A 144,179-nucleotide genomic window follows, 5' to 3' on the forward strand; every position below is an offset into this window, starting at 1 on the left:
ATTACAGTGTTGATGTGATATGGGTTTGCAATTGTGAGTTGTCCCTTCTGGTGGCAAATATTAGCAGATGGCTGAAGGGTGGAGTGTCTCTGGAAGAAGAAGAGGAGTGACTGAAATCCTCAACACTTTGGGGAAGCTGCATATTGAGCAGCCTTTGAGTTTGGGTTTGAGTCATACTTTGTGTTTTTCTCCATCCTTTGATCTAGGAGGTTCCCCAATAGAAAATGTACTTCCTTGTTACAGAAGAAACATTTTGGATGATGATCAGTCCCACAAGCTTTATTTACTGAGCTGATTGAGAGAGAATGGTGTTGGTGAGTGCAGTGCTCACCTTGATTCAGTGTTTCAGGAAGTGGATCACTTCCATGCTGGTAAAAGTATGCCCCTTTTGTGCTGTGGTATAAAGAACCCAAGAGTGCTCAGTTTCCCTGAGAAATGGTCTTGGCCTTTTCTCAAACTGAAGCTCTGAGAAGCACCTCATCTCATCAGTTAGGTGGGCAATAACACAATTAGTGTTGTAAGAGCTTTCAGCAGTTAATTCCAACCTACGGTACCTGTGTTTTGTTTTGATCTAATTACTGTATTATATTTTCTAATTATTGATATATTTACAAGACCACAGAGGTCACTTTATTAAAACTATAGTGATAAAGGTGGGGGAAAATGTTAAGTTCTTGTGAGGAGCCTTTGGATAGATACATTTTTATGGCAGCAATCATAGTTTTTTTATCTCTACAAAGCAGCACTGAAGTACATATGCCGTTGCTGATATCTCTGAATATATCTAAAACATTGTGGTAGTATTATTCCTCTGCTTGTTTACTAAAATAACATGGCTAGCAATTTTTAAAAAATTGAATCTGTCTGTAGCAAGCAAGCAAGCAAGCAAGCAAGCAATTCATAAGTTTTCTCATGAATTCAACCTTAAGAGAAAAAGAAAAAAGAAAACACAAGCCTGGTGTCTCTCTAGAGAACCCTTGCAATGTGTGAATGAATGGTCGTTATTCATGGTAAGGGTTTAAGAGTTTATTGATTCAATCAACCATAATCTAATGAGGAATAAAATCCTGCCACATTTTTGCTATTCATGGCTCAGACTGATGATGTATATTCAGACAAGAAAGTTGCTGTGTGTGTTCCCTTAAAGAGGCCTGATTGAGTTTAGCAGGACTCACTTTTTGTGGTGCTTTGTGAAAAGTTGTCTTCTACTTAGGTCTTCCTGGAATTGAAATGCTCAGGCATAGTTCTTAGTGATAGGCAAAAAAGACACAAATGTGTTCTCCTCGTAGGAATAAGCCCCACTGATCTAGTAATTGTAGGGTTGCCAGTTGTTTAGCTGGTAGATAGTCCAGATGGGCTGACATTTACCCCCTCTTGAAACTGTTTTTACAAACAGGCAGTTAGCTGCCTGGGAAGAGAAGTGGAATATATAAGCAGAAGTTTGAATCTCATGCTTGATTGCTTCTTTTTTAGTTAAAGAAAGGTGACAGGGTTAAATTTTAATTTAAACTCTGCTTTTTGAAAATAAACAATGAATGCTGGTTCTTCTTTTGTCTTTGGTTCTTCTCAGTGACTTCTCACAGTCTTCTTTGTGTCATCTTTAAGCCCTTCAGTTAATTTCTGGGTACTGATCTGTTGTAAGCTTGCGGGGAAGGAGGGTGGGTGATCATTATTACTTGAGGCATAAACCTAATTTCCAATTTTCATTCTGAAATTTGAGATATGAAACAAAATGTGTAGCCATTCTTCTTACTTTTTTTATTAAAGAAATGGCTCTCTTCTTTTTCAGTGCTTTTTAGTTCTGAATTAGCAATCCTAAAAAGCAGGAGATATATGGTCAAGAGAAGGTACCTCCAGATCGTTTTTTATAGAAAACATTTTCTTACATGCTATGGTGAAAGTAATTGTTTTATTGGGTGGGAGGGGAAGATCAGACTTTTGGGACAGCTATGCCTGATGTAGCACAAATTCTGAAAACTAAAGATAGGAGCAAAGTTATGAATTCATAACCATTCTGCGTCAGTTCTTAATTTTTCAAAAGGATGTTTCTGAATTTGAAAACATTTAAAAAATGTATCCTACCATTTGACTAGGTGTGTAAAGCCATTTTTCATGACAGAAATACAGCATAGCAATCTAAATACAATAATGTCTATTATTTTTGTTATGTATTTTTTTTATTAAAAAGTTTTATAAAAGTTACAATACAAACCCACCCCCAAACCACCCCCCTCCCCCACTTCCCAGAACTGAATACAGGGTTACAAAAATAACAATCAAAATCTAAATAACATTAACCAACTATATATGTAACCAAGTTCCTAATGCACTTTAACTCCCCTTTAACATAAACACAAACAAGATAAAAATAAACATAATAATAATAAGAACATAAAAACAAGATAATATCCATAATGTTAAACAATACTAATAATAAAAATAATAAAATATAATAAAAACCAATAAAAATACCATAAAAACATACTTATTAATAATATCATTCTATAATTCATTCATAAGCTAGATGAAACTTTTTAGTCCCATATTTGTTCTCAATATAATCTATCCATTTTCTCCAGACCGAAATGTATCTTTCTTGTGAATGATCCTTCAATAAGCAGAAGTCTTAACCATTTCTGCCAAATTTGACACCTTAAGTGTCCAATCTTCTATAGTAGGCAAACTATCTTTCTTCCAATATTGACCTACCAAGAGCCTTGCTGCTGTTATCAAATTCAACATCAAATTTGTTTCTTTAGTATCACAATCTATAACAATACCCAATAAAAACAATTGTGGAGAAAATTTTATCTTTCTCTTAAAAATCTTTTGATTATTCCGCCAAATTTTAATCCCAAAAGCTTTAACATTTCTACAAGTCCACCATAAATGATAATAGGTAGCATCCAAACTACCACATCTCCAACATTTGGGCTGTAAATTAGGATACATGCAGGACAATTTTTTGGGATCCAAATGCCATCTATAAAACATTTTATAAAAGTTTTCTCTTAAATTTTGAGCCTGGGTAAATTTCACATTTCTAACCCAAATTACCTCCCATGTATCCAATGAAATTGGTTCTTGAATATTTTGAGCCCACTTTATCATACAATCTTTAACTAATTCTGTTTCAGAATCCAATTCTATTAAAGCATTATATATTCTCTTTATATGCGCTCGGTTTTGATCTTTAATTTGTTTTACCAAATTTTCATCAGTTAATGTAATACCAATTTTCTGATCTATCTTCCACCTCATTTGCAATTGAGTATATTGAAACCAAGACTGTATAATATTTTCTTGTTTTAACTCACCTAATGATTTTAATTGCCAACCATTCCCTATCCATCTAAGTAATTCCTTATATGAAGTCATATCCAAGCTCACACCCACAGATACACCCTCTATCGCATGCCCGGGAATCCCCCAAATTGGTATTTTATAATTTAACTTATAATAATATTTTTTCCATACGCGCAATAAGGCACTTCTTAAAATGTGGGATTTAAATGCCTTATCCACTTTTTTTCATAAACTAAATATGCATGCCACCCATATAATAAGTCCCATCCCTCAAGGTAAAGTAATCTTTCATTTGTTAAATTAAGCCAGTCACTAACCGCTGATAAAACAACCGCATCATAATATAATTTCAAATTAGGCATTTTAAGTCCTCCTCTTTCCCGTACATCTTGTAAGATCTTAAATTTAACTCTCGGTCTTTTCCCTGCCCAAATAAATTTATTAATACCCTTCTGTCACTCATCCAAATTGGCATCCTTTTTCAATATAGGTATCATTTGAAACAAAAAAAGAAACTTTGGTAGAACATTCATTTTAACAGCTGCAATTCTCCCCAACAGAGATAATTGTAATTTTTTCCAACTAACTCCTTTTGTACTTTTTGCCATAATATCTCATAGTTGTTCTTGTATAATTTCACATTTGAAGCTGAAATATACACTCCCAAATATTTAACCTTTTTCACTATTTCAAAACCCGTTAGTTTTACTAACTTTTCTTTTTCATTCATAGTCATTTTTTAAGATAATATTTTACTCTTATAATTATTTATCTTAAAACCAGAAACGTTCCCATATTGAGTTATAATTTCCATTAAATCTGTAACCGATTGTGTCGGTTGAGATAGTGTAACAACCAAGTCATCCGCAAATGCTCTTAACCTATAATCATTCTGCTTTATTTTTATTCCCCTTATTTTAGTTGATACACGAATTTTAATCAATAAAATCTCCAATGTTAAAACAAACAACAATGGTGAAAGGGGGCATCCCTGTCTTGTACCTTTTTCAATTTTAAATGCATCTGTTAATCCCCCATTAATTATAATTTGTGCTGATTGTTGTTGATATATAGCCTTAATAGATTGCAAAAATTTATCCCCAAAATTCAACTTATCAACAACTTTCAATAAAAATTGCCAATTCAATTGATCAAATGCTTTTTCAGCATCTAAAAATATCAGTGCCGCAGGGACTTGGTTGTTCTTATCCAAATACTCTATTAAATTTACAATTTGTCTTACATTATATTTCATATGTCTTCCAGTTATAAATCCAGACTGATCACTATGAGTTATTTGTTTCAAAACCTGCATTAATCTATTTGCCAATATTTTTGCAAAGATCTTATAATCTATATTTAAAAGCGATATAGGTCTATAATTCTTGGGTTGGGTGGGATCTTGCTCCTCCTTTGGAATCAGCGATATAAAAGCCCTTCTCCAAGACGGAGGCACCACCCCTCCAGCCCGGATATTGTTAAATAATTCCTTTAACGGTTCTACCATCTCTGCAAATAATAATTTATAATAAGTTGCTGATAACCCATCTGTACCAGGAGCCTTACCCAATTTTAACTGTTTAATTGCTGAAATGATTTCCTCGGAAGTGATTAATCGATTCATCTCCTCCCGTTGCTCATTTGAGAGCGTAGGAATATGTGCTTCCTGTAAAAATATCTATATCTAAAGTTTGTATAGTCTCACTAGCATATAAATTTGCATAAAAATCTAAAAAACCCTTTTTAATCAAATTTTGTTGATAAACCTCTTTACCCTTATATTCTATTTTCTCTATAGTACGTAATTTCTGTTTTTTCCTTAATTGATAAGCTAACCACCTACCAGGTTTATTTGCATTATAAAAAGTATTATGTTTCGCATACCACAAGTTAGTTGCAACCTGATCCGCCATTAACATATTAAATTGCTCTTTCAGCAAATTTATTGAATCCCTTACTCTCTTATCTAATGGGTTCAAAATAAGAGCTTTCTCTTTCAACTTAATTTCTTCTTCCAACTCTACGTTTTTGCATCTGCTTATGCCTATGTCTACTATGCATATAAATCAAAACCCCTCTCATATAAGCTTTACTAGCATCCCAAACCATTTCAATTGAAGTACCTTTATGCATATTCAAAGCAAATAATTCTTTCAAATGTTCCCTACATTTCTCCGAAAACTCATCATATCTAAATAAATTTTCATTCAATCTCCAAGATCTTCTAATCCCATCTTCATTAAACAACTCCATCCATACCAGACTATGATCCGATAATGTTCTGGAAAAAATCTTGACCTTTTTAACCCTAGAAAAAAGATCATTAGTAATTAAAAAAAATAAATTCTGGAAAACGATTGATGCCTGTCTGAAAAGAAAGTAAAGTCTCTGTCCTCCAAATTTCGCTCCTGCCAAATATCTCTTAATTCCAAATCATCTTTCAAATCAAAAAAGGCTTTAGGCAGTTTGGAATGATTAGGGGTATTTTTAAAAGATCCCTTCTTATCCTTACATGAGTCCAAAACACCATTCCAATCACCCATCATAATAACAGATTTATAATCCAATTGAGTTTTTTTGTCGTGTAAAAGCTTATAAAACTTTCTTTGCTGTTGATTAGGTGCATATAATCCAATAATAAGAACTTTCTTGCCTTGTAACAGTAGTTCAATAATAACATATCTTCCTTGTATATCAATCTCAATTAATCTAACTGGTAAGTCTTTTCTTGAATAGATAACCACTCCACTCTTTTTATCTGGAGCAGATGCAATAAAATGTAATCCCAGTTGGGAATTAATCAAATACCTTTGATCTTTCGCACAAATATGAGTTTCTTGTAAGCAAACAATATCATTTTTATGTTGCTTCAGGTAATGAAATACTTTCTTTTTTTTGTGGTGAATTCAGGCCATTAACATTCCAAGTCAGGAACTTTGTCACCATTCTTTGCGACCTGAAGCCTATAGAACAATGCCTGAAGATCCTCAGTTGGTCTCTTCGGTCTTGCTCCTCCCACTGCCTCAGTAGTAACAGGACCTTGTATTGTAGAACCAGAATCTATCTTCTGTTTCAATTGCTCCTTTCCTTTATGTTTATGCGCAGCCCGTGTCATTCTCTGTTCCTTTGGATCATCCTTTAACACCAAAAACTGTTCAGTAGACTCAGCCTGCTGTGCCTCTCCAGCAACCAATGACATTGCACCTTCAGTTTGCTGTTTATCTTCCAACTTTTCTTCTTTTCTCTTAAGTCACGGAGATGGTGGTGAACCTGCTTTCAGGACATGAATATAAAAATCTTTTGCCTTTGAAATCATGTTAAGTCGATATCGTGTCCCTACATAATTCACCACCATTCTGATAGGTATCTCCCATCTGAACTGAATCTGTCGATTTTTAAGCTCCTCAGACAGGAAACCAAAATCTTTTCTCTTTCTCAAAATTTTTGGAGGTATTTCTTTTAAAATTATAATATCCTGACCTGCAATTTGAAATCTCTGTTGATAAAAGGCCTGGATAATTGCATTTCGGAGTGACCTCTTAGAAAAATAAATCACCACATCTCTAGGTAAATTTTTCTGCCTCGCAATCTAAGAGTTAACCCTAAATATTTTATCCACCTCTCTTGATAATTCCTCAGGATCACATCCCAAAACAGGAGCTATATCTTTTGCTACCTCCTCCTTCAAGTCTTCACATGGGTTCTCTTTCAGTCCTCTTATTCTCAAGGCAAATTCCATGTCTCTATATTGTGAGATAGTCACCTCATCCTCCATTCTATCAATTTTATTTTCAACTGTGGCAATTCTACTTTCTAATTTTGCACTGTTTTCCACAACCTCATCCACACGATCATCTAAATGTTCAATGTGTGTGGCCAGCCCTTGGAGTGTGAGCAATATGTCTTCTCTCATCTCTCTATTTTTACTCTCAAAAAGATCAGCCATCTCCTCCTTTATTTGTTGAGCTGTTTGTTGAGCTTGAAGCTTCAAAGCATCCTGCAAATCCTTAAGTGTAAATGCAGGTGGTGGGGGAGAAGGTGGAGGAGATTTGGGCTTCGATGTGGATTGCACTGCAGGCTGTGTTACAGGAGAGGAAATTGAACTTTTAGAAACAACAGGAATTCCCTGCCGTCTTGAAGCCATTTCCCCACTTGTTAAAATTCACTTTCCCTTATTGCTTTCACTTTCCCTCTGCACTTCAAGATAAATAAAGTCCCAGAAAAATCTTTACAAACTTTAAAAATTCTCAAATACACAAAAATCCAATATGTTATTCAAACTTTGTTACAAAATATATCTCTTTCTTCATGCTTTGTTCTTTCAAAAAACAAAAGAAAAACATTCCGGCGCCATCTTTTCCCTTTCAAAATCAAATTAGGGTATGGAGAAAATTAATACTCCCCGAGTTAAAGTTCCAAATACTTGCAAATTTAACTCCTCCTGATCAGCTCTGTCTGCTTTCAAATCAATCACAGATCGCTATAATCAGCAGATGTGGATGCGGCGTCTAGCTTCACCCCATCAACTCGGAGCAAAGGCATCCTGGATTCGGAGAAAGCCTCGGGCTCTGAGGGAGCTCTCACCCTCCGACCCCCAGATATTTCTGGGGGTCTAGGGGAGCTCTACCTCTACCTGAGGAAAGCTCACCTCCCCTTCTTCTCCCGAGGGGGAGGTTTACAAGCCACGGGACAGCTGATTTTCACTCTCCACGGTTCTGATGAAACCTCAGGACGGGCAGCAAAAAAAGCCGCCATCGGCGTGGCGTTGCCACCGGAAGTCTATTTTTGTTACGTATTGAAGTAATTTATATGGGCCGTTATAATTGAATAATGGTTGTGTTGTCTGAACGTTAATTGCCTGTCTGCAAGTTTGCAAGCTTGTGTTTTGGGCGGAAGAATTGCTTTAATTTCATTGGCTGCCGCCTATCGGCAGTCCATATAAGTAGATGTCAAGGCGGCTGTTAGAGCTGCTTCTGTGTTAACCTAATAAACATTCTGTTACTTTCACCTTCGCCTCATCAATGCCTCAAAGATCTCAGAACATAACACTTTTGATTGCTGTAATATATTTCAGTCACAACAAAAGACATATAAAAAAATAAAAATGGGTAAATATATTGTAGCAGTTCATACTAGGTGTAGAAATCGCAATCTTACTGTAGCTCTATCCCCCAGCCTGAGAAATTCCTGTGTAGATATCCAGGTTGCCCTCTGCTTTGGGTTGATTTCTTTGGGATTCAGGGGCTGTTTAATGGTCTTATTTTTTTTAAGAAAGATAACCAGACACTTCTGGGTAAAAATTCCAGTTGCTATGATAGTGATAATGAATGTTCTTCCTATTGTGATGCAAACATAAAAATATTCCTAAACATCTATTTGTACATTAATGCTGTTGTACTTTTTCTTTGTGTGGCAGTAAAAAAGCTGTGCCACCTTCTCTTCCTATGTGAGTTCTTTGATGTCATTGACTGAGACTCCACCCTCACACTTTTTTTAAAAAAAATGGGGAGATAGAATGAATCAGGAAGTTTGATCAGGATCAGCATGGAATATTTCCATCATGAAAAGTTGTGGAGGAAACTGTGTGATGTCTCTCCTCCTTCCTTGGGTAAAGCAAGACATAAACTGGCCATAGGTATTCAGGATCTGTAAACGTCCATGCAAGGAGGGACATGCATATTTTTCTTTCAAACACAAGTAGGACATATAATAACTGTCTGGAAGTGAGATCTTTTCTCCATCTGGATGCTGCTCACTGTATCCTCAAACTGTGGTGTTTCCCCATATGTTTGAATATGGCTTATGTTTTCCTTAAGGAGGTTGTAATGATCAAAGGAGCTAATTTAAGAAGAGCTGAAAATACCGAGTGCACACTTTGCAGATTGTACTGCAGCAAGAAAAGTGAAGTCAGATGAAAGTCCACAGACGTCATAAAAATACCAACTCCTATATCATTTCGGCTGAAATTCAGTGTTGTCAGCTAGTAAGGAGTCATCTCTTCAATTGTTTAGTTTAAGGGGAAATATGTCTTTAAAAGCCAGATGGGTCAGGGATTTCCAAAACAAGACAGTGAAAGTATTGAAACCTTTTCCAGAAAACATATATTGTTTAGTAAAAAGTGGTTCTGTATTATATTAAGATATATATTTAAAATACTGCAAGTCCTTGGGAAAAAGATGCTTTAGTATCTATTTTTCTCTCTCCCTGCAACTCATTCAGGCACATATTAATTCTTGTGCTTCTGTTAAACTGGGAGTAATCTGTTTCATCTAATTCTTAATTTAGTCCCTTCTCTTAGAAGGCAGAGACAAATGTTGAGTTGCTTGTCATCTGTATCATGCTACAACCAGCTGTGCACAGTTTTGTTTCATATTTTATTGAAAACATTTAGCATTTTTGTTTATTTAAACAGTGTCTGTACAAATTGAACATCAATCAGTTTATACTGTGTCATATTATTAGTTCATTTGACTAACAGCTCATGTATTTAAGATGTTTGTATACCATCCTTTGCAAAAAAAGTACTCCAGGACAGAACTGATTAATAAAATCACAGTGATTTACTGCACTGAAATAAGATACAAGTCAATGTAGAATGAAAATATTACTATAACTGTTAGTGAAATAGCAAACATTTTAAAAGAAACAGAAAACACAGTCAAGAGATATACCACCCTCAACTTGCAAAACTGAATTATTAAAGTGCTTGCAAGACCCTTGAGTTCCTTAGTGAGGATGTCACAACTGAGAGAGTCCTGTAATTCCCCTTTCTCCTCAAGACACTATCTGTCCACAAAAACATAATTAGGACTCCTCCCCAAAGTGGTATAGGTTGGTGTATACTACAAAAGTACTTTTGCCATAAGGATCTTATATAAACAACAATATTTTGAGCTACTCTTAAACAAATAATACAAGCAACATTTCGACACTCTTAGTAACCAACCTTTGCATCAGCCTAAACATGGACAGCTAAAGGTATTTCTAATTGGTGTTGCCAGCTGTTTCCCCATTATTTAACCTCAAACTATTCACCAACGCCATCTCTTATCTTTTCGAAATGTAATTGTATTGATCTCCATCCAGCCCTGCACTGCCTCTAGAAAGTGTCACACCTGAATCAGATGAGATTGAAAGAGATAGGCATTACATTGCACAATAATATCAATTTACCTCTAATTACTTGCATTATTTTCTTTGGCCATTTTTAATTTCATATAATGCCACATTAATGGCATGGGAGAAGAGACAATGATGTCTTTAATTTATTAAATAAACCTTATTAAACAAAAGATTGATTATGTACCAGGAAGTCAGTGTTGATACTTGGTGATCATATATAGATAGATTTTCTCCATGAGGCTTTGTCCCCAACCTGCTCCTTCAGACCTTCCAATGGTTCACCCATTCTTGGTGCAACTTAGCCCATTCACCTTGTTAGTGATCATCTGTTCCCTTTCAGCAGCACTGTTGACTTCCACAGAGAGCATGGTCTTTGTATAATCTATCCGAAGAATGATGCTGTTATGGGGAAATTAGGAGGATGGAGTATTAGGTATGTTTGCCTCCTTGAGTATTTATAAAAATATAATAAAGATAGGATGTAAAATAAATAAATACTCTGTTTATTTGCTATCCATCATATTCTCAAGAGTCTTCTCCAATGCCAAAGTTAAAAAAAAATAGTAGTAGCACTTTATTGTGATCACTGATCAAATTCAACAAATTAACAGCAGATGAAATGTTAATTTGCACAATTTAAATTTATTTATGGTTGAAGACCAGCTTATATAAAATCAAAGTTTGGTATGACACAGATTTTAAAAGTATCACCTATTAATATATCCTACAGATAATAAGAATTAAAATTATGATAGTTGAACATTTCCTAAAGCACAAACACTGTCATCATGTACAGAGGTGGACCCAGCTGTTCTGAACTGGCCAGAGTGTTGTATTTTCTTTGTCAAAGCACTAAGAGCCTGATTGCTGATATTTTTTTAATGTACTATGCAGGCAACATTAAAAAAAAGCTGGCAGATGCAAATATTCTGTGAGATAATTTCATTAAGAGGGTTATATTCAAGGCTTTTTGATAGTCTATGTCCAACATGCATATTGCTGGTCTTCAGCTTCATCATCTCAAAAGCCAGAGGAATTGGGGATTGTCCTGAGATTCTTAATATTGAAATATTAAGGCGGCTAGGGATTCAGTTGAAAAGATTGGCTTTAAACTCACACTTGGAGGAGTTTTACCCCTGCTTCTAAGTATCAAAATCACCACTGTGGATTGTGAATATGATCAAAGTCATTGACAAATTGAATGGCCTTAGAAATGTGAATGATAAGTAAATTCAGATGTTAAAATTTTTGACTGTAGATTCAATCCTGAGAACTCTGCAGCATTTGTTTGGTCTGGCTTTAAAAATGTGACACTCTATTAAAAAGAAAGGCCATTATAGCCCTGTAATTTAGGCATTATTGGCAAAGGAGTTGATAGGTTCCCTCTAAACATCGGCTCCATAAAAACAATCCTCTGAAATTTGAAAATTTATAAATTATGTACAATTTATAATTATTTTTTATTTTATAATACCAGACAATACCAGACACCTGATGGTATACCAAGTTGATTAGTATAACAATTAGCCATATCATTGACACATAAAAGCATAGGTATTATCCTGTCTCCTAACTTTGGGGGGAAAAACAGAGATTGCACGTATCATAGGATTTCATAGTTTAAACATGTGGAAATAAGCTATTTTTAATGTTTTGGAATGCTTGAACACATTTTGGGAACTTTGAGACTTGTAATAGCCATTTCTTGTGTTGTTTGAAATGAAAGTTGACCCTAGTCTATTTTGGAAACCTATGCAGATCAAATCTAATTCATTACTGGATGTGAGTTACTGGGATTGTTGATTAGGCTAAGAGTTAAAACACAGAGACAGACAGACACACAAACACATACACTGGAAGAAGGCTGTGGCAAAACACTTTCATACTGCTGCTAAGAAAATTTTATGAATACAGTCACTTCTAAGACTTTGCTTTTACTAAAATAATTTTATTCTCCTCTAACCTTGAACCCCTGGAGATGTATTGGACTACACTTCTGATGTCCTCACCTAGTACAAACTAAACTTCCTAGGGACACTGAGGTAGAATTCAAGTGGTGGAGAGCTACTTTGCTGAGCTTCCAACTGGAAAGCTGACAGCCCGGGTTCAAGACCCGAGTGAGGTGCAATGGGGAGAGCTCCCCTTAGTTGCCCTAGTCCGGCCCATCTAGCAGTTTGAAAGCATGCAAATGTGAGTAGATAAATAGGTACCACTTTGGTGGGACGGTAACGGCATTCCGTGCTCTTCAGCATACAGTCATGATGGCCACATGACCATGGAATGTCTGGATAACACTGGCTCCCTTGTCCAAGAAATGGAGATGAGCACCGCTCCCTAGAGTCGGACATGACTGGACAGGGGAAACGTTTACCTTTACCTCTTCTACCATATGTTGAATAGTTGCTGTGAAGTCATAGATCCCTAAATGTAAGTCTTGTGTTCTCATGCTCCAGGGTGCATTTTGTCCTCTAGCAGGGAGTCTGAGGAAATTTTCACTGCTGTCTACTTTTACCTCTCCAAGAAGGAAAGTTTGATTCTTTCTATATGAAGGATGCTACTCATTCACATGATGGTCTATCTAAACGTCAAGGTGCATTCAGAGCATGAGATTGCATCAGCTTAGTTCCTGGGACATTTTCCAGAAAAGACAGGGGCACTTCACACTAATGGATTCATTTTGTTTTTTAAAAAATATTGCTTATCTGGTTTTGGAACAGTGATAATAAATTTGTTTTTCAGCTGTTTTCTATCCTTGCCTGTGATATGAAAAGAGGATGAATCAGTTGGCCTCAGATTCTTATTTATGTCCTCCTAGTCACCAGTTAGGTTGCCCTACATGCGAAAAGTAAATAAATAGTATGGGGAGAACTTGCATGACATTAGGATTCCGATTCATGTATGGAACTTACATGAGTAGGGGAGGCTTGGAATTCAGGACTGTTAAAGGGGTTGGTGTATTGATGGACATGTATCTAGGATATTGGCTTGCATTCTACTTTGGCTAAAGCATGTGCCTTCAAAATATTATCTGGTAATATAAGGCTTAGAATGTATATCTGTGATTATTACTTTAAGGAGGAATTCACACAGTCATTTCCCCTGTACTTTTTATACACTGGCTTCTGATGGAAAAAAACTCTCAAGAGTCTGCAGTGTTAATAAACTTATGTTTGGAGATCATTCCCCAGTTATCTTCTCACCTTGACCTTACCCTAAGCTCCAAAACTTTTCTCAAGGCAGAAAGGCATGTTTTGGTACAAAACAACTTACTGAGTGGAAGCCATTCTAAATAAGGGTAAGTTTCCTAATTTCTTCTTTGACATTCAGCAGGGGGCAGAACAGGGTTATTAATATAAGAGGAGTGTGACTCAGTGTGAAAATCTGCTCTGCTCTGTTTATGTTTCTCGTTTGGAAAGGTATAAAATATATTTAAGGAGCAGGTAAAATTCTAAAAAGTTCACAGATTAAAATATAATAAATGTGAGAAGTTGAACAATAGGAATTTATGCTGGGTGTCTCTTAGATTTCAAGAACCCCTATTTTCTTGGAATTTGGAACATGTAATTCTATTCTTATTGGTGAACCAGCATTGAAAATAAACCATCAGTTGATGGTCAGTTATGGATGCCAATGGACTATTTTTCCCACATTAAAACATTTTATGTTTAAAGCAGCTTCTACTGCATTTATCATATGTGTGAGCATGACAGTGTTGTGATTCAGGGTCAGCCTGTGGGTCCGGCAGCCGGGTCGGATGACTCGGATGACTCAGACGAGGGGGAGGAGGAGGGTGTTGAAGACGAACTTGCTGATGATGGCTTGGAGGCTTCGCAGAGCCCCCAGCCAGGGCCCTCTTACTTGGTGGAGACTCAGCTGCGCGAGCCCGACAGTGCGGATGATGATGACCCACAGCTGGCCCTGTTCAAGGACGCCCGACACAGGAGGCAGTCAAGCAGGAGCAAGCAGAGAAAGGCTGTGGGACTTCTCGGAAGGAGGCACAGGGAGGCCACGCCCTGAACTCTAATAAAGGGAGTGTTTGGGGAAGGGCTGGTTGCTGAAAGCAACCGCTCCGTTTGAGGATCAAAGCTCCGGTATCTTGTTTCATGTTTTTGTTGTTTGTTTGTGTAATAAACGTGGCAGACGTTTTCCAGCCTCAGACGCTTTCCAGCCTCTGCCGTTTGTACAGGGGTTGCCTTTCTGCAAGGCCGGTAGCAGGCTGGTACAGAACAGTTTGCTTTCAGCCTCCCACCCCTTACTACTATTATGGAGCAGCTACGTGCCGAGAATGCTCAGCTCACCCAGCAACTCACTTTGCTGGCAGCTCAGGTGGCTCAAATGCAAGCTCAGGTTCATGCTGCACCCCCACCCAGGAGAAAATGCCAAGTTGCAATGCCGGATAAATTTACAGGTACTCCAGAACTGTTTCCTGCTTTCCTGGGACAATGCCAGCTCTTTATCAGCGTGAGAGCAGCTGATTTCCCCACTGACCGGGATAAGGTGGGGTTTGTGTTAAGCCTTCTTTCGGGTGATGCAGCTCGTTGGGGCACGCCTCTGCTGGCTCAACCTAGCCCATTGTTGGACAACTTTGTGGGGTTTTGTGACCATATGCGTCTGATGTACGAGGATCCTATTAAGACGCAGACTGCCACTCGACGCCTGAAAGCTCTGAGGCAGGGTCAACGCCCCCTACAGGGCTATATCAGCGATTTCCGGCTGCTTAGCCAGGATTCCGCCTGGAATGAGGCTGCGCTCGTGGATGCCTTCCAGGACGGATTGTCGGAGGAGATGTTGGATGAGCTGGCCCGTGTGGATATTCCCTCAGACTTGAATGGGCTGATCCATCTCTGCCTGCGGATCGATGCTCGGTTGCAGCAGCGAAAGAGTCGCCGTGCCACCCCACAGACCCCTGCCGCCCCTGTTGTGCGTGAGCCCCCAGCTCAAAGGGAGGAGCCAATGGAGCTGGGTGCCGCCAGGTCTCGTCTATCAGTGACTGAAATGAACAGACGACGATCGGGGGGGTTGTGTTTTTACTGTGGGGACCCTGGACATTTGGCTGCTTTTTGCCCAAAGAAGCGTCAGCGGGCATCAGTGACCAAGCCTGCCCCGAGAAAGTCCCCTACTTTGCTGTCGGGAAACGCCCCGAGCCCGATCTAGACGGTGTGAGAGATCGGGCGTCCCACAACAACAACACCGAGCGACGCCTTTCCGATGGTGCCTGTGAACCTCCACGGCATTTGATTTTGGAGGCACGTCTGATCCTTCCTGGCAAGCCAGAGGGGATTCCAGTCCATGCCTTAATTGACTCTGGGGCCACCACAAACTTTATGGACTCAGCCTTTGTTGCCAAATGGGCTGTTCCCCAGTGCCCGGTGGATCCGCCCATGTTAGTGGAGACTATCGATGGTCGAGTGCTCCTGTCTGGGCCTATTACGGCCGCCACGCAACCAGTATGTATGGCCATCAGTTCCCACGTGGAGGCCATCCAGTTCTATATCACCTCAGATCTGCACTTTCCCGTGGTCTTGGGACTGGCGTGGCTCTGGGCGCATGACCCACAGATCTATTGGTCACAGAACTTGGTCACCTTCCCAAGCTTGCAGTGCGTGGACCACTCCCGCCATATCTGTGCCGGCCAGGTGGAGGGTTCCCCAGGGGTTTCCTTGCCTCCCGAACTGTCCGACTTTGCTGATGTGTTCAGCAAGTCAGAGGCGGATCAATTACCCCCGCACAGGCCCTATGACTGCTCCATTGATTTAGTCCCTGATGCGCCTCTCCCAGTGGGGCGTTTGTACTCCATGTCGGAGCCCGAGTTGGCTGCATTGCGGGACTTTCTGGAGAAGAATTTGGCTCGCGGTTTCATCCGGCCCTCGTCCTCGCCAGTGTCTGCACCCGTGCTCTTCGTCAAAAAGAAGTCGGGTGAATTACGGCTTTGCTGCGACTACCGGAAACTCAACGCCATCACGGTGCGCAACTATACCATCTGGGAGAAGGAGCTGCTGGCCATCAAAGCGGCGTTCGAGGCCTGGAGGCATCATCTGGAGGGAGCGCGGCATCAAATCGAGGTCCGGACGGACCATAAGAATCTGGAAAGCCTGCAGACCGCTCGGAATTTGAACCAACGCCAGATCCGGTGGTCTCTTTTCTTTGCGAGGTTTGACTTCCGGGTTCGGTACATACCAAGCGGGCACAATCAGAGAGCGGATGCTCTGTCCAGGAAGCCCGAATATACCCGAGTGGAAGACAAGCTTCTGCCCAGGACAGTGATCCCCGTCGAGTCTTTTGCTGCGGTACGGGAGCCGGTTGATATACGGGCTCGGATCCGGGAGGCACAGCAGCAGGAGGCGTGGGTGGCTCAGCAGAAGGAGGAGGTGGGGCCAGATTCGCCTTGGACGGTCACGGATGGACTCTTGTATTATCGTGACCGGCTCTATGTTCCGGGAGGGCCACTCAGGGGACTCGTCCTCAGCCAGTGTCACGATAATCCGGCAGTGGGGCATTTTGGCCTGTTCAAGACCCTGAACCTGGTCTCCCGTACCTTCTGGTGGCCCCGAGTCCGACACGACGTCCAGTCTTATGTCACCTCCTGCATCCCATGCAGGCAGGCCAAGTCAGCGACAGGGGCCCCGCCTGGATTACTGCAGCCCTTGCCAACACCCAAAAGACCCTGGGGGGCTGTGTCCATGGACTTTCTGACGGATTTACCCCCATCCTCTGGTTTCACGACAGTGTTTGTGGTGGTGGACATGCTGACCAAGATGGCGCACTTCATCCCCTGTCGCGGCTTACCGTCAGCTCGCGCCACTAGTCGTATGTTTATTCAACAGGTGTTTCGGCTGCACGGCCTCCCCGATAGAGTCGTCTCCGATAGGGGGGCCCAGTTTACAGCCCGCTTCTGGCAGGAGTTGATGCATGCGTTGGATATCAAGGTTTGCCTCTCGTCCGCGCATCATCCTCAAACTGACGGGGGAACCGAGAAGGTCATCGGTATCCTGGAACAGTATCTGCGCTGCAACGTCAATCTGCAGCAGAACAATTGGGTGGACTATCTGGCCATAGCTGAGTTTGCCTTTAACAACTCGCAGCACACCTCCACACAGATGACACCGTTCTTGGCCAATGTGGGTTATCACCCCCGGTTTTTCTCCCTTTCTCCCGTGGACTCACCGGAGCCGGCAGCGAACGACTTCTTGGCAGAGTTACAGGCGATCCATCGATTGGTGCGACGGCAATTGGAGAAGGCCAAGGCCAATTACAAAAGGTTTGCTGATCGGTCAAGACGGGATACGCCTCCACTATCGGTGGGGGATCGGGTCTGGCTGTCCACCAGGAACTTACCGTCCACACGGCCGGTGAGGAAGTTAGATCACCGATATTTAGGACCGTTCCCAGTCGAGGCTGTCATCAATCCGGTCGCCTATCGCTTAACTCTGCCACGTTCCCTGCGCGTGCACCCAGTCTTCCATCGGTCTCTGTTGGTCCCCGAGCAACCGGCTTGTCCACTCCGCCAAGTGGAACCTCCCCCATCAGGACCTCGTGATGGAGGCAGCACCCCCGAGTACGAGGTCGCCAGCATCAGGGATTCCCGCTGGCTGAAAGGTCGTTTCCAGTACCTGATCGAGTGGAAAGGTTACGGGCTGGAGGACTTCACCTGGGAAGACGCGACCGCCGTTCATGCCCCTGCGTTGGTGACTGCTTTTCACGAACAATTCCCATCCCGACCGCATCCGGATCGGCAGCCCCGGGGGAAGGGCCCTGCAGTGCGGGATAGTGTTGTGATTCAGGGTCAGCCTGTGGGTCCGGCAGCCGGGTCGGATGACTCGGATGACTCAGACGAGGGGGAGGAGGAGGGTGTTGAAGACGAACTTGCTGATGATGGCTTGGAGGCTTCGCAGAGCCCCCAGCCAGGGCCCTCTTACTTGGTGGAGACTCAGCTGCGCGAGCCCGACAGTGCGGATGATGATGACCCACAGCTGGCCCTGTTCAAGGACGCCCGACGCAGGAGGCAGTCAAGCAGGAGCAAGCAGAGAAAGGCTGTGGGACTTCTCGGAAGGAGGCACAGGGAGGCCACGCCCTGAACTCTAATAAAGGGAGTGTTTGGGGAAGGGCTGGTTGCTGAAAGCAACCGCTCCATTTGAGGATCAAAGCTCCGGTATCTTGTTTCATGTTTTTGTTGTTTGTTTGTGTAATAAACTTGGCAGACGTTTTCCAGCCTCAGACGCTTTCCAGCCTCTGCCGTTTGTACAGGGGTTGCCTTTCTGCAAGGCCGGTAGCAGGCTGGTACAGAACAGACAGTCCCTTGAGCTTTGAAAAACAATTTTTCCTTCTCTCTCTGACTCGATGTATTATCTGTTGTGTTTACTAACACAATCCCTTCCTAATATAATAAAGAAATTAAACCCATAGCCATTTTGAAATATCTACGTTTTCTGTTGGGTGTGGCATTCAAAGAAGAAGAAGCAATCACTTCTGAATTCACAGCTCTGTTTGAAACACAGACACCTAAAAACATAGAATTGTAGGGCTGGAAAGGACCTCACAGTCTTCTAGTCCAACCAGCAGCTCAAGGTAGGAGCTTTATACCATGCTGATCAAATGGTGGTCCAGTCTGTTTTTGAAAACCTCCAGTGATGGAGCACCCACAACCCCATAAGCCATTTCATCGATTCATTGTTTTCACTGTCAGAAAATGTCTCCTTACTTCTAGGTCGAATCTTTCTTTAACAAGCTTCCACCAATGATTTCTTCTCCTGCCCTCTGGCGCCTTAGAGAATTAAGTCAATGCCCTCTCCTTTGCGATGGCCCCTCAAATACTGGAAGTCTCCCCTAATCCTTCTCTACAATAGGTTAGACATATCTAGCTCCCTCAGCCGTTCGTCATACAGTTTTAGCCTCCAGACCCTTTATCATCTTTGTTGCTCTTCTCTGTATACTTTTCAGGATCTCAACATCTTTTATGTATCGTGGTGACCAGAATTCAATGCATTAATCCAAGTAAAATCTCACCAGTCAAGTGTAATACGGTACTATCAGTTCTCATTGTCCTGACGCTATCCCTCTGTTGATGTAGCCTAGAACTGCATTGACTTTTTTTTTGACAGCTGCAGCACATTGTTGGCTCATAATTAATTGGTGGTCCACTAGGACACCTAGTTCTCTCACAATTAATACTGTTGAGCCAAGTGCCCCCTATTCTATACCTGTGCATTTGGTTTTTCCTGCCTAAGTGGAGGACCTTACTTTTCTCACCACTGAATTGTATCTTGTTACATAGGGCCCAGTGTTCAAGTCTCTCAAGATCCTTCTGAAAGTTGAATCTGTCTTCCAAAGTGTTAGCAATTCCCCCTAGCTTGGTACCATCTGCAAATTTGTTGAGCTCCCCTTCTATCCCCTCATCTAATTCATTTATGAATTCATTTGCTTCAATTGCATGTTACATTTTAACCATTCACTTACAAAAACTATTTCATAATAGCACCTACAAGCTATTATGAGACGTGGTGGTGCAGTGGTTAGAATGCAGTACTATAGACTACCTCTGCTGACTGCAGTTTGGTAGTTCAATTCTCAATAGCTCAAGGTTGACTCAGCCTTCTATCCTTCCAAGGTCGGTAAAATTAGGACTCAGATTGTTGGGGACAATGTGCTCACTCTGTAAACCACTTAGAGAGGGCTGTAAAGCATTATGAAGCAGTATATAAATCTAAGTGCTATTGCTATTATAATGTAATATGACATATACATGGTCTATAATGCCCACTTCCAAGTAGGTCACTCTGTCACATAGGAGAATCATTGGAAATCTAGTTAAGCAGAAGAGTTGCTTTAAAGAATTCTGTCCTATGAATCATTGCTGTTGTGTGATTATATTTACAATCTTAAATTTCTGGTCAGTTCAAGAGATTTCTGTGCAACCATGTTGAAGAAATTGTAAGCCTGGATATGCTGTTGGCTTGCAATTCTCATCAGTCCCTAATCAGAGATTTTATTTCAACACCTGAAGGTTTATAGGTTTATCACTCCCCAAGAAGACAATAGGCATGTAATCTTGAAAGTGCCTATGTTTAGTCATGGCTAATAAGATATTTAGTGTTTAAAGTGGTGAACTGAGACTGGTGAGACCAGGTTCAAGTCCATCCTCCACCATAGAAGCTAACTGGGTAGCTTTGGATCAGTCACTCTCAACTTATTTCTTAGAGTGATAGCTGTGACAGTAACAAGAAAGGAAATTAAACCATCTTGAGTTCTTGAAGAAAAGGCAGGTTATAAATTAATAAACAAATGTATTTATAGTCATATAGCTCAATGCTGTCTAAACTGAGTCCATAATAAGATTATGATAAGCTTCTTGATTCTTTAGGAATCTTTAGTTCCTCTCCATACGTACCTCCAGAAGAACACAACACTTTGAAATTCAAGCAACAAAAGTGGTACAACAGGATCAGTGTGTTTCATCTGTGTTTGGTACTGAAGACTCAAGGGATTCCTTACTGTGGCAGAAACATATAAAGACTGTACTGCAAAGGCTATATTGATACTGATACAATTTTGAAAAATAAAACTTCCCCAGGACAATCCAGAGGGGGAAAAAAGCAGAAAATTCGTCCTCTGTGATTTTTTTCTGTCTCCTTTGGATCACTGTCCAGCCCTCTCTCCAAAATGTTAAGTCTCCCAGACACAAAATGTTGTTGATTAACTGAAAGCAGGTATTTATACAAGAAATCAAGAAAAATGGAAGTATTTTATAATTCTGAAAATATGCAAATTTGGAGAAAAGAAGTCTTCCTCATTTAATAATTAGGCCTTTATGGTTCATTTCTTAGAGGCTCTTTCTCTGATATAATGTGATTTTTCAGTGTCCAGTTAGATTCCCTTTTGAGCTCAGGAGCCAGGTATGAGAGCAAGCAATAGAAGGCCCGTACCATTGAAGGAGGAAGCATGGGGTTATGTGAAATGGCAGTAACAATGTTGAACATGCATTAATTAACTCAGTCCTTTGTGCCTAGCAGCTGATCCTGAAGGTTTTTATCTTGCTAAATGGAACTTGAAGTGAAAAACTATTCATACTTATCTGAAAATAGAGTGAAGAAAAGTGGTTGTGTACAGTTGCATCTTTTCTAGTTCATTAACCCAGATGAGGCTTTGTGAACTGAAAGGAAAGCTGAGTTTTATTAGTGTCCCCTTCTGTCAATGGTTCCTTGCACCTGTCCAGATCTGCTCCAAAGGACTAGAATTTATTTTGGAAAGCATAGAGGTTCTAGGAAAGGAAGCATTGCCCCAAAGTGATCCTTCTCTTTTTGAAAACTGCTGCTAGGTCTTAAAGCCTCGTGTCAGCAAAGAGACACTGTTGATCAGAATCCCATGATCTGTATTAAACTTCAGACCTTGCCCATAACTCTGAATTCTATTTTGTCCTACTAAATTACAGTATTAATTCATTATGTCCTAAACAATGGATCTACTCTGTCCTCATCCCCAAATAATCCATCACTGAGAATGAAAGGTTTATTTTAAGCCATAACTGATAAGCCATTAGAGAAGCAATGCCTTTTAAAGGTACATTCTCTTAAAATCAGATCAGTCCTGGAATAGTGACAGTAAAGCATTGATTTAATACAACAAAACAAAAAGAAGGCCATTACCTGGGTCTTTAAACTGAAATGAACTGATTTCCTTAGAGTGATAAGGGTGCTCTCAGAAAGGCTAAACCCCCAAATACTGGGCAGATATATGACTTAGAGATGTGGTTAGAGCCATACCTTTGTTCAGGATTTATTGAATGGTCACTGGATTAAGGGGCTAGAAGCACCCCTAAGCACCCCCAAAAGGTGGCAGTTAGTGGGAATTAAGCCAGATTGGTTTATAAGCCTGAGCTTCAGTCTACCTATATTCAGTCTGCTTAAAAACGAGGGCTCAAAGATTATTACCAGGGTTTCACTGAGCAAGGTGTGCTATTTGCCACTAGCAACAGTTGAGGTCCTGATGTTCTTCCATGCAGAGCTGTGGGTGGGCAGAGACCAGTTGCAAGATGTTAATAATAAAGAGAAAATGAAACCAGAATTTTCCCCCTTGGGCTTCTCATATTTTGTTCTGTCATTCTGAATGGTTCTTCTAGTTTCTGAATCAGCCATTACAGATGTCTTATTTGCATTGTATCCAAATAGCCTACTGCTTAATAATATGCTCTGTTGAGTAATTTTCCATCCACTTGTGTCCTGTTGCCTGAGGAGATGTTTTGACAAATCAGAGCAACTTCACACTTGATACAGTCCCCTCAGACATGTACAAAGTGGCAAAAATATGCGTTGCCTAAAGGGAGCTCCAGGATATGAATCATGTGTATGAATTATGAAATTGAGATTGGTTTTATTTGCTAAACTACCAGAAGAGTTATTTTCTAATCCTTTTTTAAGCCTCAACTTCTAACCTGCTTATTCAATTTTCCCCTAATCTCTTTGTAATGTATTGGGCTTGTTTTGTTAACACCATGTGGTAACAGCTGGAAGGCTGTTTGAGCAGGGAGCTAGCTAACAGCTCTCAGCCTCTCAGACAACCCGTCTCCAGTGCTGCTATTGGTTGCCCCTAGGGCGGCAATAGGTTGCTTCAAATCTATTGGCCGCTGCCTAGGGGCCAGGGTATAAATTGCTGCATCTGCAGCCCAGTTCTCTAGTTCAGATCCTGCAAGCAACAAACCATGATCTTTGCTGAACTCACTCACCTCGTCTTCATTCCTGCGCAACGAACCCAGTACACATCACTGGTGACGAAGGTGGGATCCTGCTTCTCCGTCGGAGCTGAAAGTCACTAGGGGAGAGGCAGTACATGCCTGGTGGGAAAAGCAACTCCCCCCCCCTACGGTCGGCTAGCTAAGCCACGCTAGCGACCATGCACTCAGAGGACCAGCCCCTGAGCAACGGAGAGGCAGGATTCAAAGACACAGAAGCCAGCCGCAAAGACCACCACAATGCCTAAGGTCAGAAGGCTGTGAGAATTTAACATCAGGCAACCAGAAGAATGGCCCTTGTACCTGTCCCAGGTCAAAAACTACTTTCAGGCAAACCAAGTCACAGAGGATGGACTGAAGGCCACCACGCTGCTCTCTGTGTGTGGCCCAGTGACATTCGATCTTGCAAAGAACCTGTTTATGCCCACTCCGTTGGAATCCGTCTCCTACGCCGAACTGAAGAAGAAGCTCAGGGAACACTTCCAACCCAAGATGTCGGTGATTGCATGGCACTACGCCTTCAAACAATGAATACAGCAACCAGGAGAGACCGCATCCGACCTTGAGGCAGGCCACACACCTGTGCCAATTTTCAAACCTCGAAGAGCGACTGCGAGACTGGCTTGTCTGTGGCCTCCACAACTGAGAGCTGCAACAGAAACTATTTGCCAGAGAGGTCCTATTATTTGCAGATGCCCAGCAAGAAGTCATGGCAGATGAAGTCGCCGGAGGAGCTGTCTGAGCTATCCGGCCTGCCAAAATGATGCAGCGCGAAGAAGCTGTCCACCACGAGGACACAGAACTCACAGAGGACACAGAAGAAGTCGACAAGCTGCACAGACAGCCCGACCAACAGCACCGCAGCAGCAAGCAACAAGAGACTACTTACAAAGCAGATCCTTTGCCTAGATGTCCAGGTTGTGGCAGCTGCCTTGGACTGCAGGTTCAGGACAGCCATGTGCTGGGCCTGCGGAAAAACCGGCCACATCGCATCAGTTTGCAGAGGTCGCCAAAGGGACTGGCCATCGAATTGCCAGTCGGAAGATCTGACCAGGAGAGGTACCGGGGCCCCAGGGCCATTCAGCGTGGGGTTTTGCTCAAGCTGTAGAAGTGTCTGCCGTACCGGGGCCCGACGCCCCCTTAAACCCAAGAATAGACTTCAGGTGGAGCTGCAAGGGGTCCCCTGTAAGATGGAGCTGGATACAGGCCCCGCCGTTTCCATTATTTTTCTGGACACATTTAATTTCGTGTGCAGTCGCAGTAGGAGATGGGCCAAGCTGAGGCCCTCTGACATACTTTTAACAGATTTTCAGAATGCAAAAGTCACAGTCAAGGGTGAAGCCACCTTGGCCGTTAAATTTAAGGGGTTTTCAGGGCACCTGGATGTTGTCGTAGTAGGGGGCCAGAGAACGAGTCTAATTGGGCTCAATTGGTTTGATGCGCTAGGCATCCAAGTAACCGGAATCAACTGGACCCAAGTCGTGAGTCTAGTGACAGTTTGCGAGGAATTTGCAGATGTATTTGATTCAGCCCTAGGAACTTACACGGGCCCACCTATAGCATTCAAACTAGACCCAAACGTAGTTCCCATCAGGATTAAGCTCCGCAGGGTCCCATTTGCCCTCAAGCACAAAATAGTCACAGAACTAGAAAAGCTTGTTGAACAAGGCGTTTTGCAACCAGTAGATGGTGGGGAGTGGGAAACTCCTATTGTAACACCACTCAAAGCCACTGGGGAAGTCAGAATATGCGCAGATTATAAATGCACAATTAACCGGGCCCTTAAACAGCACGCATACCCAGTCCCAGTGGTGAACCACATCCTGGCATCTTTGCAGGGTGGCACCACTTTTGCGAAATTAGATTTGGCGTAGGCCTATCAGCAACTACCGGTTGATGAGGCCACGGCCACAGCACAGACAATTGTGACCCACGGGGGCTTTCAGAGTAAAGCGCTTGCAATTTGGGGTCAGTGTAGCCCTGGGCATTTTTTAGGAAATCATGGAACGCACACTCAAAGGCATTCCAGGTGTTTGCCCCTATTTTGATGACGTGCTGATTGCCAGTGAATCCACAAAGGTGCTAGCAAGGAGGCTCAGAGCCGTCCTGCAGAGGCTGCATGAAGCAGGCCTCAAACTAAAAAACAAATGCAGTATTGGGGTTCCCTCAACTGAATTTTTGGGGTTTTGCATTGATGCTAATGGCATCCACCCAGCTGAGTCCAAAGTGAAGGCCATTCAGATGGCACCTAGCCCTAAAACAAAAGGAGAGCTGCAAACATTCTTGGGCCTCCTCAACTTCTACCACGTACACGTTTAAGCTGATTCACAAATCTGGAAAGGAAATGGGCCATGCAGACAGCCTGAGCATGCTTCCACTGCCACAAATCGAACCAATCCAGCCCCAGTGGCCCCCATATTGTCCATTCAGGACTTGCCAGAGTTTCCCCTCCACGCTGGGGACATAGCTGCAGAAACAGCAGCTGATAAGACACTAAGTAGAGTGCTTTCTTGGGTGCACACAGGGTGGCTGGATAAAAGCCCAGGCCCTGAATTTCAGAGTTATTTTACTAGAAGACATGAGCTATCAGCTCACAAGGGTTGCATCCTATGGGGGAACAGGGTCATAGTCCCCACCTCACTAAGAGACAGGGTCTTACAATCACTGCATGAAGGCCATCTGGGTATTGTCTGTATGAAAGCTTTAGCTAGAAGCTACCTATGGTGGCCAGGATTAGACAAGGCCATTGAAGCCAAGGTGCATGGATGTTACACATGCTAACAATCAAGGCCTGAAATGCTGCACATTCCAGTTCACAGGAGGGAGGAGACTCACACTCCCTGGTCTAGAATTCACATAGACTTCGCTGGGACCTTTCAGGGACAGCTCTTCCTTATAGTGGTCGACAGCCACTCTAAATGGCTTGAAGTAATACCAGTTGTTAACATGACAAGTGCTAGGAGCATCCAGGTGCTTAGGAAACCTTTTGCCACACATGGGCTGCCAGACATCGTAGTATCCGACAATGGAGCCCAATTTACTGTGGCTGAATTTCAGGTGTTCCTGAGAGCAAACCTCATCAGGCATGCAACATAGGCCCCATTTCACCCGTCCACCAATGGTCAAGCCGAACACATGGTCCAGACCACAAAAGAGTCACTGAAGCGTATAGTGACTGGGGACTGGCATCACAGATTGGCAGATTTTTTACTTTGCCAGCATTCCACACCCTGCACAGCTACAGGGAAAAGCCCAGCAGAGTTGCACTGGGGGAGGCGACTGATCACAAAACTGGACAGGTTGCATCCAGATAGGGTGGCAGCAGAAGCTTCATGCCCAAAACCCCTGAGGGGCCTGCGAGTGGGCGACGGAGTGTGGGCCAGGTACTATGGGCATGGGAATTTGTGGGTGCTGGGAAAAATTACCAAAACATCAGGCCCCCTCTCTTACGAAGTGGGGCTGGAGGGCGGGCGATGCCACATCGATTAACTTAGGAAGCGTTTCCCAGAATGGCCACAAAGTGAGGACTTCGTCATAAGTCCTTACCAAGGTTCACAAACCGGTAGCCAAGCCGGCCCATACATAGACTCTGAAGGCTCACACAGCTCAAGCAATGAGGAGTTGGCCATAGAGGAGGGGAGCCCAGAAGTGCAACATGGGTCCCCTGATGGAGAAAGCCAACCTGATGGCTACAGCCGCTGTACTAACTCTGCTGAACAAACTGACTCTGGGGTGGGCCAACCTGGAAAGGCCAGCCAGAGAGCACCAAGCCATTCTGAACCACTTGAACTAAGAGACACTGGCGTACCCAGCCCGGCGGGCAAGCTGGTAGGCCAGGACGTGCCTGGGTCCCCTAGGCATTCCACAAGGCCATGCAAACCTCCTGCTTATCTGCAAGATTTTGTTCTGAAATAATAAAGCTATAATGTTGTATGTATCCTTGTATTAACTGCTGACCTACAAGATTGTACTGGACAATGGAGCTATAATGTTGTAAGTACTTTATTGTGCTGCTAAGTGGAACCTATTCACACCAGTATTAAGTGTTTGTAAATTGTATTGCTGTAATTACTTTCTATTGTTGCTATAATGTTGTTCGTTCTAAGGGGAGAGGGGTGTAATGTATTGGGCTTGTTTTGTTAACACCATGTGGTAATGGCTGGAAGGCTGTTTGAGCAGGGAGCTAGCTAACGGCTCCCAGCCTCTCAGACAACTCGTCTCCAGCGCTGCTATTGGTTGCCCCTAGGCGGCAATGAGTTGCTTCAAACCTATTGGCCGCCGCCTAGGGGCCAGGGTATAAATTGCTGCATCTGCAGCTCCGTTCTCTAGTTCAGATCCTGCAAGCAATAAACCATGATCTTTGCTGAACTCATTCACCTCGTCTTCATTCCTGCGCAACGAACCTAGTACACAACACTCTTTATTTTCACTCTCCTCTTTTTCTCCTTCTTTTTCCCATCCCAGTCCTTATAAAGGATTTCATCACCTTAGCTTTTATGTTATCTTTCTATCACATTTATATTCCACTACAATCAAATTATTCTCAGCAGTTAACATTGTAGGCATACAAAATAAAGTAACTCAAAACAAGCAAAAAATAAAAAAGTAGCCCAATATGATTAAATTACCTTCTAAAATAGTTCATTTTTCAACAACTTTCTGAATTCAAGAAAGATCGGAAGCCATTCTGATCTTCACTGTGATGCTGAACTAGAGAACTGACATCTGGCACTTCAGCTAGGAAGCAGTGCTTTCTGCTTGTGCTCCCTTTATTTCTTGAAATTTGCACCTGGGGCATCTTCCCTACAGTCCAGAGGGGGAAAAAGATAACTATTACTTGCATATGGTGGGTATTGTGGTAAAAACTCTCAGATGATCTAACCCAGCTGCTTCATTTTAAAGAGAGAAGCAACCTGAAATTAAGGAGAAAGTTCCTGACAGTGAGGACAATCAACCAGTGGAACAGCTTGCCTCCAGAAATCGTGGGCGCTCCATCACTGGAGGTTTTTAAGAAGAGGCTAGACAGTCACCTGTCTGAGATGGTATAGGTTCTCCTGCTTGAGTGGGGGGTGTGTGAACTAAAAGACCTCCAAGTCCCTTCCAGCTCTATTCTATTGAAAATTGTAAAGATTAAGGAAGAGAGGATCAATCTCTGCAGCACCCCCCCAATGAAATCAGGGAATCATTGGGCAAACCTCTTCTCCAAGAGATTGAATTTGGGGTAGACTGTCTGAATGGATCTGTGCATCTCACAAAAGTTCCAGATAACAGCCAGTGTTGCCATGATCTTGACATAATCTGACCATAGCACAAAAAGTGTTGAAAAACCTTTCCATATCAAGGTTATGTAGTATATTGGAGGCAAAAATAAGGTCTAACATATGACCACTTACATGTATTATGCCAGAGATTACTAAGACAGGCCTATAGTTGTTATGGAAACTCTTCTAGCATTGAAAATTGGGAGAACTCAGCTACCAACTTGGAGACTAGATCCAGAAATTCAGAGCACCAGTACACCAGCAGAATACCTCATTTGTCTGCACAGCCCAATTTCATGCATGGTCACTCAGACCATATCACACGCAGTCATGGCATCAAGGTGCTGAAGAACCCAAAATGTGTGACAGATTTCAGAAACATTGTCACCTCATTCCACTTGGTTCCAGTAATACATGCCAAAACTTCCCATTCATGACAGTTCTCACAGCAATGTTTCATAATTCATGCCATGTCTTTGAAGGTTTTTCTGAGGCAATTCACATATTTGTAAATACACTTCTTTCAGCGAAGCAAGATATCGACAAAAAGCTACTGTTCCTTGTCTCCAAAACTGCACTTACTGTAGAACTTTTAATGAAGAGTTTTCTATATGAGTGAAATTGACTGAATAAAAGTCATTATCCAAGTGGTTGGCATCAATACCCAGTTGATGAGTATGCAAAAGATAAACCTTATCTACTGATAATGGCTAATTTCCACAGGATTATCTAGTTGATTCTTGGGAAGAATGCTGAACCAGGATAGTCCAGCAAGCAACTATGCATTTGACACAGGCTGGATAAGATTAGCTTTATAGACATTGAATATTCTGCTTCATAAACTTTAAATGAACCTGTGAATGAAGAGATCCTGCTTTGTGGCCCTTTTTTAGGAAATACTGTTTAAAATTGAAGTTAGCCAATTCTGTTTCTGTAAAACTAAGAATATTCAATGCAGTTAGGAAGAAGATTGACAGGCTTGCATCCTCTTAACACATTGTTTAAAATGCCCCCTTCTATGTTCCATTTGTATGTTAGTCAGGTTACCAATAATGAATTGGATTCAGTGCCAGGATAGCATTAAGTCACAACTACGACCTAATTTTTTCAGCAGGAATCTTTGTCACCAAATCTGGCAATTATAAACAATGCAAAAATGTGCCTATAGAAATATATTCTTATATGCTGCCTTCTCTAAGAAAAAGTGTAATTAAAGGTGTGGGATTTTTGTTTTTGTTTTTTTACAGAAAGGCAGGCTTTTTTTTGTGCTAGATTTCAACCTGTCCTATGGCTCCAAGTCTTCAACTTTCACTCAGAGTTCTTCAGCCAAAGCAAAAGAAATTCAGCTTAGGGTAGAGGGTAATCAATCAATCAATCAATCAATCAATCAATCAATCAATCAATCAATCAATCAATCAATCAATCTTCTGCATCAAAGACTGGATCCCTATAGTGCTTATAGGACTCAATGACAAACTGCCTTGTTGTTGAGAATGTTTAATGTGCTGTCTGGACCAACATTGAACCATAATCCAGAAATTGATGGTCCTTAGGGTTCTGGTAATGATCTTATAGAATCTGGAATGGTACATTTGTTTTTTGAGTTTTTGCAACCTCCTTGAGCAGGGCAGCCTCCTGAATTGTGCTAACAGATGGCTGTTGTCATTTTCCAACTTCTTCTGAGTCATTCACATGTTGGATCTTTGAAATTCCTCTGGGATTGGCATGATCTACTGTAGTGAGGAAGATGGTAGGATGCAATAGATAATATAAAGTAAAATGAGAACATTTGCTGTAGCAAGTTTGGCAGTTGGCAATATATGCACAAAAATTAGAATTAGCTAAATAAATAAAACCTTAGGATTAAGAGATACTGGTTATTCACTCTTGATTATATTGGAATCACTTTATTTTTCAGAAAATGTTACACTGAATATTCTTTTTACTACTTTAGCTTGAAATATATACAATGTTTAATTGTCAACGGTGAGTTATTTTAATTGTAGTCTGTATCTATTTTTCCAGATTGTTTTGCAGTAAGAAATATATTTTGGACAGAAATAATTTATGTATCTATTCAGAATTAAGCTTTGTTCGGTTGAACGAAGCTTACACTGAAAGAAATACATATAAATTGGATTTCTAATGTAACTTTTTATGTTAGTGACATAAAAAAGTTTGTTTGGAAATTTTTCATTGGAATATGTGTAAATATTTTAAGCTTCAACAGAATTTACTTCATTTAGTTGATTTAAGTTTTAAAGGAAAAAAATGGAAGATACAGAAAACGGCTGCCCTACTGCATCACCTACACAATAAATGGAGATTCTCAGCCATCCAGGTCATGGTTGTCTCAAAGCTGCTCTTTTGAGAGGCAACTGGACTTTCTTGCTTTTCTGTGAAGATGTTTCGCTTCTCATCCAAGAAGCTTCTTTAACTCTGACTGGATGGTGGGGAATGGAAGGATTGATAGAAATCCTTCCATTTCAAGAAGCTTCTTCAGTTCTGATTAGGTGGTGGGGATGATTTATATAAATCAGGGGTCTTCAAACTTGGCCCTTTTATGAATTGTAGACTTCAACTCCCAGAATTCCTCAGCCATGCACGCTGGCTGAGGAATTCTGGGAGTTGAAGTCCACAAGTCATAAAAGGGCCAAGTTTGAAAACCACTGATATAAATAAATCCTCCCATTCCCCACCATCCAGTCAGAGCTGAAGAAGCTTTTGGATGAGAAGTGAATTGTCTTCACAGAAAAGCAAGAAAGTCCAGTTGGCTCTTGAAAAAAGCACCTTTGGGACATAATAAATAGGATTTCTTAGATCCCTAACCTGAACAAAGTTAATTACAATACTTTTTATCTATCTGCTGGTATAGCCATTTTAGTTGCTCAGTTTCATTTCTTTATATTCATTTAATATTTTACTAATATTTTATTACTCCCCCCTTTATGTTGATCATGTGGCAATTTTGTTGCTTGGCTCTTTTAGTAGCAAGAGGGAACACCGTTAGTAGCATGCTTGTTTTTTAGGATTTTGTTTTGTCTGCTCCTGTATCAGTAGATATATTTATCGGAGAGAATTCATCTAGCTTTATTTTTCCTTTTCTTTCTTTTCTTCATTCAGTTATATATCACTGCTAGGCACCTCAAGCAAATTGACCCAATAGAGGAAGTTTAGGTGCAAATGCTAAACTGAATAAGGTATTGTATTATAATCCTGAGATCTCCGAGTAGGATTCAGAAATGCAGTTCACATAATGCAGATTTTTAGGAAATGTCATTGGAAATTAAAATATACACTAATGCTGAAAGATATATCTATAAAAAATGAAAGATGTATCAGTATATTCTTACTCATTGCCTCTACATATTTAATACCTTGGATTGGGAGGGGAGCTGCTGTTGTTAATCTCCCTTTAGAATCAGGCCTAAGGTATTGGTCAATCACTGTAGATGTTTAAGTGAATAGTTCACTACGTCAAAAAGGTAATTGCCCCTTTTTACTGCTTGGATTGGAAAAAAATGGGGAAAATTTCCTGTATCCTGATATTGAAATTCTTGGTAAGAATACTATAGTGTGCTCTGTTGCTGCAAACGTACCAAGTTACATATGATACTTTTATAAATTTCAGCAGGTTTACGCATGAAATAACTGTTTCATCGTTCCAGCTCAAATCCTCCTGGTGACCAACCTTACTTCTACCCTATTTCTGACATCAACTTTGAAAGAGAATATTAATAAGCAGATTATTAGAAAATACTAGAGTGAATCACGATCCTCTTTGTTATATTAGAAGTTACAGTTTGATGACAACATTTGGATATTCTGGGAGTTGCGCTAAAGGTTTTTAAAAATGCCTAAAGTAACTACACCCTTAATTAATACCCCGTTCAGACACAATTGTCATAGTACATAATTCCTAACATGATACGCCAGAAGGAAAATATAGAAGTCTGCCAAAAGATGTTAACCTAGAAAGGCAGGTAGGTAGGTGATACATTGAAGAAAGTTTTCATTTCCACCTGGTGCTGGAGTGTAAAAGCTTTTGGGCCACAACATTTGGAAAGGTTGGCAAGCAAAGAGAAACTGCCATTGAGCAGCCAAAAGAGAATGTGTCACTAGTATTTTTGAAACCTGAAGGACAGAAGGTGGCTGGGAAGCAGATAAGGGAAATTTGGGTAACCAACATGAACAAATACAGAATAATTGGAAACAAAAGAGCACACAGAAGAGTCTAAGGGTGACCTAGTGGCATGACAGTAGTCACACAACTGTCAACTGCCAGTCTCCAGATGTGCTTAAGTATGGAGTCTTCATACCAAGCTGGCTTTACCCATGTGGGATAAAAACAGAGGTGGGAGGGTGCACTCTAGCATACCTAGAGGGCAGTGGGCTGGGAAAGGCTGACTGTGAAAGTAAAAAGCCCATGTCCTTTGTGGGGGAAAAGAAATTCTGCCATATTGAACATAAAGTATTTTTAGTGGAATTCAGTTGAGAGCAGGACGTGCCTTATCATTTGTTCTTATTAATCTGTATTTCGTACTCCGGCAGATTTAAAAATGTGAGCATTGGAGCAGATGGCCCTGCTTTTGAAATAGTAAACCACTGACAACTGATGGGCATTATATGTATTTTGTGCACCAATCTGTTGTTCCCTAGCAGCTGCCTTTTTAGGGTGACTACATAGAGATTAAGAGAATATGTGTGAAATGCTGCAGGTAATCTACTGTAGCTTTTGAGTTCTCTTACCATGGCCTAGTTCCATAAGTTCTGGATGTGGAGGGAAGGGGAGTAGGAAAGATGCTGAAGACAATGGCCAAGAATTTAACTTTGCATTTATTGTTCAGGTTCAAGTTTGGCCTGAATGTATCTCTAGCCAAAAAACTAAAGTGAAACTATTAGTTGAGAAATATTAGAACTGGCTTGGCTAGTTTAATGTTTTGCTTTCCCCCTCTTAATTTTTAAATAGCAATCATTCATTATTTTAAAGAGCTTTTTAGAAGCACATTTGCGAGCTGAGTTTAATTCCCTTAGGTTATGATTTCTGAAGCGTGACTCAATACATTTCCCTTTGTTGGGAAAGTGATGGAAAGGGGCTCAAGATAATACTCTTTAAAATGCCAGTAGAATTTCATGGTGAATAATATTTTTCTTTGTTAAAGTTTAATGCTGCCTATGAAATGCAGTTATGTATTATCTCTCTCAGCTTCTGATTGATCAGGGAAGGAGGTGAAGCTGCTGAGGTGAAGCTGCTAAGGTGGGAGCGATGAGTTTGTGCACAGCTTCCTGCATAGCCCCTGCCTTTCTTCCCATTCTGGTTTGGTGGAAGTATGTTTAGAACTAGCCAGATCATTACTTTTGTGAGAGGCTTAACATCTTCGTAGACAACCGAGGCATCCTGCAAAGCAGGGCTCTCTTCAGGCTACCTTGATGTGAAGTGGGATGAATTCTATTATATAATGCAGTGGAGAGGTCAACAACTTCACAAGGAAGTTTCTTGATGGTGAAAATACTTGGTTGATTGATGTTAACTGAATGCCATGGTAGGATATCAGCTGCTTTTTTTCTGTTCATTGGGATATGCCCATAATGTGACATGAAGGTGATTCACAGCTTCACTGAAATCTAAACAAGGAAGACTCTTTCTTTTAAACCTTTAGGAAAAGACTTTTTAAGTGTGTCTGTTATATCCCTTGGGTCATGAATGTAGAAAAGCAATTGTGCAAGTATCGTGGTCACTTTGAGCTAAACCAGTTAAAAGCCTGCTTAAATCCACTGCCCTACTGATTATTTTTGTAATTGCAAGTTAGAATCTGGAAAGCTGCACAGTTTTTGTTTTCAGGGACATTCCTACAAATTGGATAGTTGGTGATCAACAAGAAGAGGGAGGGAATACGTTAGTCTATTGTAACCACAGATCATAACAATAGTGTGTCATAAAATACCATAAAATAACAGTAAAATAGTAAGATTGTATAATAAAGTAATAAAAGAGTATTGGATGCATACAGCAAAATAAAGCCAAAGCTACAGCTAAGAACTTAAATATTTGTTCTTAACTTTAAATGACAACAGAGCAAAAGTAACATTTTTGCTGAATGTTGGAAACACATCTTCAGTTTTCAGGGATGGAGTCCTTGAATTCACCTACCATCATTCATTCATAAAATTTATAGGCCCACCATCTTATCTCAAGGTAACTCTTGAGTTTAGCCCTAATCTCATTGTGAATGGGGCAGTGGAGGACATAATGGATAATGTCCTCCATTTGACGAACACCACAGGGACAGAGATGATGTTTAACAGGGAGCTTAAAAAATATTCCTTCAAAATAGGCTTCATCTGCAGGCGAAAGGGTGCTCAAGGAAGCACTGGTACTGAGAGAGGCTTTTATGGTTTTTTAATTACTTATTTATTATTTCTACAGGTAGCCATCTCAACTAGTGATTCTGGGCGGCTACAGAAATTAAATAAATACAGTTTTATAGTGATAGTACCAAGATTAAAATTTGCATGTCTGTACTACAGTGGCATCATTAGTGACATTTCTTCCAAAATGCCTACCTCTAATATTTTCTCTGATCTAAGAGCTAACTTCTCCCCAAAGTGGTAAGGAATATATTTGTAGAATGTAAGACAAAAGTGTGGTTCCCAGAGAAAACAGAGTTTGGCAAGATGAAATTCTTGAAGGCTTTCTAGTTTCTTTGAGTGCCCCCAACAGTGCAAGAAATATTCCAGTGGTGGTGGAAGATCATCCCATTTCCATCCTTAAATAGGCAGTGGTGGAGGCCCCAAATCTTCCTAATGAAGTTGTTTTGGACTGTGTTCAATTGGGCAATAATCTTCTCATCCACTCCACATCTCAGCCCCATATAGCATCTGGGCTATCAAAGAGGGAGGAATAGGCAACCCGTAACACTGTGATGGGCGACTGTAGCAATGGACGTCACTATTTAATCAGAATAGAGCTGGAAGGGACCTTGGAGGTCTTCTAGCTCAACCCCCCGCTCAAGCAGGAGACCCCATATCATTTTAGACAAGTGGCTGTCCAGTCTCTTCTTAAAAATCTCCAGTGATGGAGCGCCCACAACTTCTGAAGGCAAGCTGTTCCACTGGTTAATTATTCTGTCAAAAAAAAATCTCCTTAGTTCTAGGTTGCTTATGTCCTTGATTAGTTTCCATTCATTGTTTCTTGTCCTGCCTTCTGGTGCTTTGGAAATTAGTTTAACCCCCTCATCTTTGTAGGAGCCACTCAAATATTGGAACACTGCTATTATGTCACCCCTAGTCCTTCTTTTCTCTAGACTGGCTGTACCCAATTCCTGCAACTGTTTCTCACATTTTAGTTTTCAGGCCTTTTATTATCTTAGCTGCTCTTTTTTGCACTTTTCCCCAAAGTCTCAACATCTTTTTTGTAATGTGGTGATCAAAAATGTATGCAGTATTCCAGCTGTGGTCTTAATAAGGATTTATAAAGTGGTACTAATACTTCATGTGATTTTGATTCTATGCCTCTGTTTATGCAACCAAGGATTCTGTTAGCTTTTTTGGCTGCTGCCACACATTGCTGGCTCATGTTTAAGTGATCGTTTCTTCCTTCATTGGCATCTCAATCTAAAAAGAGGTAGGAACTGCATCTACTCTTGAAGACACTTTTTCTGCAGAAATTTACCACTGCTTTGCTTTTCACATTTTCAGTTTCTGAAAATGCCTAATTTCCTAATATTAAATAATAGATGAAATGGATTAATTTAATGCCAGATATAACAAGGGCAGTTTCACAAAAATCAAAACGTACTTTTGATCTGGCATATTGTTCTATATCTCATCGTTTTGCTTAAAATTAATTTAGTGAAAGGTTTCAATGCATTTATTTTCTTTCTGTAACCTTTAAACCATACCTAACCTATTGATTTGTCACATTTTCAGACTAAAGCAGTTTTCAAGGAAAATGGAATTTGTTTAAGTTTTCAGTAAACCCCCCCTCTTTTCATTTATTTCCCTTCAGGTGAGATTTATGTCCTCAAATTTAGCAAAGAAAATGTGACAATTAATATGTGTTGATATGTATGTTATTTGCTAAGAATTGTCCAGAGCTAGCAGTTTGGTGGGATTTTTGTTGGCTCCCCATTCTTGTATTTTATTATTATCCCACCTTACCTCTCTCTCTTCCCTCACCTACCTACCTACCTACCTACCTACCTACCTACATACTCTATTTCAAGATAGCAAACATACTTAATGCTCTTATTTTCTCAATACAACAACCCTGTAAGATAGGTTGGACTGAGAGTGACTGGCCCAAGTTCACCAGCTGGCTTTAATGGCTAAGGAGGGCAGGGAGAGGGATTGGGTTAAAACTCATCATTTCCTGGTTTCTGGGCCAGCACTTTACCACCACATAAACTGGCTCTGAATTGTTTGCTTCTTAATTGCTTCTCAAGCAGAGTTAATAATTCAGATAACTTAAGTGAAGCCTATGAAAGTTATGATTCCAGATAATATTCCTGCAGTTGTCTTAGAAGACCAAAATATCCAGTTTCAAAGTTGAATTGCAAAGAAGGATAATTACTGTGGCTGAAAGCTAAGAATTTATTGATATCCTAAATTGTAAGATTGTAGTTCTCATTTAAAAAAGCTTAAAAAAACAATGTTGGGAGATTACATATTCCAGGACAACATGAATTTTTGGATAAATTTTATTCTACACACACACACACACACACACATGCACACACACACACACACACACACACACACACACACAGAGCGAGCAAGCAAAGACTAAAGTCCATGTACAAGGCAACAAAAATGTAAAAAAAATCTTTGCACTGCAATATTTTTGGTATAGTCAAAGGTGAGTATGATTCAGTTTTAACAAGGGGACTACAGCAAAAATTTAGATCAGACTACAATAGTTATAGTAAATTTGGGTACTATTTGTGTACTGTTGTAATCATTATTACAAATGATTCGTTCCCTTAACTAAGCTCTATCAACTCTGTTATTAATACTAGTAGAGGTTTGCAAGACTTTTGTTTTGTATTCTGTTTAAACCAGTTATATCTTTTCTTTGAATTCTTCAGTGAATTAAGACTGGAGTAAATGAAACTCACTGTATTTCAGGGCAGCATGTGATATCTTTTCTATTACTTCAGAGACTTATAATGTCTATCTCATAAAGCATATTTGTACCCTTTTTTTCTGCATGTGCTTAACCACACAATCCCTTGGAATTGAAGACCCAGTTTGAAACTTGGTCTGAATGATGCAAAGAAATGCTTTCTTTGCAATCTGTTCTCCACCTTCCTTCCTTTGAAGTGTGAAAGGTATTTGGCAAGGAGTGTTTGGATTCATACTCCTCAACTAGTCAGGAGAGATGTGGGTGTAGGTGTGGTTGGCTACCCAAGAATGTAGAGAAAAAAATAATGTGTTGAAAGGATATTCATTAATAGTAGCCCTACCCATATGAGGTTCTACCAACCAGTGCATCCTCTCAAAGGAAAACCTGTTTATTAACAGTGGGAGCTTCCTTTGGGGTCTGGCCTTCCTTTTTCTGAAAGATACATAATATGTATATATTATTATATGCGTATCATTATATATCATATAGTCTAAATCACAGGACTCTCATTAGACATAAAGTGCTATCTAATCAGTGTTGGACCAAGTGTTGGGCCTGAAAAATTAGGAGATATGTTCTGAAACTTCATTTGTCCATGTTGCATTGCATTGTTAGTTCACTTGCTCTATTCAAGATACATGCAACTTACGTTTTGTACAGCCTTTCCTTTGGTACCTAGTTTATCTAATGCAAGCTAGCAACTTCCTGAACCTGGACTTCTTTTCATTGATGTCAGTGATTTTAGTGGGAGGAAAACCAGATTTTTGCAGATAATTGTTTAGATTTACTAATCTCCAGAAGTCTGTTACAGTTCCTAACCTAGCCCTTACATAGTGCAAAAGCAATACCCAAAGAATGTGGGTGGAGAGGAACAAGGCAAGGAGTGTTTTTGAATCTTTGACAAATATGGCTACAAAGAAACCACCAAATCTCATTTTTAGCCTTAGCTAGATCTCCTTATTGGAGGTTATTGGAAAAGATTCTAGAAGTGGGAGGAGAACTACCCCAACACTTGCCTGAACTCCCAAGCTCCTGAGTCTGTCAACAACAAGGTAATCAATGGTACCAAAGGCCATAAGAGATCAGGGATGGCCCAAGTTGGATGTCCCACACCCATCCCAATCCTGCTTTAGATGAGCATGATGAATACTATCATTGTACTTTGTCAAGGCCTGAAACCCATTTGGAAAAGATCCACATAATCCACTCTGAAGCTGGAGCCCAACCACCTTCTCAAAAGCCTTCTCCAAAAAGGAAAATTTGGAAACACATCAGAAATTGTTCTGTGCTATTAAATTCAGTGATGACTTCTTGAGGAGAGAGCAAACTTGTATGCAACTACCCTCTTGCTCACCTCTCCTTGGACATATTTATAATTACTTCCTGGGCAGCCTTAACCAACCAGGAGGGACTTAGTTCTAATAAACAGATGGTCAAGTTTATAGCTCTGAGGATCCTGTCTACTTTCTCAGACCAACAAATTCTAACTCTTCCCAGATCACCACACCAGACCATACCTCATCAAAGTCATGAAATATTCCTACATTAAGATTTATTTATTTCTGTTTAGGATTGCCATCTACTGTAAAATTAGCATGTCACACTGATTTGCATTGTAATTACAGCTTTATTGAATTTGTGGTGTCTTACTACCCAGTAAGTGGAGATGGTTGGATTACCTCTTCTGAACTGACTGGTAGGATATAACCTCAGATTTCCTCTTACTCCAGAGAGCAGCCAGGAGTGGAGGCTGCCTTTTGCACAATAGCCCAGAGTGCAGGGAATGTCCTAGCCCAGGGGTCTTCAAACTTGGCCCTTTTATGATTTCTGGACTTCAACTCCCAGGATTCCTCAGCCAGGCATGCTGGCTGAGGAATTCTGGGAGTTGAAGTTCACAAGTCATAAAAGGGCCAAGTTTGAAGATCCTTGCCCTAGCCATCAGACAGGAGAGTAACATAATCAGGGCTGCTGCTCTTCTCTTCTGCTGGATAAGAACTGAAATGAGGAGCTTTGTTTAATTCTTTAGATCTGAGTTGCTAATTGCTTTTCCTGCTCAGATACTAAAGCTGAGGCAAATCTCACACCCACATTTCTTTTGTCAGCCTATGCAGAGATGGTTTTAATTGGTATGTATTTCCTTATAGGTAGCATCTATAATATGGGCATGATGCCCAGAGTACTGTAAACATAACAAATGCTTTTTATCATCCAAAATCTGGAAATAACACTAAAGGCTTGAACAAGAAACTGTGTCAATATGATTATCTCAGCGCATAGAAAGCCATAATTATACTTGCTGTTCTCCCTGAACCAGTTGTCTGAAAGTTATCATTAAATACAATTTGCCCCGAAAGTAGCACATTTTATATTCTGGCTCCTCCCTCTGTGGTTGTAAAATATGCATTTGATCTTTCCTTATTAAAAGATCAGGTTGCTTATAATATTGTCAGGTTTAAAGTTGAGCCAAAATACTTCTGGATTTAACTTTAGAGTGCTCCTGGCAGCTTCTTAGAAAGCCAAATATTGAGGGAGATGAAATAAAATTATCATTTCACCTCCCTCAGTGCTGTTATCAAATCTTGGAAATACTGTGAGTTGTTTTGGTTTGAACAAGTCAAGAGTATTCTTTTAATCAATCTCTACTGAACCATGGTTGCAAAATTCCAATTGGCCAATAGATGGCAGCAGAGAAATTCAGAAAAAAACACTAATTCTTGGCTGTCCTCTAGCAGTTGTCCAGATTTCAACAACCCATTAATAGCCCTGTTTAGTGTAAGTAAAATAATCTATATTTGCAGAAAGGAGTTGCTACTTAGGCAAAATATCCCATCCTGACACCAAAATACTGTGAAAATGAAGATGAAAGTATTGTTCTAGTAAATACTGTAGAACAGGCCGGATGCATCATACTGAAACCGTGCCCACCCCATTGCTGGCAATGGGGAAAAAGTTGTGATACATCATGCACCATCACATGGCATTGCGAGTTTGATATGCCTGCAGTGTAGATTGATCTTTATATAGGTTGTAGAGTCATAAGGACTACTATAAAGAAAATCAATTTAAGTGAAAATCTCCAGGATTGGGTACTTCATAAGATCACTCTGTCAATGTAAGAATTGCATCTTTGTTTCTGGATCTATTTGAAAGGATCTCTTCATATTAACTTTCCTTTAATTCCTGAAGGTTGATACTGCTAAGGGGAGAAGTGGTATTGACAAGTGTTCATACTTGAGCACTTGCTTGAGCAGGGGTTGGTTCTGGCAAGAAAGCAAATAGATAAGGCTGCCTTATCTGGCTGCAGAAATCCAGATGATTATTAAATCATGGTGGTTGATAGCCAGAAAAAGACTACCAAGGTTATTAAAGGTCTGGAAACAAATCCTGTGAGGAAGACTTAAAAACCTAGGTATGTTTAGGTTGCTGAAGAGAAGTTGAGAGAGAACATGAGAGCTATCTTCAAATACCGGAAGGGCTGTCCCATTGTACAGGGTTTGAACTTGCTCTGGCTTGTTCCAGACTGTAAGAGTAGAATTAAGAACATGAAATCTCAAGAATGTAGATACAGATTAGACATTAGGAAGACATTAGGAAGAACATTTTGGCAGTAAGAGCTGTCAGCCAGTAGAATAAATTATCACACAGAATAGTTTCTCCTCCTTTATGGAGATTTTCAAAAAGAGGCTGGATAGTTTACTATCTGCAGTGGTGCAATGAATCCTGCAATATGAGGGGTGTTAGACTTGATGACCTCTTAGGTCCCTTCCAACTTTATGGTTCTATGCCAGCAAAGGAACCTTAATTTGTTGTTGCTATTTAGTAGTGGATTTCTGCAGCTTAGATATCAAATGCCTAGACAAGGCTTCAGTGACATCCACATCATTTCACTTAGAGTAGGGTCTTTATCATGGTGGACTAATCTTAAAAATATTGAAGATGGATAGTTCTAATTTGGGTTTTTACTCCTTTTTATGACATATTTCTGCTATACTTGGCAATACCTTTTTGTTTTCATTTATTCTGTTACCTGTAGTTAACATACAGAGCAGAAAAGATGTGTTTTCTCTTTACTATTTGTCTTCTTTTAATTCACCTTACATTATACAGATTACATTATACTGACTGCCTTGTTCAGTGATCGTTCAATGTTACAACAGTGCTGAAGAAATAACTTTATAACCTGTGTCCACATTTACAACCTTCACAGCATCCTCAGTCATATGATCAGCATTAGTACACATTCTCCTGTTCCTGACCTGTTGTTATTCTTCCCCCAATGCAGACCAGAGAGATGGTAGAGCAGGGCTATCAAATTCGCAGCTTCACATGACATGTTGCGACGTGTCATGACTTTTTTTCCACTGCCGGCAATGGGGTGGGTGTGGTTTTGGCATGACGCATCTGGCCCGTGGGTTGGCAGTTTAACACCCCTGTGGTAGAGGAAGGGATTACAATAGAGTAAACCATCACACAATGAGGATATACATAGAAAGGAATGCAGTGGTGCCAGCAATCCTGATTACACTTGGAGCTAGGAGGTGTGAGCACACTATGGAAACAGTCCAATGTATTCTTCATTGTGTACCTGCTTACTCTCTTGTAATCCTCTCCTCTCCAATCTCTTCACTCTGCAAGGAGAGGGAGAGATTAGAGATGAAGGAATTACCTAAGAGTAAGCAGGCACACAATGGTGGAATACATAGGGCTTTTAATGTAGTGTGGTCAGGGATGCCAGTGCCTCCAAATTGTGTGTTCCCCATTGTAATGCCTTTCTCTCAAATGACTGTGAATAGAAACATTAATTCCCTTCCTGCTAATTATCCCAGTGCCCAGTTAGAGTGAGCATTCCAAAAGTTGGGGGCAGGGGGAGTAGGAAAAAGAAAAACACAGTCATAATCATGTGATTTCTCAGTTAGCATCCACTTTGCTGAATAACAGAGCAACTGGTCCCAATTGTGGTCTCTAAATGAGGATTATCTGTATTCAATCCCTGTGTCATTCTGTGGGCTGATGCTCACTTCCAGAATCTTCCAAGAAACTGTTTAGCTAAGCACAAGAAGAGAACCACTTTCAATAAAAAAGGCAGGAAAACAACATAAATCTACTTTTGGCCTGGTGATTTAAACTTACTCAAAGTAAAGATATATGTTTCTTTCAAACTTTAGTCCTGTGCCTTATCCTGTTGTTCTTAAACAATGGTGTTTTGGATAATATGTATCAATATATTATAGAAGATGAAGGCAAAATAAGAGATCAAGGATTTCACTGGTTTTGTTTGTTGGTATTGTATTATCTTAATTAAATAATTGATAGACCTTTGTTTGAGCACCAGACAAAGGAAGTATGTAAGCTGTTCTTGGTATCTTTTGCCTGCTTTAGCTCATTCTGAGCTTTAGTTTCCAGATAACTTCTTTGTGTCTCTCCTTGTTGAACCTTTTCATTTCCTGGTGATTTCTTATTAAAGACATAAAACTAGTATGACCTTGTTTAGTTTTTTTTTGAGATTGGCCAGAGTTGACTAGCTGTTGCCACTTGCTGTAGACCTAATTAGAATTTTGAGAGGCCATATCAAATAGAGTAACTCAAGAGTTGAGGCCAAGGAAATGCAAAATATTTTGGAAATAAGCCTACTGGGGAAAAAATGTTTTGCGGATAATTGACAGTATATATGTTAAGTTAAATCATTAGTGCTTCTTGCGGTCAAGCTAGTCATATATTCATTCTCTCTTATATGTTTGGAAGAGCCTGAACCAGCCATCAGACTTAAATTTCCCAGGTTCAGCTTCAAAGTTTATCTTCCATTGGTAGAGATAGATATTGTGGTCTTCCTTATCATGGATTTTCCTATAACAGCCTTAATCTTGGCTCCAAATTGAGAAGTCTGCTAAGATGCATACTGGAAACATTCTTAACACACTTCTTTCACTTCACTAATCTGGTTATCCTTTGAAGGAATCTATATAATTAAACACAAGGAAGAGTCATAACATCTGAAGAACTGGTCCTATTAATTATCTCCTTTGAATTTTGGAATCCTTCATTTGTGTGTTTATGTGTGAGATTCCTGTTTTTAGCTCATTTACATTTTAGTTCATTACAACCACAATATATAGTGTGGCTGTTGAAATAAAAATAATGTCCATGGCTTTTTAAACACAGATTTAGAACATAGTTAATTTTTCTTCTTCATAATTTCCTATACTCCATAAATTAATGTGCAGCTAAAATTTTTTGCCAGAAGGGCATATCATAATTAGAAAGAAAACTGAACAAGAAAGAGGTTGCCATGTGATTCTTCAATTATTGCTGATTGTTCCTTCTTATAATATTATATCTGGAAATGAAAAAAGCTGTAGTAGTGATTCATTAAAAGGGCTTTGCAGAGAGCTAGCCTGCTAGCATGACTAAGCAGCCATTTCTATATAAGGTTTGCATCATTACCTCACATTGTCTTTGTAAAATAAACATCAGTATATACGGTAAGTAAATTTGAAAGAATAATTTGGGAAAAGTACATGTTTATTTTTTCCTCTTCCTCCTTGTCTCTTTATCATCTTCTGGAATGGTGATGATTATGCACCAATCTAGAGATCTCCTAAATGCCTGAACTGTCAATTTAATCTATGTAATTATTTTTAATGATTTGTTTCACATTCTGGTAGAGCAAAACTCTGTACACTAGAAACTGTTTCTAAGTGTACAGAATACAGAATAACAGTGTTGGAAGGGACCTTGGAAATATTCTAGTCCAACCCCCTACTCAGGCAGGAGATCTATATTGTTGCAGACAAGTGGCTATCCAATCTCTTCTTAAGCCTCCAGTGATGCAGCACCCCTAATGTCTGAAGACAAGCCATTCCATGGGTTAATTGTTCTCAATGTTAGGAAGTTTCTCCTTAATTCTAGGTTGCTTCTCTCCTTGATTAGTTTCCATCCATTGTTTCTTGCCCTTGCCTTGTGGTGCTGTGGAAAACATGTTGACTTCCTCTTCTTTGTGGCAGCCCCTCAAATATTGGAACACTGTTATCATGTCACCCTTAGTCCTTCTTTTCTCTTGAGTAGCCACACCAAATTCCAGCAACTGTTCTTCATATGTTTTAGTCTTCAGGCCTTTAATCATCTTTGTTGTTCTCTGCACCTTTCCAGAGTCTTAACATATTTTTTATATTGTGGTGATCAAGTGGTAGTAACACTTCTCGTGATCTTGATTCTATTCCTCTGTTAATGCAGCCTAGTATTTCATTGGATTTTTTTGTGGCTGCCGCACATTACTGGCTCATATTTAAGCTGACTGTCCACTAGGACTCCAAGATGCCTCCTATAGTCACTGCTATTAAGCCAGATTTCACCTAATCTGTACCTGTACATTTGGTTTTTCTTGCCCAAATGTAAAAGAAGAAGAAATAGGAGTGACATGATAGTAGTATTCCAGTATTTGAGAATCTGCCACAAAGAAGAGGGGGTCAAATTATTCTCCAAAGCGCCAGAGGGCAACACGAGAAACAATGGTTGGAAACTGATCAAAGTAAGAAGCAACCTGGAATTAAGGAGAAAGTTCCTAACAGTGAGGACAGTTAACCAGTGAAACAGCTTGCCTTCAGAAATCATGAGCATTCCATCACTGGAGATTTTTAAGAAGAGACTGGACAGTCACTTATCTGAGATGGTATAGATTCTCCTTCTTGAGCAGGGGGCTGGACTATAAGACCTCCAAGGTCCCTTCCAGCTCTATCCTATCCTATCCTATCCTATCCTATCCTATCCTATCCTATCCTATCCTATCCTATCCTATCCTATCCTATCCTATCCTATCCTATCCTATCCTATCCACTTACTTTTCTCTACATTGATTTTCATTTTATTACATAGGACACAGTGTTCAAGTCTGTCAAGATCCATCTGGATCTTGAGCCTATATTCTGGGGTGTTGGCTTCTCCTGCCAGCTTGGTATCATCTGCAAATGTGATGAGTTCTCCTTCTATTCCCTCATTTATATTGTTTATGAAGATATTGAAGAATACTGGGCCTAAAACAGAATCTTGGTGCACCCCACTGTTTACTTCCCTCTATGTAAATGTAAATGCAGTAAAGACTGTATATCTTAGTACTTACCCAATAAAAGTTCACTGTTATTCTAGATACTAATTTTAACTTATAACTGAAGGCTTAACCAACACGAACAAGCCTTAGTGCTATGCTTAAATTGATGGTTAAAAATAAAAAAATATCAATTGGCATGCATACAGATAGAGCAAGGAAATATTTTGTAGGCTTCACTGTAATCCTGAATAAATGGTACTGTGAGAAAGCCAACAATTGTAGTCTCCTTTATTTTTATGTTATTCTCTTTTCATTAAAAATTCTTAACAATTGAGGAATTGAACTTCTTCATATTTAAATGGATGTTTCTCATTAGAGCTAGTAATTAGGCCTTCAGGGTACTAGAAGACTATAAATGCCTAAAGTGACATTTATGTTTTAGTCTTTTTATTTGGAAACATTTGCTGAGATGCTGGGTTTCTTCCATGGCAACACATGCCTTCACTGTTTCATTTTCCCTGCTCTTCCCCACATTTTTCCCCCTCTTCAGTTAGGCTTCTCCATGTGCTGACTTAGGAAGAAGATTCCCATCTAATGGCCCATTCAGGATACCACAGTATATGTCCAATGATATGTCACCTTTGAAACATGCTATTTTAGTTCATGTTCCTGCATGTTTATGTGCATTACAGCAGGGTCTTCTTCAGGGCCTTTGTGACTGGTTTCTTGCTTCTTCTGATAGGCTGTTCATTAATTGTTTTTTTAATAACCATTTCTATTTTCAGGAATGTACTTTAACATTCCTTAAATGTTATTATTGAATTTGGATTGGTGATTTTTTATTTTCATTTTTCCCACTTCAGAAATTCTTTGAACTTAACTGTTATTTTTAATGGTCTTTTTGGCTCTGCTACTTTTCCTGGAACAATTTTATTTTGGGTTGGTTGTGAATTTGATAGTCTATGATAAACTACGTTATAGTTGATCCCCTAATAAAGCTTTTTAAAATATTCTGTAAGTCTTACAAAGCAACTGATCTCACATTATTGTGTTCCATCTTTTTTGTGAGAAATTTCCCCTTTGGCAGGGCTACAATACCATATCTAGGCTTCAAAAATCTGACAGCTGCTAAATAGCAGACATTTGTTTCTCTTTGCTACTTTCTGGTGGTTGCTAGATTTTTGAGGATGAGAGTACTGTGGGAATTCTGTGATGGTCAGCAATAAAGTTGTAACTTTCTGCAGAGGGTTTGTTTCTCCTGGATTATTAACACTGTCCACTGAAAGAAAACCACTTTAGATTGTTGTCTTAAAGAACTCTTTTATGTGGTAGTCTTCTGTAAATAGAACATGTATTAAGTCTATCAAAAACATGAATCCTCCCCCATTGAGGAAAGCAATGAGAGATCCATTTTGCGAAGGTACCCTCTCATCCAAACTGTTTACAAACCAAGTAATTCGAATGCTTAGTTCTTCAATTTTTCTATTACATAATGAAGTAAGACTGAGGCAAGCTTTTCAGATGATGGGTACATTTAGAGTTTGGGGAACATGCTGTGGATGTTCACCACTACTAATATACTTACCAGGAGGAAAAGTAATCAGATTCTCTCTGCTACTCCTAGCCCTTCCGAGTATTCACCTAATCACCTGCCTGCCTATGTATTTCCAAGCAGGATATTGAGGTGTTCAGGTACTCATCATTTAATTCTGTAATAATATCTAGGAGCCTCTATAAAGCTTAGAGTCATTCTTATAAACAAAAGGGATGCTAGAACTGATACAGCATTCCAGCTTTCCATTGTATTTAAAAATAAAATAAAATAAAGCTAAACAATGAAATATTTATTTATTTATTTATTTATTATTATTTTAATTCCATTTATATCCCGCCCTTCTCCGAAGACTCAGGGCGGCTTACAAGCTTAGCAGTAGCCTTCATTCTATGTATATGCCTGCTTATTAGGGCTTTCACACACCCCCAAGCGGCATTATTACAAAGTCAGCTTAATTGCCCCCAACAATCTGGGTCCTCATTTTACCTACCTCGGAAGGATCGAAGGCTGAGTCAACCTTGAGCCTGGTGGGATGCGAACCTACACTAATTGCAGGCAGCTGGTGTTACTTAAGGAGGCATTAGCCCACTGCTCCACCAAAATATAAACCAAAATATGATAAATAATACTCAAAGAAAGGATGTTACTTGGCCTGACAAGCACTTGGGGAAGTCATTTAGTAGAGTAATCCTATTCATTTTGTCTTTCTTGAACTTTGGCTATATCCTCAAATCTTTTCATATTTCTTTGATATTTTCATCTGTTTTTAAACATTCCTTCTATAGAAGCCAGTAATTGGCTGCGCTTGTCCACTAGATGTACCATGGACTTTTCAGACAAGGGTATTATTACATGGCTTTGGATAATGTTAAAAATGTTTTAAGAGCATTAGTTTAAAAAGAATAAAAATTAGTTTCTAAAATAGAAAGAATTAAAATGGCTGAGCCATTGTGAAATCTCAAAAGAGGCTATTATCTTGTGTCTTGTATACCTATATCAGAATGTTAATTTTCCATTAAACATAGCCATTAGTAAAATTCTCAAATGTTTGTTTATATGTATATATTTGTACTATGCTCCAGAGCAGATTTTCTTGTCGCACAACATTCTAGCAGCACACTCTGGACACTCCTTTTGATAAGCCATAAATGAAAGTATTTAAGATGGGTATGTCTTTCAAGAATTCAGTGGGCTGGAATGTTTTTGAAAGCTGACAACTCACTCAGCGAAGCTATGATGGTTTTATGAGTCAGAAGTATTGGCATGGATTGTATTTATTATAGAAAGCCATGCCTCTGTTTTTTATTGGATGTGAATTTCAAATTGAGTCAGTATTATGAATATCTCAGTTTGAGTGATAATTAAGTTACTGAATAGGAAAAAAGGGGGCAAGGCCAGCTCTGTGATACATTAAGGAAATGCAAAAGATTTTATACAATATTTTTATAATTGAGAATACCTGTATAGTAAGGGTTTGCAGCATTTCAGTACCTAATGTGGCATTGGAGCTAATTCAACATTTCTTTTAATTAAATGGGAGTTTTGAACTATATCTTTCTAAGGTATAATAGAAGACTGTTTCTCAGACAACATTACACTTTTATTTCTGCATTGTTTGTTGCATGGTATATTTAGATATTCAGTGTGTTATAGGGAATTCTTGAAATATAATAGGTTCCAGTAGACCCTTAAGACAACTAACTGTACAACAGTAGACAACTAGACACTTAAACTGGTTTAAATCATAATATTTTGCAAATGCTTATAGAACATTCTCTTTGTTCACTTGTTCAAAATGTGTGAGATTTTTTAAGGATTTCAGGATAATTAAAATGAGGACCCAGATTGTTGGGGGCAATTAAGCTGACTTTGTAATAATGCCGCTTGGGGTGTGTGTGTAAAAGCCCTAATAAGCAGGCATGTACATAGAATGAAGGCTACTGCTAAGCTTGTAAGCCGCCCTGAGTCTTCGGAGAAGGGTGGGATATAAATGGAATTTAAAAAAAATATCTTGTAACCTTGATATTTTTCTGAATCATATCACATGCTGAATATGAGGAATACTGTATTATGGTCATTTTGTGTGTTCTTAGAGCTTGTGTATCAGAAAATGATGATGTGGGACAAGATAATTATATCCGTGATATTTAATACCATCATGAAATTCCTGGGTGCAATAATCTAAACATTTGACTATATTGTACAAATATGTGAATGACACTAAATTCTTACTTCTCATTTCATCTTAAGACCAAGGAGACTTATGGAAATCTTAAATTGCTGGTGATTTTTGTAATGGAAATGGAAAGTAAAATGAAAAAAAAAATTAGATCAGTGGATACAACTGATACTTTAGGGGATCTGAATGAATAGATCTGGATGGTTTTGAACCATTGTTGTAGGGGGGGGGTACTTGCTTGGGATACTTTTGGACTTTATCCAAAACATGAAGGAGATGGTACAGTAAATTAAGCACTGTGAATGGTGAGCTTATTTGATAAGCTATGGTCATACTTAGAGAGTTGATATCTTTCCTTAATTACTCATAATCCAGTTAAATCTATATTAAACTAAAGTATTGTGTTTTACACAGGTCTGTCTTTAAAGAATGCCTGGAAATTTTAATTGGTATAAAATTCAACTACGTAGTTATATGATGATAGAAGTTAGACCAGCATTGCCAGTGCATTTCTGTGTCAGGTCATGGGGGATGGTTGTTTCTCTTCTTCCTGCCCCACCTCTCTTTTAAATAACTTTTATGTTTTGTAACTTTCATGATTTGTAATTGATTTAGGATGAATTTACCTGTGGGTAAATCTAATTTAATGATGGTTCCAAGATTGAAACCAAACTTTCTACAATTTGTCAGTGACTAAATACCTTTTAAAGTACTCATTTAGAAAGTCAAACTAACCATGTGTAGTAAGAGTATAACATTGGGCTGTTGGTTTGATTAAACTATAAAATAATTTCAAGTTCAAGGGTTAATAAAGAATTCTGTCCTTTTTTTTAGACTATAGAAAAGTGAGATATCAACTGGCTGAAGAATTCACCTAAGGGTCAGTATTCTGTTCTGTGATTATCTAAGATGAATGCTGTGTAATCTAAACTATTATAGGGAATCCAAATTGTCTAGATGATCTTCCAAGCAATACATTCTTTCATCATATGTTCAAAATAAATGGTAGATGCATATATGAAAAGGGAATATGGATACTTTGATATAGTCAGTCAGTTATATATATAGTCAGTCAGTTACATTCCCAAACTAGGAAAAAACTCACATGAGTAAATCATGAAAATGTACCATTTTATTGTAGCTTGAAGACGTTCACTAGCAGATCTAATAGTAGACACTACTGTTGCAATGTACGAAAGGGGAAGGAGATCAAGAAAAGTTGGTATCCATCCCTAAATTTAGGATGCTTATCTGAGTATCTGCACAGATAGAGATATAGAAATATTACAGCTAGAGTTAAATCAATTGTTTTGTATTTTGTCTTACACAATACTTTACATTTCATTAACCTAGAGGAGGATTTAGGAGATTATTTTTTAAAGAATATTTCACTTTAGGATTCATATAAAGTAATGAATAGTACATAGTTTTAAATAAAGCTATATATTATTTAATGTATCTGTATTCTGCTTCTTACACTAATTTATCCAATTTAATGTAATTTAAGCAGCTGTGAGGTGACCAGGGTATATAAATGACCATTTGAAGGGCTTTCCAGGTAACAAAGGAGCCTAATGTTGCACAAGATGAATCTGTCCAAAGATCTGCTTGATTACAGTTGCTGCCTACTCTTTGAGTAGGAGCTGAAAAGGAGAAATCCCCAGATTGCACACCAGACTCAACTGGGAAAGTACAACTCATCAAAACCAACAATGGAAACCTCTCTAAACTAAGGGGTGCAAATAGCTGTAGCTACTCAGGCTTATCAGAACTGAACCAAAGTCTATTTCTCCCCATCTGTACACTAAGTCAGTACTTCATCAGCTTCATCTGCAAACCTCAGTGCTGAGATGGTAACTCTCAGCCCAACTCAACTCACGGGATTGTTGTGGGAAAAATAGAAGGAGGAAGGACTGTTGTGTGTGTTTGCCTCATTGAATTAGTTATAAAAACAATAAAGTTATCAATAAATCAATCAATTTATATTATCAACAGAATGATTGTACAGATGATTTCACCCTGTAAATAGGAGGGGGGAGAGTGTCAAACCCTGAGACATTTCACAACTGAGGGACTATGGGTGCTATTTCTCCTCTTCCATTAACAATGCTTATGATAGACTGTTGAGGAAGAAGATGTCTCTCATCTCAACTTCCATAGTGTCTCTCATTCTCAACTTCCATAGCCAGTCTAGAAAGATACACTGGTGGACAATATTGAAAGCCATTGAGATATCAAGAAACACAAGGACAGTTGCATCACCCCCATCTCAGTTCCACCTAAACTCATCAACAAGATGAACAGTGGTATCTCCATACTAACCCTGACTGAAATGGGTCTAGATACTCAGTTTCATGTAAAATTCTGTGCAACTGCCAACTGACTGCCTTTTCCCTAACCTCCAAAAAGAGAAATCGGAAATTGATGGATAGTTTTCCAAAATGGAGGGTTCAGTGATGACATCTCAAATAATAGACCCATACATTACATATTCAAAATAGGTGATGTATACATGAGTGAAAAAGGCATATTCTGGCATAGTCTATCTAGACCAGGCATGTCCAACCTACAGCCTGCTGGTTGCATGCAATCCTGCCCCTGCAAGATAATAAGCTGACTTTGTAATAATGCTGCTTGGGTGCCCCCGAAAGCCCTAATAAGCAGGCATATACATAGAATGAAGGCTATTGCTAAGCACATTGATTTGTGCTTTAAATTGTAAGCCGCCCTGAGTCTTCGGAGAAGGGCGGGATATAAATGGGATTAAAAAAAATAAAAATTAAAATAAAAAAAATAAAAAATATAGAAAATAAAAGAGATTAGTTATTTATATACACTAACTATTTTCTTGACTCAGCCTAATAAAGGCAAGCTAAAAGGTTGGACAACCATGATCTAGACCCAAACAATTTCCAGACATGTAGTATCTTGATAGTTTCACCTCTCCATCCCTATTAAAGATGAGATGTAGAGCAGGCTATAATCAGTGTACTGAACCCTAAACAGATGGATGACTCCACTTAACAGTTTCAGTTTCATGTAGGTGTTAAACACTTCTGGTCTGTCTCTGATACAGAAATTGGAGCATTGATATGTTAAATATTTGTAAGCTCAGAAAATGGATATTTTTTAACTAGATGTATTTGACTTCTGGTGACTGAACAATTGTAAACAAATGCTTGCCATCTTGATCTACCTTTGATAGTAACTCATGGCTCTGCCAAGGAGATGCTAATGTCTTCTTGAAACTATCTTATCAAGTGAAATACTTTATTCTGATTACTGACTGGCATTTGCTATGATTTCATTTCAAAAGTTATAGAAACAGAGATTACCAGAGATCAATAAATGAACAAATGTGCAAATGAAAGAGGCTAAACATGATTTGACTATAAATGTTATAAAGTTATGAAAAAAGTAAGAATGAAATGTACGTCTCAAACTACTACTAAAATACATTTAATTAAAAATTGAAATGCTGAACTAAAATACTAAATTGTTAGAATACTACTAAAATATTATGCTGTAAATTATCAGTCTTTCAGTTAATTTTATGGGAAGTAAGATTCATAAAACTTGGTTAAAAGAAAATCATTTCTTCCTTCCATACAGTAGTATTGTATCCCATAAGCTGCCAGATAATAAAGTTAAATACTTCATTTTTACAGCTAAAAGGTAAACAAATAAGCTTTTACAAGAATTAGTAAAAAAAAATAAACCGCTCATTACAGAAATTACAGAATATACAGTGCTAAAAAGTGGGAGTTAAATTATTTCAAACTGTTAGTAACCAGCCCTTCTCCTATTAATCTTACTAGAAAAGATGATCTGCAAGAGTTCACATTGCCATCAATTTGATGGGGTTGTTGGAACTACTCAGGCCTCCCATTGTATTAAATGTTCATCCTCCAGGAGGGTAAAAAATTTAACATACATGAATAATAAAAATAGAAAGCAATTTCTCAGCTGCATTCCATTTTCTCAGCGAAGCCATCTGATGAGTTTCCTAATCTGACAGACAAAAGAAAAAAATCTGGCTACTATGAGAATACTTTGCTAAGAATGATATCTGTATTTAAACAATGAACGGAAATCTGATTAATAGTCGGTGGGTAGAAGAGGGCAGAAACATTGAAAAAAATACTTTTTCACATAATAAATTTGACGAATATTCTATTAATAATAATCTGCTTGTTAAAAAGGTTATTAAGAATATTTGCATTGAGGCTCTATGTGATTAAAAATGATGTAAAGTTAGCACATATACTGAACAGTCCATAAAAACAATTAAATAGCCTTGTGTAAAATTATTCATGGAATTTTAATAGGAAATATCTCATGACCTTTGCACACACATATACAACAACCCCGTCATGTACAGTATATTTATTATGAGCAGTTGGAAATTTTCATCTGAAGTTGACAAATTTATTTTGGCAACACGGGGAAGTTCAGTATAGGAAAGGTTCTATTTGGCCCTTGTGGATATTTTCTTTTCTACTCTTTCTTTGGGATGGATTATTCAAGGGGTCTTCCTATTGGGTGAGGGTGGGGTATTTCTTACTAAGAGACAAATCACTTCAAAAAGAAAAAACATGAAAAATTAACAAACAGTTGAGACACACGCATATATTACATATAAACTAACTTGAAAATCTATCAGTATTTGAGTCTCTCTATGAAGTGAACACAAGAAAATAAAAATAATCTTGACCAGGTTAGTGAGAATAAAAAAGAAAAGTTACCTAACTATTTGATTGTTGTATGTATTCCTTTTTTCCTTCCAGAAGAAAATCAGAGATTTTGTTCTTTTTATTTTGGTTCTGTCACTGAATGTTGATCTTATTTTTTCATTGATGCATCTTGCAGTTTTGTTTTGAAGTTTTGAAAATTCACAGTTTAAATAATGTCATATAGAAAAAAATGAGTAATAAAAGAAGACAAAGTGTTTTTATTTTTCTTGTCAAGTGTTAACTGCAGCAGTCATTAATATGTTTTAACTTCCTGAATAGGTAGCATTTCAGATAAAAACGCTATCAGTACAAAGGCAAATTGTACTAACAGCTGGATATACAATATAAATTGAGTGTATTATTATGCATACTTATACCAAATTAAAAAAATAGGAGTACTACTAAAACAGATAGAATCCATTCTATCAAATATGCACTGGGTTAAATGATATATTTATTTATTTTATTTATTTTATTGCATTTATATACCGCCCTTTCCCTGAGGACTTGGAGATGTAATCAGATAAATGTAAACTATGTAATATTTTCTAGTCATGTCCCCAAATATCTGTTTAAATATTTTTATTGACTGAGTTATGTTTGGGTCCAGTAATATTTCTCTTTGGTTATATTAAAATATATTAACAAATGGTTGTCTGTTCTTATTTATTTATTTATTTATTTTTGGGACTTATATGCCGCCCTATCTCCCAAAGGACTCAGGGCGGCTAACAACAATAAAAAACAACAATACAAAAATTAAAAAAGAATTAAATAACAGCCCCAAAATAAATTAACTACACAGTTAAAAATTAAAACATATTTAAAAACCCATCATCAATCCAGGTCAGCCTGATGGAAGAAAACAGTTTTGAGGTCGTGGCGAAAGGACCGGAGGTCCGGGGCCATCCGAAGCTCAAGGGGGAGTTGGTTCCAAAGGGCTGGTGCTCCCACAGAGAAGGCCCTCCCCCTGGGGGTCGCCAGCCGACATTGTCTGGCCGACGGCACCCTGAAGAGGCCCTCTCTGTGTGAGCGCACTGGGCAATGGGAAGTCGTCCCCGGTAGCAGACGGTCCTGCAAATATCCCGGGCCTAAGCCATGTAGGGCTTTAAAGGTAAGTACCAGCACCTTAAATCTCGCCCGGAAGACAACTGGTAGCCAATGCAGCTCACGCAGGAGGGGTGTAATCAGGATGCTCCCATCACTACCCGCGCGGCCGCATTCTGCACCAGCTGAAGCCTCCGGGTGGTCTTCAAGAGCAGCCCCATGTAGAGAGCATTGCAGTAATCTATCCAAGAGGTAACGAGTGCATGAGTGACCGTACGTAGGGCATCTTGGTCCAGATAGGGGCGCAACTGGCGCACCAGGCGAACCTGGGCAAATGCCCCCCTAGCCACGACTCCAATATGATCTTCAAAACTGAGTCGTGAGTCCAGGAGGACGCCTAAATTGTGCACCCTATCAACGGGAGGCAATACCTCTCCTCCCATAACCAAAGATGGAACCTCTTGGACAAGTCGAGATGCCGGTACGTAAAGCCACTCAGTCTTGGCCGGGTTGAGCTGGAGCCTGTTCTTCCCCATCCAAATCCGTACCGCTTCCAGGCAACGGGACATCACATCAAGGGCATCACTGGCTTGGTTCGGGGTGGAGATAAAGAGCTGGGTATCATCGGCATATTGATGATACCTCACCCCAAAACCATGGATGATCTCACCCAGCGGCTTCATATAGATGTTGAACAGGAGGGGCAAGGGCACCGACCCCTGAGGCACCCTACAATTAAGGGGCCTAGGGGTTGACCTCTGCCCTCCTGTCAACACCGTCTGCGAGCGGCCCGAGAGGTAGGAGGAGAATTTATTAAGAATAATGTTTTTATTTAATGCACCATATTATGATAAAAGTAACTCATATTACTAGGTTTAAGGAAAAGAATTCAAGCTAATATTTCAATTTAAAATGAACTCTATTGTAATAGTAGGGTGAAATGTTCCATTCATTGTTACTAGTTCTTCATATTTATTTTTAAAATATTTTTTTTAAAAAAACACACAACATAGCTAGCTATTAGTTAAGTGAAAAGCATCAGAACTGTTTCTACTTTTTAAGATTGGAATTTGTCCACCTTTGCTTCAGAAGTTCTGAAGATGCTTCTATGAAAACAAGAATAAATAAAATGGTCCTTTTATCTCCTGTTTTGACTAGATAACCTTATATAAGTCTCAGGAACAGAAGACTTTCTTGTGATGCAACTACTTTTTTTCTATTATATAAAAACCTCATAAAATGTTATTAGCTTTACTCAAAAGCATCTTTTATTTTTTATTGAGCACATAAATAAATAAGCAAGAGCAAGATAGCTGCCCTTAGCCCTATTTTTAAAAATCCCAGTAGAATATTTAAGCCTTGGAATGTAATAGACCTTAGAAACAGCTTCTGCTATTGGGAAAAAAGAAGTCTAGTACTGTACCATGGACAGACATCATATGTCCTTGGCTGAATTTTTTTTCTCTTACAGTGAGGGAGACCCTAGGATGGTGCCTGATAAAATGGGCTGTCAGCAAACTTTACAATATATACTATTCCAGATTTATAAATTAAAATCTTTTGAATAAAGAGCTGCAGGAGAGGTCCAAATAAGTTTTACTAATTTGTATAGTGTTCATAATTTTAATCCCACCATTTACTTCATTCATATATTGCTAAGAATAAAACAAACAAAACAGAACTTGAGGATTAGAATATAATAACATTTGCTGAAGATTTAATTAGTACCTCAGTACTTTACTTAAAACTCTAAATACAGCTAAATCTTCCTCAGGATAACTCTAATTATATATGAACACTTCTTATGACACATCATATATAATTAAAGGATAAGCTCTACCTGTTAGAAATTTGCAATCATTGTGTCAAACTATCTATGAGGTTAATTTGGTGGCTCACTCCTGAGTCCAGAAAACTTATTTTTCCCCTCAGAAATAGTCGGTGGGAGCTGCTAGTCACTGTCAAGATTTAGAGGAGACTTTTAATGTCTCTCCTTCATTTTGGAAAGAAAATCTATTCATCCAAGGCTGAATAACAAATAAGACCTGGCTGACTTTTAGTTATATCCAAAACCCTGTAGAATTACACCTACTTTACTACTTGTATGGGAACACTATCAAAACAACTGTGGGTTGTAGTCTACCTTGAGATTTTGGAAAAAAAAATCCCAGAAGGCAGTGGCAAATTGTATCCTTAGTGTTGCCCAGGAACTATGTAGCTATGCCTGTTAAATCATTAGAGTTGGCCTTGACGTAAGGAAATTGTTTAACTAGAGCTGTTAACTGTAATTCAAATGCAGGCACAATGTAGATGTGTTAAAAAGAATTATAGTTTTGCTTTGCTTTTCCTAATAATCCTTATCATGGATTATTTTTTGCTTTTTTCTCAACTTCTATTAAACTTATTTATATTTTAATTAAGTAATCCACTGTGACCCCAACATCTAGTTCTTGGCCAATTAGTGCCATCTGAGATATTATTCAGCAGATACAAAACACAAAACAAAAAAAGAACAAAAAAGTGAAAATATTAGAACATTAAATCAAAAGAACTTTTTCTCTTATTGATTAAGGAATTGGGCCTCAGAAACATTTGCAAAAAGAGAAGAGCATTCAATAGAGGACAATATATGTAGTTCACTGTTGAACTGTGGAGTCCTTGGTGCTCTGATTTTAGTTGTTTGCTTGCAAACATTTTGTTACCCACCTAGGTGACATCTTCAGTGCTAGAAGGAAGTGGGATTTGCTCTCGGTTTTTATATGGTAACTTACCCTGTCAGTGATGGTGGATTTGTTGTTTTTTCTATCCTTGTTACTAAATATATTTCTTTTATTGAAAGAATATGCAAACTTTTCTGTTAAACACAGAGAATATTAATTGCTGTTTCTTTTGCTTTCAGTCAAGAAAAATAGTAATCAATCAATAGATTTAATCAATTTCACTGTAATAAATTAATAAATGAAGTGTGTAGTTAAGTAGCAAGCAATCCCTCTGAGGTGCTGGTCTGCCTTAGGATCTATTAGCCTGCAAAGAGAACAAGGCAGAATTTATGTCCTAGCATTAGTATGACAATATGTAAGAGAAGAGATAATTGTATGAAAAAATAATAATGTTATTTTTTTTAAAAAAAGTTCTTGGATTCATTCAGATGAATCTTCATTGATCAGATGAAGGCATACTGTGTGCATCTGTATTTGTCCACCTGCGTTGGAGCAAATTCCTCTCACCTACTTACACCCCTGTCTGCATTCGTTATATCTGCTCCAGGACTTTGGGACTCTCTCCAGAACTGAGTTGGAAGGCAGCAGAGAGGAAGACAGAAAGGGAAAGCCTTGTTAGTTGGGCAGAAGTCAGTTGGGGCTAGAGGACAGTTTCTCTGGGTCTGCTGCAATATTGTCCCAAGTCATCCACAATATATATTCTGGGGAAAAAATAGCTGATTAAAAGATGCTGTATAGTTTTGCTTATTTAATATTCCTGTATTTATAAGCAGACATGGAACAAGACAAACATATCTTTTACACAAGTGACAAGAATTCTTTAATTATTGAGTCTCCTGGATTTAGTACCAGTTCGTTTAATGCGCTCTTTTACGGAAAGACCAAACATAATTGCTCAATATATTTTTGCTTATAACTTCCACACCAGCACTGATTCTTACTTCTCCCCCACTCCCCATTTAGGAAGTATGAAAGAACAGGCCTCTTCTTTAAGGAGCTTACATAGAGGAAATCTGTGAGAAGGGAAGAATGTTTCATTTTTTTTAAAGGAAACAGTCTGAGCAGGATATGAGAATTAGAGGGTTAAGCCAAAAGCATACCTTCCTATTATACAGAGGCACCAACTCAAATAGAGGCAAACTTTCCTTCATGTTCACAGATCAAAATATTTGGGGCAAATCTTAGGAGAAGTTGCTATTTTGGCAAAAGATCTCCTATGCAGTCAAAACTCAGCTGGGCTGAGCTTTGAGTCCTAACTGCATATAGAGACCCAAACAAATGCACTGCTGACAGTTGGAGGCAGGGAAATGAATTCCTCAGGAAATTAATCTTTGCAGGCTCTTGGGTGTCTCCATTGAAGAAGTTATCAGTAAGCTGGCAGCACGGGTACACTAAGTCCTTAATTTACAACCAATCATTTAGTGACCATTCAAAGTTACAGTAGCACTGAAAAAAGTTACTTATTGTCTTTCACATTTATAACCATTGCAGCACCTTGATGGTCATGTGATCAAAATTTGGACACTTGGCAAGTGGCTCATATTAAAGACAGTTGCAGAGTCCTGAGGTTATTTAATCACTTTCTGTGACCTTCTGACCAGCAAAGTCAATGGGGAAGATTGAATCACTTAATACTAACTTAACAACTGCAATGATTCACTTAACAATTGTGGCAAGAAAGGTTGTAAAATGAGGCAAAACTAACTTAACAAAGTATCACTTAGCAATGGAAATTTTGGGCTCAATTGTGGTCAAAGGCGAGAACTATTTGTAGTTTTTTTCACTAGACTTTCCATTTATGGGTCATGAAGGAAAAACATAATCCTGAGAGTCCGCAACAGGTTAGACAAATGTTGCCACTGAGAATTGTTAGGCTTCCACAATAATAGTATATGCATCCTTCATGAAGGACTCTGTCAAGCCCTGAAGAATGCCTATGCTGTCTCAGCCATTATTGCTTCTTAGCTTGCCTACAAGCTTGTGGGGAGGTGTGGGGAGAATGGAATGCAAATCTCTGATAATGAAAAGCTACTCCATGAGAACCAAGAACTCTCTAGATTTGTTTACTGAGAACTGAAGATATTCTCTCATAATAATAGTCTGACTTATAATTGGATAATGTGACCTGCACTAATAAGGGGAGGGAGGTTTCCATGTTTTCAATATAGCAATTTAGGTGCCAATTAACCAGAGCTGATTTTCCTTTCATTTATGCTGAAATGATTTGCTCAATAAAGTTTTGCATTAGAGATTGGATTGCCTCAGCTATGCTTTTGAACCTCAGCTCTCTTTTAAACCTAAAATCAATTGAGGAGTCCTGAGCTCCTGCACCCCACCCAGCTAACTCCAGAGGGTGGTGAAGACTCAGGGGAAGATGCCTGAAATGCAGCAGAAGGGAGAGCAATCACCCAAAGCCAAGGCAGGGCAACAAATGGAGCCCCAGTCAGGACCCAGAAGACTCCAGTGCCCATCCAGATGTTATTTGTCCAAAAATGAAAGCAGAGAAGTTGGCATCACCAGCGATGATGGAATGGACTGGGTCAAAGGGAGTCATTCACCCTCCAGGAGTGGAAAGGTGGCAAGAAGGTGCATTAAAGGTAGCCGAAGCTGAGTTCCCACTGGCCTACGTGAGACCCAAGTTTGCCCAAGCCTACGGATGGAGAGAGAGAAGGGCTTGGGAATGGGAAGGACTGGCGGAGCAAAGGCAGCTGACGATGTGCAGTAGTCAATTGTAATTGAAGCCTACGTGGATACCATCATGGGGTACCTTGAGGGAGAAGCAGCGGAGTGGGTGACGGCCCTCCAGCGGAGTAGTCCAGCTCTCAGTTTCATTATTGTATTTACATAATGCAAAAGATTATGGACATTCAAACATATTAAAATTTCACCTCGAAGACAAGTTAATACAGGTAACGATGTCTTCTTCCTTCCTGTATAATGACTTTAGCACATTTTCAAACATATGTTTGAATGAAGTATTCTCATTGCATCTCCAACAACACAATGAATTGCTTTTGTGCAAAATTCTTTTTGTCATATTTATGTAGTGTATATTGGAGGTAGTGACCCTTTAAGACCTGTATAAAACAAAATTTCATTTTGATGTATGCCAATTAGTGTATATTTAAAGTGACAACAAAGTCATTATTCTTTTGTTGTTGTTAATTGCGAAGTCGTGTCTGACCCATTGCGACCCCATGGACAAAGTTCCTCCAGACCTTCCTGTCCTCTACCATCTTCTGGAGTCCATTTAAGCTCATGCCTACTGCCACATGTTGAAGCAAATGAGATCTTATCTTTAAAAGATAAACATAAATTATATGGTTGCAAAGTATAACCTGTAATACCTTGGAGGAATATTTACACAAGGTGGAACCAGCCACCTCATTCTCTGTCATCCCCTTTTTCTCTTGCCCTCAATCTTTCCCAGCATTAGGCTCTTCTCTAGTCCAATAAATCTGATTTTTGTTGATTTGAAAAATAATTCATAATCTAAGATCTAATAATAATAATAAATAATAATAAAACCTTTATTGTCAAAGTACAACATGTGTACATTGAAATTAGCTGAGCCTCCCCCCGTGCTCTCTTCCCCCAACACACAGTGACAACAAACCCTCCATACCGCCACACTATGTGAACCAACTACACCACACACCGGCCTCCCAAGTCAATTCTGCATAAGTTTATGTCCCATTTAAAAGCCTAACAGCCCACGGATAAAAGCTATTTTTCAGCCTGTTGGTACGGCTGGCTATATTCCTATATCTCCTACCGGATGGTAGGAGAGTAAAGAGATACCGTCCAGGGTGTGAGTCATCCCTGAGAATCTTCCTCACTCCTCCAAGGCAGCGAGCCCTGGCGATGTCATCCAGTGGTGTCAGGGAACAGCCCACAATGTCTTGTGCTGTGCTCACTACCCTCTGTAATACTTTCCTATCTGCGGCTGTCAGACCTATTGTTTAGACAGAATAGAGCTCTCCAATTCCCCATTCCATTCTGTCTCTAACATATTGCATGCTGAATTACAGGTTGTCCTCAATTTAGGACCCCAACTGAGCCCAAAAGTTCTGTTACTAAGTGAGATAGTTGTTAAATTAGTTTTGCCCCTTGCTGCAGTTGTTATGTTAGTAACACGGTTGTTAAGTGAAACTGGTTTCCCCAGAGATTTTGTTTGTCAGAAGGTCATGAAAGGGGATCATATGACCCTGGGATGCTGCAACAGCCATAAGTATGAACCAGTTGCCAAGTGTCTGAATTTTGATCACGTGACCACAGGGATGCTGCAACAGTGTGAAAAACGGTCATAAGTCACATTTTTCAGTGCTGTTGTAATTGGACAGTCACTAAGCAAATGGGTTGTAAATCAAGGACTACCTGTAATTTATCAAAAAGTATTTATTAAAAATAATTGTGGGATTTTTTTAGTCTCAGGATTTGGTAATTCTAGTAATTTAGATGTCTCTGAAATTGAAAATACTACTGTTGTAAGGGTAAAGTTTAGCAAAATATTAATTTAGCAACAAAGCAAGTTAAATCTTGGAGAATTTATTTTACTACCAATCCAACTGATTATTGCCAATCCTTAATAAACCAAAGACATTACAGAGCATTTGTTCAGGCTAGATTCAGTGGATTCCCTCTAGCGGTCATAGTTGGTAAATATCTAAAGATTCCCTCCTGTCAATTTTTTCCCCATGGCTCCCATGCCACTCCTATTGCACTGTAATTTATATTTTACTTTGTGTGATGTATTAATTTGGCCTCTCGTGAACAATCTCCCAGGAAGATACAACCATTAGTAAATACCTCTCCTACTTTTTAACTGATCACAAGATCACCATTACCTGTAATATATTCAAATACTACCTCAATTCAATGGCAGCAAAGCAGCAGATATTATCTGTTAACATTGCATTTTCCCCTCTCATTTTCTTTTTAACCCTTTTAACCTCTTTTAATTGAGATGGGCAGCACACAAACATAATGAATAAAATACATGACAAACAAACAAACAAATAAATAAATGATATTTTTATGATCTGTGGAGTGTCAGAGTCCTTAGCAACCCCTGGTTCCAGAACAGAAAACAAGTTGTAGAATTCACAGAAGGCCGGCTTCAGAAAAGGAACAGTCTGGCATGCGTTTAATCACACAACTGCAAACAAAGTTAGCGCTGGGAGCAATCCCCTCCTGGCGCCTTACATGCTTTTCCCACCTGGCTCCACCCCCCACCTAACCAGCATCCGGTGGCTGACATGATAAGAGCAGGCCTCTGGCTCTCTGCTCTGTTCGGCAATTCAGAACACGCTGCCGGTGCCTGGCCTCCTGGTGATGTCCCAATGCCAATCAGCACTGTCCTAAAATTGCTGTCCAGGAGCCAGGTTCTAGGTGACAAAAATCTCTTCGGAGAAAGGATAGATTGTTAGGAATTACCCATTTGCACCCTGGAATTGTTGCTGCTCCTCCCGAGGAAACCACAGGAATTGAGTTTCTTGTGGTTGGTGGAAAGTTGAAGATTTACAGTTGACCCTTAATTGCTGCGCAGTCTTATTTTTTTGTTATTTTTTGTTATTTGTTATTTTTATTTTTTTTAATTTTGTTTTTATGGACATTTGACCAACAAAAGCCTGACTTTCTTAATTACTTTATGACCTAAGACAGATATTCCATATGGCAATGAAGATCAAAGTTTCTTGGTGAATGTCTTCTTTCTGAAATTAAGAAAGGGAAGAAAAAAATGGCTATTTTAAAGGATTTTAATTTAAAAGCAAAATGCTTAATGAGAAAGATCCAAGAAATAAAGGGGATAAAGGGAGCAGTGATTTTTTTTTAAAGAATAGACATTTTTTTCTGATGAAAATCCCTTTGAAAATAGCAATAGTTATTAGACTAACAGATTGGACCTTCTTGGGAATGTTGATTGCTTATTATTAAGGACAGGAGATAATTGGTGGATTTTACAAAACAAGAAGATAATATGAACTAAACTGTGAGAATTGTAACTACAGAGAGCTAATTGGGACTAAAGTTCTAAAAATAGAGATAGGAAAACAGAAAAAAGGAGTACCTTGCCTTTTACTTTCACCAAAGTAATCCACATACTTTCAGTTTAATAATGGCAATCACAAGAAAAGCTGCTAAATTAGGAGAAAGAGGGGGGGCTCATTAGAACTCATTAGAACAACTTAAGAGTACGGTTTGAGGATTTCACCAGATTTATTGCAGAAAATGTTTGAAGAATTTGGCAAAAAGATGACTGCAGTGGTTAAAAGGAAGTGGAAAAGGATTTGCTGACATTAAAAAAAGAGAGAAAGAAGTAGTTAAGAAGATTGAAGAACCTGTAGGTCAGTTGGCTACAGGCTTAAAACAAATTACTGTATTGAGAAAATAGAAGTTTTGGAAACTAAGGAAGTATAAATAGAGAAATGGAGAAAGACTTGGATAATGGGTTGATTGGAACTGAGAGAAAGAGTTTTGTTGAAAATTTAGAACAATTTCAGAACAACATGGAGAAGATATTAAGAGTTCTTTTGTATAGTATATAAATCGTCAACTTTTGTATATATCAACTGACTTTTTGTAAAATGATGCATGTAACATTTATTTATAATATAAAATGTTGGTATAATATTACAGAAAAATTATCTAGAACGTATTTCGAATATTTGTTGAAAATGTGGACAACATGAAGGGACATCTTTTCATATTTGGTGGACATGTAACAAAACTAAAAAATAGATTCAAATACATACATTGATGCAGAGGATTTTAAATGTGAATATTCAGTTGATGTCAGAATATTTCCTTTTAGGTCTAATTGACAAATAGAAAAAAGGCATGGAAGACTATTTTAGTATATGATAACTGTGGTGAGATTATTATAATAAAAAATAATAATAATGGAAAGATTCAACACCACCCATCTTGGATGGATGGTTGGTGAATTGATAGATCTGGCTGAGATGAATAAATTAACTTCTTTGATTAGAGAAAAGACATTATATTCTTTCTTTCTTTCTTTCTTTCTTTCTTTCTTTCTTTCTTTCTTTCTTTCTTTCTTTCTTTCTTTCTTTCTTTCTCTTTTCTTCTTTTATATTAGTTTTTATTAGTTTTAATGAGTTTAATTTAATTAAAAGTGTATATATAAAAAGTGTATGTATATAAATTGTATACACACACACACGCACACACTTATACAATGCATATATAAAAATATAATGTATTGATAAACCTTTGTTCTTTGGTATAAATTTTAATTTAGACCAATTACTAACTCACCCCTATGTACAAATCTAATGCATCAAGGCTGGAATCAAAGTATGAAATTCAGGAATAGATAACAAAATATTTATTTTATTATATTTGCTATCTAATTTATGTTTGAATACATTTCAAGAAGAACTATGGATATTATTATCCTATCTAAAACACATTTTGAAAGTTTTAAATGTATGTTAAGTGTCAAAGGGGAAACTTGACATTCTTTATCAAATGAAAAAGTAGATGAAAAGCACATACAAATTCTTGTCCCATTTAATAAATCCTCTGAGAAATCAAATGTAGCTATGTGTGTATGTGTATGCATGTATGTATGGTTCTATATAGCAGGGGTCCTCAGCCTTGGAAACTTTAAAAACTTGTGAACTTGAACTCCCAGAATTCCTCAGCCAGCTGAATTCTGGGAATTGAAGTCCACAAGTCTTAAAGTTGCCAACGTTGAGGACCCCTGCTATATACTGTCCACAGTTTTTAATCAAAAGGGACCTCAACTTTTGTCTATTTCTTTTCCCCAGCCAACCCTGAGAGAGTTTTAGGCTGCGTGCATCCTGGAATCACCCCCGTTTCAGATAACAACTTATTGAAAGGGTAAGTAACTCTCCTGGGGCCTGATTTGCACTACACAGTCATTCTCAGTATGGGTAGCATGGCATGAGCATATTAATATTTATTAGTCATTTCAGGTTCCAATTATACCTAGAATTCTGGAACAAGATGCAGTGGCAGATCATTACTGTAGCCCTGAAGTTATGAAAATGATGATTGAGTTGTAGTTATTTCTCCGGTCAAGACTGTAAGACATTCTCACTAGAATTCAAATTTTGTCTTTTGTAGCTCTGTAATAAAGAGTTATAGATTTGAATATTCACCCATTAAACTCCCACAGTACGTTCTAGATATTTTAGAGCTAGTGGCTGAAAAGTAACTATATTGTAAGGTGTGAAAATTGTGCACATATCCTTTGCCCAAGGTAACATCTGTTAACTGAGGCTTATCAAATTAGAATTTCTGTTACATGCATAGATATGTGCATGGATATTTAGACACATCATGCACAACTCTTTCTCCACAACACTCTTAAATGCATAAATAATTGCTTAGCATTACCACACACTGCAGCCAAGAAAGCCAAGCAAATGCAGGGAGGGAGAAATAATAGCATTTACTGTAACAAATGCATAAATGCAAATTCCTGCATTTGGAATTTTGTAATATTAATTGTTTATGCTTAAAATATTGTAATAAAACTAGTTGTTCATCTCACACTGAAGTCCACAGGGGAATTAGGAGATCAACTATATGTACTGCTATACTAATTTCTCAAGACTTGTGTTCACTAGACTTGCCAAACCTCAGGCTCATCTTTCTGCATAACTTTGACATGAAATCATATAAAGTATTTCTCATCACTGAATGGAATAATAATAAACCAAAAAGTTATAATTAGCATATCTGTTCATACAGACACAATTGTATGAAGTAGTAGACCTGAACAAAAAAAATCAGACTGTTTTATCATTTTCAGCACATTCTATCTAAAGTTACACAGTTTAAAAATAATAGATTATCTGAGACCAGTTCAGACTGACAATTTTTACATCCAGTAATAATGCATTTCAGGGACTTATTCCACTATCTCTTTAAATTAACTTCATTCATGGTTTGAATATCTGTTTCTTAGCTGAATAATAGAGACTATAGTACAGTTGTCAATTAATCAAGGCAACCCTATCTTTGTATGTGACAACCAAGCCATGTTTGAATTTGGATAACATGAAAAAGAAATGATTAACATCTGTAATAATCCCTAATCTATGAGTATACAACAAGGGTATGTAGGTCCTGGCCATAAACAGATTTAAGGTGATACTTTTTGGCAACAATAGTGCAACAACAACAAAAATGATGCAAAAACAAGCAATGAAGGTCAAGAACTGGAGGGCCCCTGGTTTAGATGAGCTGCATGGATTCTGATTGAAACCACTAACAAGTTTGCTTGCAAGATTAGCAAACCTGATGAATCAGGTTCTGGAAATAGCAGAAAGTGAAAATGGCTAACAACTGGAAGAAACCTTTTAATTCAGAAGGATGCAGAAAAGGGAAACAAACCAAAAAATTACAGGCCAATCACTTGCCTGCCAAGAACATATAAATTACTTACAGGAAATTTTGCAAACCAAATTTATGAGCATCTAGAAAACAAGGATTTGCTGCCTGTAGAACAGAAAGGATGCTGCAAAAATTCAAAAGGAACCAAAGACCAACTGATGTTTGATAAATTGGTTTTGAAGTATTCAAAGAAAAGATGAACAAATTTGTTCATGGCCCCAATTGATTATAAGAAAGCACTTGATTCTGTTCCACACAACTGGATTGAAAAATGCTTAGACATTTTTGGAATTAGCAGCAACATCCAGAAATTCCTGAAGACTTCCATGAAGTTGATGTACGTAAGTTGATGGCCTATGGAGAAGAACTTGGTGAAGTTAAAATCAAAGGAGGAATCCACCAAGGTGACTCACTGTCACCTCTGTTATTTGTACTTTTAATGGCGCTTCTAACAAGCATTTTGAACAAGACAAACTGTGGCTATGAATTGGCTATAAAAGGGTTGAAAATTTCCCATTTGCTCTACATGGATGATTTAAAACTGTTTGGAAAAACAAAAGCTGAATTGAGCTCCCTGCTGAAAAGCACTGAGGAGTTTAGCAAAGACATTAAGATGCAATTTGACATTGATAAATGTGAAACAATTGTTGTTAAGGCAGGAAAATAATGTCAAAGATGATTGATTTGAACTTCATAATGAAGAGTTGAGGGACGCGGTGGCTCAGTGGGTTAGGACGCTGAGCTTGTCGATCGGAAGGTCGGCAGTTTGGCGGGTCGAATCCCGAGTGCCGCGTAGCAGAGTGAGCGCCTGTTACTCGTCCCAGCTTCTGCCCACCTAGCAGTTCGAAAGCACGTAAAAATGCAAGTAGAAAAATAGGGACCACTACGGTGGGAAGGTAACAGCGTTCCGTGCGCCTTTGGCGTCTAGTCATGCCGGCCACATGACCACGGAGATGTCCTCGGACAAGCGCTGGCTCTTCGGCTATGAAACGGAGATGAGCACCGGCCCCTAGAGTCGGAAACGACTAGCACACATGTGCGGGGGAACCTTTACCTTTTTACCTTTAATGAAGAGTTGATAAAAGCAGTAACACTAGAAGAAGGGTACAAGTATGTAGGAGTTTTGGAAGCTTTTGACCTATTGCACAACCAAGTCAAGGAAGCTACTTCGACAAAATACATAAAATGAATCCGGAAAATCTTGAAATCAAAGCTGAGTTGGGGAAATACCATAAAGGCAATTAACACCTGGGCAGGGCCTGTGATGAGATACTCAGCTGGAATAATTGATTGGACTCATCTAGACCTTGATAACTTGGATCGAAAGACAAGAAAACTAATGACAATGTACCATGCTCTGCACCCAAAAAGTGAAATCAATCGATTGTACTTGCCTAGATCTTAGGATGGCAGAGAACTCTTACAGGTGAAAAAGAAGAAGAACACAGCTTAAATGACTACATAAAAAAGCAAAAGAGCCACTGCTGAAGGAGGTGATCAGGGAAAACCTCTTGAAAACAATGGGATTGAAAACAGAATATTGAAAGGAAACAACTGAGCATCAAATTTCTAATGGAAAAAGAAGCCTATGCACAGTCAATACCTGAAGGACATTAAAGGAAAGGTAGATACAAAGCTAACAAGGGGCTGGTTGAGATCAAGGATGCTGAAGAAAGAAACAGAAGGCTTCATTTTGGCTGCCTAAGAACAAGTCCTGCAGACCAATTCCATGAAAGCAAAAATTCAGCATGTCAATAACAACAGCAAATGTCCCTTGTGCAACAAGGAAGATGAGACAGTGGATCACCTTATCAGAGGCTGCAGCAAAAACTCACAGACTGGTTATCTACAACATCATAATTGAGTTGCCAAAATCATACATTGGAAGCTTTGCCAGAAGTTTGGGTTCAAATGTAGCAAAAATTACTGGGAACACCAAATTGACAAAGCTCTTGAAAATGAACAAGTCAAGATCCTGGGGGGCTTTCAGATCCAAACAGACAGACATCTGACCCACAACATGCCTGACATCACTATTGTGGAAAAGAAAAAAGTCAGGTTCATTGATATTGCAATACCAGATGATGCACAAATTGAAGAGAAACAGCTAGAAAAAAATAACGAAATATCATGATTTGCAAATTGAAGTTGAGCAATTGTGGAGGAAGAAATCAGTGGTTGTACCAATAATAATAGGAGCCCATGGAGCAATACCCAATGGGATCCCTAGATCAGTGTTTTTCAACCACTGTTCTGCGGCACACTAGTGTGCCGCGAGATGTTGCCTGGTGTGCCGTGGGAAAAATTGAAAAGTAATTATAAAATACTTTCTTTGTGTTTATTTGATTCCTATTCAAGAGAATTACTTTATATATAGTCAATATAGGCACAGAGTTAAATTTTTTAACATTTTCTAATGGTGGAGTGCCTCGTGATTTTTTTCATGAAACAAGTGTGCCTTTGCCCAAAAAAGGTTGAAAAACACTGCCCTAGATACATGGACATTTTGAACTTATCAGACCTGATGTCAGGACCCACCCCAAACCATGTCTTAGGAAGACAAAACTCTTGGAGCCAAATCTTAGTCCAAAAGAAATCTTTACTATGACATGCTTGGTTGTAGGAATACAAGACAGGACTTAATATTGTTCTACAAACTAAACCCTTATAAAGAGTTCCTGGTTCAACCCCCCCTTAACCCCATTTGGTCAGTCCCCCATCATTTACCTGGTATCATCCCTCTTGTGGGAAAAAGGAACCTAGGACCTTTTATGTTTATTGCTCTCTTTCATGACACAAGCCAGATGCTCCTACCCTAACCCCCCCTTTTGTTCCCCCAGTTCAAAAGGCTTCTCTTTTCCTTTGAAATGCCTAATACAGGCTCAATACACATTCGTTCCCTCCTCTTCAGGAGATGGCAGGATCCATGGAATAATGTTTTAAACATAAATTTATGAATATGATATAAATGGATTCTGACACCTGAATATTCTAACTTTGCAAAAAACCCCACCTTACTCAGAAATGTCTATATATTCAGATACTACCTTAATGGCTCTTAGGTCCTTGGTTAGGATGTGAACTGTTAAGTTTTTACCAATCCCAGACTATGAATCAAATTGAAGATTAACAACAACAACAACAACCACAACAACAATAATAGAAAAAATCATTTTTTCTTGGAAATATGTGTACATTCATGTGTTTGAAAAGTGGCAGCTGAGATTAGAAGACCCAGTGCATGATGACCTCTGATTCAGATGAACATTTATGAGTGAGATGGGTAGTATATAAATTTAATAAATAAAGTAAATAAATAAGCACTTACCCTGTAGTCAGCTGGATTCGGGGATTGGTTTTAAAATACCTTTATATTTGTATAATGTGCCATAACAAGAGCCGCTTTACAAATTACTGAAAGTTTTTTCTGTCTTTTGCTACCTCAGTGACACACTGAAGGCCAGCATATTTACTGTCAAGGTTTTTCTGCCTTCTCTTTTCCCAGAGGGCTAGGTGTGCTGGTCTGTCACAATAAAGCAAATAATACTACTAGCACAAATAACACAGCTTGGCTGGTATTATTATTTTTAAATAATATTCGCTAGCTGCCAATACAAAGAATGCTTTTAAGAGACAAGGTGTGTAAAGTTCTCATCCCGCTGGTGATTTGGAATGCCATTAAAACTGGTAATTCCACAGAGCTTTGAGAACAGATGTGAGTTCTGGGGGCATCTCCTGCTCTGGGTATGGAAACTGCAGCTGTTTCGTGAGGCCTTTGTCATACTATTATTATTTTTTCTGCTTTTATATTTGAATGTTTACATTTGGAAATCTCACAGAGCCATATTTGGATTAAAGAGACACATAGTTGATGGCAGTGTGCAGGTACATACAATGTGCAGGTACATACAAGCATGAGGGACAAACTCCACACTAAACATTTAAGGAATTATTATCTTAAACAGCCATCTTCATTCTCTCTTTTCTTTTAAAAAAAGGTATTTTATTTTAAAAACATCTAGATGTAGATTTACAGTTTATAAAAAACAAAAGAGGTCTTGCTATTCTGTTTAAAACCTGGTGTACTGCTTATTTCTCATAAATTTCACATTGTGTGTATATGTGTATTGAAGACAGAGGTATATTTCTCTTAAGGCAGAAGAAATGTGGAAAAAAGGAAGAAGCATCTGTTTTAGAAAATGTGAACTGCCACTTCCAGAATTTCTCTTCCAGACTGGAAGAAAAATACCATGGACACAAATTAGTTTCTGTTCTTCCAACTTCCTAAGTTGTGAATTTAAAAGAGGGAGCAAATCCCCAAGCTTTCCTTTAAAACCTACCAGAGACACGTTGCAGAGAAAGGACTACTAGGTAAGATATCTGGGGTGACGGAGAGACCAAAAACAAGCTGACCTGTTATAAAAGTCATGGAATTAGACGCTCTCAGCAAACTTGAGATTCCCTTCTTTGGCTATTGCACTCTTTCACTTCTGATCTCACAGACTGGTGGCTTCCACTAGGTACCAAAAAGACTGCTCAAATTTCATTATACCGTGGTCAGAACCAGGCTTTGGAATCAGTAGTTCATTACGGTAAATTATGCTAGCCTTGTTTGCATCCGAAAGCAGGATTAATCTGGGTTAGTACTTGGACAATAGGGTATATTAGGATTGCTAAGCAGACTGGGAAATTGAAATATATCGAGTAAGAAGAAAACTGCAACTACATACACATTCTTGCAAACTACATGGATACTTTCATAAAGTCCTCAAGAACTGAGCCTACATTGCTGTATAAATTCAAAATTTATCATAGGTGACCAAGTAATGGATGCGAAATACTTTTTCTAGATAATAGACATGTAATTTCAGGGAAGTTGTTGGACTTTTGGTATGTTTATATATGCTAGCCATTGGCCATACTATGAAGCTGTAAACTATTAGAATGTTCATTTTTTGATCTAAAAAAATGGGCTATTTTACTACCAAGGTCAATTGACCAATTTCCTGGTCCCTTCATGCAGTTGCTGATTGGGTGGGTGACTTACTGTATAGGCAAGTAAGGACTTCATGCTTTAGGTTTTTTTCTGGAAGCAGCTTCCTTTTATCAGTGGAGTATAAACTGGCATCCTTCCTGGCATCAATCTCTGAGGACAAGAATAAAGAAATACTGTAGGTTCTTGCTCCACTGAATCTCTGAAGCATCCTGCTGGAAAGCGGCTTATGGTGTTATATGCACTGTTATTTAGAGGCTACATAATTCTATAAGCAGAGTTGCATAGTTCAGATAATGTAATCTTTCAGTTTACCTATCAGAGATTTCTGAAGAATTCCTCCTTATGAAGCCACTTCATAAAACAATACGATTCTTCATCCAGTATGTAAGGAGAAGCCTTTTCTGACTCTTGATGCCAAAGGAAGCTCACCAATGAGATGCAGTAGTGCTGGATTTCACTGAATGTTGATTTATTTCAACTCCCTTGGCTCTTGAAGGTGAATGTTAAAACCTGTTATGTAAACAACAATTGGAATTGTTCCCTGACGTCTGCTATGTGTTCATCTATTCCAATCTATTCCAATGCTCCCGAAAAGCAATATTTACCTAGGGCTAGTATTTGATTTGTAGATGGCCCTCAAAAGATAATTTCTTTTCCTTTAGTGTTCTTTCTGTGCATTGCTTACAAGTATAATCCTGAATCATCAAGTTGAAAATTTGTAATTAGGATTGGAGGAATAAAATGGAATCTTTGTCCAGTCTAGTCTTTTCTGGTAAATTAAATGGGAAGACAGAATATAGATGGAATGAGAAATAGATTACTTCATAAAGTTTACTTTTAAGGAGCAATTGGGAAGGGTGTAGAGGAAGCTAAAATTCCTATTTCTCTAACATAGTGGTAAGAACTTTCAAAATTGTTCCTTGGTGATTAGTGCAAGTTCCATAGTTATGTGCAAACTTTGATCTATTTTTTTTGGAGGCTTGCATTTTCTGTTAAGTTGTTTCATCTCCTTTTTCCAGTGACTCATGCAATGTAGCTCCCCATGTAATATTTAGGTGCTCTTTTGCTCCATATTGCTAAAAGTGTTACTTGTTTCCTTTCAAACTATGTTGGAAAACAGGTTTCACTTGAACTAATTTTCTCAAGTAATGAATACCAGCAAGCTAAATGGTGTCTCTGTGCTTTAAAAGAGATTGGATTATGGACAATCTCACTGTGTTCAAGGAGGGATAGAGGGATAGTGTAGTCCCCTTAGCTGTATTTTCTAACTTAGGTTTGATTGAAATGTTCAGTTAGGGCAGAATTGAGCACTCATTGGAACACTTGTCTTTTGAAATCTCATACTTTGCCAGCACACATCTCCACAAAATGAAAACAGGAATAGAATTAGTAGACTGGAAGAGTCATTATTCACAAGGGAGAAGCCCATGGTTAGCACAGGGGTATCCCAACACTAAAAACAAACAAACAAACAAAAAACTGGGAGAAAGAACAAAATAGGCAATTGATGTGATAGCAGAAATTCCTCTGATAGACAAAGGAAGTCTTAAGAAGCTGGGCTGAGTTCTGGTCATCCACTTCTGCTCTCTCCTTGACTCTGTATTGTCATCAGCTGTCCTTGACAGAAGGGCAAGAACAATACTCAGAATTCTCAACGAGAATGTTGTGTTTGTGTGTGTATGAGAGAGAGTGTGTATGTGTCCCAGTCACACATGCACAGACAGACAGACACACAAATATCTGGGTTGGGTGATGTTTTAAGCTGCATCTCTGCAGCTTTTAAAAAAAATCCTACATTTCTGGAATGCATTTATTGTGGGAATTTAATTTACAGCTTGATTTGAGGGAAATTTTGTATGAACAATAACAATGGGTTATTTGCTTGAAACTTTAAAACTTTGATGTAGAATATGTTCTGGACACATTCTATTTTTTTGCTCTTCAAAAGTGCATAAGACATTTTAATTTTAATTTAAAAATATCCAGGATTCTATCAGATCCCTTGTGGATGATGAATATGGATGTCTCTGGGATCTAGACCTTCCCTTCCCTCAAAACCCACCTAGTGGTCTGCTGCAGTAGGGTGCCCAGGGCTTGGATCTCTGGCATCTTATATTTGGCAGGCTGCTTGATAAACATGCATTTGGAAATACAGCATATCTGCACACAGAGGGGTTTTTTTCTGTGTTTTTGCTAATGTTTTGGGGAGAGGATTGTTTCTATTTTTTCCTTTGTTTTGTTTCATTTTATTTGCAGATATATCTGCATCAGATATATAGATTTTGCACAGGTGCAGAATCTTATATAGACCTAAACATTAGTCCTGTGTCTCTCACTGTTCCTCCCAGTTCTTTTTTCATACAACAGTCACAACGAGGTCTTTCTCTATTCTTAAATACTGTATATCTAGCTGAGTCTTCCTAATCTCATTTTGCTACTATTTACCTTCTTTATCTTTCTCTCTAAATTTTTTAAAAAGTGGTAGAAATGATGCTTTAGTTTCAGGAAATGGTACTAGCAGGCTGTGGTGTTCCCTTCTTGCTTAGTATGTGACAACTGTCCAGTGTTGCTTTGAGGCAGCCTGAAAACTGAAATTATAAAATAACTAAATAAAATAACTAAATTATAAAATAACTAAATAAATGTGGCCTCTAAGCCTTACTTTGTGGGCACACCAATTGCGTATTGATATTACTTCCTGTAGAGAGCATAAACTATGTCTTTGCTAATTGGGAGAGAGCGATTTAGTAGAGGACTGTAGGTAGTGTTGGAAACCCACAGAACAAGCATGAAGAAACTGTTAAGACCCTGCACTTTTCTTAGAGAAAGCTGGCCACTGAGCCATCACTAATGATTGTATGGAGCTCAGTTCCCGTTTTCTTGACCATGACTTAGCCAGCAAAACTGTTTCTAGCAAGTCATCTTCTATAGCCAATATCCTCCAGGTGTGCAGCTCCAGGCTAGCAGTCCCCCCCCCAAAAAAAAGACAATTTAGAGGAAGGGTTACATTCAGGCTGGGACAGATACCCAAAAAGAAGGCTCATAGCCTTCCCCTGCTCAAAAAGCATGCCTTTCCTACTGTGCCTTTGATAGCTTTGGCCTTTATTGGTGGTACTTCACTCCATACTGTATTGACTACAGCAGGGCTTTTCAACCTTTTCACCCATTGTACCACTTTTAGGATAAGGCAATGTCTGGGTACCACCAGTCACCCAACAAGGTGTCAAAAACTTGACCAAAAAAAAGGAAAAAAATGATAAACTACAGGTAGTCCTCAACTTACAACAATGTGCTTAGTGACCGAAGTTACGACGGCACTGAAAAAAGTGACTTATGACCATTTTTCACATTTATGACTGTTGCAGCATCCCCAGGGTCATGTGATTTACATTCGGATGCTTGGCAACTGATTCATACTTATGACGGTCGCAGGGTCATGTGATCACTTTTTGCAACTTTTGACAAACGAAGTCAATGGGTGGGGGGGGGAAGCTCATCACTCAAGGTTGCAGGGTGCCTGTGTGTGTGTGGGAATCCATGGGTCTCTGGTGGAGGGGGGTGGGACTGGGGTGGGTGCCCTCCTTCCTCCCTCTCTCCCATTGTCCTTTCCTTCCTTTCTTTCCTCCTTCTTTGTCTCTTCCTCCTTCCCTCCCTCCCTTCCATTGTCCAGCACTATGCCGGCCAGACCCCAGCCTGAAAAAAATCACGGACTCTGCCTCCGGCTGCAGCTTCTCCTCCAATTGGTCCCGCTTTCCCTGCACAGACCAAACAGGAGATCCGCTCCAGGTTTTCAAGCCAGCCTGCCTGCCCGCCCGCCTGGTTCCTGAGTCAGATGCATCCTTAGGGCTAAGGGGCTGCTCTGGCTGCTGCGTTCCCCGCCTGCCTTTTAAGTCGGGATAGACTGCAGCTGCTCTTCAACTTTGGAAGGAAAGACGCTGGAGATGCCTCTGGGAGATGCTGGAGAGGTGGCTAAGCCAACTCAAGGTTCCTCTTGCTGGGCACAATGCTGGCTGTCTCCCCTGCCTGTTCTCTCTGGCCAGGAATCCTCCTGACTGGCCGCTGGGAATACGCATGGCAGAGGCGCTGCTCATGCCGGAGAGGAGGCCGGGCAGATTGCAGGCACTGGCGGCAGTGCCGGCATGGAGGGCGCTCATGTGTGCGATCAACCTCTGACCCCGAGCAGCACCTCTGCCGTGTGCATCTGTCCCACTCACGTGTGCATTTGCCCTCTGCGTCAGTGCCACTGCCAGTGCCTGCAATCTGCCCAGCCTCCCTTCCCTTTCCTTCCTTCCCTCCCTCTTTGTCCCTTCCTTCCTTCCTTCCCATTGTCCCTACCTTTCTTCTTTTCTTCCTTCCTTCCCTCACTCTTTTGCGAGAGGCCAAGCGGGAATGAAGCAGCCCTCGGGTCTGTGCTGCTGCAAGCACCGGTGTCGCTTGGGCTTCTGCCCAGCTCACTTGCTTGCGGGGAAGGCCTCTGTTACCGCAAAGAGGCCCAAGAGGAAAAGGGGCAGCTGGGGATATCCTGAACTATCTCGTGCTCAACTGCCCGCTTACTGGAGCTGCGCACCAGGATCGAAAGAACCACAACCCATAACAGGAGGCGGCAGCCATGATGAGGCCACTCAGAAGCGTTTTTGTCTCTCCCACCATAACTTCCCCTCTTGTCTCTCTCTCTCTCACCCGCCCCATTGCAAAATAACCCTCCCCTCCATGGTGGCCCCTGCAGCCTATCGGAGAGCAGGAGCCATGGCGGCATGCCCTCCCACTCAGCGCAAGAGTTTAACGGCATCACCCAATTACAAGCCGCTTCTGGACTTCAACTACCAGAATTCCTCAGTCAGACACACTGGCCTGGGGATCAGTTTGGAGGTGTGGAGGGGAGGGGAGCGGGCGAGGGCAAGCACTGGGAGCCAAAGTTGAAGGCTGAAATGCCTTCAGCTGTAACTGCTCGCATGTGTTTGTGTGTGTGTGAACAGGGATCAATGCTGCTTTCCAGGTGATAAATGCTTCTTCAGGGCTCAGCAGACGGGCCGGGATCGGTGCTGCTTTCCAGGTGATTGGTGCTTATTCGGGGCTCAGCAGAAGCACCAGGATCAGCGCCGAGCTCCAGCCCTGGCAGCCCCGAAGAAGTGCCTATCAACTGCAAAGCAGCGCTGATCCTGGTGCTTGAGCCCTGGCAGCCCCAACACCAGGCCGCCACTTCCCTCCCAGCCTCCTCATCAGCTGGGGCTGCTGCCAGGAAGCCGTCAACCCGCCGGAAGCTCTCTGTGGACTGTAGCTTGTCAGCGGAGGTCGGGGCTGGCCATACGTGCCGATCAGCTGGTGACTCTGTACAGCTGGCCCTGGGGAGGGTGGGGCCTCGCTCTGCACCTGCGCTCTTCGCGCGGCCTAGGGTTCCTGCAGGCCGTCGCCAAGCAGCATTTTTTCTGCAACCAAGTGAGCTGGGAAGGAGCGGAGCGGAGGGGCGGAAGGAAGGTGACACCGCGTACCACCAGCCCGGTGCTCACGTACCACCAGTGGTACATGTACCACTGATTGAAAAGCCTTGGACTACAGTTCAGGCTACAGACTACACCTCCAATAATTGAGTTACCAATCCCCATTGGTGCCACATCTATGAATTTATAGATTGACATCAGAAGGAGAAATCAAATTTCTCTTCCATAAAGCATGTACCATAAACTAACTCCCAGGTTTAATCAATCCCTGAGCGGACTCTCATTAATCCCAAGTCATCAGTTGACATCAAATGCAGAGAAATTTAACTTGCTGGAGCTGTTTCCACTGAAAGGCAAGGGTGTATTCTAGCTCCTTTATTTTTTACATGTACATCAATTCAATAATTCAAACTCTCTCATCTACTAATCATCACTCTCCAATGTTTGAAGATTGTGCTATTCCAGCCTTGAAATATGCAGGCAATGTATTAAATTTGTCTGTCTCCTAGGTGCAAAGGAGAAGGAAATTGAGGACATTGGGTTCCTTTTGCCTAAAAAATCCCCCTTTTAATAAATTATTAAAACCCTAAAGTGCTAGTGTTTGCATGGCACAGCAGTGTAGGAGTCCTTGATTTGCAACTGGTCACTTAACAACTGTTCAGAATTACAATGAACTTTTAAAAAGGTACTTACAATCTGTCCTTGCAGTTATGACTGCCACAATCCACCCTCCTCATCACATGGTCACATTTCAGGCGTTTGGCTACCAGCTTACATTTATGATTAGTTGCCACATTGTTTGATCATGTAACCACAAATTGTGACATTTTTTGCCAGTTTTTGGCAAAAACGCCCATTGGATATGCTGGATTCACTTAATAACCATATAATTCACAATTACCACAGTGACTCACTTACAACTGTTGTACAAATTGTCATAAAGTTCAGTAACATGGTTACAATCACAATGACCTATGAACAAAATTCTATGCTCCATTGTAGTCATAGGTTGAGGACTACCTAAATCGCAAATTAATAGGATGTTCAGCACAGTAGGTATATGCTTATAGATAGCTTGGGGTGCTATTCCAGGCTTCCTTATGTTACATCTCACATTTCTCTCATCATTCAAGTGGAGTTCAATGTAGTCCCATTGCTGTCGTAAGATTATTTCATTCAAAAGGGGTAGATTTTATATCTGCCACTGGCAAGGTTTTCTTGCTGAGGTCATCTCATAGTTCTTTATGGCATTCTAATTTGCATTTTTACACAGTTTAATATCTTGGAAGTTGTCCAGTCAAAATTTATAAGAGCAATATTCACAGTTCCAAGAGGCGTCAAGAATGCCATTTTACAATGAGAGATAGGTATGGTTTCTGTGGCTGAACTATGGTTCTATCTCCTTAATTTCTGGTTGAAATTTATTTTTTCTCCTGTGGGTCTGGCCCCAGTAGTTTTCAGAGACCATTTTAACCTGGCTGACAAAAGCTAATAGCAAATTCCAATTCTTAGGACTCTGTTTGTCCTAAAAGCGGGCATTAGGGCTTGCCAGGAGTCCTCTTAAACCACATATTTGGGATATGGATTTTCAAACCAGCTTGAACCTAGTGTCTACATTGTCTGAATTCTTTTCAAATGGACAGGTACCATCATCTTATCTCTCTTCAGTCCTAATTCTAAAATTTCATCAGGATTTCCCCTTGGCCTGGTTGGAATTTCTGCAGTTCTGTGGGGACACAGAACATTGGAAGCTGCCCAGAGTTACTCTGTGGCAAGATGGATAGCCAATAAATTTTACAAATAAATAAATACATAAATCAAATGAAAACAAATGAAACATCCATTTTCTGCATTTTTGTCCATTTGGAATTTCTAAGCCATTTGCTTCTTTATTGCTCTCTGTATAGGGAAACTCGGAAGTTATATATTTATCCCATCTTAAAGAACTAAGCTTGGTAGAGAACATGATGTCTTTTACTGTTTCTATATGACCAGGACCCTGATGCATCTATCCAGGTTACCCAATTTTTGCTATCATTTATTGTATCCATCATACCTAAAATTGAAGTTTAACACAAATTTTGGTGATTCCCATTGCTATTTGTACTATAGATATTATGGTGATTCATGTTATGTAATTTTATTGCATTTTTAACATTATAGGTCTATTTTATTGTTGCACTTTCTAGCCCAAAGGTTGTAATAAAGGTTTAATTTGATTTATCATGCTAGATTCTTTCACTCCTCTCATAAGTTTGGGATTGACACCCATAGTATGTGCTCTTCTGGAAAGTAAAACTGCTACTCTCTCTCCCCCTCCCCCCCATAATAACCAGGGTAACCAGGTATTCCCAAACTGGAACTAGCCATCACAATTGGGCCTGCTATGGAGATTACAATTCTCTTTTTACAAGCTCCAAAGACTGTCTTGGAGTAAGCCTATAGTAAGCCTATAGCCTATAGTATATTGGTTAAGGAATGGACTGGACTGGATGCTGAGTCAGTTCTATCCTCAGGCATGGAAGATCATGGCAGTTTGGGTTTGGGATTTTCTCAGTCCACCTACCTCACAAAGTTGTTGGGAAAATTTGGAAAAGGGAATTTTCTATATACAGTCTTAAGCTTGTGGTGGGAAGGTAGTATAAAAACCATACAAGCCTGTTGATATTGCCATATCAGCTTATGGATATTTACTTATTTATTTAAATTTATTGGATATGAGGGCCATGTCCTTATCTCTGCAGAGATGCTGTTCCAGAAGATGGAGGATGCAGCAGAGAAAGTGAATTTAATGGGTGGATCTGGAGTGCACACCCTCCTCAACCTGCACCATACCCCTGGGCAACCTTCCTGTCTTGCACAATGTTTCTCATACACCCACACACACTCACCCTGACCTGCATGGTACCTCTCAAATTGTCCAAAAAACCCAAAACAAAAAACCCACCAAGGCATCATTTGAGGACCCATCAAAATGGTGACCTTGACTCCAGCTTGGCTACACCAAGACATACCTCTGAGAATATTCTATATAAACATTTAAAGACATAGAAAAACACAGCCATGGATTCTAAAATTTGTACAATCCATTATTCTAATCTACACCTCTAGATGTGTCCATGTATCAAAGCCTTACAATTTTTGGCAAGGAAGGTCCAAGTCATTCTTTACCAAAAGAGCCTGTACTCTCAATACGGTCTATATTTTTGATACAACCTCTTGCTATTTTGCTAACTGAAAGTAGAATGAAGGATTTTTCAGACCCTCAGCAAATTCATTCAGCCTTTAATGTTCAGGATGAGCACATGCTTTTTTTTAACTCAGTGAGCAGATTAGTTCAATAGGCCTAACGGATGCATACTTTTGTCCTTTAATCTTCCCAACCTAGAGGAGTTTCCTTGAATCAATGACATTTGTAGCAATTACATCAACTTGAAGGGATCCTGTAACTGAGAACTGACCTCCTTTCTTGAAGTTCAGAAAAAGGGTGTCCTTTGATCTGAGGTCACACTTTTACCAAAAGTTGCTTCATCTTCATCTCAACCAAGCTTTATCTTTTGATCTTCTAGCCACACAATCACCATACTTCTTAAAGCACTTGATATTAAACAACTACTAACCAATTACATTGAAGGGGGGAAGTTAGGTGATTGTAGAGTGATTCAAATGTTTTGCAAGCCATAACAGGAATCTGCTTATTAAGATAAAGAAACCATCTCCTTGACATACCAACTTCCTAAATTTGACTATCTACATTTTGTTAGAAGGTGAACTACAGAGGAAACTTTTAGACTGGTAGCATCTTTCCAAGGAATAGATACCCAAGAAGAGACCTATACCTTGAACAAAATGGACCTGAATCTTTGAGCATGCAAGTGACGTGTTTTTGCCTAACAGCTTAGCTTTTAATTCCAAAGAAGGATTCAGAATAAGCACAAAAAGCACGTGTGAATGCAGTGATAGCTCTTCGAAGTTAGAAATAAGCAATCTATTCTTAATGTTAGGGGCAGAATATATTTTTACCTATCATTGTGTGTTGCCAAAGACAATAGCCACACAACACAGGTTATATCTGTTGTTCCTGTCTGCCAAGTGTGAGTATTTATCCCTAGGATTCTCTGTTGGAATAGGTGTAGGGGTGCCTGTTGATTTTCAGCAGCTCTTCTTCCTTCTTGCAGTCCCTCTGCTTTCAAAGTTTGTTTCAAAAATTTATAGGCCTTTTTGGCATAGATCTTGAAGAGGGAGATTACTGAGAAATGGAAAATCATCCATAATCACTTGCTCGTTATTTCACAGATGGATAACTTTCATTGGCAGTGGGGTCCTGTTTAGAAGCAATCTGGTATGTGCCTAGACAAGCATTCTGGGTTTTTTTAAAAAAGTGTTTATTATACATTCCTACTGAAAATATATTTACTGCAAAGCATGATAGAAGATGCCTAATGTTTATGTAGCAAACTGTTACAAATTTCAGAGAAGGACTTTACCTTGAACTCTCACTACTGGTTTCATTGACCTTTAGGATAAGCTGTGCCTATAACTTCCAATACTGCTTCATCCCCAATTTCCAGTATTGCGTACAGGTACTTCTTGACTTACAACCATTCATTTAGTAACCATCTGAAGTTACAACCACACTGAAAAAAGTGATTTATGAGCAGTCTTCACTCCAACACTGGAGGTTTTTAAGAGGAGACTGGACAGCCATTTGCCTGAAATGGTATAGGGTTTTCTGCCTGAGCAGGAGGTTGGACTAGATGACCTCCAAGGTCCCTTCCAACTTCTTCTTCTTCTTCTTCTTCTTCTTCTTCTTCTTCTTCTTCTTCTTCTTCTTCTTCTTCTTCTTCTTCTTCTTCTTCTTCTTCTTCTTCTTCTTCTTCTTCTTTCTTCTTCTCCTCCTCCTTCTCATTATTATTATTATTATTATTATTATTATTATTATTATTATTGTTGTTGTTGTTGTTGTTGTTGTTGTTGTTGTTGTTATCATTGCAGCATCCCCACAGTCACATCAACAAATTTTGAGTGCTTGGTAATCAGCAAGCATTTAAAAGGATTGCAGTGTCCTGGGGTCATATGATCACCATTTCTGACCTTCCCAACTGCCTTCCGACAATCAAGTCAATGGGGAGAACTAATGACTGTGTGATTCAGTCAACGAATGCAGTGATCTGCTTAACAGTCATCACAAAAGTCATAAAACAGGCATGATTCACTTAACAATTGCCTTGCTCAGCAATGGAAATTCTGATCCCAATTGTGGTTGCATAGTATCTAGGGTATATTAATGTTGTATATACCCATACTGCATTCAAGGTTAAGGATCTCACATTGGAAAATGTAAGCTGGTAGACATAAACAGGGTTATGTCCCTCTCCAGAGTATCTTCTGTTTAGAAAACTCATATATGATAAGACTTTGTGTGCTGTTCAGGTGGGGCATGGGGCTGAGATTGGTTTGTATATTCAGTCTCAAATCTTCTATACCTTTGCAGTTTAGATAGATATGTTTAAATTATATCTTCTGACTTTCTCTTAAACTAAATCCAGCATTCTATTGCATGCAGAATTCTGATACTGACTTGATCTGCATACTGATTGATGTGTTTTTAATCTTTCCACACATTTTTTTAAATTAGTTGTGGAATGAAATCCTAATTAGGCAGAGATTCTTCTCTCTTGCTCTTCCCTCAATGCCATGTGCACATGCAGATGTTTTATTGCGAGACTTTACTGACATTTAAAAAAATAATTCTCTCATCATTGAGATCACAGCCATAGGTAGTTAAAACAGCACAACTGTATACATTGGAGTGGTACCAATGGATTTGAAAGAATACTAAGGTTGAGAGATTATAGCGAAATATAATTAGTGAGAAAAAGAAAATTGGTGCAATCCAGTGGAAAATCAAAATAGTGACACTACAAACAATATTGCTTGAGTATTTAATTTTTATGCATGAAATTCATAAATTTCTTGGCTTTCCACCTTTCATCTCATGTAACTATTCTGCAAAGTTTATGCCTCTTCTATTTTCTCCAAATAAATCAAGTTACATAATTTGGGACAGTAAGTCAAACTGCAGGCTCATACGAGGTCTAAAACGCTAGTTTTAGTCTGAATATTTCACACAGATATTTCAGTGTGAGAGTCTCCTGACATATTTTTGCCAAAGCTCTTACTGCATTATATTCTGTAACCCATATGTCTCAATACTGTGAATGGATACACTACTTTAATAAATGGTGCAACATTTAAATAGACCAATTAATTTAAATAGACCAATTATTGCTCTCTCAGCCCTTCTATTTCAGAAACTGTTCTTAAGGCAAGCAAAAAGGGCAGGATTTCCATCCAGTTTGGTTATAAAATAACCGATATGTGACATCACTTTCAGCTGGATAATACTAGATTAATTCATTAATATTTAGTTGTTCTGCCTTGAGGACTCAGCAGTAAGTCATGCTCTGTAGCTACCAAAAATACTGAACCCACAATTCCTAGTTCCTGAATAACAGTGGCTCTATTCCCTCCCAAAATTCTAATGGAAAAACAAAGAAGCTCCTCTTAGCCTTTAGAGAGCCAATCACCAAAACCTGGAAAAAAGGAAAAAAAACATCTGAAAATAAACTATTTTGCATGGTATTGTTAATCTTTTCTCTGTCCCCTGTAGACCCCAGCAACCAAAAGTAATACAAAATTTCATCAATGGCTGTAAAAAATTATCACCAGTAATTTAAAAAATTGCATAGGGGTAGAGACTCTGTTGAACTTATTGTAGTATGATGCACACTTTTTTTTTTAAAAAAAGAAATGTATCTATTTTATATTTTCCAGGCATTTTAAAATATTGCAATCTTTCCATCAACCAAAACTGACTACTTACTGGAATAATTTGCAGGGGCTTTAATATTCTGCTTGGATTCCTGAAAGCATTGACCTAATCTTTTCAGTTTGCCTGGAAGAATATATACTGTACCTATTCCAAAGGAATCTTTGGAGGCTGAGAAACGCAGTACTAAAGGAGAAATGACTGATTAATGCAGTGCTGTTTCAGTCAGTGATATATGAGGTCATGAAGAACAGTGACAATGTGCAGTGTGGCTCTAAAAGATATTACCGTAGGTATCCAATCAAGTACAATCAATTATTGATCCAACAACAAACCCACTTATTGGGTTCCTTTATGATTGGGTACATTCCTGCTGTGACTGGAAAAATAATCAGCTTTCATGTGTGAAATACATAGGCCAATTGTAATTGCACCCAGAGAGAAACCAGCTGGTATAGAGCAACATCTCTGCAACCGTGAAAACATAATATCTTTAGAAGTAGTGGAAGTTATTGACTGGGGCTGTAGGTCAAGTTTAGTGTTTTACAGAATTCTTCCTCATAAATAAAAGGGAGTATCCACCATGAAGATTGATATCATACAGCTAAGAGATATATATTATTCACTCTTTCTTCTAAATCAGGGGTGTCAAACTCGCAATGTCACGTGACTTATTGTGACTTTTTCTCCATTGCTGGCAATGAGGCGAGCACGGTTTTGGCATGATGCATCCAGCCTGCGGGCTGGCAGTTTAACACTCCTGTTCTAAATAGTCAACCTGTGTCTTTAACAAGGCTGAAGAATGGATTATAGGTTGCAGACTGATGCAGGTAATGAAGTTAGAGCAACTAGAAACCTAGTTAGAGGTAAAGGAAAGGGGATTTTTTTGTGTGTGAAAGAGTATACCCTGTTTCTCCCTCCTGCAAAGCCATTCTTCAGGATTCTAGTTCTGCATTCATCCTGCTCCCTTTGGTATGTGACGGAGAAACAGAGTCATTGAAAGAATAACTACTTCCTTGGTATATCTGCATCTGTTTGTGTTTATAAAAACTAATGGGGCGAGGAGGTTGGGAAGATAGCCATTAAATACAGGGTCCATAAAGAGATCTCAGATTGCAGGATTGCCCAATGTATTTTGAATATTACTCTAATTCAGGTTCTTCAGAGCCAAATCATCAAACATTCTCAAATGGGGACCTAGAGCTTGAAACTGAAAGTCACTTTTCCCCACTGATTTCACCATTTTCACAAGTATAGTATGAGGTTTCATCCCAACTCAGGTTCTAGATAAGCTTTTTCTGAAGATGAAAGAAGATAGGAGACAGGTTAAAGAATTCCATTTTAGGGAAACTTTCTCTGGATCTTTCACTTTCAAGCATCTGAATTGTGATCATGTGACCATGAAGACAGAACAAGGTTTATAACTTCAAGTCACTTTTTTCAGTGCCATCATAAATCTGAACCATTGTTAAATGTATGGTCATAAGTTGAAGACTACTTGTATTTTTAACCCCCGCCCATCCTGCTTTCATTCCTCCTCTCTCATTCTGCTGTATCAGTAAAGTTGCATCTGGCTGTGAGGGGGTAATATCAGATGATTTCCATCAGCAATAGCTGTTGTTATCGAAGTGTCTTGCTACTCTTTCTTTTGTTGAAATGACAGGGTCACTAAGAGAAACCAAAATTAGGGTCCTATAATCTCAAACTATTGTAGGCTTCTTCTACTGGTACAAAATTGAGAATAGACTTCTATGAAGGAATTTCTATATCCTCTAAATACAATGGAAATAAATTTATTTTTGTGTACTTTTGGGTTCTTCACTTTTGTGTGAGGTTTATTGTATTCCTCCTGTTTTTAATATATATTTGGTACATTTATATTACTTTTTTCTCCACTCCTGATTCAAGGTGCTGGTGATAACCTATAAAGCCCTGAATGGCTTGGGTCCGGGATATCTGAGGGAACACCTGCTGCCGGCATCAAGCTCCCTTCGTCCAGTGCGCTCCCACAGGGAGGGTCTTCTCAGGGTGCCGCCGATAAAAGACTGTCGGCGGATAACACCCAGGGGAAGGGCCTTCTCTGTGGGTGCGCCTGCCCTCTGGAACCAGCTGCCCGTGGAGCTTAGGACTGCCCCTGACCTTCGCACATTTCGCCGGGACCTGAAGACCTGGCTCTTTGAGCTCTCCAGCCCAGGCTGAGAATTTTTAACTGGGGTTTTTAATTTTAGGGATGATTTAATCTTTTTTTAATTTGTTTTTAACTTTTGTACTGTTGTTTTAAATGCCCTGTAAACCGCCCTGGGTCCTTCGGGAAAGGGCGGTATATAAATTTAATAAAATAAAAATAAAATAAAATAAATAATATTAAAGACAAAAGTGATACAGGCTTAACCATGGTAACCGGGATGGGAATTTTCATCTCTAAACAATGTGGTTGTGAAACACAATGTCATGAGATTGCATCGCTTAGCTACAGCTATTATTAAGGAGGACCTCACGTGGCTACTACGTGGGAAGAAGTGGGAATTCAGAAGGTTTTGCTTATGACTCTGAAACCGCATCCCAGGCAAGCAGGCTGATGGGCAAAACCTATGGGCAGGCCGGGGGTCACTAGAGAGTATGGGCACATGGGTGAGTTCCATGGACAGGCAGTATGGGGTATGAGATCCCCATGCTGCCCAAGGTTTCTCCAGAGAAAAAGTGCCAGGAGCCACTTGTGACCTGCTGATTTCTCCATTGACTTTGCTGGTGGGAAGCTGGCTAGGAAGGTTGCAAATGGCAATCATGTGATCATGAGATGCTGCATCTGTTGTAATTGTGAACTGGTTGCTAAGCACACAAATTGCAATCATATGACTGCAGGGATGCTGTGATGGCTCTGACTTTGAAGCCTGTTCCTTATTCCCTTCGTTCAGTGCCATTATAATTTTGAATGATTGGTTAAATAATATCTGTGTAAGTCAGATCTATTTTGGATCTATAGTTTTGTGCTGCTTCTGAGAAGCTGCTTAGGAAAGAATGCAACTCTATAGGCAAATCTTGACAGCTAAATTAATTTGAATGTTTGAAACAGCTGTATCTTAATAAAAATTTAGGCTTATTGTTTAGAGTTTCAGTTCATGATACAATAGGATGAATTTCACAAATTTTCCATTTTCTGACATTTCTGTTACTACTTTATCATTATAATATCAAAGAAGTAATTAGTTTTTTTCATGTAGTAGATTAAGCAATTAATAAAATACAGATTCATCTTTCTAGAAATACAAATAAACCAAATGAAACTGGCATGTATTTCATGATTTCCTTTGATATGAACTGCAGAACTTGAGTTTTGACTCAGTTCAGGCTAAATTGAATAAGAAATGAAGTAAATTGTATGTAATTTGATGTTAAACTGACCATACTAATTAAATAAAAATGACTATCTAAGCTTCTTAAATTGTTAATATTTAACTTTAAAAGAAAGCATTACTAGAAAGAAAAAAAAGATTCTGTACAGCAAAGTAACAGAGGTTGAACCAACTTTCCTAGGCTTGGAAAATTCAGCTCATTAATGAGATTATGGAATAAAAGGGCAGATAGCATGTTATAGCACTTACCTTTTTATTTAGAGCTGTCATATTAAAGCATATAAAAGTAATAAGTTGTCTAGGCTACATTCTGTAACATGTCCTCTGCTACATTATTTGATACAGCCCTCTGCGCAGTTGTTGAGCCTTCTGGGCTGGGCTTTCCTTAGCTGATTTACCTTTGGGATTCTGTGCAATTTCAGAAATTGAGTATTTGATATTTCCTCAGGTCTCTTTGGCTATCAATTGCTGTTTTTGTGGGCTTCATTTTGCTTTGGGTCTTAATCCTCTAACCTTATTTCTTCCTTCTCAAGAAGCTAAGGAGTCAGCTTTGCTTGGACCTGTTCCCAAGTACCACTATAATTAGAATCCATGTTGCCTTTCTCCTGGCCAATGTATGAAGACAAAGCTTCAGTCCATGGAAGACAAGTAGCTTCCTTGCCTGTCCGACTCCATGGAGCTCCTTTATGGCTGCACTTTGTCTCTGTCTTCCCTTTCTCACATAAGTAGCCAATTCTGTATGTTACAACTGGGGCTAGAACAATTATGGAGTAGCTTGCAAGAATTTCATACAAATCAACATGCTGTGTTAAATATATTATTCTTTGGCTCTTAAAAAATATTCAGAACACCCCTGCATAATTTGAAATCTTTTATGTATTATTTCCACGAATGCTTATTATTGTAAAAGAAAGAGGTCTCAGTATTTTTCAAGAAAGAAAGAAAGAAAGAAAGAAAGAAAGAAAGAAAGAAAGAAAGAAAGAAAGAAAGAAAGAGGCCAACTCAAATCTTGTATGTCAGTCATACCAGACCTGTATCTTTTCTTACTGCTGAAGAGTCCTCAGGTAAACCAAACAATAAGGAAACCAACCAACCAACCAGAAAACAGTACCAAAAAGAGTGGGTCTAAGTTAGTAAGGTGATGAAATATGCTGGCCATAAAACAGAGTTTCTTACAAACCTATCCTATTTCTCTTTCGTTCTCTCATAGGAACCATAGACATGGTCAAAAGTGAGAGTTTCTGGTATATGTAGTCCTCATTTAACCACCACCTGTTCAGCTATTGTTCAAACTTGCAATAGCCAAGTGGTAGTTATGATCGGTCCTTGAAGTTCTGACTATCACGGCATCTTGCAGTCATGTGGTCATAATTTGTGATCTTCCTTGTTGGCTTCTCACAAGCAAAATCAATGAGAAAGCCTTAATGTCAGTAACTGGAAAGAGCTGGAACTATTGTTCTTAAGTCATATGATATTGTGCTTTATGATGATATCACTTAGTGGTGGAAATTTTCACCCTAATTACCATTGTTAAGTGAGGACTGCCTGCATAATCTCCTTCTTAGCATAATTACCTCAGTCCCCTCCCCCGCAATACATTTAATGCTATTTATTGCCCATGGGATCTCATTCTGGTTTTATGGATTTTAATGAGAAGAAGCAGGCCTGGAAATGTGGTAAATTCAATGCATCATTATGGATTGAACTGTGGCTCCATAGGGAGAAAATGTCAAACCATATTCAGTTTTTTGCTGAGAAAAATGGAACTTGTCCAGCCATTTTGGCCATTGTGGGTGTTGGTGGTGGATTTTATTTGACTTGGATCATGAATTAGGAAATAGAAAATAATTGCTGAGCTTTTGTTACTTGGTTGGCTGTGAAATATTAGAAATAATTTAAAAAGTCATGGGGAAAAAACGAACAGCAAGCATTTAAAGTTTTATAAAAAAACATTCACAAAAATTCTTCCTTCAGATGGAGCTTCAGGGTGTGTGATGGGGAAGTGGGGCAACTGTAGGGTTAAACCTATTGACATTGCCCTCCCCCATCAAAACCAGGAAAGGGTTGATGGAAGAGGAAGGTATTAATGAGGGTGGCATGCTGACATCTGGCAGTTCTGCCTGAGGAGCTTGGCTTTTGTGATTTGTTGATGGTGTCCATGATTTTTCCTCCCAAACTGGCTTGAAAAAATGCATCAGCCTTGTCTGCTTGGCTTTTTGCCTCAAGTCTTTAAGTGTCTCTGGATAAGAGATGAACACGGTGGAAATTAGGAACTTAAATTTGAGGCTGCATTCAAACATAGGGTCACATTCTTCCATGTCATTGATTTTTTTTCCCTCCCCAAGGCCAAACTCCATTCTAACATTTTGGTCGCTAACATTTTGGTTCTCAGGCTGACTTTAATCACTGTCCTCATCATCACTGACTCCAATGCTGTCAGCCCTCCCAGGTAAACCAGACAAGAAATGGGATTAGATGAACTAATTCTACTGTATTGTAAGTCTGTATTAACAGAATCTTGCAAGTCTGAAGGTATAAACAACTTTCTTATGCCACCTTTAACAGCTTGATCCATTAAAGCAAGTCCTTCCTAGGTTTCTTCCCCTGGCCATTAAGCCAGGGGGGGGGAATGTGTGGGTGGGTTCTGCCTCTCTTGCTGATTGTTTCTCCAGCAGTTAGTCCTCCCCTCTTTCCCCAAGGTCATTCCCACATTGCAGGACAGATGCCTTGTTTTGCCATTTCATCCAGGTCTTTGCAGTGGATTCTATTGCCTTCTCTGCTAATTTCCTCCATTTCTCCTTCCTTCAGGTCATTGAAGCCTTCTCCACTTACGTATTTGCCATGCAGTATGCATGGCAAGAGCCTTGCAAACTTTGCTATAAAGCTCCCTCATGTAGTGCACCTTGAAAGCTTTCATAATGCCCTGACTGAAAGGTTGAATAAGAAACATAGTGTTTGGGGTAGGAACTTCCACATTAGGGTGGGCATTTTTGAGATTGAACAATGGACTGGGATGTTATCCAAACTTTATCCAAAACAAGAGGTTTTGCCCTGCAGAATAGCCTATTCAACTACTGGACTGAAGTAGTTGTAGAACCAGTCCTGGAATATTTCTGGTGTCAGCCACATTTTTTTGTTCAATCTCCAATGGCATATTGTTCGAGTTTTTTCCATTTAAGTTTTTGTGGATTTGGGGCTCTGTATGCCATTAAGAGTTTGAGCTTAAAGTCTGACTTGGCATTGGCACACAATAACAAGGTTGTACGGTCTTTGAATGATTTAAAGCCAGGGGCTTTGAAGGCCATTTCTGTTGTGCAAGTTCATTTGCCAACGTGCTTGTAAAACAAATCAGTTTCATTAGCATTGAAAACCTGCTTTTCCGCACAATCCTTTTCCTGCATAACGCTTACCAGATATTTTTAAAATTCTTGCACATCCTCCTGATCTGCAGAATCAGTCTCGTCTGCAAGTTTAACATTTTTCATGCTGTACCACCTTTTGAAATGAGCCAGCCAGCACTAGCCTGTCCCTGGATAACATGACCATAAACTTCTGTGACTTTCAGACTCAGAATAATGTTGTCTGCCACACTTTTTTAAAAATTGGTCATCATTTCATGAATTCACAAATGTAGCCACTTTTCTATCTTTTTCCATAGCTTCATCATGCACTATAGATGTCACTTTAGCAATTTCCAGAGCAACCTCGCATGCTGATCAGCAAATTGTCTCTTTCTTTTTCTGGATGTACCATATTGCTGATTCATTAACATAGAATTCATGGCCAACAGCACTAAAATTCATGCCTGAATGAAACTTGTCTACCTCACATATTTTTTTCTGTAAGGCACATCACAGTCTTGTGCTTAGGAACAGTAGGCCAGGGGACATTTTTAACAAGGAAGATCATCAATATGAGAGAAGGCCTTGCTCAAACTCAGCTAGGAACGTCTGCATTAGGTGACTCCAAGAGTATTGATTTGTGTGTTATAAATAAATATTAAAAAATTCACAAGTCAAGAATATTGATGATAGACTGTAATGGAACGTGTGGGAATGACCTTGGGGAAAGAGAAGAAGAGATGCTGTCTAGGAAACTGATAAGAGAGGGAAGAACCCCCAGGCTTAATAGTCAGAGGAAGAAAGTTAGGAAGGACCTCTCCCCCCCATGGATCAAGGAGTTAAAAGTGGGGATGGGAAGTCTTGTAGGTTCAGACTTTCAAAATTCTATTAATGTAACCTTATGATAAAGTAGATTTGGCTCAACTAGTCATGCTTCTTGTCTGGTTTAACCGGGATGAGTGACGTTGACGGTAGTTGGTCTCAGAGACCACCTTGCCTAGTAGTCTTATTTCTGACAGGGCCATGACTGCAAATATGTTATTATCTCTCACTTGATTGTTTTTAAAAAATAAACAAGTTCTCCTAAAATATTTATTGAAATATATTGTTGTAATTTAATTGCTATATGTTGTAGTAGCGTTAATCCATTAGCTTTAATTCTAGATTCAGACATGACTGATTTTTATGAGCTCATGCATGTGGATCCTTTTGAGTGCCTGTTAGTGGAAAACAAACCTTCCTGTACAAATAAATGCATAATTTATTAGTTCTCATTTTTATACTAAATAATAACAGTAATCACCAATCTCTTCATATTTATACAGCTTCCGTTCCAAGGTGTACAATCAAATAAACTATAAAAATAATATTTCTTTATCTGTACCTTATACATTACTAAAGAAATAACTAGGAATAATATGTTTTTAGAAACTGATTTAAATTATTCCAGCCATTGTAGACACTTTTTTTGAATAGCTATGTCCTAGATATTTTACTTAAACCAAAGTCATATTCTGATGCTGAAAAAGAAAAAGCACATTCCTTTTGAATCATAAGTTTTTTAATGCTCAGAACTGAGCAATTACAATTACATAGTCATTATTGAGCAGCAAGGCCTTGGAAATCTAAATTAGAAATAAACAAATCAAGAATAAAATGTTCAACATTTAGCTCGTTTCTTGTAAGTAATTTGATATTGTACTTCCAGTATTGGAATTATTATTTTTTGAGATTTAGATTTTTTATTATTCTTAATAACCCATGATCATTATTGTTCCAATCTAATAATTTTTTTTAGAGATAGGAAGTATATGAGTTACTCTATGGCAAGAGAGGCAGTGAATAAATAAATGTAATAAACAAACAATAAATAACTGGAGGTAAAGAAAATTATTGATAAACTGGGAATATATCCTTGTTTTCAGATACAAAAGCTAGGTTTTTAGGGAATGATAATTGGTTTTTCATGCTTCCCAGGCAACACCATGGAGGTCGATAGTGTTCAGTCTTATTTCGACATTACATGACAAATCCAGCAGCAATGTACACCTGTTTTATCTTGATCTTCTTCCTAATGGGATTCAGAATATATAATTCAAAATGGGCAGGGGACAGAATCTGATAACCCATAGAAGAGAAACTGATAAATATCAAAGGAAAACTGATCAAGAAAACCTATGGGTCCTGAACTGCAATCTCTGCTTTCCAACATGACAATCAGAGTCTTTTCATAAACTGTTTTCCTACATACTATAATTTTATAATATTAAATATTAAAATGGGCAGCAAAATTGCTGTTACTAAAAGCAGTTTTATCATCAAGATCACCATCTCACCCAGTGTGTATCCACTGCAGGATGAAGGCCTCTTTCGCATGTTTCCAACCAATACGGTCCTGAGCTTTCTTTTGCCAATTGGGCCCACAATACTAGCTGATGTCAATCCCATCTGATTGTAGGTCTCTTTCATGTACACTTTTTATCATGTGGGATCCATTCCATGACTGTCTTGATCCATCAGTTCTTCTTGCTTTGTGACCAGCCCATTTCCATTTCAATTCTTTTACTCTCTTGATGGTATCATTTATTTTTGTTTGTTCCCTAATACATGTGCAGGTCTTTCCATCTTGTCTTGTAGTGCCATGACTCTTTGTGCCACTCTTAGTTTTTTTATCAATTGTGAGGATAATGTTTATGTTTCACCAACATATGTTTGAGCAGGTAGCACACACTGATTAAAAACTTTTCAGGGGAGGTTGTTCTTGAAAATTACGCTTAGCTTGCTGAATGCCTGCCAACTACATTTAACATGCCGTTCAATTTCCTTTATTGTATCATTCACCACTGAGATCCATTGGCCAAGGTATATGTAGTGGTCTACTATATCCAGTTCTTCTCCAGATATATATATATTTTCTTTCTTTGGTGAATTTAATAAACATAACCTGGCTCTTTTTCAGGTTTATTTCTCACTTACTTTAACATAACCATTTTCCAAACAGAGAGTAAAACTATATGTTACAGAAAATACATAACAAGGCAGTTCTTTATTTAAAAAATAACAACTCTTTCATAAAGGCATGAAATAGTAGAGACTGGAAACTTTAAATACCTTGACATCTGTTGGAACAGAAACACAGCAAAGCATGTTCCTTGCAAAAATGTTCTTGCTGACAAGTTTTTCTTTGAGTGATGTAGGAAAGCAGAAGAGGATCTGCTCTCCAAGAATTAACATTAACAAATAAGAAATACCTAGTTAAATGGAAGCAATGGGAACTTGGTATAAAATATCACTGTAATGCTGAAATTCTTGATTCTAAAGGAAACTAAAGCAGAGGATAGTCAAATACTTGGACTTCAAGAAAACTAGTCTCAATAAATTCAGACTAATAAAACAGGATTCCCTGGCAGGAAAAACTACCAGCAAGAGGCACCAAAGATGACCTGTCAGAGCTGCTCCAGTCAGATCCCTTAGGAAAGATAGACCCTAGACTCCATTTGGGTGAAGTCATAGGATAATAATAATAACAATAATAACAACTAACAACAACAACAACAACAACAACAAAACACAAATCAATACTCAACGCAGTTCAACTGTTTAGCAGCGACATCAGAATGAACTTTGGACTTGGAAAATGTGCTGTATTATCCATGCAACAAGGAAAAATGGGAAAAATAGAAGGAATAGAACTGGGAAATGGAAGTATTGTGAAAGCACTAGCAAAGGATGATAGTTACAAATATCTAGGCATATGGGAAGCAGATAACATCTTGAATGGAAAAGTCAGTCAATGCAAAAGGAATACATCAGGAGAGTCCACAAAATATTAAAATCAAAGCTGAATGCTGGAAACATAATTAAAGCCATTAATACATGGGCAGTCCCAGTGATACCCTACCCAGCTGGAATTATCAACTGGACTTTGGCTGAACTGGAAAACCTACATCGTAAGACACACAAACTTTTGAATATGCACCACACTCTACATCCACGAACTGACATTGACAGGTTGTACCTGCCAAGAAGAATAGGGGGCAGAGGGCTACTGCAAATCCACCAAACTGTAGAAGAAGAAAAATGAAGTTTGAATGACTTTGTGAATCAAAGTACAGAAAAACTGCTGCAGGCTGTGAAAACAGAGCATTATAAAAATAACAGAAACAAAGGCAGAATATAAGGAAAAATGGCTGGAGGACAGATTGGGAAACCAAAGCTTTGCATAGACAGCATTTGAAAAACATTGAAGGAAAATGTGATAACAACTTGACATGGGCATGGCTTAAGATGGGAACCATCAAGAAAGAAATGGAAGGCTTAATACTGGCTGCTCAAGAACAAATACTATAAACTAATGCCATGAAAGTGGAGATGCAATAATCCACTGACAATCTAAATCGCCGACTTTGCAATGACAAACTTGAAACTGTTTCACATCTAATATGTGAGTGCAGCAAAATCACACAAACTGATTACAAGGCTGGACATGACCGTGTTGCTAAATTAATCCACTGAGCATTGTGTAAAAAATACGACTTGCCTGTGTCCGAAAAGTCATGGGAACATAGGGTGGAAAAAGTTGTTGAGAATGAGAGGGTGAAGATCTTGTGGGACCTTTGAATACAGACAGATCACCATTTGGAACACAACACGCCAGATATCGCAGTCGTAGAGAATCAAAGCATACAGCTGATTCTTGTTCTGCCTTCAGGTGCTTTGGAGAATAGCTTGACTCCCTCTTCTTTGTGGCAGCCCCTGAGATATTGGAACACTGCTATCATGTCACCCCTCGTCCTTCTCTTCATTAGACTAGACATACCCAATTCCAGCAACCGTTCCTTATATGTTTTAGCTTCCAGTCCTGATCATCTTTGTTGCTCTTCTCTGTACTCTTTCTAGAGTCTTGACATCTTTTTTACATCATGGTGACAAAACTGGATGCAGTATTCCAAGTGTGGCCTTACCAAGGCATTGTAAAGTGGTATTAACTCTTCATGTGATCATGATTCTATCCCTCTGTTAATGTACTGTGTTGGCAATTTTGGCAGCTGCAGCACACTGCTGGCTCATATTTAAGTGATTGTCCACTAGGTCTCATAGTTGCTACTATTGAGCAAGGTACCACCTATACTATACCTGTGCATTTGTTTTTTCTTGCGTAAATGTAAAACCTTACTTTTTTCAACATTGAATTTTATTTTCTTAGATAGCGCCCAATGTTTGAGTCTGTCAAGATCCTTCTGTATCTTAAGCCTATCTTCTGGAGTGTTGGCTATTCCTGCCAGCTTAGTGTCATCTGCAAATTTGATGAGTTCCCCATCTATCCCCTCATCGAAATCATTGATGAAGGTGTTGAAGAGCACTGGGTCCAGAACAGAGCCCTGGGACACCCCACTACATACTTCCCTCCATGTAGATGCAGTTCCATTGAGGACCACACACTGAGTATGGCCAGTCAGCTCGCTATGAATCCATCTGTTGGTGATGCTGTCTAACTCACATTTTTCTATCTTATCAAGTAGTAGGTTGTGATCTTCTTTATCAAATGCCTTACTGAAGTTCAAGTAAATTATATCCACAGCATTCCTCTGTTCCACTAATTTTGTCACCTGGTCAAAGAATGCAATAAGATTTGTCTGGCATGATCTGTTTTTGACAAACCCATGTTGGCTTTTGGTAATGACTTTATTTTCCTCTAGGTGTTCGCTGATTTGTTGCTTGATTGTCTTTTCCAAGATCTTCCCAGGTATTGAGGTCAGGCTGATATGTCTGTAGTTTCCTGGATCCATTTTTTTCCCTTTTTTGAAGATGGGAATGTAGTTTCCATCTTCAAAAAAGTTCCCCAGTGCTCCAGGATCTTTGAAAGATATAGTTCAGTGGTTCTGAGATTACATCTGCCAGTTCCTTCAGAGCCTTGGTGGAGCAGTGGGCTAATGCCTCCTTAAGTAACACCAGCTGCCTGCAATTAGTGCAGGTTCGAGTCCCACCAGGCTCAAGGTTGACTCAGCCTTCCATCCTTCCGAGGTAGGTAAAATGAGGACCCAGATTGTTGACTTTGTTGATAAGCTGACTTTGTAAAAATGCTGCTTGGGGGGGGGGGGGGCGAAAGCCCTAATAAGCAGGTATATACATAGAATGAAGGCTATTGCTAAGCACATTGTGCTTTAGATTGTAAGCCACCCTGAGTCTTCAGAGAAGGGCGGGATATAAATGGGATTAAAACAAAACAAAACAAAACAAAACAAAAACCTTGGGGTGTAGTCCATCTGGTCCTGGTGATTTGAACTCATCTAGGGTGGACAGCTGCTCACTTACCATTTTCTTGCCTATCTTAACTGTTTTTGATAGGTTGGACTGTTTTTGCACTTTGTGTAAATACAGATGCAAAAAACGAGTTGAGTAGTTCTGCTTTCTTCCTGTTGATTGTCACCTTTGTGCCACTTTCTCCAGTAGTGGACCAATCATTTCCTTAACTTTTTTCTTGTTTTTTACATGTTGAAAGAAGTTTTTTTTGTTATTTTTGACTTTTGTTGCAAGCCTTAGTTCATTCTGAGCCTTAGCTTTCCTCACTCCATCTTTGCAGGCTCAGGCTATTTCCTGATATTCTGTTTTAGTACTTTTACTAAATGTTGCTGGTTGCAGTAAAGTTAGACTAGAACTAAGATTCCTGCATGAAAGGTTACATTTTTCCCCCTCATCCCAGCCCTCCCCCTCCTTGACCTGTTTGTTGCATAGCTGCATAGGTGTTTTGAGAATCACTGAGATGTTTGGGGCAATCCACATTTCATTCTCAGGGTGTGTGACCTTGAAGACTGGCAAAAACTAGTTCTGTTTCTCCCTGGTCTTCATCAAGCTGTCATCACCCCTTCCCTATTTCTCATCACATCTCCATACATATTTATTGCCCATTTGTCCCACTCGCCCTCCTTCCCCCTAGCTTTTGATGGCAGGATGCCAGCAAGGTGCCATGCTGAAGATGGCAGAACTGACATGACCAAAGATGAGTTGCAATTCTTAAAAAAAGATAAACTAAAGTTATAATAGCAAAAAAGTCCAACAACAATACAACAATAAATGTTAGACAATACAGGATAAATGTTGTCTCTATATATACAACAGCAAATGAGGATCCAGGAATTTATAGAAAAATCAGTCAGATATCAGTACCAGGGAATATTCATGTATTATTCAGCAATTTTGTTAATAACTGGGGTAAGTAGGTAGAGAAATCAAAATAGCCTTGGATTGACTGTAATAATTAATACCCTAAAAGACAAACATGAAATTTAAAAAGATCTTTACTCCTTAGATAAATAAAAACAAATGAAATAATATAATTAAATTTAACTGTGCCAAGAAATTAAATGCACATTATAGGATGGGAGAATACATAGCTTAGTGAAAATAATTGGGAAAAAGATTTTTGAATAATAGTCGATAAGAAATTGAATGGCAGTCAACAATGTAATGTGGTTACAAAAATGCAAATGCAGTTGAAGTCTGAAAAATTTCTAAATCACAAGAACTAATGCTATTTTATTGGGAATGGTCAGAAGATAAGATCAGTTGGAAGAGGTTTAGAGGATGCAGGTGAGAGCAAGTAGGGGATTAGAAAAGTAAGTCCTGTAAAAAGTGATGAAGAAGAGAGGAGAGAACCCTTCCAATATTTGAAAGGATGTGTCACAGGGGGGGAAAAAAGGCCTGATCTGTGTTCTCCTAGAGAAGACATGGAATAATAAATTTAACTAACAGAAGGGCAGATGTTGATTGAATGGTAAAAAAACAAACCAAAACCATCCACAATAGTAAGAGCAGGACAGCAATGGAGGCAAACACCTTGAGAGGTTTAAGAATTCCCCTTCCCTGGGTTTGTCAAGGAAAGGTTGGGCTGCCATTTGTTGGAGATGCTTCAGTTTGGGTTCCTGTGTACACCAAGATGTTCTACAAATTATCTAAACCACCCTTTTCTGACTCTAAGGGGAAGAATTCCATAAAGACTGTGATACTAGTAATTTCATTTAACCCTCTCTACCTCAGCATCCGTTCCAGTGGAAATCTCACCCAAGCCTTTTCTAAACCCTTTTCGCACAAGAAGCCTTTTTCCTCATGTAAGTGAGCTATGGGACAGGGAAGAGTGGGGTGAACTGAAATGTGTACTTCGTACCAGAAATGATTGGGGAACAAGAATCCGTTAGCTATGCAAATGCTGTGTCTGGAAAAAAAATAGACAATATTTATTTCAAAGCCCCTGCTTCTTATGTTAGTCACTAAAATATTCATGTAGTTCTGTTGTACACATTTTTTTCTCAGAAGATGCTTTAAATAAATTGGAACTGACATTCAGAAAGACTTTGTTGTCCCCATTACATTTTTTGAACTTTCTGAAATGTGACATGCCCAGATACTGTATGCCTAAAAGAGACTTATAAGAAAATATTTTTCAAAACATTTTCCAATAATTTGAAAGATTATCTTCTACATTTTGGAGGTTAATTGCAGTTGGAATCCTATGCATAAACTTACCTGGGAATTAATCCTGTTAATTTCAACGAGATCTATTTGTAAGTTAACATTCAAAATAGATAGTTGTAATTTTGGGGGAAAAAAGAGGAGTATCTAGTCTTTGAGAACTATCTGCTGCCCTCTAAATTTGTCTTAACCAATGAAAATATTAGCTTATTCTTAATTATTTATATGTACATAATCTGCAGTGATTTGGTAGAATGGCTCATATATGTTAACTCTGAATTGTCATGCAACAATGTGCTTTTTAAAATGTATTTGTGTAGGATATTTCAGCTAGTGTTTACAATCCCCAGTAGATCACTTTTAACTAATTTAGAGTGTTTGTATCTATAACAGTGAGCTTCTCTTTATTATAGTAATCTAGTGCACCTTTTACTAGAGGTATGAGATTTTTTTTTAATATCAGAGCATGTTATTAAATGATACATGATCTCATACAATATATTTTTGGTTATAATTGGTGTTGTTTCTTTATGAATCAAACAAGGAAAATAATGGGAAGGTGTAAAATTAAAATATATTTAAAATTTGGACCTCTGAAATTATATTCCTTAAGCTGCATTGTCTGTGTATGCAGTTTTTATTTGATGTGCAAAAGAAATCCAATTGCTGGCTTTTCTGAGATATGGGGCTTGATCACTCAGCTCATGTTTTGGTTTGGTGCAATTAAAATGCCTGTCAGGCACTCACGGCCTTTTCAAGAACCTTCTTTCACTGAGGCAAGTGCAGTCTCCTTTTGTAAATGAATGATGGCTGAACTGGCAGTCTTGCCTTCATTCTGGAAATTTTTGCAGCCAGCAAGCTCCCTCTGTGTCTTCCATGCGGCCTCTTCTCCATTTCCTCACTGTGGAGACTTCATCTGATGGGCGGTTTTCTTCTTCCCCGACATATATACGGTGGCTGGCAGACAGTGTCTGTCTGGAAATAGACCGCAAGCTCACGGATATTAAATGCATGCATTGGGAGAATAATTAAGCTGCAGTTATTTAAGGATATGCCTTTGTGGCATTTAAACACAGAAGCTGGTAATGTTTTTACCCTCTTTGTTTCACCATGAGCTTTGTGTGCAACCCTTTGGAAATACCTGCAATATGCTGCTTTACAGGAGCCCTTCCTGTTGTAAGACTCTGCAAACAGCATCGGTTCAGGCTCTCTTTGTAAAGCAAGGAGTGGATGCATATTTATATTACATGGAGTCTGTTTTATGTATGGAAGGGCTTGGTAGATTTTTGCAGGCATTGTGGATCAACTGTTTTTTTGCTGTGGGTTGGTTTTTGGTTTTTTTCTTGTTTGGTTTAAGTAAAAAGGAAGCATGTCCAGATGTGGAACAAATGGAAAGACCTTTTCAAGGTAACAATTTTAATTGGGGTGTGTGTTCTTTTGCAGGCTGTCCAGCTTTTTCTTTCTAACGTGACATCCTCTTTGGGTTTTACTTGGTCACAGACAAACGGTAAGGTATGTCATGCTTTTCACCTGTTCACATTCATCCTGGGATGCTTCATTTGCAGCTGACCTTTTGCACCTTTTTCATTCTTTCTGTGGGGCAGTTGTATGCTTTTCTTGGATGATCTGGCATAGTCCTGCAGTGCCATTAAGAGTCATTAGTGATAACTGTATTCTGAAAAGCCACTCCAGTTATCATAATGAATGTAATTATTTCAGTTCTTGCAACTGTGATGAAATGAAAAGCATGCTTTATTGGATCACTGATCAGAACCACCCAGATAGAATAGAATGAAAGTCCTCTTTTTTTTGCTTATGTTCTGAGTCACTAAAAAGAAATGATGAGGTATAGTATTTTTTCCCTAAATATTAAGGTGATAGATATAAATGAATACTGTTAAGCAAAATTTCCAGGAAGGAAAAAAAATCGTATTTGCTTTGACCTGGTTATAACAGAAATATGTCATATCCATGTCATTGAATGCTATATATTAGTTTTATAAATATACCAGTTACATGAGAAGCAATACATACCTCCTTTTTGTTAATTTTCATTCTTGAAGTCATTCCATAAGGGTCCATATTTAAATGTTTGTATTAAAGCTGCAGAACTTTTTTTTTCCTGGGCATCCACAGGGGACACACATTCATCTAGATTTCATTCATTTTGCAACAATTTGCATAATTGACTGAAAAAATAATATTATTTTTATAATAAAAGCATTTTGCAAATTTTTTTGTTGCATTTATTTTAAAGTGGCCTGGACTATTCTGGTCTATTGAAGACATGTCACCTGGATATGATTGCTAGAGTATCAAAGTTAGTTGTAGCTTTCTGTTATGAGGCAAACTAAAATTTACAGTAGATCATGCTTGCTTTGGCATTCAAACTGCATGGATGCTTCAGTTCGTGTATATTGTGTATTCTTTAACTCCATCCTAAGTTCAAGGCACCATGCTATATCTTGAGGAAAACAAAAAAACAAACCAATAAAAAGCAAGTAGATTTCAATATTAAGTTCTACTTCTTGTATTGCCTTTCTGTGTTTTTGCTACTTAGCTCTATCACCCATTGTGTACCTGGCTTTCAAAGCATATAGACTTATTAAGCTGCCTTCTATTTTATCACGGACTACTGTTCCACTGGACTTAGTCTGAATGTAGGATCTCTGGCAGAATCTTTTCCAGGCTTCTGGTCAAAAGGGCCCATTGGACATATGTTTCCCCACTTTGTTGCTCCCAAACCTGATCTGGAGCCACATGGATATTATAAGGGCAAGTCTGGGTGAAGCTGTAGTGAGCAAAGAGTCAATTTTCTCAAGCTTCCAGTTACCAATATAAGCAACAATATCTTGCTCTCAGACGAGCGGCAAAGGAAGAGGAAAAAGGATAGAGGGGAAACAAGCTTTTAATGTAATAATAGGGCAAGCTGGGCTACATTTTGGAAATTTAGAAGACAGCCCATTGTAATTTTATAATTTCTCTTTAATGGAGTTTATTTTTGGGTAAAGGTGGTCAAGACTGAAAAATGCCTGCCCAGTAAGAATATATTAAAAATGGGGATGGAGGAGGATTGAGAGGAGATGCAAACTACTACATTATATTCTACCGCAGTAACAAAAGCAGGATGAAATGAAAAGATAAATGAAAAAATAACTGAACCAATTGTATGTTCAGAGCCAGTCTCATATGCTCAATGAGGACTAGTAGACATTTGAATACTGACTCTAATTATGTATTGCTGAAAAGAAATATAAAGCTATATACTACAATTATTGTTACTGTTCTGATATTTAAATTGTTTGAATATAAATTGTTATATTGCAGAGGAGAAATATTCCAAAGGAGATTTTTCAGTGTTGTCTAATTTCTATTCCTTGATCAATTTGTTGTGTTTTTTCCCCCAATAAAAAGGCTCATATACTTTAAGAAAGGAAATCAAAGCACAAATCTATTTGCTGGCCAGAATTAGGGGAATTATTTGATAGGTGATATATTAATATTAGTATTTATAATTAGTATATAAAATAACAACAGAATCCATCAGTTGATAATTGTTCAAAGAACCAGACACACATACTATAAAGCACAAGAGAAAAGGAAGACAAAAGCAGAAGATGAAACTATTCATCTTGCTGTAATGGTAGAGAATGCCTGAACAAGAAAGATGTTCAAGAGAAGCCTAAAAGATGTAGCAGCAAGAGCCCCACATATGTCCAAGGAAAGACTATTCTAGACTGAAAATGACACAATAGAGAAAAGCTGTCATAAGTCATTATGAGGTGGCCTCCTGTGGCTCTTCACACATACAGAAGGTCCCTCATTGACTGTTGCTGATGAAGTATAATGGGGAAGGAGGCCCCTTGGGTATCTAAAGTTCCCAGTTGCTTAGGATTTTACATGTCAAAAGGAAAATCTTGAATGTAGTTCAATAGCTAAAGGTCAATATTTGACTCTAATTAAGCAATGACACATGAGATGACCTAATCATGCAAATGCTGCAATTAAGAACTTATGCAGTATATTTAAACTGTGGCATTCTCATGATTGGGTCATCCCATCCATATTACAATTCCCCCCCAATCTTTCTCCTTCCTGCAGATGCCCATGCTTCTAACCATGCTGTCCAGACCACTGCCTACAAAACACAAATATGAGTATATTTAATTATCTGAGGAATTTAAAGTGTCTCTTTCTTCATGTAAGAACATTAGTTGGAATCAAACTTGAAAACTCTTGATCCAGGAAATTCCTGGCCAATTTGGGGCCTGCTGTAGATGTTGTTTTCCTTCTCTTTAAGCTTCCAGCTGACATGAGAAGTGTGTGTGAAACCTAAAGCAGGATTTATGCATAGCTTTTTCCTTTGTCCCAGGAATTTTGAATATCACCTAACCCAGTGTTGGATTCATGATGTTCCTGGATTCCTTCCTATTTGGCAGGAGGATCCCAGAAGTCTTTACTTTAATGAAATGAAGACTGAAATGGCAGCAGGAATCCATAGATTCAAAGCAAGTCCCAACAAGCTATTTTTGTTCCTGATTTCATATTGTTAAGTGATAGTAGCATCATTGAGAGGAAGGTGGAAACAGTGATGGTTCCCAGTGCCAAGGTAAAAATGTGCCATGTATCTGGTATTTGGATAGATATTTATGCAGCTATACAGCCCTCCTATGCGGCTAGTTTGTCCTTTTCGTTTAAAAGACTGACCCTCTGTGAATTTTTTAAAAATCTAGCTGGAGCTGTATAGAGAAACTATGTTGCTGGTTATTGCTGTGGAAAATCTGTCAGAGATTTAACCTTCCTTGTGTCACTGCTATTTTCAGGAGGCAGAAGAATCCTTTGCTTCTTTCTGGGTTCTTGTATGCCTTTGCAGAAATAAGAAGGTGATTTCATCTTATTTTCCTGCTGCCTTAGGTGGGCCAATGAAGTAGGGAACAATTCATTTATTTCTACAGAGATTAGATTAAGACTAAGAATATGCTTATTTTGGAAGACAGAACCATTTATTCCTGACATTATCAGCATTCCTCCTGACACTTTGAATTCTTGAAATCCACTTAAGACAGCTAAAAAATTGAAATACAAGAACATAGGATTCAATCTATTGAAGTTTATTTAACTATATTAGTTAATGTCCATAACCAGTATAAATTATAGCCAATTTGTTCTTGACCTATTTTGTGTCAAACCCATCCAATTACATTTTTCCTTATATGAATTAATGCAACTTTTAAATTTAATATGACAAATAAAATTACTTTAATAGAGAAACCAAGTTACCATATGTGTTTAATGTGTACCCAGTGCTTTTTTTGTAAAAGAAAAAGGTGCCGGAACTCACACATGTCATACAACCTGCCTTGCCTAACCTACAAGGTTCCATCCAAAAAAGGTGCCGGAACTCCGTTCTGAGCGTTCTATGAGAAAAAAAGCCCTGTGTGTACCTATAGTAATGGCTTGGTTTTTTCCCCCCTTAACATAGCATCAGGATTTTTGGAAATATTGCATCAATGAATCCTTTGGTGGCAGTCTAAAGGGAAGTAAACTTTAAAGCAAGGAGAGAAAGCTGTTGCTTTGTGATCCTTGATCATGCCAATAGCCAGGTTCAGCAATCTCTGGGAGGGGCTTGTAGAGAGAAGCGCTTCTTCGGCAGCAGGATGTAGCGCTCTTAAATCCAAGCATGATTTCTTTACAATAGCTAGCAATTCCCAACCTGAAATATTTATCTTCAAGAAATATTAGGAGAGCAACTATCAGAATTTCCAGACATATGATTGAGTGGCAATGGAGATGGCTGATCTGAGTGACTTTCAATATATTATTGTTTAATTAATAAAGTTAAGAGTTCTTCGAAATGTTCCATTTGTTCTAGGCTTTTTCCCATTAAAAAGTACTGCAATATTTCTTTTGTGACATGTGTTGATAGGTTTGGGAGCATAAAGGCTGAAAAGTATGAATGGGGAATGTTCACAGATTTCTCATCAGTTTGTCTAGCTCTGGCAGCAGTTATTTACCTTGCTTAAAAGTTTAATCTGATTTATCTGCAAGGAACAAGCTCAACAGCATTCCTAAAGAAATTCATTAAAACAGATCCAACCTTCTGTGTTAAGGACAATTGTTTTCTATTGATCTTGATGATATCAGCCAGGTTTTTGCAGTAACACTGGCAAAGAGAGCAAAAGAAATGCTTGAAAAACAAGAACAAAAGCAAAGGATGATGTTATACCATTCACTGCAGATCTCACAAAGCTCACTATTTTTAAACATAAATACTGATTTATTTTAAATAGTGAAGTATATTACTAAGTATAAGATTCTATTGTGTGTGTGGGGGGGGAGGGGAGACAATTATAAGTAGGGAAGATTTCAGAAGAACCTGCTGATCTGGCAGACAAAAAAAGATAAATCTGTTTGTCCTCTTCCACACTGGTAACCTAGGCAAAAATAAAGTTTGACATTTAGAATATAATAGTGGTTATTACATAAAAAATGAAACAGTTTGTTATTGTCGCATTAAATTCTGTCTTCTAGTTGCTAAGACAGAGATGAGCTGTGAATTATAATGAAGTCATTTTATTGTTACTGTCCAATATACCTTCAAGCTTTATTAAATATTCTGGGTAGATAAGCTCATTTAGCTGGATCATGCAAATCTGACAAGTAATGCACTACAGTATTCCTATTATTAGTCAGGAAGCTGGGATAGAGAAGTAGTCCCTGGCCACACCTTTATATTAAATTATTTGTGGAAGAACGTTTATCTCTACCCACATCTTTTTAATTTTCTTAGTATGGCATTGAGTTATTCCACTTTACAACATCCCATAGGAGCTTTTGGATAATCTTAGCTTTTCAGAAAGAAGCTTTTGGCTGTAAATGACAGTAAGAACAGAAAGCTTCTATTAAATTCATCTTCTATTTGAAATGCAAGAATTAATGGCAGGTTTTGTTTTGCCAGAGAAAGGTTTGAAATGCTCATCAAACATATAAAGAAATTCACATATGCTTTGTAATTGTTTTCATTAAAAATAATCTTTCCCAAATAGTAACTCATGCAAAAATCTCAACTCATTAAAACATGCCAATAATAGAACTGCATTGTCCATTTCCTCTTGGTTGTCATTTATCTAGTCCAATTCCATGCATGCGGAGAATTTGGAAGAGAAACATGTGACCATGTATATGCATATTGTGTAAAACTGCAATCCTATACGTACAGTACATTCTCAAGTGAGCTCAGCAGGAGTTATTTTTGAGTATAGATAATACTGTACTAGATAATATAGCCTTTTTCACTCAGGCTGCTCATATTATTATTAACTTTCATTCCCTATAGAATCTGAGATGTACATTTGGACTTCTGATGTGCAGGTGGTATGGAGATAGTAACAGATTTCAAAACAAGGTTACTAAAGGAGCGGAAGGTGTTCAGCCAATCACCTACAGCAGAGGTCCCCAACCTTTTGGGCACCAGGGACCGGTTCTGTGGAGAGAGGTTTTTCCACTGACCAGAGGGGTGTGTGGTTTTGTGTGCTGCCTGTATCTCACGGATGGGGCTTTGCTTGTTTGTGCGGCCCGGTTGCTGGCATGCCACGGCCAGGTACTGGTCCACGGACCAGGGGTTGGGGATCGCTGACCTACAGGATTGAAGGAAAAAATGACTGCAAGACAAACTGCACTGGCATAATGTTCAGCCAGTCACCAAAGGCTGCACCTTTTGCCCTGCACACCTGCCTCTTCTGATGAATCTGAAGGATGGATTTTGGTCAAGGAATGTAGCAGGGGATTTACCATTTGGGGTATACTTTTCAAGAACCTAACCCTCCCACACAGTTTGTAGGTACTTTGTCTTGTGCTAGTCTTACTTAGCAACTGAAGTAGTTGGTGTTCAAGAAATGGCTCAGTCTTTTCTTTATGGCCTCGCCATCAAATCTGGCTTTGATAGGAAATAACGGAAAGATTAAGGATGAATATTTTGTAATATTCTTTTTATTTTGTAATGAATATTTTGTAATATTCTTTATAACATGTCCTTTGTGTACAGAGCAATGCTCTCCTCCAAATTATGGTGCTGATTAGAAATTAATTACAGCCATTCGCGTTTATGAGTGAAAGCAATTAAATGCAGATGCCAAATTCCTTTGGTTTGTTGCTGAAACTATTCTGTCTTTTTATTAAGTCTAGTTTCTAAGATGGCAAGTATTTGGCCTTGAGACTATATCCCATTTAATTTGTCTTGGAGACATCAGTCAGGGAAGTAAACAACTGGAATTCCTTCTATTTACTTCTATTTCAGTAGTTCTGTAGAACGTTCTTTGTTTCATAGCCTGTGTTCCAGATGAGCCTATAAATCTGCATTTTGGCTGTGCTACTTCAGGTTATAGTCAGGAATCCACATGACTATATAGTCCTGCATATAAAAACCTCTATAATCTACATATGGAAAACAAATTTGCAGAAAACAAATTGTCCCCAAAGAGTTATTTATAGGCAGGGATTATTTTGGATTGAGGAAGTTTCAGACAAATGTGTTTACAGAGAAAATTCAAACATGGTCCTACAGCGATATTTGGGTATTGTTTTATCAAATATGAGGCCTTATGTCTTGCTAGGCTGGAATATAACAGAAATGGTGAATGCATACTGTCTAAGACTAAAATGTATTCACTTGGTGGTTAAAAATGTTTGTACCTTGCTGAGAAAAGTTCACTCTTTAGATAAGGGGTGTCAAATTTGCAACGTCACGTGACATGTCGCGACATATCGCTACTTTTTTTTGCCATTGCCGGCAATGGGGTGGGTGCGGTTTTGCTATGATGCATCTGGCCCATGGGCCAGCAGTTTAACACTCCTGCTTTAGATGTACTTCTAATCATTTTAGAGCAAGTGCAGGTTCTGCTTTTTTCAGATCAACCAGAGTGTTGATTCATTGGTTGCAATGGGAATTGACTGACTGGCTTGTCATTTGAGCTGTGTCATGGGCTGACAGATTGGCTAATAGTCACTTAGCTAGCTTTCATGCCTAAGGCAGAACTAGAGTTCACAGTCTCCTGGTTTCTAGTCTGGTGTTTTAACCACTAGACCAAACTGGCTCTCTCAATGTTTAAATGTATGGTTTACTTTTTCCTAAGTATTTAATTCCTTATAATACAAAACATCTGACTAGCTTAAGATCCAAGTTTAAGATAGTAAGAATGTTGTTCCATAGTGCTCACTCTGGACTCTTAAGCCTGCAGACTTCTTGAGAGATCCTTTTTTCATTCGTCTCAGGATCTTTATCCTAAGTGGTGTCAATTGGTACAGAAAGCAATAATGTACAACAGCAACAATAGCATAGATTTACTAAGTGAAGGCTTGAATAGGTTTTGGTATGTCCAAAGTACTTTTCCAACTCTACCCTTCTTGATTTCTTTCTTCTTGTGGTTGTTTCCTTGTGTATGAGGCAGGAAACAAATGCCTATATCATCCTTCCAGCACCTGGCTCCTTCCGTCAAGGACCTGCCGTTGTTCATAAATTTCAGAGCTGCAAAGACAAAAATATGTGAGATTATAAATTCTACCTTTAAGAAAAAGATTTGCACTGGCTTGAACCAATTCTTAAAGGGAAATCAATCTGTCTCGGTGAAAATAGGTTCACTAAAATAGACTTTGGACCATTGTCAAGTTTTGTTCTTAACCTCAGCAACTTTAATAAATGTGGACTTGAATTCCCCAAATTTACAGCAGGCATGGCTAAGATAGAGGAATGCTGCTGCAAAACATGGATATGTTACTCTCCTACTGATGTATTTTTATTCACATAATTAAAGCAGGTACACTTGGAAAATTAGATTTGGCTTATAATTGCAGTTGTGATAAGAAAGTACCAAAAATGATGTTGAGGTCTGTTATAATGATGATGATGATGATGATGAAGAAGAAGAAGAAGTTGGAAGGGACCTTGGAGGTCATCTAGTCCAATCCCCTGCTCAGGCAGGAAACCCTATACCATTTCAGACAAATGGCTGTCCAGTCTCTTCTTAAAAACTTCCAGTGTTGGAGTATTCACAGCTTCTGGAGGCAGGTTGTTCCACTGGTTAATTGTTCTAACTGTCAGGAAGTTTCTCCTTAGTTCTAGGTTGCTTCTCTCCTTGATTAGTTTCCATCCATTGCTTCTTGTCCTGCCCTCAGGCGCTTTGGAGAATAGCTTGTCTTCCTCTTCGTTGTGGCAGCCCCTGAGATATTGGAACACTGCTATCATGCAGTGTTGTCCTTGTCCTTCTCTTCATTAAAGTAGACATACCCAATTCCAGCAACCGTCCCTTATATGTTTTAGCCTCCAGTGCCCTAATCATCTTTGTTGCTCTTCTCTGTACTCTTTCTAGAGCCTCAACATCTTTTTTACATCATGGTGACCAAAACTGGGTACAGTATTTCAAGTGTGGCCTTACCAAGGCATTGTAAAGTGGTATTAGTACTTCATGTGATCTTGATTCTATCCCTCTGTTAATGCAGCCTAGCACTGTGTTGGCTTTTTTGGCAGTTGCAGCACACTGCTGGCTCCTATTTAAGTGATTGTCCACTAGGACTCTGAGATCCCTCTCACAGTTACTGCTGTTGAGCAAGGTATCACCTATACTATACCTGTACATTTGGTTTTTCTTGCCTAGATGTAGAACCTTAGTTTTTTCACCATTGAATTTCATTTTGTTAGATAGCGCCCAGTGTTCATGTCTGTCCAGATCCTCCTGTATCTTAAGCCTATTTTCTGAAGTGTTGGCTATTTTTACCAGCTTGGTGTCATCTGCAAATTTGATGAGTTCCCCATCTATCTCCTCGTTTTGTCTTAGTTATTTTTACCTCCTGGGGTAGCAAATTTGATCAGTACTGAGACAATAATGAACAACTCAAATGTTTGCTAATATTGCAGTTGTACATAAGACAAAGGTTGCAGACTTACACACGGAAGTGGTGTTTGTCAGCCAGAGCAAATACCTGGTAGCCTCAATTAATGAGTGCTAAAATTTTGCTCACTTCCATTTTTGGATGCATTTTTGAGAGGAAGTGATAACATACCTGAAGATGCTCTTTCCTTTGTGTGTGCATGTACATTATTTTATTTATATCCCAAGTTTCCATTCAAGCAGGTATTCAAGGTGGCTAGCAATGGTTAAAACAATGATGCAACTATAAGCGGTTTATTTATGGAACAAATAAGTTATATGTCTGTCTCTCTATGAATATATTTCTTCCATTTGACTAGAGATAATATACAGGAGATAATTTTTATAGAACCATCATGTAATCAAACATGCATGTTTGAGTTCAGATGGGCCCCAGATTATGCAATGGTGTCATAAAATTGAGAGCCAGCTTGGTGGAGCAGTTAAAGCACTGGACTAGGAGTGGGGAAAGCCAGGTTTTAGTTCTTCCTTAGATGTGAAAGACAATTGGGTGACTCTGAGGAAGTGGACCCTGAAACTATGCAGAACAAATGCTAACAAATAACAATAGTGTCATAAAGTTAAGCAGAGGTCAAAAGGTCCTGCTGTTTCAACCTGAATACTCTTTCATTTTTGCTATTTTGCAATTCTCTCTCGCTCCTTCCCCCCATAAATTGTCTGCATGAGACCTATGGTTTACAAACTTAACTGATTTCAGATTGGCTGCAAAATGTAATATTCCAGAATTTCTTAGGCGTGAACTGAGAATTATGAAAACGTTTACAGAAAATCGAGAGGAAGGGGAATTATCTTTAAGACTCCCAATTCACTTATGTTGCTAATCACTTCCAAAGGTTCTGAAATAAATATAAAATAAGGTAAAGGTAAAGGTAAAGGTTCCCCCGCACATGCGTGCTAGTCATTTCCATCTCTAGGGGCCGGTGCTCATCTCTGTTTTAAAGCCAAAGAGCCAGCGCTTGTCCGAGGATGTCTCCGTGGTCATGTGGCCAGCATGACTAGATGCCAAAGGCACACGGAACTCTGTTACCTTCCCACCGTAGTGGTCCCTATTTTTCTACTTGCATTTTTACGTGCTTTCGAACTGCTAGGTTGGCAGAAGCTGGGACGAGTAACAGGTGCTCACTCTGTTACACGGCACTCAGGATTCGACCCACCAAACTGCCGACCTTCTGATCGACAAGCTCAGCGTCCTAACCCACTAAGCCACCACATCCCTACAGTGTTCTAATACTGACTGGCTATTCTATTTCTAGCTCATTTCACAGGTTGCTTGCCTCCCCAGTTGGTGGCTAGTTTAATATTTTTTCCCTTTGTTTTAGGCCATAGCCAGATGGTTGCATTAAAATGCAATCTGGCAGTCCTTGTGATAAGAGAAAAATATGCTGGCAAAAAACGTGTTGTTCCAACTCCCAAGTTTTATTCTTTTCAGTAATGAAGCCAGTGAGTTGTCCTGGGACAAATTAAGAGCAGCAATTGATAAATTCTCTTGGTTTTGCTTCTTTGAAGTGTGGTGAAGTGGGGCTGGGTAGGTGTAGGCATGTCCTTTCATAATATCAGGTTTAGCCATCTGTCAAGTTTATTTATTTATTATTTGGATTTATATACCGTCCCTCTCCCGAAGGACTCAGGGCGGTGTACAGGGCAATTAAAACACTATATACAACACATAATATACAAAATTAAAATAAATTAAACCAAGTAGCCCTAAACAATAAAACACATTCTAAAATTTAAAATTTAAAATTTAAAATCTAAAATCCCAGTCCCTCAGTTGCCCAACTAGCAAGACTATGAGAGAATGCTAAACCCATATCCAAAAATACAAGCCTGTCTGAGAGTTGCAGGCATGAAGAAACGATGAAGTGAGAGGGAGTCATTAATTTATAACAAGCTCTGTCCTCAACTCTTCTGCAGGGGAATGACAGTGCTACTGGTAGCAATGAGTGGCCACAGCTAGAAGCCCCAGAAGTAATCTACAAAGCAGATAGAATGACAGCCAGCAGAACATGTCTCTCTCTCTTGGTTTCAACCAACCTTCTGTGCAAGTATATCACTCTCTGAAATGTTTAAACTCTAAAATGTTTAAAAATCAAGTCTAGCAATCTTTTAAAAGAGTGCTAAACCCTCTACTTGACAAGAGCTTAAGAAAGTGCCAGTCAAGCCTTACATGGGCAGATCCCCCTCTGTTGGCAGGTGTCTGGTTTCTCCTATAGGCTGTCAAGACAGTGCCAGGAACTGGAGAGGAGGGGGGCCAGCCTTCAGCAGATTAAAGAGCCTTCATGGCGCAATGGCTAGAATGTAATATTACAGGTGTTCGATCCTGACTGGCTCAAGGCTGACTCAGTTTTCCATCCTTCCGAGGTCGGTAAAATGAGAACCCAAATTGTTGGGGGCAATATGTTGACTCTGTAAACTGCTTAGAGAGGGCTGTAAAACACTGTGAATCGGTATATAAGCCTGAGTGTTATTAAAGTGGGGAGCTCTCTCTTAAAGTGGGGAGCTCTCGTGCCTGACCAGACCATGTCATGGTTAGAGGAATAAGGAAAGGATTACTTTAAATCAGAACAGCAAAAGACAACCTTACACTGCCAGAGCAGTGCCCTAGGGATGAGATAAAGGCAGAGGCATGCATGTATGATCGGTGGTACTAAAATTTGATAAATAAAATAAAGCATTACGATGACTTATCACATAAAAACTGAGCACATTTGTGCTGCAGTTAGAGGGACGTGAGGCTGAGCCTTTAATTACTCTTTTTTCTGAACAAAATGATACCATCAGGGAATAGTCAGTGGCTGTGTAATGGCATCCCTGCCATTGGTTGGTTAACAATGATAATCAGAGTGATACTTGTGCAAGAATATATATTTCTGAATATGTGCTTTCCTTCACTCTTATTATTGTGTTCTCCCAATTAAAGAGGGAGGGAATTCTCATTTGTGCAAGACAATACGTGATTTTTCACTTCTTTGACTGCAGGTAAATGCTGTTCCACAGTTTGTACAGTATACCATAGTATATCTTCCAATTTTAGAACAATGATTTTTCCTTTTTATCGTAATTAATAGTGATTCCCCCCCCCACAACAACAACCCTATGAGGTGGGCTGGGCTGAGAAAGAATGGCTGACCCATATTCACCCAACCAACTTTTATACCTAAGGTGGGTCTAGAACTCACAGTCTTCCAGTTTCTAGCCTGATGCCTTAACCATTAGACCAGACTTTACATTATACTATTGATAGCTGGAATTAACTAATAATACTTGTTTCCCTTAAATAAAACACACATATAGATAGTCCTCAAGTTATAACCACAATTGGGATCAGAATTTCTGTTGCTAAACAAGACAGGGATTTCAATCCATTTTATGACCATTTTTTGCTGTGGTTGTTAAGAGAATCACTACAGTTAAGTGAAGTCATTCAGCGAATTCAGCTTCCCCCACTGATTTGGCTTGTCGGAAGCCAGCTGGGAAGGTCACAAATGAGGATCACATGACTGTGGAACTCTGCAACCATCAGAAATAATATGTTGGCTACCAAGCATCCGAATTTTAACCACATATCTAAGGGGATACTGCAACAGTCTTAAATGCAAGGATTGGTCCTAAATCATTTTTTTTAGTGCCATTAGAACGAATGGTAGAACAAACAATTAATGGCAAATGAATGGTTGTAATTTGAAGGCTTTATATACTATAAAATAGGATAAAGTGTACCTACCTTTTGGATTGTTTGGGAAAGGACGCTCTGGAAATATGTTATTTTATCAAGTGTTCTGGGCAAGTGGTACTGGTTTGTGTCAATCTATCTCTATCTGGCCCAGCTGAAACAGATATATCCAAGAGAACAGGAAGTTTGGTACTGGGGCTGAAGCTGCACTATACCCAAAAATATGGTTTCAAAACTGTTAGACCCCAAAATGCATGCAAAACCCAAACCCATGTAAAAAAGTGTCACATAATGCTGGCTTTATCTGCATATTATAAATCCCCTTCCTACTGTGTCGGCTGGAAGTTAAATGATTTTACCAATTTCCTCAAGCACAGGAGAAATGAAGCAGATCAGTTCCATTGGAAGAGAGTTCCAGAGAGTGAGGCAGTGATGAACTGCCTCAAAAGAGGCTGATGTCAACAGGGCCTCAAAATAATCAATCCTATAAAATCTGACTGGACAGGTAGCTGTAACTAGGACAGAAGGTATGTAGAGTTTTAAAGATGACAACCAAGACTCAAAACTAAAAGCTCTTTGGCAATTAATAGCTCTTTGAAGCAGAGGGGATCAGCCACTACTATCAGGTCACGGCCATGGCTTCTGGGGCTGCTGTAATCTGCACTAGTTGTAGGGTGCAGATATTCTTCAAGGACATGCCTAGGTAACACACATTACACTAATCCAACTGGGAAATGACTAGGACATGTGTGAACAGACACAGAGCCAAGGGTAGGTGTAATTGTACAAAAGCCTTCCTAGTTGCAATTGTCACCTGCTTTTTGAGTAGGAGCTATGAGATAATTTCCAAATCTGAATCATTTCTTAACCCAATTATTAAGAGATAAAGATATTTCCTTGAAATTGTTAGAGAACACCACAAAAAACAGGTTTCCAGGTTCCAAGTAGAATTTTAGAGTCATTCTTAAATTGGTGTAACTTGGTTTCTCCAATGTTTCAAACAGGAGTAAAACATAAATTGGTTTATCAAAAAAGACAAATGTTTAAAAAGACACTTGTCCTTTGCATTTTCAACACTATTTCAGTATGTTTTTTTTAAAGAGAATGAAATACCTGGACTTTAAAGCAAAAATATGTATCTTCCAATAAAGCAATTGTTTCTTTAAATGGATTGCATAGTAGTGAGAGATAATATTTAATTGAAAATTAAATTTTCAAGTAAGTAGATCTACTTTTTAAAAAGATACCTAGATAGTAATAAAGATAGAGAGATAAAGATATGCTTTACATGCACTATCAGCATAGTTCTTATACTAATATCATGAGATAAATTAATAGTAATTAGTATTTTAGTATTTTATAAGTATTTTAGTTAATTTTAGTGAATTATGAATTATGAATTCCTGAGCCAGCCATGCTGGCTCAGGAATTCTCGGAGTTAAAGTCCACGAGTCATAAAAGAGCCAAAGTTGCCTACCCCTGTGACCTAGTCCAACCCCCTGCCTTATGCTATCCTGTTCAAATAGTTATCTCAGGAAAGAGGCTGATAATCAATAGGAGAGGCTTTCAACATCTTCATAAATGATCTAGATGAGAGGAATAGAAGGTGAAATTGTATTTGCAGAAGACTCCAAGCTGGGGAGGGGAATTGCTAACACTTTGGAAGATATTCAGAAGGATCTTGACAGACTTGAGCACTGGGCCCTATCCAACAAGATTCAGAGGTGAGAAAAGTAGGTCCTACACTTAGGCAAGAAAAATCAAATACATGGGTACAGAATAGATAGTGTCTGGCTCAACAGTAGTAACTGTGAGACAGATCTTGGTGTCCTAGTGCATGGCTTTTCAACCAGTGGTACGCGTACCACTAGTGGTACGTGAGCACCTGGCTGGTGGTACGCGGTGTCAACTGCCTCCCCCGCCTCCCCCCCCAACCCCACCCCCGCACTCTGCTCCTTCCCAGGTCACTTGCTGCCAGAAAGCATGCTGCTTGGCAGCGGTCTGCAGGAACCCTACAGAGGGCGCACGCAGGCGCAGAGTGAGACCCCACCCTCCCCAGGGACTTGTTGTGTAGCAACCGGATTTATTTCTGATTGGTGCTTCTTCGGGGCACACATGGCCGGGAAGGTGCATCGGAGTCCCAGGTACCAGTAAGGCGATCGGCCCGCTCCTCCCCATCGCCCACCAGCCCCAGGAGAGCCCCGCACGAGTGCTTCGCCAGCCGCCGAACCCTGCCTTTCGAGCAGGAGCGGCCTTGCCCTGCTTGCAGCTGCCTCCGCGGGTGGTGCTCTAGCGCGGAGAGGGTGAGGCTGGTCCCCATTTGGCCCGCCATCCCTGGGAGAGCCCCACATGAGCGCCTCGCCAGCCGCCGAACCCTGCCTTTTGAGCAGGAGCGGCTGTCGAGCCCTAGGCTCGACAATCAACTGGGTTGGGAGGGGGGAATCCGTGCAGCAACCCAGCTACCTGGTCTGCCAGCGGCTCATTGCTCTGCTGATCAGCTGGGAGGCTGAGACTCCGGATTTGAGCTGCCGACAGAGCGCAGCGCAGGGAAGATGCACCAAAGCCAGCCGCTCATTGCTCTGCTGATCAGCTGGTTTGCTGTCCGGATTCCTCCCCCCACACCCACCGTGTTGTCAAGCCTGGGGCTTGATAGTGGCCTTGCCCTGCTTGCTTTTGGCCAGTGCCATGAGCAGCTGCCACCGCCTGCTCCACATTTTGCAAGCCCCGTTACGCCGCCGTCGCAGGCTTCCGGCAGCGGAGGCTCCAGGACGAGCTTTGGTGTGTCTTCCCTGTGCTGCGCTCTGTCGGCGGCTCAAATCTGGATCAGCCTCCCAGCTGATCCGATCAGCCTCCCAGCTGATCGGTGGAACAATGAGCGGCTGGCTGGCAGGCCAGGTAGCTGGGTTGCTGCATGGATTCCCCCCCACAACTGGTTGATTGTCATGCCCGGGGCTTGATAGCGGCCTTGCCCTGCTTGCTTTTCGGCGGTGCCGTGAGCAGCTGCTGCCGCCCACCCCACTTTTTGCAAGCAGGCTTCCAGCAGTGGGAGGCTCTGCCTGCTTGCTTTTGCCCTGTTTGCTTTTGGGCAGCACCGTGAGCAGCCGCCGCCGCCTGCCCCACTTTTTGCAAGCCCCGTTATGCCATAGCCGCAGGCTTCCGGCAGTGGGAGGCTTTGGGACAAGCTTTGGCGCGTCTTCTCTGCACTGCGCTGTGTCTGTGGGGGCTGCCTTGGGAAAGGTGGAAGCGCAGCTGTGGTCCAGGACAGTCAACCGCTCCAAGCCCTATTTGGCCGGCTTTGTGCCTCCGTCCCCCAAGAGCAGCTGATTGTGATTTGCTGCCGTGTGCTTCCCCAAGTGTGCCTCAGCCCCGGATCTCCCCCCACCCGGGACTCTGGCTACGTCTGCAGAAGGCAGCGGGGCGAAGGGCGCTCTGGCGTGTCTTCCATCCATCCCGTGTGAAGGGCGCCTTTCTGCCCTGCAGTCCACAGCAGCATTTTTGGCATGCATGGATTGACTGTGAGCGAATGCGAGGTGTTTCAGTTGCTGGAATAAAGCTTATTAAATGAGCTAGCAACCTCCGAGTATCGTTGATAGATCTTCCCTAACTTTCCTTGGGTGCTTCATAAAGAGTTAAGTGGGCATCAGGTTTCTTGGTAAAAATGGATTAGGAAGGAAGGAAGGAAGGAAGGAAGGAAGGAAGGAAGGAAGGAAGGAAGGAAATGACAATAGGAGGGAGGGAAAGAGGAAAGGACAAAGAGGGAGGGAAGGAAGAAAGGAAGGAAAGAAGGAAGGAAGGGACAATGGGAGAGAGGGAGAGAAATAGACAGAGGGAAAGAAAGAGGGAGAGAAAGAGGGGGAGAGAGAAATAGAGAGAGAGAGGGAGAGAGAGAAGGAGAGAGAAAGAAAGGGAGGGAGAGAAAGAGAGAAATAGAGGGAGAGAAAGAGGAAGAAGGAGGAAGAGAGAGAAAAAGAAGGAGAAAGAAAGGGAGGGGGAGAGAGAGAGAAATAGAGAGGGAGAGAGAGAAAGAGGGGACAGAGAGGGAGAGAGAGAGAGATTAAATTAGTAATATGGTGCTTAAGTGCTTGCCACAAAGTTGCAAAAGGCAATCACATGACCCTGGAACAATGTGACCATCATAAATATGAATTGGTTGTGCTGCAACTGCCAAAAAGAGCTAATGCTGTCCTGGGCTATATCCATAGAGAAATAGGATTAAGATCACAAGAAGTGATTGTACTGCTTTATACCACACTGGTAAGACTATACTTAGAATACTGCATACAGTTCTGGTCACCATGATACTGATACGATGCTGAGACCCTAGAAAGTGTCTAGAGAAGAGCAAGATGAAAAGGGGTCTGGAAGCTAAATCATATGAAGGAGCTAGGTAATGTCTAGCCTATTGAAGAAAAGGCTTAGAGGGGACATGATAACTATCTTCCAGTACTTGAGAGGCTGGGTCACAGACCAGGGGAAGTTGACTTATTCTCCAAAGCATCCAGGGATGGGTGTGAGGAAGTCAGGACAAGAAATAATGGGTGGAAGCTTGTTAAAGAGAAATCCAACCTAGAAACAAGGAGAAGTTTTGTGACGGTGAGAACAGTTAATCAATGGAATAGCTTGCCTCCTGGAGTTGTAGTGTTCAGTCACTGCAGATTTTCAAGAATAGACTGGACAGACATTTGACCAGGACGGTATAAGGTCTCCTGCCTTGAGCACGGGTTGGACTAGAAGACCTCTAAGGTACCTTCCAGTTCTGTGATTTCATGTCCATGGGAGCCTGTATCTGTAGAACTTCTTCTTTGTGGAGCAGGAAGTTAGACAGGGGCAGATACGGCATGGCAGAATCTTGGGCACTTTTTAAAATGATCATAGACTAAAGAATCCATATCAAATAAATCTGAGTATTGAGATAGATATTGAAAAGAATGCATGCATTCACACAGATGGAGTTGTAGGTAATATTGATAATTTGCTAAAGATGAAACATAACTGAGCCAAAAAAAGAACCCAACTGTAAATCCTTGAATATTTAATTGAGGGTAGTCAGAGATTTAAGACAGTTAAAAAGTTAGAAGAGTGATTGCATCATACAGTGATTGCTGCTTTTTATGCTTCTCCATGGACTTGTCTTCAGAGAAAAGAAATTAACATGAATGTGTGAAAAATCAGAATTGGGAAAAGCAAATAAGCTCCAACTAGGATGCAGCTTATTATGGAAAGTCAGCAAAAGTAGGAATACTTAATCTGAAGTGGCATAATTGTGCCTCTCCACATCATACAAATCCCAGTGAAGAAGGTTTTAAAAACCCGCTTACTTGGATAATTGGCCCACTGTAATTTTTTCATAAAGAGACTCTAAGAACTCTTTGCCACTGACTTTTTTTTAATGATTATCTTTTTCAGCTAGAGAGAGCATGCACAGCACAGTTTCTGGAATTCTTGATAAATACCAGGGCCGATATTTTCTTCTGGATAATAAAGTAATGATAACCAGTTTGGTATGGTGGTTAAGGCACAGGCTAGAAACTAGGAGACTATGAGTTTTAGTCTCCTAGTTCTAGACTACCTGAGGCCAGCTGGATAATGTTGGGCCAGTCACTTTCTCTCAGCCCTAGGAAGGAGGCAATGGCAAACTACTTCTGAAAAACCTTGCCAAGAAAACTGCAGGGTCCAGTCCAGCCAGTCTCCAAGAATTGGACAGGATTGAACAGAAGAAGGAAAAACTAATATGTTGCACTTGTGTTTATGTGGGTGCACTTCCTTCCAGGGTCTCATCCAGATGTGTTCATACAAATTGTCTCTGTGCTGATGTTTCCCTTCTCCCTCATGGTGCTTCCGTCTGTAACAGATGTGCACTGGGAAGCCCATATAGGGCTCCAGATGCTCCACTTACAATCACATGACCAGGAGGGAGACATAGAAGGGAGTAATTGGCAGCATTCCCAGGTGTTGTCAACTGCCTATCCCATAAAGCTGCCCTGGGCAAATATGGAGAGGCAATATTTTCCTCTTTTCAGCCCATTTTTAGATTCAATCTTTCATTTGCTAACCATCCAAATTTGGACCATGTTGGTTTTGGGTGGAAGACAGACAGATGGATGAACAGACAGAATGCACAGTTCCTTCACATAATTTATGTCCAACATTCTGATATAAAAATGAATTATAACTGGCCATAAACTGTGTTAGTCACATGACAGCCTCCTCTGACCTGAGCCCAAGTTGTCTTCTGACATTCAGTCATAATCTATTAAGTTTTTTGATTTCGGTGATCCAGTGAAAAAGTGGATCCAGGTTTCATTTAAGATGGGATGGAAAGGCAAAGGGATGACAACCAAAATCATCCCCAAGCTTATAATATTTTAGTTTTTAAGTTTTTGTAGCACTGTTTTAGCATATATATGTTTAACAGTTCTGGGGATTTGCTTATCCTTTACATTGGGAGAGGTGTCAAGTAATTTTTTGGCAACAAATTCAGGTCAGTAGGTTTATTTGTTGGCACCATCTTCTCTCTTACTGCCTGTCTGCCTGCTGTGCTACTTTGAAAACAAGGTTGCTGAAATAAACAAGAATGTTTCCCAAGAGTAGACAGGCATTGTCGAGTAATGATAGGGTACTCATCCAAATATTCACTAAGCCAAAACACAGCTGCTGTTTCACGACATCGTCCTCACAGCTGCAAGAACATCCTTGTGCAGTAACATCTATTCTAATGGAGGCCCTTTTTGGCCACGATCCTTTAAACTGAGGCTTCACATGAAAAGATGACATCCTTTAGAGTCTAAAGTTGGAACAAATTGAAATGGAAGTATCAAACTGTTTAGTGAATAGAAGGTTTTGATGCATGGGATGGTATTTCACTTTCAGTCATCAAAATGCAGGGTATGATACCTTTTGTAGATATATATTTCTATTTCTATCTGAAACATCTTTTTCAGACTCATCACTTTTGCTCTATGTTTAACAACCAATACCTGTCACAAATGTGATTTAACATTTGATTGCATATTGATGAGTTACAGGAAACCAAATATTACTTTCACCCAAGCGCCAGCTTTGAACAGTTATCTTACTAATTGAACTTTAACGTGATGTGCTTGTTATTGAATTGTATGTTGTGTGATCCTTTCTGAGAAAGAAACTCTGGTTCACAAATCATATTTCACAAAGCCTTGAACAATGTTCACTTTGAAAAGGATTGAAAGAAATATTGTGTTTGTGTGTGTGTGTGTGTGTGTGTGTGTGTGTGTGTGCATAAAACAAAAACATTAAGTAACACATGATTGCTGATTGTGATAACAAAATAATAGAGTTGGAAGAAACCTTGGAGGTCTTCTAGTCCAATTGCTTGCATGCAAATTGAATTCTAGGCAATTAATACTTTTGTTTTAATTGTTGTTTAAAAAGAACTATCATCTTCATCTTGATGATTTCATGAATATATTCATGTAATTTCCTTGCCAATATATGTATAAAATGTGCCATAACTTAATTTTTTGTCTTATATACTTGCTATCTTACTGTCCTGATAGGTATCCCTTCATAGTACTGCTTAACTTCTAAGCCCAGGCAAGGTTATCAAAGTTCTGCTATTTGTTGAGATCTAAATCTGATGTACGCTAACTAGACCAATATTAGCAAGATTTATGTTTTTAGATTTGTTGGTACTTCTGTACCTGTTTGTCAAAATGATAACAGCAGAAATAAATGGAATATATTTATTTGTTAAAAGAAAATGAATTATTTATTTTTAAGTGTGTTCCTAAAGTAACAGAAGATAACCAAGTATCTAAAAGCAAATAATCACTAATGAAAAATAAGAACTTCCTCATATGAAGCTTAAATGAAAGAAAGAAAGAAAGAAAGAAAGAAAGAAAGAAAGAAAGAAAGAAAGAGCATGTTCTCAAAATCTGCAGACAAAGTCTGATAATTATGTGTGACTCTATTGCATGTGGCAGAATTTTAAATTAATATACCTGATAGTTTTAATGAGAAGGTTTTCCGTTCTGTTTCTTTGTTACATTTATAGCCCACTTCTCTTTGGGCCATCTTGTTCCCTTTTGCCTTCCAAGCCCCTATATTAGCAGATATAGTCTGATGCTATATCAGCAGCATCTGGCATGTCAGATAATATCTATATCTATATCTATATATCTATATATCTATATCTATATAACTATATATATATATCTATATATATATTATTTAAATATTTATAAAGTTTTTTCTATTAAGAGAAATAGGGACATAACTTAATATAACTTCTCCACAAGGAAGAGAGACTCTGGAGCCAGTCTATGAAAACTCCATGCCATGAGGTCCCCTGCTTCATGAATTGTGTTCAGTTGCTCATTATTGGCTTAGCTTGGCTCTTCTCTGCTCCACTGTGCTTGGCTCTCCCTTCCCCTTCCCATAATTTCCCCCGTAAATTTATAAGTCTATGGTAAGGATTTGTTGATTTAAAGTTAGCTTCTTGGCAAAGGAATAGTGTAAAAATGCATTAAAAAGCATACATTAAAATACATTAAAAAGAATACATTAAAATACATTAAAAAGAAATGATGAATTATAAATCAAGATATATTGCCTCTGTATTCAGATGTTTAAGCCATAAATGTGATTCTCAGTTATTGCTGGTGCAAAATGTAGCTTGCTTTGTGGTATACAATGGTAATAATATGCTTTTGAAGGAAAAGAAAGAAGTGAATTTTTCCAAGACATCAAGGTGTCATGTTAGTATTTCGACAGAACACCAGTTCCTTCTTTGCTGAGGAGGTGCAAATTTAAAAAAAGATCCAAATTATGAACAAATATTTTAAACATTTGTGAAGATCTTATTAACCTAGAGATAGATACAAATAAGCTTGGTGGATTCAGCACTGGAAACGTATTTCAGACATGGAGAGGAAGAAAAAAAATCATGATTAAAAGAAAGACAGTCTATGGACACTTGATTATATTGGTGTTACATTATTGTAAAAAAAATTATAGTATCTCTGTGCATCATAAATGATAAACTAATGATCTAGTAATTGGTCTATCACTCAAGCAGTGAGTTAAAAATGATTCCTCTTTCATGATCAGAGAAGCAACTCTCAAATTCACCCCTGCCTGTGTGGCTATAAAGCAAAATGCACTGTTATTTTAAAAAGTTGTAATTTTAATGATAACTCTGTTAGATGTTTAGTGCCAGCCATTGGCAGTTCCCCAAAAGGGTCATCAGATGGAGGCAAAGAGGCTTCTTTGCTTCCACTGATGAGCCAAGGGTCCCAGACCCACAGCCCCATTGGCGAGAGAGTTTTATGGTCAAGGAGGGGCCAAGACCCCCCATAAATACCTCTGCACGAGGGGCTGCTCTTTGTTCTCCATTTTCCAGTCTCCAGTTCTATCTCTACTCCTAACCTCTATTTTAGTCATGTAATCCTAGCTTGTTTTGTTCTATTTTATTTCTCTCTTACATGCAGGCATGAATGCTTTCATGCCAAGTACTTCTTTCTCTTTGATCTATCATGAATAAAGCTAAATATGATTGCATCTCTGCGTGATGCCTTTGCTTGGAAGCTCCTTTAACGATTCATCGTGAGAACACCTCACATGTTGGTAGTCAGAGCATGGTTTAAAGGAAAGCTTCCAAGCCAGCCAGGAACTAGCCAACGAGATGTCTGAAAGGCCCGGCTCCAATCCATTTATAACAGATGGCAGGATTTCTCCCATCGTGACCAGGAGTCATCGATCGAAGACAGCCTCCCTGCCTACATCCAAGACTTCAGTCCCTGAAGCAACCTCAGCTGCAGATGAAAGCACAGATGGCCTTCATTCCGTCAGAGGATCCAGCAGAGCGTCCAGGACCCCTTCATATGCCTCTCTACAACTGAACGCCACAGAGGAGAGCATACAAGGTTTGCGAACTGTCCAAGGCTGCTCAGATGCTGCAGAGACGGACCTGGCTGAGACCAAACGCCGCGTGAGTAAACTGACTGCACAGGAGCGTGAAGAGCTGCTTAAAGAGATCCTTGCAATGCAGGAGGAGGGAGGGGCAGCCCAGGGAACAGCTCAGAGAGCCTCAGAACCCCTGGTGAGCCTCTCCCTAGAGACCACGAGGCCCCCAAATATGGCGCCCGCCTCCCTTAGTGACCCCGGGACCCCAAGGCTTTTGGCGCGAACCCGCCCTCCCAGCCGTGAGCTACAGCTTCCGGGGGCAAGCGGAAACAAGATGGCTCCGCCCACATGGTCTGGAACAGGAAACAAGATGGCGGCTGCCAGTAACCCCACTATATCTAACAAAGACTTGATTTCTTTAAGTCTGGAAAGCCAACAGTCCCTGGCTTCCAACCAAAATAGCCTGCAGTCCCTGGCATACAGCAGAAATGACATGCATATTTTTGATTTCTCCCCCCCACAAAGCCTAAAATGCTATGATAGCAATGATGTCTGTCCAGCCAAAACTGTTACAACGGCCCTCCAGACGGCCATGCAAGCTCTGGCCACTGCCTTAGAGGCTAACAAGACAGCGGCCAAACAGACATCGGGGGTGCCCACCCCCCCTCCAAGGCCTCCCATCCTCTCCCCAGAGCCCAACTGCCGGGGGGAATCCAGCCTGCAGCCTCCCAACAATCAACCCCCGAGGCCTCCCACCTTCTCTTCAGGTCTTCATGACCAGCGAGGGCAAAGAGAAACAGACAATGATGAAAATCCATGTGCTTGCAGCAACAAGAAAGGGATGCCGGCCGGCAAATCTGGGCTCCGCCCCCCCAATGCCTCATGGGAAGAAGGGAGAAACCCTGAACAACGCCAAAGGATTCCCTCCTCGACCACTAGAGGGAACCCTTTCACTGAAGAACTCACTTCAGAATTAAGCATTTTTCCGCTTCCTTTTACATCAATGGACATATCAAAAAATTTTGAAAGTGGGTCTGATAAAGACTATATTCCTGCAGCGAATTTGCCAAATGATTTTAAAAAACTACAGCTGGATGGGGAGAATTATAGCAGTTGGAGTAAAGATATACAGCTACATCTCTTAAAGAATGGGATTCTACAAATGGTTCAGAACCCCCCCCCTCCCCCATGGGGACGTCAAGAAGAGCTGCGACACTTGCAGGCTTATTCTGCTCTACTCAGTTCTCTGGACAATAACCTGTTCCCAAGCATTCCAACTGGTCTCAGAGCTGCTGAGGTCTGGAAACTGTTATACAATTTATTCAACAGCAATACCATTGGTTCCATCACCAGATATACAACTGAGCTTTATACAACCAAACTGAAGTTTGGTGCCAGCATGCCTGAACATCTTGCAAAATTAAAGGCACTCAGGGCAGAATTGATTTCCAGAGATTTTCCTGTGTCTGATGTGAGCATGCTCTCCATAATTTTTACTTCTCTAGACAGGAGTTGGAGCAATTTCATTGTTTCACTCGAAGCGGTCAAGAGGGAAGACATAAATCTGTCCTACCTCACAGGGAGACTGATCGAAGAAGACCGGAGAAGGAGAAATGCTGGAGAATACGCTAGAGTCACCACTCAGCAAGCCAGAAGGGGGCGCCACAACTCAGAGCAAATTAATGCTCTGCTTAAATGTTTCATCTGTGGCTCTGAGGAGCACCTCAAGAAAGACTGCCCCCATCAACATCAAACCCCTAAACGTGGTCCCAATCAAGTAAGAAGCAAAGGGGGAGGAAAGGGGCGTGGCAGGGGCAAAGGAAATTCACTGCATACTTGTTCCCTCACCCCCACAACAAGGGCTGATAGCTCCACTGACTTATGGTTACTGGACTCTGGAGCTTCTTCTCACATTACTAATATGAGTCAAGGTTTTAAAAGGTTAAAGAAAATTAACTCATCTGTCAAGGTTGCAAACGGTGACACTGCTCCAGTTGTTGGGGAGGGTTTTGTTTCTCTACCTGGGCTTGGAAAAGTAGAGGGTGTCTTGCACGCCCCTTCTATAGCCAACAACCTTTTGAGCATCACCAAATTGTGTGACGATGACAAAGTGGAAGTCCTATTTCGCAAGGGGGGAGGTCATGTCACCCGAGACCAGAAGGTCATTGGAAATATTACAATAATAAATGGCTTACCATATTTTTCTCCCAAGGCACCACAGCCTGCCCCAAGGCTTTCCAAGGGCAGTGTGGGCAAGAAGCCTGAATCTCAGCAGGCACCTGCAGCACCACTCAAAGCAACCAGAGCCAAGAGAGTGTCAATAGGGAAGCCAATTCACGATAAGTGCGCCCACTTATTGCACAGAAGGCTGGGTCATGCAAGCTTCCCTGTAGTTAAAAAGATGGGAGAATTTGCTGAGGGAGTCCAGCTCAAGGACTGTGACGTGTTTCTGGACTGTGCCATTTGCAAGAAAACAAAGAGAAAAGCTGCTCCAACATCAAAGGTGTCATCCCGTAAGACCCAATACCCTTACCAACTAGTACATGTTGATTTGGTTGGGCCTTTTACACCATCCCTAGGAAAGAAAAGGTATTTTCTCACTGCCGTTGATGATTTTTCACGTTACGGTCATGTGTATACTCTCACAGAGAAATCTGAAGCCTTTGACGCCATAAAGTCGCTGTACAACTTCGTAGAGACTCAGTACAAGACCAAGATCGCACAGTTGCAGAGCGATCGCGGGGCTGAGTTCATGTCTCAGAAGTTCCAGGACTGGGTAAGGCGTAAGGGCATCCGCCATTTTCTAACTGCACCGTTCACCCCGTCGCAAAATGGTGTAGCTGAGAAAAGGAATGGAATCCTGCAAACCATGATGCGTAGTCTGATTGCAGACGCGGGTGTCGCAGAGTCATACTGGGGGGAGGCAATTCATTATGCCAATTACACTTTAAACCGCACCTGGAGCAGTGTCGTGAACCAGACCCCATATTTCCTGGTTCACGGTAGGAAACCAAATCTGGCACATTTGCGTGTGTTTGGCTCCTATGCATGGGTACACATCCCCAAGCAGCTGCGGAAGAAGGGGAGATCTGTTTCCCAGAGACTAAGGTTCTTGGGCTATGCTCCTGGCTCCAAGGCCTATCGTTTCCTGGGAGAAGGGGGCAGGCCTGTGACTTCCCAATCTGCCTCTTTCGAAGAGGACTCCAATTGGACTCAGATCCACTCAAATGATCTGAGCCCATATGCCAACCGACCCAGCAAGGACACCCCGACCGCGACATCGCCAGAGGCGACCTCGTACCCTGCCACCGACGAAAGTGAGGAACAAGACGAAGATGCGTCCAGTCCCATGGAGGAAAACACACCGTCTTCACCCCCAGCGACACCTCAGAAACCCGCGGAAGAAAAGAGCGGTGAGTGGCAAAAGGTAAGGAGGTCAAAGCGGTCCAACAAGGGGGTCCCGCCAAAGAGAATTGACATTGGCCACATCGCGTCTGTCAACAGCGTTGTGGTCACCCCAAAATCCTTCTCTGACATCCAGGAGCTGCCCATCGAGGAGCAGGAGAGATGGCAGCTCGCGATGGAGAAGGAAATGCAGAGCTTAAAACAACTTAAGGTCTTCACCCCCCAGCAACCTCCAAAGGAGAGGAAAGTCATTGGCACAAGGTGGGTTTACAAGGCCAAACCACTTGCCAATGGCCTCTACCTATACAAGGCCCGTTTGGTAGCCCAGGGCTTCGCTCAACGTTATATGGAGGACTACTCGGAGACTTACTCTCCAACCGTCCGGGCAGAGAGCGTCAAGGCCGCCCTCGTGACTGCAGCCGCTCTGGGAGAAGAAGTCTTCCAATTTGACATCCAGACGGCTTACCTCCACGCCAACTTGGACCGGCAGATCTACGTGAAGGCTCCTCCTGGCTACCAGCAAGAAGGGGGAAATACATGGTTGCTTCACAAAGGGTTATATGGTCTTAAGCAGTCAGGGAAATTATGGTATGACTGTCTTAGAAAAAGTTTAGAACGAGTTGGTTTCTCAGAATCTCATGCAGATCAATGTGTTTTCACACGCAATTCCAAGGGAACCACAGAACGGGTGTTAGTTTATGTGGACGACCTATTATATGTAGGGCCTAACAAGGAAAGGTGTGATGAATTTGCCAAGGCCCTGGAAGAAAAGTTTACTCTGAAGTCTTTGGGGCGGGTTGACAAGTACTTGGGTGTGCATATTTTGGCCACTAAAGGGGGGTTCGCTCTATCACAAAAAGAAAAGATAGAGGAATTACTGGCCAAATGCAAAATGACAGAATCTAATCCTACGCATAGCCCAATGCAAACTGACTTTTACAACCTCACCCATAAGGACGGTCCTGAGTTCACAGATAACACGCTCTACAGATCTGTGATTGGCTCCTTGCTATACATCAGCAATTGGAGCAGACCTGACATAGCTTTAGCTGTGAATCTATTGTCCAGGCACGTGGAACACCCAAAGGAATTCCACTGGACTGCTGTCAAAAGGGTGCTCAGATACCTAAAGGGCACAGCTGATGCTCTTCTCATGCTAGAACCAGAGAAGGGGAAGACGGCCCAGCTCTCCGCTTACTCAGACGCAGACTGGGCTGGCGACTCCAAAAGTAGACGGAGCACTTCTGGTTTCCTCATATTACTAAATGGCTGCCCAATACATTGGCATGTTAGGCAGCAAAAATTTATTTCTTGCTCCACGGCCGAGGCTGAATTTGCTAGTCTGTCAGACACGGCCAATGATTTGACTTGGTTCAATGAGCTGATAACAAACATCTGGGCATCTCCCCCTCTGCCCATCCAAATTCTAGAGGACAACACTGCCGCAATTGCAATCTCGGAGGCTTATGCAGTAGGCTCCAGATCTCGCCATATAGACATACGCTATAAAAATGTCAGGCACCTTGCGAAAGAGGGTTTTATACATGTTGAGCACTGTAATACAGCTGACCAGATAGCTGATCTGTTTACCAAGCCTGTTCCCGTTGACCGGCACAACCTTCTGTGTAAGCGTTTGTGTTTGGCCTTCTGAATGTTTTTCATGCATGTCCATGACACCTGCTCACCCCTTACATGCATTCACTGGTCCCTGTCATTGGCTGGCAAGAAGGGGAATTGTTAGATGTTTAGTGCCAGCCATTGGCAGTTCCCCAAAAGGGTCATCAGATGGAGGCAAAGAGGCTTCTTTGCTTCCACTGATGAGCCAAGGGTCCCAGACCCACAGCCCCATTGGCGAGAGAGTTTTATGGTCAAGGAGGGGCCAAGACCCCCCATAAATACCTCTGCACGAGGGGCTGCTCTTTGTTCTCCATTTTCCAGTCTCCAGTTCTATCTCTACTCCTAACCTCTATTTTAGTCATGTAATCCTAGCTTGTTTTGTTCTATTTTATTTCTCTCTTACATGCAGGCATGAATGCTTTCATGCCAAGTACTTCTTTCTCTTTGATCTATCATGAATAAAGCTAAATATGATTGCATCTCTGCGTGATGCCTTTGCTTGGAAGCTCCTTTAACGATTCATCGTGAGAACACCTCACAAACTCTGCCACATTGCTCTCTATAAGACATGTATAAATGCTGCAGCACTAATTATAATTCTAAATTATTCCTCAGCCCTTCATGTGTATTATGTGGACTATAATTACAAAGAACAAGCATCATTTATGCAACAATCAATATGTTGGTTTAGAAAGTCTGTATGGGTGCAAAAGTGTATGAGTTGTACTGCCTATCTCTAATCTATCTCCCATACGACAGTCAGCCAAGAAGAAGATAGACCCTTGACTATTCTTTCAAAATCCTCCTCATTGAAATGTGTTTTTCTCTGTTGTTTCCCAGTGACAGGAAGGATTGAAATTAAAATTAAAAGAATACCAAAGAGCCAATTTGGTGCAGAGGTTCAGCCGGTGAACTGAGATTGTGAGTTAGCTCCTAGCTGGGTGACTTTGGGCCAGTCACTTCCTTTCAGCCTGACTATTTCACAGGGTTGTTGTGAGAAAGTAGGTAGGTTGAGTTGTGCAAAAATAAAGCTGGAAGTATAACGCTAATAATAGAAAACCCTGGCAACCTGTTGGGGCTGGGAGCACAGAGTGGCTTTTGAAGTATCTGTGGAATGAATCACGATTGAGGTCTTCCATGTAGCCCTTGTGGGTCCTCCCAGACCTCTCCTGGAATATCCTCCTGGCTTTGTGTCCCTGCATCATTTCTATGGTTCGTCTTCTCAGGCCATCCCAGCAGCCGCTGTGTAAAAGGGTGAGTCCTGCTCTCAAAGCAAGGCAGTGCTCACAACATGTTCTCAAAATGGCAGTGAAGCCCCTGGTGAAAAAATGTGGAGTTGTGGGGCTTTCCTGGGTAGTCCAGAGATCTCCCTAATGGTCTCAAAGATTTCTCTGCACTTGTCCTCACAGGCAGCAGGCTTGCAATTTCGAGAGATTCTCAAATTCAGTTGTGTTTCCTAAAAGGAAGCAAACTACTGGTTTGCACACTACTCTTCGCCCCACTTTAAAAAAAAAGCCTCTTCTCCACATAGTCAAATGTATTTTCAAATTGGCTCTGTTTTTCAAGAATTCTTAATTATGCTACATCCTCCCCTCCAATTATTTTGAAGGGCTTAAAATATATTTTTTATATTAGAACTCTTGCCTACACTATTAGGGCACTTGAATTGTGCATGTGTAAACCAGGTACTAGGATAGATTTATTCTGATGGCCAAAAAGCTGTCAGTGTCATGAATTGCATAAAGAATGGTTGTGGAACCAATCCAGCACAGTTTTACAAAAGAAGCATTGCTTCATTTGCATAATACATATTACAGTATGCTTAATTATGAGCTTGCTTTAGGGGAAAGCTTACAAGTGTTAATCTGTTGGTTTATTTATTCTAATAAAATAACTGGACCAGGCAAACCTCATTGTTTTTCTATTAATTGGATCATTTGGAAGTTGCAGACATTACAATGGTTTGATTAAATCTATGTCCAGCTGCCATCCCAACGGCAAATAAATACCATGCAGCTTACTTGCGCATGTCCCCTGAGCTAAACTCAATGTTGAACTATTTCTATGGCAGTACAGTACTAGAAGGGATGGCAAAGCTGTTAATGCTGAAGGCACTTGGATGTCTCCACTTCATTGATGATTCAGCTAAGGAGAAGCAACGTGATTAATTTGTTTGAAAACTACTGCATCCTAATGGAAGAATGTTGTAAGTCCATGTGTACTAGAGCCTCATTTCGAACCAGTTCATTTTGAGGGGGTAAATGTTTTCATTGAGAGGATTTTGAGAGTGCTTTTAGCAGAAAGGGGGAGAAGCGTTCTTATCCGGAAATGTTATGAGGATCTCTGCTTTGGCCTTCCTTGTTGAAAAAGCCTTCTCAAGGTGGCCGTTTCAAAAATTATGAGGTATGTTTGACATACTGTTATGTTGCATATGTTTCGGTGTCAGGATTGTCCATTTTTTATTTCTTTTATTGCATTTTTATTTAACTTATTGTATCTTGATTTCTTTTTTAATGTTGTGAACCATGCAGAGTTGGTTTGGAGTCTGGTGGTGCCAAAACTCAATCAATTCAGTCAGTCAATCCGTTAAACAGATCTGGACTGCAAAAGCACATATAAAAATAGATAGCAAGAAAGAATTCCTGCCATCTAGTGACTCCAGAGTTTCACAGCCGAGGCCTTAAGCAATGCAATCGTACATTCTCTGCCCATAAAGAGAAGTTTTCCGGAAAGGAGAGAAAATAGGAAGACTAAGGAAAGGCAAACATACAAAACTCCAAATAATATAAATAGAATAAAAAAAATCTAATGACTACAAGGAGGATGATTTGAGAGAGATCATCTGTTTCAGTTTGAATGTTAGGCAGACCTTTCTTACTCCTTCCTTTTCTTGTACTCTAGCCTTTCATAGTTTTACAAAAGGGAAGTGAAAGCTACCTTCATAGAAGAAATTGACCACAGTGTTTGCCCAATCAAGCAATTACTATAACTCTGAGGTCAACCAGCAAATCAGATAATAATGTGGGGAGTAAGCTTACTTTTCCTGCTCTCTAGTTTTCGCCAGCTAAATATGAAACCAGAATCAGGTGTCTTAGTGTAGGACCAACTTATGAGATACTCTAGAAAATACTTGAATCATACCAAGACATAGAGATTTATTGTTATTGCTTTTAATTTTTGTTTATAATAAAAATAAAGTGGCCCCAAAATAAAATTATCAGTAGATCTACCAGATTTAGATTGCCGAAATGCAAACACTCACTAGATGGTGGAAAGGAGATGCAGAAAAGTCTCCTTTGTTAACCACCCTGTGTTCATTCAAGTTCTGACTGGAAATGGTAGCCCTAATTTCATCAGTTCCATCTTCCACCTCTACACCTACCCTTGAAATTTAATGTGGAGAAAAGAAAGATTTTACACTTAGGCAGTATTCCAGGTGTGGCCTTACTAAGGCTTTATAAAGCAGTACTTATACTTCACGTGATTCTATACAACCAAGGATTGTATTAGCTTTTTTGGCTGCTGCTGCACACTGCTGGCTCATATTTAACTGATAGTCTACTAGGACTCCAAGGTCCCCCTCACAGTTACTGTTTTTGAGCCAAGTTTCACCTAATCTGTACTTATACCTTTGGTTTTTCCTGCCTAAATATAAAACCTTTCTTTTCTCCACATTACATTTCATATTGTTGGATAGGGCCCATTGTTCAAGTCTGCCAAGATCTTTTTGGATCCTGAGCTTGTCTTCTGGGGTGTTGGCTACTCCTACCAGCTTAGTGTCATCTGCAAATTTGATGAGTTCCCCTTCCCTCATCTAAGTCTTTTATGTAGATATTGAGGAATACTGGCCCTAAGACAGAACCTTGTGGTACCCCACTGCTTACTTCCCTCCATGTAGATGTAGAACCATTAAGGATGACTTGTTGAGTATGGTTTGTCAGCCAGTTATAAATCCATCTGGTAGTCATACTGTCTATCCCACATTTTGCTAGCTTACCAAGAAGTAGGTTGTGGTCTATTTTGTCAAATGCTTTGCTGAAGTCTAAATATACTATGTCCACAGCATTTTGCTGGTCTATTAATTTAGTCACTTTGTCAAACAATGAAATAAGATTGGTTTAGCATGGTCTGTTTTTAACAAACCCATGCTGTTTGTTTCTAGATGCTAACAGATCTTTTTTTTGATCATCTTTTCCAGTATGTTCCCAGGTATTGATGTTAGGCTGATTGGTCTGTAATTTCCTAGGTCTGTTTTTTTCTTTTTTCGAAGATGGAAACCACATCAACTCTTTTCCAATCCTCAGGTACTTCCCCGGTGTTCCAGAATTTTTAAAAGATATGGTACAATGGTTCTGAGATAAAATCTGTCAGCTCCTTCAGAACTCTGGGATGTAAGCCATCAGTTCCCAGTGATTTATATTCATCAAGATGAGATAGGTGTTTTCTAACCATTTTCTTGCTAATTTTAATTTTTATTTCTAGTCTGCCTTTAACAGTTAAGTTGGGCCATAATTTTCTTTTTGTGTGAAGATTGATGCAAAGAATGAGTTAAGCAGCTTTTCTTTCTCTCTACTGCCTGTTACTTCCTTGCCATCTTCTCTCTTAAGCGGACCTACTGTTTCCTTAACTTTTGTCTTGTTATTTATAAGTTGAAACTTTTAAAAATTATCTTTGACTCTTGTTGCATGTCTTTGTTCTTTCTGAGCCTTTCATCTTTGCAGATTCAGGCTATCTGCTGATTCGCTACCTTAGTTATGTGTCCCTCTTTCCATTTTTTGTACTTTTCCTTTTTGTCTTTCAGTTTATCAGAGAGATCTTTGTGCAACCATGCTGGTTTCTTCTTGGATTTCTTGTTTTTCTTTTACAATGATATTATGCTATTATTGTGTTGGATTGGGCTTTTATGATCATATTTTTCAGAGTTTCCCATGCTTCTTGAGTTGTTTTCCCCTTTACGGTTTTCATCCATGGAATTTTTCTTAGGCTCTCTCTGAGTTTGTTAAAATCAGCCCTTTTAAAGTTTAAGACTCACTTATGTTCTACTGCAGGGCTTTTCAACCATTGCTACACGTACCACCTGTGGTACATTGGCACCTGGCAGGTGGTATGCGACCATCCTAGAAAAGTGGTAGCGGGGGAGGGGAATGAGCTGAACTGGGGGCAGCACCGCACAAGCCTCAGTGAGAGATGGCTGGAGCTGCAGGGCTGTCAGGGCTCAGTGGAAGCGCCAGGATCAGCACCGCTTTCCAGTTGATTGGCACTTCTTCGGGGCTGTCAGGACTCAGCGGAAGCACCAGGATCAGCGCCAGGCTCCAGCTGGAGTTTGGCTCTGATCCCAGCATGTCTGCTGAGCCCAGAAGAAGTGCCAATCACCTGGAAAGCAGCACTGATCTTGGTGCATCTGCTGCGCCCAGAAGAAGTGCCAATCACCTGGAAAGCAGCACTGATCCCGCCATGTCTGGTGAGCCCAGAAGAAGCACCGATCAGCTGGAATGTTGCAGCATCTCCACGGTCTTGTGATTTACATTCATATGCTACAGCTGATAAGTGTTTCTGCAGGGCTATGGGGGCTGGGCAGGATCGGCCTGCATTTCTGCAGGGGTTGCAGGGGCGAGACAGAAGCTCTAGGATCAGTGCTTCCAGTGCACACAGAAGAGAAAAGGAGGAGGAAGAGAGGAGAGGGAGAGAAAAAAAGACAACAGGGGAGGGGAAAGAGAAGGGGACTGCAAAAGAGAGAAAGGGAAGTGCAGCCTTGAGAGGAATCAGCTGGGGGTGCATGGAAGAGAAAAGGGGGAGGAAGAGAGAGGAGATGCTATAAAAGAAGGGAAGAGAAGAGAGGATATAAAAGAAGGAGGAGAGAGAAAAGATATAAAAGAAGGGGGGAAAGAGGATATAAAAGGCGGGAGACAAGAGAGGATATAAAAAGGGGAGAGATGTAAAAGAAGGGGGAGAGGATATAAGAAGGGGGAAGAGAAGAGAGGATATAAAAGAAGGAGGGGAGAGAAAATATATAAAAGAAGGGGGGAAAGAGGATATAAAAGGGGGAGAGAAGAGAGGATATAAAAGAGGAATGAGAGAAGAGACGATATAAAAAGAGTGGATCTGGTTTCTCGAGTGACTTTGTTTGGCAGAAGGTTGCAAAAGGGGATCACATGATCCTGGGACATTGTGACCATCATAAATATGAATCAGTTGCCAAGCATCCAAATTTAGATTGACCCTGGGGATGCTGCAACAGTCATAAGTGTGAAAAATGGTCATAAGTCACTATTTTCAGTGCTTGAATAGTCACTAAGCGAACCATTGTAAGTCGAGCACTACCTGTATTTTATCACTTTTTTCCTTTTTTTTTTTGGTCATCAAATTTTTGACACCTTGCTAGGCGACTGGTGGTATTTGAATATTGCCATATCCTAAAAGTGTTACAATCTGTGAAAAGGTTGAAAAGCCCTGTTCTACTGCTTGTGTTTGCATTGTATTGAATTTCAATATGACGTGATCACTTTCACCCAAAGTTCCAGCAACTTCAACTGCCTCTTTCACTTCTTCTCTATTAGTAAGAATTAGGTCCAGTATAGCCTTTCCTCAAGTTCCCTTCTCTACCTTTTGGATGACAAAGTTGTCAGCTAAGTTGGTTAGGGATCTGCTCGATCTCCCACTTGCTGCAGAGTTTGTCTCCCAGTCGATATCAGGGTAGTTAAAGTCTCCCATTACTACAGTGGTGTATTTCCTACATACATTTGTTAGTTGTTTAGCAAAAAGTTCAACTATTTCTTTTGCTTGGTGGGGTGGCCTGTAGTATAGGCGTATAGCAATATCATTCTTTTTTCCTTTTATATTGGCCCATGGATTCTAGGAAGTTTTCATTCGTAGTTTTGTGGATTTCTGTAGATGTAGTGATCTTTTATGTATAATGAAACTCCACCTCCTCTTTTGTTAGGTCTGTTTCTTTTGAATAGTTTATATCATTCTATCAGTACATTCCAGTCATGAGTTTCATCCCTCCATGCTTCAGTAATGACAACTATATCATATTTACCTTCATGTACTAGTATTTCAAGTTCACCCTGTTTGTTCCCTAAACCTTGATCAATTTATGTTTATTATTTTTAAGGATGCTAACCCCACACTCACATATCAGGTGGCCAAATACCTTCACCAAGTTATACAACTGTGCAAAGCCTTTAATTAGATATGCTGTTTTATTATCCTATTATTTTTTTGTTTCCCCATTAAAAATTGCTGTGTTAAACTATCTCCCTTTTTATTGTACCCTTTTATTGTAAAAGCTGGTCAAAGACCATAATAACAATACTTGATTTGATTTGATCTCCCCAAAATATTTGCAGAACTATTCTACCTGATAGAAAGATGTAAGTTAGAACACTAGTAGCAAAATTATTATATTGGTTAATTCAGTGCAAAGCAAGAATATTTATACAACTGATATAGTCATACAGTACTTCAGTCAAACTAATAGGTAATTGGGGAAGGTACAGTCACATTTAATCTTCATGTATCAGACATAGACATTGCCTTATTTTCTGCTTTATAAATTAATTTTATATTTGAAGAGATGCAGAGGGGAGGATGAACTTTGTAACTATATGACCCCATAACTACACTTTGTGCATTTATTTATTTATTGCACCGATTTGTATGCTCATACTCCTTGCACTTTAGGTGGCTTGCAGGTAGTCTGGGAAGAAAAATGCTTGACTTGATAACAGTTCAGTAAATTCAGCGTCTGCTTTTGATTTTTTTTTTTGGCTTATAAAAATATTTCTCCGATACATTGCCATAGCTCTTATTGATATAGAAAATAAAGAAGCATGAGTGCGTTTTCACATCAAAGTATATAGCAGCAGTTTTTGTTACAATTTAGAATGAAATGTTTTTATGCAAAGTGAACATGTGGAGAAGAACAATAAATGTGGTACTTAAATTTGAAGCTTACTGTAAAGGTAAAGGTTCCCCCGCACATGCGTGCTAGTCGTTTCCGACTCTAGGGGCCGGTGCTCATCTCCGTTTCAAAGCCGAAGAGCCAGCGTTTGTCTGAGGACGTCTCTGTGGTCATGTGGCCGGCATGACTAGATGCCAAAGGCGCATGGAATGCTGTTACCTTCCCACCGGAGTGGTCCCTATTTTTCTACTTGCATTTTTTTTTACATGCTTTCGAACTGCTAGGTTGGCAGAAGCTGGGACGAGTAACAGGCGCTCACTCTGTTACGTGGCACTCGGGATTCGACCCGCCAAACTGCCGACCTTCTGATCGACAAGCTCAGCGTCCTAACCCACTGAACCACCGTGTCCCTTACTGGTTCATGCTTAAATAGAAATCTGTGTTATTTATTTTTTGTATTTATTCTGCTACATAGTCTTGGTAGCCCACCACATTGTTAGACTCCGAATGACGGAATAAAGTGCAAAAAATCATATAAAAATTAATGCAATGGTGAAATAGTGTTGTTTTACCAGCTTTTGTGAAGTGCCAGGAAGGAGGATGGGGCACATCCTTTTTAGACAGACAGTTCCAGAGTGCAGGGGCCACAAGAGAAAAAAACATGCTGCTTGCACATCCCTCTGATTTCATATAGCATGGGATTCTTAGCAGGCCTTTTCATACTGTTCTTAGGCAGATTGGCAAGGCGATGTCTGGTGTAACCAGTGCTGTGTAATATAAGGTTTTGTAGGTGATGACAAGCATCATAGAACTTGGTGGTAACCAGTGCAACAACTTTAGCAGTAATATTAACTCCATGGTGAGGTTTATCTATAATCAATCCAGCCATTGCATTTTAGACTAATTGTAACTTCAGGGTCATCTCCAAAGGACTAATTCAAATGAGTGGTGATAAAAACATGATTTATCATTGTCAAAACACATGGGTTGTAACTGGATCACCAGATGGAGTGGGGCAACGTCCTTCCTTGCCTTGGCTTCCAGTTGCCATTTGAATATTGTCTGGGCAGACCTTAGAACATTCACTGTCTCCCTCAGGGCAATCCAATCCAATCCAGTTTCTCATATCAGGTCCAATGTTCCTGGATGTCTATTGACAAAGATCAACTTGATCTTGGAGGGATTTAGTCTGAACTTATTTTATCCACTCTGGCCCTGATTGCCTCTGGAAACCTCCATGACATCTCCAGTTCAGCCGGGGGTGGTCATGTTCAGCTGATATTATCAGTATGACTCTCTTTTTTCCATCTTCCTGCTTGAGAACTAAATAAATGATCAGGCAACTTGCATGGCTTGAAGTTATCATGGAAAGCTAGAAGAATTATTCCAGGCAACCCTTTTTTCTGGATGTGATTTGTGCTAGTTTTATTCTAGTAGGTTCTGATGAGTATTCTTCATTATACTAAAGACCCTTTGAGAATAAAAATGTTTCTAAATTTCAGTTATTTTCAACAGCATTTAAATTACTCTGAATTAATAATTAGTTCTGTGGTGGTTGAGAAATATTATCAAGATATAATTTAATTACAAACTTATCACTGTATTTTTCCATTGTGTATTCATTATTATTATCCACTATTTTTCCATTATTTTTCTCAGAAAAGAGCTACAGAGTGTACAGTATTTTACTCCGGTGAATAGGGACCTTTTTCCTATGTCATGCTTGAGTGATATCTCTCCCTAGTGTTAGTATTAAAACATATTTTGGGCATTACACATATTTTGTGACTAGTCCTCATCATTCAAAAGATTACCCATGATGCCCTCCTTTATTCCTTTGGCAAACCATCAAACAAATATGTTACTACAATCTGATGTTGCATTACTCATTAACCCAGAAAGCATAACATTAGCTAATGAAAGAAATTTCAAATTTATTAGGCTTCTGAGAATATTTTGCACACATGTACCCCTGGAACTTTATTATCTTCCAGACCTAAAAAACCCCATTTAGTCTAGATCTCTATGCTAATAATATTTCTACCAATACAAAAGATTACTGGAAATGCATTAATATTGTTGTGTGACGGTGCTGGCTACAAAGTGTTCTGACTGCTAAATATTTTCCAGCAGAAAGTGCTCAGCAAAATAAAAGCTGTCAAGACATTTCAGCTGCCTTGTACTGCAGATCGTTTATGGTGCCTGGGAAAATACTGCAATGCAGCACATATGTAGTAGGACTAGCATTTTCCAAAAGGTTAGAAGATGTTCCCCTTTCCCCCTCCCTTCCCAGCCTGTAGGTGGTATTTTAATCAAGTTCTCATGGCAACATAGCAATTTAAAAGGATTTTAGCCAACAGAAAATGGGTCTTTTATGTATGTGCTTGAGGTAGGGAGTAGTAAATCAAAACATTTGCAATGGTTAATTGTGATTGCAGATCTTCTGAGGTTGAAAGAATGCCAAGAGGGGATGTTCCATTATGTCAGTGAATTCAGAAAATATTTATGACATTTTTGAAGAAAGCCAAATTGTTTTATTTGTGTTTCTAAATATCCTCCTTCCAGATTTAACAGTTTCAGGATAGGTTGCTTTGGTGGGAGACCAGTCACCAAGTGGTCTTCCAGCTTGTTTCTCTGGAATTGGCAAATGGTGTTGCAGTAGCAATAGCAGCAGCATGCATGCCTGGATTGCTTTTATTCTCTTACGGTTTCTTAATTGCATGTTGAATTTATACAAATCTTTCACTAGGAGCAGTTTTCTAAAAACTTGCTCTCTGGTGAAGCTAACATTTTCGGTTTGTTTTAATTCATATAGTCTAATGGATGCTGGTTGCTGACTATCTAGTAGCATTTTTCATGTACCATACTGTATATCACACCCATTGAATCTTTTGCCATACGTTGGAAATGTGGGTATAAATGCACATTTCTGTATAGATTGTCATCCATCCACATTTCAGATTACACTTTGATATTCATCCCATCCCCTTTCTTGTGTAGGAGGGATGGGATGTGTTGTGTTGCTTTTCAGAAAGTAGAATCAGATCAGGAGGAAAAGGAGAGGGGGCAATAGTGGGACCAGGCATGTGTATACTGGTTATCTACTCTTTGACTCATTCTTAAAGGAGGAGGGGGATACTCAGTGGATTGGTCACTGAAAGCTCAGGCCTCAGCACCACTGAAAGGCCAAATGGTGTCTCTTCAGCCCTAATTCTGACAATTCAGACCCTGAATGAGGATCCCCTCCACCAAACTAATGGGTAGAAATATGAAGGAGACCATGGTTATATGGTAAAGGCAGAGCTACTTACGAATAACCTTGCCTTGGAAATCAAAGCTGGCTTGGTAACTTTGGGTCAATTACTCTCTCTCAGCCCAATCCATCTCCCAGTGTTCTTGTTCTGGAGATAATAGGAGAAGGAAGGAATATTAGGTATGTTTGCCACCTCGACTTATTTATAAAAATAGTAAAGGCAGGGTAAAAATCAGTCAATCAATCAATCATTTAATAAGATTAGACTGGCTTCCTGCTATTTTTCTCTCTTATATGCCAACTATCCTAGATATGGGCAGCTATTTCCCACATATGATAGGAAGGTAAAGAAAAATCTCCATTATCTTTACCCATCTCTTGACAGTTTCATCACAATGTTATTAGTTTAAATAATAAACTAATAAATGATCTTACTGTCATTTAGAAATGCACTTGATTGCTCATTTGGTCAGAAGTTCATGAGGAATTTGAGGTAATAATTAAATATTCACAAATAACATCATTTCATAAAGTCAGCCTATAATGGCACACAAATAGTTTGGACAGGCCTTTATACATGTAGACTCTGTCTTCTTCAGCTAGAAGTTGTCTGCAAATTTGTTCCTAGTTTATTCAGCAGTTGCCCATATTATACTTCTATACGGAATGCAACATTTTGCATTTTGGGGGGGGGAAGACAGATGCATCATGTTTGCATATGATTGATTGATTGTCTGCTATGAAAATCTGTTCCTAACCTGATCTTTCAGGTGTTCCAACGGTACACTCATCATCACTGTGAGTTATCCACTTTGTTGTAATTCAGTTATCATCTTTTTCTCTTTCTTTCTACCTTTCCCAGCATTAGAGCCCTCTTCAGAGAGCTAGATGTTTGCATAATGTGTCCAAAATAGCATATTTTGAACCTGGTTATTTGTACCTCCAGTGAGAATTCCTGGTTAGATTTTTTTTTAATGATTTGCTTGTTTTCGTTATTGTTTGTGGTATTCTCAGGCATCCTTACTTTTAGCCACTGTATAGTCTTAAAATAAATGTAATATTTACATATGACTTCACCTTAATTCTTAGGTTACCTTAGGTCCACTACATTTCAGAACATTGTTATAAAACCTATCCTACCAGACAAGATTTTGAGAGCATTTCTAGCTGCGGCCATGGCTCCTGTAAAATCGTCCTTCCTTTTCAATACGACAAGGCATCTTTAATATTTATGAAATAAAATGGATCCTATGTATGTCTTTCTCTAATCAAATATTTTTATCAAATAGTGATGTTTATTTATTTTACAAAATTTATGCCCCTTCCCCCAAACCTACACATTATAATGCTGAGTGGCTCATAAACAACAATAAAAATGAAGACAGTAAAAAATAAAAGCATCCAGAAACTCCCAGCACACTCAACCATAACACATCTCATGCATCCAGAAATACTTTTTCTGGGCTCCAGCCTCACTTCTTGTTGGAAAAGTCAGGACTTTGCAGCTTTTTGGAAGGCTAGGAGAGTAGGTGCCCATTGGATTCCTGGGAAGTATTTCAAAGAGCAGAAGTATAATCATGACAAAAGATTGATTACCTAGGCAACAATAGTAAACATGTTTTTGGTCTACTTTATAGTGCTACATACTAGGATCACTAGCTGTCAGCTCTGAAAGGAAAGGAAGTGGCATTCACTCACCTTAGTGGAATGCACAGACGTGATTCTACAAATAACCAGGCTCTGTGCCATTTAGGGCTATAAAGGTGATCATCGGTACCTTGAATCACACTCCAAAAGAAACCGGGCATCAGTCCAACTCCCATAGCAGTGGCATAATATAGGCAAACCAGAACTGCATTTGTTGCTGCACTCTGGACCAGTTGTAATTTTTGGATAGTCTTCAAAGACAGCACCAAGTAAAATGCATTGTAGTAATTTAATGAGAAAGTGAACACTTTGTGAGTGACCATAAGCAAGGCTTCCCAGTCTAGGAATGAGAGCCGTTGACACACAAGATGAATCAGAGACTTTTAGCCATCACTGCCTCTTCTCCTTGGACAGGAGCCACAAGTCCATGAAGACCCCAAAATTATAGACCAGTTCCGATTGGAGGAGTCCATGCCTGCAGCAGTCAACGATGGTCACCAGAATCAGAATCAGAAAAAACAAAAACAAAAACAAAAAAACACTAAGAGCCACTTTCTCTTGCTAGGGTTGATTCTAAGCTCTTGCTAGCTCTTGTTAGAGTTATTTATTATATGGATAATAATATTATTTGATATGATAATTATTTTACACTTTGACTTGCCATGAAATATATTGTAGTTTTCCTATTAAATAAAAGCTAGTTTTAATTGAAAAACATCAAGTGTCAACAGTGCATATATTAACCTCCATGTGACTTTTTAAGCTGTGAGCTATTTCTTTTACTTATTAGATTTGTGTCCCACTTTTTTAGAGGACCTCAAGACAGCCAAAATGCCAAAACCCCATGGTGTTTTCTGTGGCTGAGGATGAGTTTTGAGTCTTGCCACTCTTAGTCTCAACTCCTTAACCATTATAACACACTGGCCCTTTGTGCAAGATATAAACAAGTTTAGATATTCCCAAGTTCTAAATCAGCTGCTGCTATGGCCAGCAAGAGCGAGAGCCATCAAACCATTAAAAAAAAATGAACTATTTAAGAACTGACTGATGAGGTAAAAGCTTCATGCAGTCTAAGAAGACAGGGAACCAAGTGCATGATTCTGACCTACTCATGTCAGACTGAAAGTGTGATGGGATTTCAACTGACAAATGCTTTGACATTTGAATACAGTCTTTTCATTCAATTAGTGTGCAGAGGCCAAGAATAATCTTTCATCCAGAGACAGTCCCTGTGGGTATGAGCTGAGGTTATCAATGGGGCAAACATCTCATTTTCAGTGAGTAAGAAAGTACACTAGATTTCATTCAAAGCCCTGCAGCATCTGTTTTTCGACAGACATCATTACTATTCACCATCCCATTAGGGGGTTACTGTTATAAGTTGGAGCTGTATAAGAATGGAACAGGATTTATTATATTTTTATATTCATTGCATTTCTGTTGTCAAAAAGAGAATTCCCCAGTGCTACTGCTTTCATTAGAATATTCACTTGTTCACTAGTTACATGTATGCTAGCATGCTGTTCATTAGCCCAACAAGGGCAATATTTCATGCAGTATATTTTTATGCTTAGTTCTGAATTTTAGTGCACTGCTGTAGTCTGTGACATGCTGTCATTCTGCACACTCTTCCCCTATACCTGCAAGAAATGCAGACATCAGTAATTTGCTAATGCTTTGTATACAGTATTTGGGCTTCAGCTTGGAAGCTGATTCGGAGTTCAGAAATAATAGGAGTAGTTTTTTCTCTGATCTGTTATAGAGATTTTCTTGAAAGTTTAGAAATTGGACCAAACCAGAAAGTAAAATATTGAATAGGTCAGCAAATGCCTGCTTTATTCCATAAAGCTAAAAAAAGCTGGGAGAAATCTTATAATGAGGAGCAGATTCAGATTATGTTTGCTGGGCATTAGTGAAATAGTAAAAGATAGATGTTCTAGTCAAGCTTAGCTGTGCCTGAATCTCTTAAATAGCTTTGGTGAAAAGCTTATTAGCAAACAGATGCTCAAATGTCATGCCCAGAACTTAGCATTTATTATTGTTAGAGTTGCAGAGCATTGTCAGAAATGGAGCTTCACTGTAGGAATGTCCCATTTGTTTAGACTGGATGAATGTTGTCTTTGGGTTGGACTGTTCTTGGGTAAAGAGGTATCGTTGGACTTTAAAGGCTGTGATAATGTGGGAAGTCTTTCTTTCTGGGCCATCTCAAAAAGCAAAGATTTCCATAT

General features: G+C 39.6%; 1 long non-coding RNA gene across 1 annotated transcript; it reads left to right on the top strand.

Annotated features, from left to right (window-relative positions):
- Positions 1-957: 957 nt before the first annotated feature.
- On the top strand, positions 958-65,657 carry LOC308670749. The gene is made up of 3 exons (XR_014027073.1): positions 958-1,010; positions 50,144-50,189; positions 65,606-65,657. It is a non-coding gene; the product is annotated as an uncharacterized lncRNA (long non-coding RNA).
- The last annotated feature ends 78,522 nt before the right edge of the window (positions 65,658-144,179 follow it).

This window comes from Vipera berus (genome assembly GCF_964194415.1).
Source record: "Vipera berus genome assembly, chromosome: 1".
Classification (NCBI taxonomy): Eukaryota; Metazoa; Chordata; class Lepidosauria; order Squamata; family Viperidae; genus Vipera; species Vipera berus.